Below are 144,179 nucleotides of genomic sequence, written 5' to 3' on the forward strand. Positions count from 1 at the left end.
GTGGTCGGGTAGATTATTGTCTTTTATAGCCTTAGCGTACTGGCCGGAGTTGTGTTTAGTTAACTGTGTGCAGGGGGAAGGCCCTGCGTCCTAGATAGAAATGTGTCGTGATCTCGTTGTGCGAGACGAGGTAATCCTTGAATTCTGAAACCTCAACATCATCCTGCATTGTGGCTGCATGGTTTGCAAGTCCTCATTAAGCGTTGTGGGCAGATTTGTTGAAGTTCGTGGGAGCACGGTTGATTTCTTCCATGTGAGCAGAAAACCAAATGGTCGTGTGAAGTTTGAATAATTTTCACCAGAGCATTGCCAGAGCCTGTTTAGAGGGTATGGATGAACAAAAACAAATAAAGAGCGGGTGTTACATGGCGATTACTGAACAAAAAGAGGAACCAAATAGCTCTACCACTGGTCGCACTCTTGACTCACTCTTGACCGATCCCCATGAGTGGGTTGGTGCCAATCATCTCACGAGCTTCGTCACCATCATTATCTTCAAGACAACCAGGTAAGCACTGCATTCGGTTTCATGCTGCGAAGAGCTTCGTCTCCAATAAATTACTTCATATATCCGCCAACTTGCACACTGCGATTGTTCGTAGCTGTGATTTCACGGACGTTGGTCACTTGTCATCGGTGTCAAGCTTAATTGCCGCATGTCACTTCCAATCGCGATAAATCAAGCGACACTCTAAGCAAAAGCTAGGCACCTAAATCTTATCCCGAGTCGTTCGCACTGCAAAAGTGCTTTTCCTGACACAAGTCCTGCGCTCTTACTTTCTTAATTCCGGACGACAGATAAAAAGGCGCAAAGGAGTGCAGCATGAACGCAGAAGAAGCGGTTCGAATGGCTGTGGACTACGGCCACCGCGCCGAGGCCGAAGAGAAGGCTCAAAATTTTGGCGAGGCCTTTCGGCTCTACAAGCAGGCTCTGTTCTTGTACTTCGTGGCGGCTAGAGAGATTCGCGTCGAGAGCAGCGGCTACCTGCAGCGCACGCACGAGTTCATCCGCTTCCTTGGGGCCAAGAACGAGGGCGACTGCTTGAGCGCCAGTGCGACACCGTCGCCCACGGGTCAGCCGGCCCGCCTATTGAGCAGCGGCAGTAACCTCAGCGTCTTTCCACTGTAAGTCATAATTTTAACTATTTATTTACATATTTATTCATTATTGATTTATTTTATTTTGTAGAACCCTCGTGAGACATTATGTAAGGGGAGTAACACAGGATACACGTTAGAAATATATGCTCGCATACGTACGAATGTAAATATTGATTACTACAAAGAATTAGGTTCATCATGTGAGCATATAAAAGCAGATTATACTAAAAGAAATTGAGTCGCAATGTGTGATTGACCACAATGAAGGACAAAAAGTCAAAAGTGAACCTTGCAAAAAATTCAAAAACAGGGGGCAGGGGGTGCTGAAGGTAACGTTTCGACAAGCCCAGTTGTTTTTTTCAAGGTTGCAACCCCATCTCTTTTTCCTAATTAATCAATGTTGATGGTCTACGTAAAATATAACATAAATCTACAATTCAACAGAAAAGGAAAATGGACAAAGAGTTTTGTGCAAATAATTATACGGAAGACAGTAAAACAAAAGGCACGTGAAATAAATATAAACATTGGTAACCCAAACAGTATTGGGGGCACGGATAAATATAAAGATGTCTTGCATCAGCATTCAGTGAGCAAATATTTCTTAATGTTGTAAAATAACTGTGCAAGGCCACACTCTGATGTAAGCTCATCTGGCAGATGATTTCACAGACACATTTATTGTGGAAGAGCTGAAAGTATCAGGTTGAAAGCATCGGCTTCACCGTATACATGCGTGATAAGCTATAGTGGTTATTTAGTCAGCGTAAAGTTCGATGAGGTACATTAAGGTGAACAGGGGAGATCGTATTGACGTGAATGTGTTCGTGGAATAAAGCAATCGACTTCACACCATCGATATATGGGAGCTCGGTGACACACCCATCAAGAACGCCGCTTGATGATACTTGCTCTGACAATATGTATTGATTCCATGACGCAGTGCGAACAGAATCGCCGAAAACAATGTGTACAGAACAGTCATAATAAAGCAAAAGCTTTTTAGGCACTTGAAAAATGAAGACATAGGAACTAACAGCATATGGTAGCCCACACCAGAATACACAAAAAAACACTCATACAAAGACAGTGCACATGCACCGAACTTCAACTGAGTTTTGTTACAAGAATCACTGAAGTAAACTACATATGTGTTCTCCACACTTGACGTGTGTCTAGTGCAACGATCAAAACCAGGAGCACCCTATCACGTCACAGCAACCAATTCACTTATGCAAGAGCAACAAGAGATGAACAGGCCAATAAACAGTGTCAGGCATTAATACCTAAAGAATTATTTCGAAGTTAGAGCAAACGATATACAAATAATCTATCTTTGATTCGTATCGATAATTTCTGCCACCTCTATAATTTCTCGTCCTACTTTGCTTTTCCCATTGTTAACTACCTTCGTGTTTGCCTACACGGGTTCACAGCCGCAGTTCCTGCAGTGTGAGGCAAGGTAGCTAGCGTGCTTTTTTCTTCGAAGGAAACTGTTCTTCGTATGCCTCGTTCTGAGGTGTCAGCCCGTTTGCCAACGTACACCCTGTCACAAAACAGCGAAATCGAGTAGACTACATACTCTGTAAAGAAGACGTGAGAGCGCCTTTGCTTAATCGATCAAACTTAAGTCATTTTGCTCTGCAAGTGTGCTTTTCTGCAAAGTGCAGACAGCCGCACCGGTGCAGAGAACACTGTTGTCAAACAAACTTTTCGAGCAAGTTTACGAAAATTGTGCGACATGGTGTGGATGTAGCGTATGACAAGCAGCTTTCATATGCGGGCTACGACCCCGTCGCTGCCAGTTGCTGCGCGAGCATTCTTGGAGCACATGAGCAGTGCTCCCGCAACTGAAGTCGGGAGTGCCATCGCGCACCCTGAATCCCTGAATCAGTGAGCCTGATTAAGAAAACTACTCTCACATCGGTGGATGCATGACTGAACTATGGCCTAATGAAAACATGACCACGCCTTTGCCCTTTTGACAAGCTAAAAATGTGCCCAATGATAAGGAGGAGCTTGCTTGTTACGCCTCGGTTTATAACCCCAACACACAATGTCGGCGCAGTAGAACAGACCTAGACCTATAAACTTTATAAAATTAATGTTTGGGAACCTGATGTGTCACAATAAAAAATTCATGGCAAAAAGGATGCTGTTCACTTTGCCTTACACTGCAGGGTCTGCATCTGCGAAGCCGTATTGGACAACATGAAGTTAGTAAACAAGTAAAAAAAGTAATGATTGATTGATATTTTTTTTGGGGGGGGGGGGTATAACATCCCGAAACCACCATATGATTATGAGAGACGCCGTAGTGAAGGGCTCTGGAAATTTCGACCACCTGGGGTTCTTTAACGTGCACCCAAATCTGAGCACACGGGCCTAAAATATTTCCGCCTCCATTGGAAATGCAGCCGCAGCAGCCGGGATTCAATCCCGCGACCTGCGGGTCAGCAGCCGAGCACCTTAACCACTAGAGCACCGCGATGGGGCCAAGTAAAAAAAGTAAGGTAGCTCTGAAAAATCATCATCAGTAGTAGTAGTAGTAGTAGTAGTAGTAATAGTAGTAGGTAGCCATCTGTCCTTTAGTTCTTGGAATGTTTGCTGTATGGCGGTACTTGTATATGATGAACATATGATGAAAAGATGTGAGATTGCGGTACTTCAAGTGTTCACTGGATGAACGGACGGACAGACAGATGGCCGCATGGCCGCATGGGTGAACGGACAGACGGACGGACGGAAGGATGGACGAACGCACGGGCGGATGCACGGATGGATGGACGAATGGATGAATGGACGGACGGATGGATGGACGCATGGATGTACGCAGGGACGCATAGAATCACGTATGGATGCACGGACGGACAGGAGCAAGGACGAACTGGTGGAAGTACGGACAGATTGAAGAACGCTTCGCCAGACTCATCATCATTCACTCTGTGGATGTGGTGTGATTTTTTTTTTATTTTGAGGCTACTGCACTGCCAGCACTGACACTATGGCATAGCGCATCAGCGCCACGACAATCTTTTCTTCTTCAGTTGAATCGAACTCCATGACGCTGCTGGGAACGTTGCGCGAAAGAAGCTGACAAAAAGAATAAATGCGGCACTTCAGTTGGCTCCGCTCAATGGGCTGACGGCCATCATCTAATCAGCTGATTGCCGCCGGTCTACAGAGTTCTTGCTCATAACAAAATCCGAACGTGACTCTGCGGGTTGGCAGCCTCCGGTCACTCGCATGCCGCCTTTGCGGGTGTGAACATCAGTCGCTATTTGGTCGCGAGTCACAAATGGTTGTACGACTGGTTCTAGCCACCATTGTGAACGAACCTCGAAATATTTACAGGACAGTTGTTCACCCACAATACAATTTTGAATAAAAAAATATCCCCCTAAAGATTAACAGAACCAATGCGCATGCGTAAGCGAACAACAGGCACAACTACCTTCGATATCGGGACAAAGGTGATTGATTGATATGAGCGCTTTAACGTGCGTAAACCACCATATGATTATGAGAGACACCGTAGTGGAGGGTTCTGGAAATGTCGACCACCTGGGGTTCTTTACCGTGCACCAAAATCTGAGCACATGGATCTACAGCGTTTCCGCTTCTATCGGAAATGCAGCCGCCACAGCCGGAATTCGATTCTTCGACTCGGGTCAGTAGCCGAGTACCTTAGCCACAAGACCACCGCGGCGGTGTTCAGAACCAAGGTGACAGCACAGTGAAACTGACAGTCCTCACTTAGCAAGTAAACCTTTTTCCTGAACGCCTGCGCATTTGATGCTGCAGTACGAATAAATGTACAAGGATTGTTAGGTGGAAAATTGGGTTCGTGATTACTGTTGCGTAACAGTCCACACGACGGTAACAAAAATATACAGGACATAGCACTGTGTCCTGTGTGTCCCTCATGCCATCATCTGCGCTGCCTCGCACTATTAAATTTTGTGTTGCCAGCGTGCTCTAATTTCGCTGCAACTTGAACATCAGATGATCGAAATTTGCAGAGCCCTCCGTTAAGGCGCCTCTCATAATCCTATCGTGGTTTAGGCACGTTGAACTCCACATATATTATTAATAATGTTATCAAACTTGTTCACTGGGATTTGGGGTTAATACCCTAAACCACCATTTTAATCTAATCAAGTTCAATAAAAAAGTCGCAGTTGGACTGCAAGCGTGAAGCAGTGAATATGACAGCGACAAATTGCAATGTTTATGAAGTGAGTCTGGCAGCTAACTCTTTTTTGTCCGATCTCGGGCAACTATATAAAATGGTGGTGTAAGAGAACACGGAAATTCCAAGGATACTTTTCACGTAGCATATTTTGGCACAGTGGGGATACTTTTCACACAGTCACTCGCTGAAGGCTGCCGATATTAGCAAGGTGTAACTGTCAGTTTAAGTGCACGAATAATCAAATAGGAAGAGAGGACAAGCGCTTGTCCTCTTTTCCTTTCTGTTTATTTGTGCGCTTGAAGTGACAGTTGTACCATGCATATCCAAGTAGCCCAACTTTCGATCCCGTTGAGATGAGCAAGATAACGTGCACGCCAGTGACGGTGACCATGAGGATGGTCTGTGGAGTCAATATTCACAGTTGCTTCTCCAACAATCTGCCTCTTTCCTTCTTGCGTACTTTCATGCCAGGTAAAAAGTCACAATTTCACCACACGGGCGAGGCAATGATTGTGATAGCAACAACTTGGAATGCAATGCTAAGAAGGACAAGCAGATCGAAACGTCCAGCATGCTGCTCACGCACAAATGTTGCACGAAAACAACACACACAGGACGAGAATCAGCTTACAATGTTTACAGCTCAACACTGAACGCGCGGTTTAAATAAAAACGATGACGAAACGTTATCACTGGTAAAATTATGAGTGCAAACTTACAAGTGTCATAGTTGTTATTTCGCTGCGTTTGAAAAGCGCGCTCTCTTTGCAAATGGAGCCTGTCCAGTAAGCGAAGTGATCTTTGTGCACCTGGCAACTAAACGCGATTGTTCCGGTCAGAGCCGAAACACGCGCATATCACCCACTACTAAATAAGTGCGGCCCCTTTACTCCGCGGATCGAAGCACGTGTGGGAGATGAGCGCGCTTCGGCGCATCGTGATAGGCAGGGCGTGGACCATAACGACAAGCGCGCTCACAGCACCATATCGCTGGTATATAATGTTGAAACACGCTATTTCTACCATTGTAAATACAAAAAAGTTAGAGTAATGCACTGATGGCGTAGTGACTAGTATATCAGTCTCGCGCGAAAGACGTCTGTTGATCGAATCTTGGTGCACCGCAGTTCCTAAGCGGATAAAAAAAACCACAGCATACCCACGAAGCGATTGATGATGAGTGAAGCGAAACGTCCGTCAGTCCTCCCGTGCGGTCTTCATTCATGCGCCCGCTCGTGCGCGTGTGGCCATCCATATGTCTGTCTGTCTGTCTGTCTGTCTGTCTGTCTGTCTGTCTGTCTGTCTGTCTGTCTGTCTGTCTGTCTGTCTGTGCGTTGGTCCATCTAGTGAACACTCCAGGTACCGCCATCTTGAATATCGTCATTATATACAAGTAGCCCCATCCAGCGGTCAGTTCAAGTACTCAACGGGAGATGGCTACCCACTACTACTACTACTACATACATCGGGGACGCACGAACGACAGCTTAAGGAGCTTCACCCCTAAAAAATAACCTTGTGTTGGTGGAATGCCATTAAGAGGCTTGGGGTGCAGCCTCAACGGTAATTACCGCCGGGAACGCACTCCCTCACCAGAGAAGGATTGGCCACCCTGGTGCAGTATCTGGCAACTACCTCCCACATGCATACGTCAAATAACCCACGGCACCCAGTCCCCAGCAGCTGCGAAGCAACTGACCACGGTGGCGGTCAGATCTGCAACGCAGCAGAGGGTGCCAAATATTTCTCGGTCCGGAACAGCCGTCGTAGGAACCTGAAGTTGGTAACGTTTAACGATAGAACCTTATCTAGTGAGGCAAATCTAGCTGTGATATTTGAGGAGCTAGAAGGCGTGAAATGGTATGTAACAAGAATGAGTAAGCTTGGAGGACAGTTGAGGCCTATACAGTGCTACACAATGGACACGTCCTTTTCTATCGTGGCTTCACTGACAGAAGACAACTCGGCATGCGGATCCTTATGCACAGAAATATAGCCGGCAACACAGAGGAATAATGTAGCATGAAAGATTATGTCTACTTAGGGCACGTAATAACCGCGGAGCCGAACCATGAGATGGAAGTACCTAGAAGAATAAGAATGGGGTGGAGCACATTTGGCAAGCACTCTCGAATTACGACAGGTAGATTGCCACTATCTCTCAAGAGGAAGGTATATAACAGTTGTATATTGCCGGTATTTAGCTACGGAGCAGAAACCTGGAAGCTTACAAAGAGGGTTCAGCTTCAATTGAGGACGACGCAGCGAGCAATGGAAAAAAAATGGTAGGTTTAACCTTAAGAGACAAAAAAGAGCAGAGTGCTTTGATTGATTGATTGATGGATTGATATGTGGGGTTTAACGTACCAAAACCACCATAAGATTATGAGAGACGCCGTAGTGGAGGGCTCCGGAAATTTCGACCACCTGGAGATCTTTAACGTGCACCCAAATCTGAGCACACGGGCCTACAACATTTCCGCCTCCATCGAAAATGCAACCGCCACAGCCGGGATTTGAACCCGCGACCTGAGAGCAGAGTGGTTTAGAGAACAAAGGGGGGAGGGTTAAGGATAATATAGTTGAAATCAAGAAGAGGAAATGGACATGGGGCGGGTATGTAGCGCGTAGACAGGATAACCGCTGATCAATAAGGGTAACTAACTGGATTCCCAGAGATGGCAAGCGGGTTAGGGAGAGACAGAATGTTAGGTGGGCAGATGAGATTAAGAAGTTTTTTGGTAGACATTGGTAGCAGAAAGCACATGACCAAGTTACTTGGCGGAACATGGGAGAGGCTTTTGTCCTGCAGTAGACGCAGTCAGGCTGGTGGTGGTGATGATGATGATGATGATGATAGCAATAATGAAAGGGTGGTATGTATCGCAAACTCAATAAAAATACAAAATAAAGTTGCTACAGGCTTACGCCCCTACATCCAGCCGTTAAAACTTGCTATTTGAAAGCTTATGTCAGGACATGGAATCAGCAATGAGAATAAGGTAAAAACACCGGACACTCTACCATGAGCGACTTTAAAGCCAATGTAGGGAAGAAGCAGGCTGAAGACAAAGAAGTAGAAGATTATGGCATCGGTACTAGGAATGCCAGAGGAGAGTTATTAGTAGAATTTGCAGAACGAAAGAATTTACGGTTCTTGAATACCTTCTACGAAAACGAGAGAACCGTAAATGTACATAGAGGCGAAAATGACATAACTAAGAACAAAATATACTTTTACTGAATGCACACCCAGACATCGTGCATGATGTGGAAGTGCTTGCCAAGCTATGATGCAGTGACCATAAAATGATAACGTATCAAATTCTCCTAGTCTTGAAGAAGGAACGACAGAAACTGATATGCAAGAAGCCATTCAATGAGCTAGCACTGAGAGAGAAAGTACAGGAATTCAGTCTCGCTTTAGAACAGATACACGGCTCTTATCGAGAAAACAAGTTTTAGCGTTGACGCAATGAATGATAATCTGATGAGCATCATTACGGAGTGTGCGGTGGAAGTTGAAGGTACGGTAGTCAGACAGGGCACTGGAAATCTGTCCCAGAAGTCAGGAAAATCTCTTTAGGAAACGTGAAGGCATGAACGCATCAAACACAACAGACCAAAAAGAACTGGCAGAGCTTTCAATGTTCATTAATAAGCGTAAGGTATCTGATTTAAAAAGGTACAACATCGAGAGAATTGAACACGCTCGAAAGAACGAAGGAAGCGTCAAAGCGGTGAAGAGGAAATTCGGATAAACAAAAACCAGATGTATGCACTAAAGGGTAAAGAAAGCAAAATAACTACGAATATAAAAAGGATAGTTAATATAGCAGAAGAGTTTTACAGGGATCTGTTCAGCAGCCTAGACTACCACGACCTCGATTTAGGAGCTTGCAGTAACCCAAAGACATCCCACCAGTAACGAGACAAGAAGTCAGTAAAGCCTTGGAGAGAATGCAAAGAGCCAAAGTTGCTGGTAAGGATCGGGTAACATGAGATTTGCGTAAAAAAGGAGAACATATTGTATTAGAAAAACTATCCGCCCTGTTTACGAACTGTCTCCTGACGAGAAAGGTACCAGAATCTTGGAAAAATGCTGACAAATACATAAGGAAAGAGAAAACAAGGACTTGAAGAATTACAGGCCGATCAGCTTGCTCTCCGTCGTATACAAGCTATTTAAAATATAATTAGGACAACGTTAAAATTCAATCAACCAAAGGAACGAGCAGGATTTCAAACGGACTGCTCAACAATCCACTATGTTAATACTAGGAATAAGGTAATAGAGAAATACTCAGAATACAGCCAACTACTGTATATAGCCTTCCTAAATTACGATAAGGCAATTGATTCAGTAGAAATATCAGCAGTCTTGCAGACACTGCAGATTCAGGGCGTCCAGAAAGCATATATAAACATCCTGCAAGAAACCTACATAGTATCAACTGCCACTATAATAATCTATAAAGAAAGCGACAAAATAGCGATGAAGAATGGTGGAAGACAAGGGGACACAATCTCACCGCGTGATTACAGGAGGTTTTCAGAGGCCTAGGATGGAAAGAGTTAGGAATAAGAGTTCATAAATAGTAACTTAGTCACCTGTGCTTTGCCGATGACATTGCATTGCTGAATAATTCAGGGGACGAATTGTAAATCATCATTACTGAATTACACAAAGGGAGCATACGTCCTAAAATTATTCTGGAAAAAATCTCGGAAGAGAAGAGCGGTTCGAGAAAGGTAATACCTCACCTCAAGTTGCATGTCTACTTGGGACAAGTAATAACCGCGGAGCTGAACCATGAGATTGAAGTCACCAGAAGACAAAGGATGGGGGGGGGGGGAGCACATTCGCCTAGCACTCTCAAAACAAGACTCGTGGATTACCACAATCTCTCAAGAAGAAGGCATATAACAGCTGCATCTTGCCGGTACTTACCTACGAAACAGAAACCAGGAGACTTACAATGAGGGTTCAGCTTAAAATGAGGACGACGCAGCGAGCAGAGTCGATCAGAGAACAAACCTGGGTTAAAGATATCATAGTTGAAATCAAGAACAAGAAATCGATATGGGCTGGGCAAGTAGCACATAGACAGGATAACCGCAAGTCAATAAGGATAACTGACTAGATTCTTAGAGAAGGCAAGTGGGTTCGGGGGAGACAAAGTTAGGTGGGCAGAAGGGACTATAAAGTATGCGGGTATGAAGTGGCAGCGGCAAGCACAGGACCTAGTTGACTGGCGCAAGATGGCAAAGGTGTTTGTCCTGCAGTGGACGTGGTCAGGCAGATAATCATTATGTTGAGATATAAATAGCTTGCCATTTCAGCGTAGAAGTTGGTGATCAGACGTTCGATTCCGTGCACTGTAGTCTTCTTCAGGATTATTTTTTCATGCATTGTCATATATATATATATATATATATATATATATATGTATGTATGTATATATATATATATATATATATATATATACATATATATATATATAGAGAGAGAGAGAGAGAGAGAGAGAGAGAGAGAGAGCAAAATGCAGCCGAAAGTGTCCATATAGTCGCCATCGCTCACGCGCTACAACCCTCGGTAGAACGTGCAATGCACTGAGAAATCTTCGCACTGCATTACGGGACATGACACCAACGATGGTTGCAACTGTGGCGGCGCAGCATAAACCGTTCGAGACTGCTGCTATAATTGCTATAGCTATAAAACTTTGATCTTAGGCAAGTGCCGACCGGTCATTATGGTAGCTCTTATGTCGAAGTTTTATGTAAGCTAAAAAGATTTTGCTTTAAACATGGATGATCGCCAACTAGACCTTTTCGCCGTATTGTGATATGAAAATTAACAGGAAAAGGCTCACGCAGCTTGTACTAAGTCGCGCAAGGCAGGCTTTTGCCACAGCTGGTGTTTACGTAGGTAGCCTAAAGTCAACGTGGCCAGATGTTACCGAGCTAACCAGCAAATAATCTAAGCAAAAGAAGCCCATAAACGTGGCACGACTTTCGCAAAGACTGCTAGAACAAGCGGATATTTGAAGAATTCTTGCTTATTGCTGAAAATATTTATGCTTTTTAGTGTAATAAATCTATTCTAGTACGAAGGGAAGTTAAAGAATCGCATAATACATTTTGTAGAGAAAAAGTGCAGCTTTTTCCAGCTGTTTAATGCAGTCAATATTCAATTGAAGTAGTAAGTATTTAATATATGAACATGTACGAAATGTATAATTATATAAAAATACAATTGTTATTTCCGTTGCAGGAGTGTATAGAGTGCTTGAAACAACGTTGTGCCTTTGATAAATTACGGCGAAAATGATTTTTTCTTTATGATGTCACGTAAATGCTCGCAAAACGTAAATATTAAAATTCCAGAGTCCTTCTTACTTCAAATTCTAACTTCAAGGCATACCATACCTAAATGGTCATTCCGTGTGCCGTTTTCAGCGATTCATACCTAAGGTGTGATAATTTCTTTAATGAGTTCAAAAGATAACTAAAGTTCTTTGCTGCAATTTCATTCTGTTTATGAAAGGGAACAAGAATTTGAATCAACAATAAATACATTTCGAAGAAAACTAAATGATTCGAGAAGCAGTAAATATTTAATATATGAAAATGTAAGAAATGTGTAAATATATGAAAATACAAAAGGTGTTTTCGTCGCAAGAGTGTATGGAGTGCTTCAAACAATGCTGTTTCAACTGCACGCAGTTAGGACACATGAAAAATGATTGGTGAAAATAGAGGCAGAAAATTCTGATGTATCAGGATACAACTTTGGAAATTACAAACTCTACATACTTCAGTCAAACGTCCTGTCCACAAGAAATAGAATATATAGTGTTATATCTTATTCATACGTTCGTTACGCTCTGGTCAGTGGGTATAAACGCTTCTAAACAGCTCTTGAATCCATTTTGTATGGTACATACTTCAGGAAAGCCAGTTTGAGTTAAGCCCTCCGTCGAGGGAATAGAAACCTATCATTGTTATCTTTTGACAAGTAGTTTGACAACCGGGATTCCGCGAAACGTGTGCATGCTTACCTTCTCACTGCTTCCTTATGTTCTTTCTTTTTTTACTCAGAGAACACGTGTTTTATTTTCACACTTTCTTCCACCTTGATACACTTGCGTGTCTATTGTTAGACCTTCCCTTCCTTTCTTAGGATGGAGGAGAGGGTATGAAGCGTAGGCATGGTAGCGCTAAAGAAATCAGTTACATTGTAGGCTTGAAGAAAACAAGTCCGCATGTCAAAACGTCTGCTCAACACACCCATGTTTACGGATTTTGCATCACATGCAGTTAGTTCCTCATAGTCCCGCTTGAAAAGAATAACTAAGTTAAGTTATCTATTGTGGAAATTATTTTTAAATCTCTCACAGCGCAGTCACTAGCGATTCGTAGCTTGTTTCGCATGGCCATTCAATTATTTGTTCACGTGCAGAAAACAGCACGTTTGCTTTTTGCATTAACACAACACACTATGCGGCTCCTAAACCTGACGCAAACTTGCTCACTCATGTCACTGCAGCCTCCACGGGCACGAGGAGCACAAAGCATTTCACACGAGCGGTGTCGTCGTGCTTGGGGAGGCGCAGGTGCGCTGGTCGGACGTCTGCGGCCTGGAGGTGCTGAAGCGTGCTCTCATGCTCAACGTCGTGTACCCCGTCAAGCACCCGACGCTGTTCGAGAACACCAAGCCGCTCTCGAGTCTCATGTTGTACGGTCCAACGGGCTGCGGAAAGTCGCACGTCGGCAAAGCGCTGGCGACCGAGTTCAATGACTCGACCTTCTTCTACGTCATGTGCCAGCACTTCGCCTCCAAGTGCCTCGTCGGAAATGAGAACCTCACCGTGAGGACCCTGTTCGAGATGGTCCTCAACCACGCACCAAGCGTGCTTTTCTTAGATGAGCTTGACGCCCTGAGTGGTACGGGAGTGAGCAGCGAAAGCTCGGGATTCTTGTACAGAGTCAAGGCTGACTTCCTGAGCCTTCTTGAGGGAATACTCTTTAAGCAAAAGGTTACCGTCATAGGAGCCACCAAGTCCCCGTGGGCGGTGGACCCGGCGCTGGCACGCGTGTTTCGAAAGTGGGTTTACGTTCCGCTACCAACGGACGAAACTCGAGAACTTATGCTGCTCAATGGACTCAAGGAGGTCCGTCACCAGCTGCTAGAAGCAGACATGTTCTATCTGGTGCAGAAGACGGTCGGCTATACGTGCGAAGATCTCACGCTGCTTCAGAGAGAGGCCAAGATGGAGGTGAGACAGAAGCTCAAGTCCGCTACGCATTTTGTCAAAGTTGAAGGGTACAGGAGGCCCAGCAGTGCATCGAAGACAGGCGATTTTCTCACGCCATGCTCGCCGGTCACTCCAGGAGCGATCAGATTGACCTGGAAAGATATCCCAAAAGAGGCTCTCTTGGAACCAGAACTCAGTTTGCAAGATTTCGAGGTGGTTTTGCAAAAGTACCATGCCTCGGTGACATCCAGTGAGCTTGACAAACTGGAAGCCTTCAGAACGAACCAGGAGTCAAACATCCATACTGTCCTGAGAGTCGACATGAGAGCTTTCAATGTAGGTCATGTGGCTACCGATGATGCAGAAGTTGTGAAAAACTAAGCTTCGCTCTCGGATCTAACGTATACTTCAGCCTGAATAAATTTGCTTCTGACAACGCAAAGCCAATCCCATATAGTAGAAAACTTACCAGCATTCACAGATTGGACGATATATTGTCTGCAACGTTAATAACGTCACATTGTATATGATCATTATTTTCATCTACGTTGTAATCATGGTTGACAAAGCACTAAAAGAACTCAGCGGTAAATGAACGCGGCAGTTTCTTTCAGCCTTTTTTTGGCGTTGGGGTAGTTTTTTTTTTTGCATGTAACGTCAACGCAAAGCAGGTTTGTGTACCTAATGTGTGCCATCAATACAATAGAGCTGACTAAAGTATAGGCAGCGCAAACTAATTGGATGCAAAAAAGAAGGCAAAGAAGCGCACACTGTAACTTCGTTTTTTTTTCACGAAAGGTAATATGTGCAAGAAGCTAAATACAAAAGGAAAGGTTCCACTATGATCAAGTGTCGTCCAGAAGTGAGACTTCATAATCTCAAAGCAACTGTGAGCGAACACAACTATCAATATTTATTTTTATAAAAAAGCTTCTGCGATCTCTCTAGCGTATGACACGATGGCAGTATAATGTATAATACAGACGTGCGCGAGAATTCAGGTATGGCTATACATTTTTCCCACCTTTGCAGGAAGTTTGGTTGCGTTTGTGAATTTTGGCGCACGTTGCGAAATCTGTCATAACGCACGAGTCAGGATAGTGTGTCAGAATATTACAGTAGAAACCAGCGTCAAAACAAGTGAATGGTGCAAAAAGCAGGTGCTTACCCTTTATGGGAGGTGCAGCTGCACAAGCGCACTTGTCGCCTTACGGATGAGTAGTGGCTACTTTGACAATTACGAAAAAAAAATACATATAACGCAGCGGAAAATTATCAACTCTACATTGGGTAGACACATTTTAGAATAGATTGAAACTGCCAGTGGCTCTTTTCCTTGCAGCATTCGTTCTTTTCCTTGCACCATTGAAACTTGAGCGTCATCCGAGTTTTTTTTCCCAAGATCTTTACAGCAGAGCAGCTATGCTCGAGGATGGCCGTATGTCGTAGATAAACGTTATCATCGACATAAACATGCATGCACTCATGGGCGTAATATTTCATCCACGTAATTACAGTTGTAAGAGTATGCGAAAAAGAGAGATCAAATAAGCGCTTCTGAAAAAAAATGTATCCAGCGAGAGGCGTTCTCAGCCCAGAGGTCCTTCAGATTGTGCCGCGTCATTTATCGAGGTTGGAGCGTGCCAAGACTCTCTTCAGAACCGCAGTGCCAATGACTCAACTTTTTGCGACTGTCAATGTGGTAGAACGGGCTGCGCAGGCACATGACAAGTTCGGAACTCGTTAAGCCTTATGGCTTTGTGCCTCAATGCCTCCCAACAGCTAGCCGTTAATTTTATTGCCCCTGTTGTTTTAGATAATCATCGACTCAGTTTCTTTTCTACTTACCTCACGATACCAATGCCGCAGGCAAATTTGGTGCACTTATTAAGCTCACTTAACAAGACGAATACAAGAAAGCGATGAGCTTTCTTGTATATAAGCTATTATGCGTGAATATATGTATCAACTGAGAAAAATAAATTACTACGTCGGTGCGCAAGGTGCTTCCTCTAAGCGTGCGCATTCAGTATGCGACTTTTTCCTCGTTGTGAGCTCGCAGAAGCAATCTGGGTAATCTCAACAAAACATTCATTGCAATTATATTAGCTCGTTCTTTATTTTTTCCAATCTGCAAGCCTGAGAAACTAGAAACGTGTGGAACCAGCCAGAATTCAAACAACCGGCAGCACCCCAATTATCCATAGATGCCCTGATGGCGAATATTCGTCAAAATAATAAATAATCATGAAATGGTACAGTTCCGCACCGACGATCTTGAGGAAGTCCTAACAGCGGCGCCACCATGCGGTGGTCTCGGCCTTGCGTTGTGTGCAAGCACTTTCGTCATGGCCGCGATTGCCTTCTGGAGTTCGATATCGACAGGGAAGAGTGGCGTTGTGCTGGGACTGGCTGGCCCGACTTCCGACACACTGGACAATGGTGGCGTTGTTTCATCTTCCTCCAGTTGTGCTTCACCGACGCAGAAGCAGCAACGCGCTGGTTCCAAACTGGACACCTGTACCAGTTCCAGAAACCGCTGATTCAGCTTTTCGTGGCTGTCTATGTGAAAGAATGGACTGCGTAGGCACATGGCGAGTTCGGAACTCGTGAAGCCTTCCGTGGCGTCTGCGATGTCTCCGAAGGACAAAGAGGACGCGTAGCCGTCGGAGCCTGACAGCAGATGCTGCGTGATCGTGGTCCTGCATGAGTGGTCGGGAAGTGGAACATAGACGCGCCGCTGGAACAACACCTGCACGTCAGATGTCAGGAGCCAGGGAGTGTTGGTGACTCCCACCACGTACCGACGGACCAGCACGTCACTATCCGAGTCGTCGAGGACCTCTTTCATACACTCGGAGATGACCTGTGGTGCGACAACACTTGTAACATTGACAAAGCAGCAGGAGTGTTTGTATACAGGTACCGGCAGCGAGGCATTTAAATAGTCCTGCACGAGAGTGGGGCTTTTTAGTGCTCTCTTTGTATAGTAATCACGCGTAAATACTCAGAATAATAAGGCTAGTCGTACAATACTTGTGCAAAATTTTTCCGTTAGATATTTCAAGTATAGCCTGCACCATAGCATTATCTTCAAAGTATCAAACAGCTTAGTGCAAAAAACACAAGAAAAGCCTACCATTGCCGAATGATGCCACACTTACCGATGCTGTGTAGCGGTGAAGCAATGTTTTTGTGTGCTTCTCTTTATCTCAGTTAGCGGAACTTGGCTCAGTTTGTGGAATGTGGCTTCACTAATACCAAATGTCGTATTGCGTGACGTGAATGAATTACCAAGGCATATGACAAGTCCAAACATGATACTCACGACATGCATGTCATGTAAAATAGGAGTAAATGCTACGCTCATTGTATGCTCGTGGCCGTTTCGCTAGCTTCTCATATAACAATTTTTTTCCGTGACGTGAATGGACGACGAAGGCATATGACTGGTCAAAACATGTTATTCATGTCATGCGTGTCATATAAAAACATGACTACATACCATGCTCACAGCGCGCTAGCGGCCGTTTCGCCAGCTTCGCGTGTAGCAAATTTGGTATTACGTGACGTAAACGAACGACGAAGTCAAATGACACGTCCAAACACAATACTCGATATATGGGTGTCATGTAAAACAAGACTATATGCTACACTCATAGCGTGCTCGTGGCCGTTTCGCTAGGTTCACATATACCAAATTTGGTATCACGGGACGAGCATGAACGACGAACATGAATACCAGGCGCAAGCATAATAATAAGGACATGAAAATTATGTACGGCTGCGTCACATGGAAGTCATGTACATACCGCGCGCAAGTTGCGCTTACAGCGGCTCGCTAGCTTTATATACACCTTAGTAGGTGTCGAGTGACGTCACTGTATTGGGAACATGAATTACAGCTCCTAACATGCGAATCACTACATGATTGCCATGCATGGAATGATTTACATGCCACGCTCATGGTGCGCTTGAAGCCAGTTCAGTAACTTGATATACAGCACATCAGCCTACCACTGCTGGTGCTGTATTGAAAACGTTAGTTGTTCCGTCATTACCCGACTAATGACAGTACACTTGCATCTTATCCAAATATGTGAGTGCGCATAACATTTCTACTTGTGTTTACTGTGTACTACGTCCGTCCGCCTCGTAACGTTGTGCTGAGTTTTGATATGTGGGGTGGAACGTACCGAAACCGCCATATGGGTATGAAAGACGTCGTAGTGGAGGGCTCCCTCGATTTCGAAAACCTGCGGTTCTTTAACGTGCATCCAAATCTGACCACATGGGCCTACATCATCTTCGCCTCCATAGAAAATGCAGCCTTCGCAGCTGGTATTTGATCCCATGACTGGCAGGTCAGAAGCCCAGTACCTTAGCCAGACGGCGGGGCGTGCCGAATTTAAAGTGACATATATACCGTCATCATTTTCGCTTCACATATCATAGATTCCCACTGTTAGTGGAATCTGTCAAGTTTCTTATTTTCTTTTTTTCACATAGTCGCAGCGATGACACCACTTCCAGCGCCGGTCTCACGTTATTCATACCGGTTTATCAGCATATCTAAGCGCAGCCACTCTTGCAACACCTGATGAAGCCAAGCACACAAGAATAATTTTTTTTTCAGCTCAGCTTACCCATGTTGCGTTAGGACAACTTGAATTTATATAAGCGTTGTTATCATGAAATAAACGCATCAAGCACGAATACCTAATTAACCTCAATTGGGAAGCTAAGTAAAGTTATTTAATTAACTAGATTTCACAGGGTGATTAGTATTAGTATCATCTTCAGCCTGGATTCTCTGAGCTCATGAATTCAACTTCAGTTACATTGTGTTTCATTAAAAGTGTTTTAAATAAACCAAATTATAATGAGACGAGTTTGATGATGCCATGAAGAATCACATTTATTTGAATTTTTTTCCATGCTTACCTTGGCGCTGCCTCATCAGCTTAGTTATTCATACTTAGACTAATTGTGCCGCGAAAAACTTCAGTGTGTTTCGTATGTAATTCAGTATCAGATAAATTATTCAGCATCTGAAGTGATATCGCATCTGAAGTGACACTAATTAGAGATAAAAGAGCTCAATGGGTATAGTGTTAGTAAGCAATAATTGGTATCTTCCAGGGTTTCACGCCTCTATTCGCATGAGGAAGTCGACTTGGATTAGTTGGGTTCAATAAAGTTTGCCTTATTTCGGCTAGTTTTGCTCGGATAAACTAAGCGTTCATTGTAAAATGCAAATGTCAAAATAGTCTTGAAGAATTAGAGGAGACTGATGAGCCTTGCCCGCTTAAGTTGTTCAAACTGGCGATCGACATTGAGGTGACTAAATCATGTCGGTATCGCAGCTGTTTTCAGTCGAGATCTTCTTAACCAAAGGGAAGGCATACAAATCATTCAATGCCTTCAAGTAAGCTACGGTGGTTTATTTCGCAAAATGCGTGTATTAGCCACCAAAGTTCGTAAAACCGTAATATGGGCATGTCGGAATTGAATGAGACTTCGAGCGATGGTGACTTTTGAATTGACCAATAACGTGAAGTTCCCTTCGGTGATATCCTTCATTGGCTGGTGCTACGTACGATCCACGAAAACGGAAATACTATTGCAAGGCGGCAACGTCACGCAATCATCAAATACACGTAAGGCCACGCCATGATGTTCGTTGTCAATGTCCGAATCCTGAGAAATAGTGATAACGAGACTGGAGAACAAATCACGCAGGTTAATCATTGCTTCATACACTTGAAGAAAATTCATACCTAAAATGACCGGCCGAGAACATTCGAGCAGTACTAGGAATAATGCCACAAAACCGACGCACAAATCTTAAGCGTGGTGGTACGCCTTCCCATAGGGGATACGAGGTGTCCTCAAGCGGTGATTAGTTAGGCCGTCCCACATTTTCAGCATCTTGTGTAGACGGGGGGTCAATGACGCACTCAACAACGAGTAATCAGCTCCCATGTCGACAAGTGCAGTCACCAGATAAAAGTCGGCGGAAACGCTAATGGCAGCAGACGTTCTGTTGGCAGTTTCAGAAGCAGACTTAACAGTAAGTCGCGAGTCAGCGGCGGAAGGCTTTTTGTCGGTTCGCGCGGCAGCAGCCTCACCTCCGGGGGTTAACGTTTTCAGTTTCTCTGGCTCATCACCGTCATCATCGTCCATCAGCGTAACACACCGCCCCCGATGAGCCCAAAGGCTCATCGGGGGCGGTGTGTTACGCTGACGGACGGCGTGATAATGACTACGACTATCGTGGCGACGGGGAAGGAGCTTGATGACTGATGACTGCCTTCCAAGTATTCATCAACTTGTTGCGGACGCTCACCATAGCGTGGAGCACGGGCACCTAGATGTAATCTGCGTAGGCTTACTCGTAGGTAATAACAGTCACAGTACATGGGCCTATCATCGCAACAATTAATAAGCACAAAGTAAGATTGTCGCATGCATATTGACAGTGGACTTCCACGGTCCAGAATGTAAATCATCTGCAAAGCTGGGTGATGGGCCAGGCTTGGAAGACGTCGAATGGCTGCAGCAGGTGCATGAACAAAACGCGCCGTTGATGGCGTAGAGACGCGCAGGGTCATCCGCATGGGCAAGCGTGGGTGGTTCCGCTGGCGATGATGGTGAGGAATGAAGGTACTGCCTGATTTCGTTCCGAACGACGTCGCCAAGAGCAGGGCTACTTAAAGGGAATGCTGCATGATATTTATGGTGTTCGCGTAGAACCTGCCGTATGAGTTCTGTGAGAAACTCCCTGCCATAACCTCCTGGCACAAGCGAGCACGCAGCGTACATGGCCGTCTGACGCTCATACTGCGACAACTGCTGTTATAAATTAATTTTCATTATTACTTCACAGTTCTTTATTGGCCATTTTATGCTTTTTATAATGCTGATTTGGTAAATATATTTTTCTTTTTAGTATAGATCGTTCTGTGTTAATTGCGTTAATCTATTTGTTCACTCTTTTTCTGCTGTTGGTTTTTATGTATGCCACTGAATATAGGAGGTCCCCCTGACAGACTCGTACTTCGTGATCTGCTGATACTGTATGTATTAAGTAACCCGTTTTCTGCCCATGCAATAGTAATTATTAAACTTAAACTTGAAGCATGCACTCTATATTTGTGGCCTCACGTATGACTTCGGCACCGTCGTAAAAGGGTTGCGCACAACACCATCAAAAAACTGCTCCTTTAAGCCTCGCAATAACAGGTGCAGCTACTTTTCTTCTGTCATGTAGGCGTCAGCCCATCGAAATGACATCTCTGCAACAAACGTGGCGATGCTCTCGTTCGACATTTATTACCATGAAGACAGTGGTTGCTCCTCTTTCTATTTCCGTTCAAGGTTACTGAAGACTTCGTGAAGCTCCCAATGGGATTCTCGCCAACTCATGAAAGAAGCTTCGTGGTTCTCGTAGCACCCTGTTGCAGCGTCTAAGACGGACTTGTGGGGGACATTCTTCGGTGATTGTCTCCGTCGTTAGTGGCAGTTACCCGGTTCAAATAGTCGAGCCAATTTTCCATGTTTTTAACGGCATCGCCGTTGAATGGGTTGGGTGTTCGAGGCGTGCTTATGTGATAGGGTACGCTGGTTAATGGGTCATGCTGGGTTTAGGATGAGGATGTGGCAAACATTGTCCTCGCTTTTCAAGGTGCCGTACTAAGGCGGCGGCTGCTTCGACGGATATCAGCAGACCCTTGTGTACTGGCGTTAGTTGCTTCTGGTTCAGGACCAACCGGCATAAGACGTCGCAGTACCCCACGTCTCCATTTGTTTTTCGCGAGGGGAACCAGGGACTCGAAGCGAGCGACTGTTTACTCGTCCACAGCAGCCACTCCTACGCTCTCTTCTTCTGCCACCAACACAGTGTGGCAATGGCATGGATAACTATGTTTAATTGCATTTGGATATATGAAGTACGAGTGCTTTCTCGACTCAACTGGATGCATCGAAGCTTTACTACGCTTAAAGACATCAACCTGAGCAGGGCTCAAACTTACTTACGCTCCTATTTATCGGAGAATACCGCGCTGAACTAGGCTAGGTTAGATTCGGCTACACCTACATTCTCTTAACTAGGCTCATTTGCATTCAAATTGGCTAAACGGGACAAAGGCAAGCTGAGTTGACAACATTCAATTTTTTGTGCTTGGCTTCATCGGGTTTTACGAAGCTGGCTGCCCTTAGTTATGAATCGACTGGCATAAGTAACTACGCAATCCCAGCGCTTTAACCCAGTGCTACATATCAGCTTACCACTCTAGTGTTTGCAGTCTTATGTTGCTGTTGGCATAATTACGCAACGACAATTACCTTCTTATATTGAATATATGTGACTGTTGAACGTATGTCGGCGCTCTGTGCGCTACACATTTGTACATTTATTTAGCGTTATTTCGTAACGTGTCGCTCTGTAAAAAATTACAACACTGTCACATTCTCTCCGCATAACATTGATTCCCAGAATACGTGGGATCTTCAGAAGTTTTATAGCGAAAGTTATTATGTGATCAAAACAAGGGTCGTTTTCGGCGCCATTATTGTCCGCCACCTGTGCCCGAAGCCAATATTTTAGGAAATAAGAAAAAAACAACCAGCATGGAATTGGGCCCCAGCCTGCGTCGTTTTTGTGGCAACTCAGTACTCTACCACAGAGCCATGCCTGTGCTCAAAACTCAACTGCAAGAAGACACTGTACAGGCGCAATGTTTGGTACACGTTAACATGGTTAACGAGAGCAAAATACTAACCAAGCGTCGTACGATGCGAGTTCTGTAACCCGTAATCACACAATGCGAAGAGCGTAACGAGTGGGTCGTTAAGTGCACCGAACCCATCACAAAGGGCTCTGCCGAAAGTCGTCATTGTCAGAGCCACCGCATGTCAAAGTGCGCATAGTGACTTGCAACTGCGTAGCCGGTACCTCGCATTTCCGACGGAGGCAAATAATAGCGTAGCTTTTGCTGTGACTGTGCTCCGAGTTCCGTGCAGATCTTATTAGTTTTTTTTCACCTGCAAACGAGTCGTGTGGCGCAGCAGTGGTGACTGCAAAGCTTGTACAAATGTAAACACATGACGCCAACTAGCAAGGGTATCACGGGTTAAAGTTTGGAACGTTTAATGGCGCTTGCGACATGGCGACCAAAATACGCAAGAAGCGTACGTCTTTGCATTGGAAGCGGAGTGGTAAAGCGCTTCAAAGTTTTCTATTGTGTTTTTTTTTTGTGTAGAAAATACATAGTCTTCAGTAATCTAAAGATGCGGTCACTTGAAAACCGGGATATCAGGGTATGTTTTAACTAAAAGCTAGCTGTAACGAATTTGGCATTTGTTCTAGTCACCGCAGATCTGTTGCGTCCTCGGCCTTTGTCCCGTTTTCGATATTCGCCCGGTCGATTTATGCTAAATTTCGAATGCCAGCTCTTCGAAAGTGGAATCGAAAAATTTCATTAAGAATCAAGAGAAACTCTAATATTCACAAACCGCTGTTTATATTCTTTCTAACACGGTTAACTTAGCCGTACTACACGCTTTGTTATTGAGCGAGCACCTGGCTGCGTGCAAGTAATTTACAAGCCAAAAGTATTCTTCTGTCATAACACATTCACACGGACTACATACATGTCTTTTTATTCATTTGAAGATGCGTGTTGAAGCGACAAAAGATCGGTGCACATCTAAGGTTTGTTCAAAGTTTGCTCATTTCTGTCCCCGTATAGACTTGATCCCAGGGCTCTAAAATTTTTCGTACACGAATTCACTTTCGAACTAAGTTTGTAACTTAGCTTGTGCATGTCTACGCGTATTTCTACAGCAGCAGTTAAAGGTCGTTCTGTGGAGCCTTCTTACCATCTATCAAAGCCATCATAATCACGACTTTTTTGAAAATGCCGTAAAAAACTACAATTTTTCGGGAGTGCACTCTTTATGACTATGAAATAGCTGTCGTCCGTTCAGTCACTCACCACTGGTGGTGCCTTCAAGTGTCGTGCGAACGGCACTGAGATCTATTCACGACAAGCGCTCCTAGCTGACGTACAAGCTTTCTTCTGCACTTCAGAGGGCCATCTGAACACTGGTAATACTGCTCTTCAAATTGTATAGCCGCGCATACAAATAGACGCGAGAATACGTGTAAGGAACTGTTGGAGTGCCCTCAGGCAGATTTTTGACTAAGCCCTTGCATCTGACCAGGGTGGTCATAGAAAACTTGATATTCTATTAACTTGAACACTTCAGCACTAAATCTGATGGCCATTCAACGGAGAAGAAGAAGCCTGGATACCAGATCGTGTAGAGTTTAAAATGTACCAATTTAAGTACCACCTTGGATGCGTCACAGGCTTCCAGCTTGCATATCTCGTCAACCCTATCCAGGATGAGGACAACGGGTACCACCGCTGCAGAGGCGTCGAAGATTCTCCTGATGACCGGCTCCAGCATGTGCTTAGGCTTACACAGCAACTCCGGCACGTACACGTAGGACACGGAACAGACCCGGATGCCACTGCTCAGTGCCCTGGCTAGGCTGTGCTTGCCGGTGGCTGCAGGGCCGGACAGTAGCACAGTCCTCCAAGACCTATTCCTGCTGCTGTGGGGCGTCCTGGAGCCACCGAAGCTCGGGATCTGGATGAAGTGGTATAGTTGTCGCAGCACGTCTGGAAAACCGACGTCAACGCACCGGCCGCAGTGTCGTCCCAGGACAACGAGGCCCTCCATCTCACAGACATAGCGCTTGTTAGCAGTGCGTGCATGACTGGGAGGAAGCGAGATGCACTCCCATCCATCTGGGGACGCCACGTAGTGTCTGTAAAAAATGATTGCTTTAAAAATCTTCACTCACAATAGCTAACAAAGAAGAAACGCACGGATAGAAGGAACATACAGCACGACTCTTTTAGCGGTGAAGCTACTCTTATTCCATGTTAATCCAGCGTCAGGCGTAACCAGCAGTATCTGATAAACAAACAGACAAACATACAAACACAAACAAACAGACAGACAGACAGACAGACAGACAGACCGACGGACAGACAGACCGACGGACGGATGCATGGATGCACGGGCAGACAGATGGATAGGCGGATGCCTGGACAGACAGACGGACAGACAAGCAGACAGACGCGCAGAAGGAGAAAGACAGACAGACTAGAACAGTAACAGGCGGACAAACAGACAGACAGACGAACAGATGGACAGAGAGACAGACGAACGGATGCTTCGCTCCACTCATCATCATTCGTTCCGTGGATATACTGGAACTTTTTATCCATTTATGTGACGCACACATGTAAAACTAACTATTATTGCTTAGGTTTAATGCCCCGAAGCCAATATATGATTGCGAGAGACGCCGTACTGGAGAGATCCGAAAATTTTGACCTCCCGAGGTTTTTCAACATGCGCCAAGATCAGAGTACAGGGGTGTTGAGCATATCACCCTCCCTATAAAATGCGGTTGCCGCCACCAGAATTTGTTCCCGCAAGCTTCGGGTCAGGAATAAAGCGCCGTAACCACTAGATATATGGCTGATTGCTGTATGGTGATCTAGTAAATGGCAGATTTGGAAAACTAAAGTGAAATGAAATGTCTTCACAAAGGTTCGTGACCGTTAATTCATTCCTTCGACAGAAGGGAATAAGCATGCATCGCAAACGCGCGGAGCGACAATCTTTATAGCTAACCTTCACACCAGTGTAGGTGAGCTATACCTCGCTAGTCTTAACAAGAACAATTTGAAGTCACTGAGATATGAGTGCCGCTGAACGTAAACGAGGCATTTCAATAGCTCACACTTATCACTACTGAAACGTGTGGTTTGTTGTCGAGTCATTATCCAAAACGTGCTGTGGAGTGGAAGATAGTAGGTTCGCGTCCTGGTGGCGAGAATCCCTGTCTTAGTTTCATTTTTGTTAAGGCATCATTTCCAACCTTATATCCGTGATAGAAACTCTTCAGCCTAGCTGTGAGAGACCCCATCATACAGGTCTTTCTTGTTAAAAAAAAGAGAGAAGAAAGCATGCGAGTGGGTTGAATTCAAGATAAGGATGTATGACTGGCAGACTATTGGCTCGTTGAATGGCTCGTTTGTCTTCTTTTCTGTGTCCCGTTAGTTCGCGCTCCCAATATTTCATTATGAATGGCAGACCAGTCTTGTTGGTTTAACACATTTGAAGGTAAAAGCGTGAACACGATACGGACGAAGCTACGGCACAGAGTAACAAAAATAAAGAGTGGTCTGGTCAAAAGCGGCAGCGCTACTCAGGTCCACGCCGGCCGTAAAATGGCAGCACATTACTGCCTGCTTTCATGAAAACGCGCGTACTAGGTAACTACTACAGTACACTTCTAGTGCATTATACGTCTACGTGTCTTTGTGATTGCAATTGTGGCTTTCTTATTGATCTTTATCCCTTCGAATGCACATGATTGTGCAGGGTTTGGCATGAATCAGATGCGAGATAAGTGGACATGGCGTCGACGCGATGGTAATGTTGTCACACTCCGTGTTCATGAGCATTTAAAGCTATGAAGAATTACGGACAGCAGCTGGGAGACCCGAATAAGTTGTGCTATAACGTGTCTCGCGTACGTCATGGTCTTCGCTTCTTTTGTTTGCCTCACAGCTTGGCTGCTGCTGGATACGAACGTCATTATTACTTTCTAAAGTGTGTATGGAATTCGTCATTGAAGCGTCGAACTAACATTTCTTGCATTGCTCTGCTCGGTGCAGGGAGCTTTTTTTGCTCTTCATTTCGTGTAATACTTTCGTGGATTGCTTCACACGAAAAAAAAACTGTTTTATTGCTGCGCCACAAGTTTACGAGAAACTTGTTTTTTTGTGGCTCAAAAACGTTAGTCTCCGCTCGCGTTGTTATGTTTTCTTTGTGCCGGCACAAGTATTCGAATTCACTGAATGCGTGAGGTTTTGATAAAGGGCATTTATGCTAAGTATCGTTATCTGTGGCATTCGCAAACTGCTTAAAGCTCCAACGGGCACAGAATGAGAGAAGCGGCAAATAAAAAAAAATGTTTGTTGGCTAAAACTAGGGCGTAATTTTGAGTGAACAGCCCCGCCGCGGTGGTCTAGTGGATAAGGTGCTCGGCTGCTGACCCGCAGGTCGCGGGTTCAAATCCCGGCTGCAGCGGCTGCATTTCCCATGGAGGCGGTAATGTCGTAGGCCCGTGTGCTCAGATTTGGGTGCACGTTAAAAAACCCCAGGTGGTCGAAATTTCCGGAGCCCTTCACTACGGCGTCTCTCATAATCATATGGTGGTTTTGGGACGTTAAACCCCATATATCAATCAATCAATCAATTTTGAGTGAACACTCCTGCTTCGTCTGCAGCTTGCTTGACAACTAAATTTCCTTTGGTTTTGTTGCGACAACTGCTTGGGACTGTTTTTCGTGAGAAACCTTGTGAAGTGCATACGAGAAAACTTTTGCGAAGATGGCAAAGAAAACGCAGCCAACATTTTGTTTGTTTCAGTTCGTGCAGAAATAAAGTGCTACGGCAAATACTGCCCTGTTGCTTGTGCACTGTAAGCATACTTGTGTGCATTTATTGCAGTTTTATTCTTCTGTATATCTTCTTCTATAATGTTGCCTATACGTTTATTTGTTGTGTATAATTCATACTCACGATATTTCAGCTGTACTTCCGCGTCTTGCAGTGTGATGAAACTATCTCTTTTTGTACCCGCGTTCATCAAATATTAACACAAGGGGTTTTCGCCTATCAAGAATATAACTTAAAATAAAAAAAAGTTTTCGCTGCTCCGACGATTGTCATGTTTTAGTTAAACTGTGTGCATAGACACACAGTGGCATCGTCTGCGCGCGGCTCTGGCGGTGCAGCTTACAAGAAGCTAATTGGTGCTTGCAAATGACACGTTAAAATATTATGCTATCGGCTCATTGCCGAAGACGTACATAAAATTGTTCTGGGAGACTGTATAATACTCCTAATCACTAAAACATGCCCTTCGAGACTTTATTTTCTGCGGTCTCCCTTCTCTGAGGCCCCAAAAGTTTCCCAACAATCATTTGGAGTACTGCGAACTCAATAAAGTCGCAGCATACTATGGCAGTCTTATCTCTCAACTTATTATATATTACTCTATGGATTAGGTACATACATGGAGCATTGTCAAAGTACATGAGTTGCCAAAGTTGCAACAAAAAGTGTCGGAAACCTATTGCCACTGGCATCAACGCCCAACGATGAGCGAAGCGCGATTTTGTGAGGAGGTAATAAACAACCAAAGCTATAAACTCAATAGAATTTTTCTTCGTATATTTGTCATTTTGTATATGTCAAACTTCATAATAAGCTTACATTACGGTGCATCACACACCTGGCTAACTGTATTGGCTTAATTTATCGTTAAAGGCTGTAAGTGCAGTGGGGGGCTGTAACCAGGCATTTCGTATCAGAGCATGCGTTTAGCTCGGCGTGCTCTTTGGTTCGGCGCATTGCCGAGTCAATGAAGCATCGCTCAATTTTGTGGTGGTTTCAGGAGTACCCTCAGTAATTTACTTATTTCATGTGATGTTCACTGGCGTGATGTTTTAGAGTTCAAAATAGCTGCTCCTTTTTTTGCCGCCTGCTTGCGCTGGTGCACAGCCAGCATGCCCTCGCCTTTGGTGACGGTAAACGCGACACGCTAAGGAACGAGACGCTGTCTTCTACAGCTACGAAAGCTATGTTTTTATAGCTGCCGCCGCGCGGAATTGGTCTTTGACAATTGGGCAACTTAAGTTTTTGAACAGATATGCTTTTGTGCTCGTGTATAGTTGTCTCGCAATCGCCTTTTATTGCGATAGCAATGACACAGACACTCTTGGCTGGATTTTGCCATGTGCGTCGGCGTCGACGTTGATATCATGCATAGTATCTATATATATGAAAACGCAAGAAAAAAAAGAAAGAAAGCACTATGGCGTGCGGAATCGAACGTGCGACCTCTGCGTCGCGAAAGCGGGACGTTAACCACTGAGCCACCACATTCTTTTTTCTTTATTTCTGGTAAACTTCACAAACAGGTTGCTAAGATAAATGACTACGATTCACTACGAACAATACAAAAAACTTCAAAATAACTAAGCCCGTCAAGCATTACTATAACACATCACGTCCTAGAATTCCTTCATGGTCAGTAGGGCTTCTACCCTTTCTACCCATAAAGGTACACATTCGTCTGTTCTTACTACCTCAAGTAATCTTGAGATGCTTTCTTTAGAATACTCTCTTGCTGGTCTTCTGTCTGGGTCACAATGAAATCCAGCCATTCTAGAGCGCCATATACTGTGCAAGGCAGTCATCACGATAAAATCGAAAGGTAATCTATCCTCATTCTCTATTCCCAAATACTTGATCCAATGAGGGTCTAAAGGGAACTCTTTTTTGATTGTCCTTTGTAATACGTCCCAAAAATAAACTCCTTCCCAACAGTGCAGGAAAACATGGTCGATAGTTTCCGGTTTCTTACAGATTAGACAGTGAGATCCCCAAGGCATATAAAACCCACGCGCCTCTAGGAAGGTTCTTACAGGAAGTGTTCCCGTGTGTAATTTGAAAAAGAACGTTTTCGCACTTGGAGTTGCTGGCATCTTTTCAACTCGTTTAAGTACGTTCTGACCCTTGCGTGCTGTATATTGCGCTCTTTACAGCGGGATGGGGAGCATCGTGTCACACAAATCTTTGTACAGTTTTTTTCTTTCCAACCGACCACAGGTAGTCAGTTGAAAAACGAACACACAAAAACCATACGCTGGCCACTACTTCTTTCATGTGTTCTTGCACAGCCCCTGTGGTAACATGGGTGCTCACAACAAACTCGGGCAACAGTCTACTTAGTCTTGTTTGACACGCTGTTAGTAGAAAATGATCTCTTGTCTCACAAAAAAAAAGAAAAACCTATTTACTAACTGCTTGATAAACAGATGTCCTAGCCCAAGGCCTCCACACTTCACCCGTCTAAACAAATTCGTGTGACTGCACCTTTCCCAGTTAGACCCCCACACAAATATTGCAAACACCCGATGTAATTTTTGCACATTGACCCGGGAACAGTACAGCACTTGCATCACATAGCACAGCTTAGTCACAAAAAACCAGTTGCATGCAGTAGCCCTAGCAAACATGAACAGATAAGTTGCATTCCACCTATTCGCTTTCTCTTTCATTCCTTTCGTTTGCTGTGTCCAATATTCATCAGTATTTTTGTATGTCTCGAGCGGTACTCCGAGATATTTAACTGGCGTTCTTGTCCATTTAATGGCTGCAAAAAATTCTGGTGTTGAAGGCCAATATCCATGCCAGAAGCCGAGGCATTTACCTAAGTTTATGTGGCTTCCTGTAACTTCGGCGAAAGACTAAGAAACTTTGATTGATTCTTCAATACCGACATAGGAAGTGCTACAAATCACAACATCATCAGCGTATGCGAGTAGTTTGACCTCTGAAGATTGTACTCTAAACCCATTAATGATGTCGTTCTGCAATATTGACCAACATGAAGTTTCAATATAGATGCCAAACAACAGTGGACTAACAGGGCAACCTTGACGCACTGAGCGCTCAATTCTAATGGGGGGGGGGCAATGTCTTTTTGATAATCAGTCTCGTACTACTACTCCGATATGCCATGGCTACTCCGTCAATAATTATCTTACCAACATTAACGTGCTTCAATACTGCAAACAAAAGAGCGTGGGCAACGCAATAAAACGCTTTCTCCAGATCCAGCTGGAGTATGGCCACATGAGCTTGACTGGTGTCAACACATTCGAGCACGGATCGCAGTTTATGAACGTTTGTAACTATGGACCGACCTTTGATTCCACACGTTTAGTGTGGACCGACGATATCTTTTATTACTGACTGAAGTCTAGCCGCCAAAATTTTCATTAATATTTTGCAGTCTACGTTTGTCAGTGCGATTGGCCTGTACGCTGTGACGTGCCTGAGATTTTCAACCTCGTCTGTTTTCGGAATCAGAACGGTACGCGATTCCCCAAAGGATGGTGGTAATTTCTTTTCCTGATATGCCTCATTAAAAACGCCCGCAAGTATTGAAGACAATTCACTTTTAAAACATTTGTACCACTTGGCACAAAGACCGTCTGGTCCTGGAGATTTCCCGGGATTTAACTTATCAATCGCCCTTTCAACTTCAGATGCAGATATAGATAATTCCAAAGCGTTCTTCACTTCCTCGCTCACTTGCGGCGTGCGTCCTAAATATTCTTCTTTAAATCTTTCTAGGTTTACCTGTCTACACGCAAAAAGGTTTTCAAAATGACTTGAAAATACGGATAAAATGCTGTCCGTATCAGTTACTTCGTGACCATCCTTCTCTATTTTTCCGATATGATTCAGTCGAGCGTTTGTTTTCTCCACTCCTAACGCTCTTTTGGTTGGCGTCTCTCCAGCAGCTAAAGCCGCAGCCCTAGCACGGACGAGTGCACCGCGGTAACGTTCCTCGTCATGCAGTGCAAGTTTCTGCTTAATATTGCGTATGTCAAGTTTATACTCCCCCGGTTGTTTGCACTCCAAGTCTATTGGTCTTTCCAAAGTTTTTCGGAGTTCTTTTTCTGTCTATTTCCTTTCGTAACTCAGTGCGCAAGAACGATCAATAGCTTTTATTTTTATTCGCTGCTTGAACTCTTCCCATTGTTCGGCAAGTTTAACTTCATCATCCTTTTTTATTTCATTGATACTGTTCATTACCTGTTCTACAAAATATTCGTTAGTGATCAAAGTGGCATTCATCTTCCACAGCTCCCATGAGAAAGTTCCACCGTTTGTTTTCTCTCCCATATCACATTTAACTTAACAGTGATCACTGAAGTGTATTGGGTAGACAGCATATGTCTTACAGTGGGCTATTAATTCAAGCGACATGTACATGCGATCAAGGCGCGGATGGCTATTCCCCTGAAAGTGTGTGAAACGCACATCCCGCGTTCCCTCCATGCAGCTGCCCACGTCTTCAACTCAAATTCAGTGACTACGACCGCTAGCGTCCTACTACTTTTATCTTAAATGGCGCGTCCGTTTGCTCAATCTCGCCCGTTGAGGACGCAGTTAAAATCACCAAGTAATACATATTTTCTTTCCAAAGTGAAGTGCTGCTTTAGGCTTGAGAAAAAAAGTGATCGCTCCTCGCAAATGGTTGGCGCATAAATACACACTATACGCCACTGGCATTCATTCAATACAAAATCACAGGAAACCAATCTACCAGGCGGGCAAGAGAAGGTATCTTGCACTACAAGACCCGGTAACTTCTTAATGAATAAAACACAGCCTGCAGACGTGCCTATTGCATGACTTACAATTGCGTAGTAACGCGCCGTAAACCTCAGGACCATGCCCCAGGTCTCCTCCTCACCGTCTACTTTTGTTTCTTGTACAGTTAGTATATCCAGATCATGATCCACGAGCAGCCTGTAGACTTGGCTCTGTTTCCGCTTGGCGGCAAGACCTCAAACATTTAACGTTGCCACTCCAAGTTTCGGTGCAAAAGCCATGTCTACACAGTGAAGAAGTTAGCCCGGGGCATGATGCTTACCTTTAGCGTCTAGCATAGAGCTAGACATCTTCGGAGCCTCCGGGTGGACCCGTGCCACTGGAGGGCAAAGGTGGCCAGTGTTTGTCCAATATCGGGTTGGGACGCAGCCTTGTGCTGCTGCGTCTGAACGTAGTCGCCTTCGCCGGTGGCCCCTCTTCATGCTTTTCACTGGACGCCTCACGCCGTCCTGCAGACTGCTCGCGGGGTCTTTTGCTTGACGCCCCACCACTGATACCCTCGCACGACACTGGAAGTTTGGTTAAATCCACCGACTCAGGCTCCTTCGATGGCGTGCTTGTGAAGCCTTCTTCTGTTTGGCCGGCTGGCTCTTCAGTAACCTCCCCAGATTCAATGTCTGCTTGGACTGTTGGTTCATCACCACCAGTCGGTGTGGCAGTACCTGTTGAAGCTTCTGGGTTCACCACGTCGCCTGCGCCTTTCGCCGCGTCTTCAGCCTCGGTCACGTCCATCACCAACTCTGCTGTGTCACCTTCAGCTGATCCTATAGCCGATGCGTACGTGCGCATGCACGCGTCTTCGCTGTGGCCAAACCGCCAACAACGCGAGCATCGGGGTACCTTACACTCTCTTCTAACATGGCCAGTACCTTGGCAGCGCAGACACTGCATTGGCCGCCCAGGTGCAGCCACAAGGGCCAGTTCACCAGCCACCCTGATTTGATGCGGGAGATATTCAACCTTTACGCCACTCTTCAGCTTAAGTAGCACAGTCCGTGTGGTTGACCCCTTGTCGTTGACTCCTTGAACACGCCAATTCTCCCTGGTGACTTGAACGACCTTCCCATAAGCCGCCAACGCCGTTCGCACGTCTTCATCGTTGACGTCATACAGCAGCCAATGAAGACGCAGCCGCACCTGCTGATCCTCGAGGTCTACGATGATGCAGCGTCGACCCTTGACTTTCAGTTCCTTCACGTCCAGCAAGCGTCTCGTAGCGTCCGCGTTGTTCATGGTGACTGCCCAGCCATGATTTATCTTGTAGGCCCCCAGTGCAAACACCTCCGGCAGCAGTCCTGTAAGTCCGAGCGCGTCTCGGAAATCCTCTACTCGATACGGTCTGCCGCGCACATCACCGTGTAAAAACAGTGTTTTGCGCGACGCATCTCTTGGGCAGTGGTGGCAAAATTACTTCGTATCCTGCGTCTTGCTTTTCGCTCATCGTGTTACCGCGGCTAGTATGTGCCGCGAACGTCGCTCCTACGGAGAACATGATTCTTGCGTCCGACGCGCGTGAGTGTCGACGAAAGAATGACCACTGAGCCACCAAAAGAACGTTGTTCACCGTTCAAACGGCAAGCTGCATCCATACCTGTGAGTACGTTTCATGCAACGTTACTAGATTACCTCAGTTTGCAAACTCCGCCGGGATGCGGCGGCGAAACGCGGCCCCCTTTGTTTCCCGCTCTCTAGGTGGCGCTTCCGACGCCATTTGACCGGTCGCCGCATCGTAACGGAGCCTTCGCGCAATGTTAAACGGAATTTTCGCGGTTAATTTTGTGTAATGGGAGTTATTTCCCGAGAGGGTGAGCGAAGGTTATTACGAGTGTGCAAGTAAATCACCAGTTGAGCCGCTAAGGCGATGCCACACGGCAGAGACGTAAGCGCGATGCCCAAATCTTGCGGGACTTCTGTTCATACAGCTCTTTTGCGTTCCTGTTCTTTAAAATTCGATTGCCTATGTAAAAAAAAAAACCATTGACAGTGGGCCACAGCATTAAGATTAAATGCTAGAGGGCTATGCACTTCGATTCAGGTGCACGTTAGAGAAACCCCAGGTGGTTAAAATTTCCAAAGCCCTTCACTACGACGTGCCTCATAATCATATCATGGTTTTGGCCCGTACAACCTTCGATATTATTGTACGATGAGCCACGCACTACAGCCATCTAATGACGCCGGATATGTTAAAGTGTAAAGCCCAGAACGACTTGTTCGTTCCAGATAACTGAATCGTATGATTCGCATTATTTGAGAAGAAAGATACCAAACTACTTCAATAAAAATTTGGCCTTTTTAAGGCTATAAAATGCGCGAGATGACGAGAACACAAAGTCAAATGAAACACAATTTATTGAACACTGAACAAAGTCAAATTACACACAATTTACTGAACACTGAAACAAACAAACTGGAAGCCACTTTTCTTCAAAGGCAAGAGCCAGAGTTACGAGAGACGTGCTTTTTTGTTTGCTACAGCCACCTTTTCCTTGCTTTCTAATTTATGGTTGAAATCTCTGAAGGCGCACCTCGTCAGCGGGAGGCTTGAAAAAATGTCTCTTTTCGGCCGCGGATTTCGTCGAATCGTACCCACTTCGGCAACAAGCCACAAAGCAGCGAGGCATGTTTTCTCACATTCAAGAACCGTCACATGACACATGTGAGCTGTGTAGCTCACAGGGAAAGCGATGACTGAGTTGAAGACATTAAGAAACACCCGGCACCATGCAGATCACGCCAACGCTGACAGCGTCGGTGCCGTTGTCAGACGGCACCACCGAGAGGGGGCGCGCTTGCGGCTTTTTGACCGGTACAGGGAAGGGTGACACTCGCGGCGCCGCAGTTTGCAAACTGAAAAAAGTATCTAGTAACGTGGGTATCATGCGTATATTTGTGCGCGAGAAACGCGTAGCACGTCTCGCTCTGCTTTCTATTCTGCGCGTGACCTTTCAAATTGTTGCCATCGCGTTCATTGCTTCGCCTTTGCAGCAGAGCTGTGACTTTTTTATTTTTGTGCATATTTTAAGCACATCATTTGGCTAATAAAACAACTTTGGATCCTCAGTCTTTGGCTTTTTAATGCGACGCATTTCTTAGCGAACTTCGGCGACTTTGAGCGTATCTATCTATCTATCTATCTATCTATCTATCTATCTATCTATCTATCTATCTATCTATCTATCTATCTATCTATCTATCTATCTATCTATCTATCTATCTATCTATCTATCTAGCCGCCTACGACTTTCAGCTCTCCTGGCTGTTTCGATTGATTTGATTGATATGTGGGGTTTAACGTCCCTAAATCATCATACGATTATGAGAGACGCCGTAGTGGAGTACTCCGGAAATTTCGACCACCTGGGGTTCTTTAACGTGCACCTAAATCTGAGCACAAGGGCCTACAACATTTCCGCCTCCATCGGAAATGCAGCCGCCGCAGCCGGGATTCATTCCCGCAACCTGCGGGTCAGCAGACGAGTACCTTAGCCACTAGACCACTGAGGTGGGGTGATGGCCGTTTCGATAATGATATCAATATGAAGCTTGATGCGACATAACATGACTGTATCAAGAACATTTTTGACTATCCGTAACATGAAAATCATGACATGGATGACATGAATGTCATGATTTGCATTTAATGGTCCTGCAGCTCTCACGGCAGTTTCGTTCACAAGGCATGCTGCGAAACGAGTATTGTATGACATGATTGTATGGTGAACACAAGCGACAGACCCTAACATGAAAATCATGACATGCATGTCATGTAGCAACATGACTACATGCCAAGCTCATGATGCGCTCGCAGCTGTTTTGCTAGTGTCACATATACCAAATTCGGTATTACTGGACGTGAATGAATGACGAAGGTATGGGACTGGTGCAAACACGATAATCACGAGATGCGTGTCATGTTACAACATGACTACATGCCACACTAATGACGCGCTGGTGGCCGTTTTGCCGCTAGAAGCAATTTTGGTATTACGCGAAGTTAATCGATGACCAAGGTATGATACTGGTGCAAACGTGACGAACATGAGATGCGTGTCATGCAACAACATGACCACATGATACGCTCATGATGCGTTCGCGGCCGTTTCGCTAGCTTTACATGTACCAAACTTGGTATTATGCGATGCAAAAGGAGGGCACAGTTAAACGACACATACAAACATGATAATCACGACAACGTGCCATGTAACATTACTACATGCCACACTCATGATGCACTCTCGGCCACCTTGCTAGCTTCACACATGCCAAATTTGGTAGTACGTGACGTCAATGGATAACGAAGGTATGTGATTGGTGCGGACATGAGAATCTCGAGATGTGTGTTATGTGACAACATGACTACATGCCTCAGTGAAGGCACCAATACATTTCGACTGGGCGCGGTGCGCGTGCTCACCGGCGTTCATTTTGACGCGTCACGCCGGCGTTGCGACGCCATGCACCAGTCCTGCCACATACTCGCAGGTGCACGCAACACACCGTTGCTTTGACAAGTGTGCGTTTCAGCGCGTCCGGCGTCTTTCCATCACAAAAAGAGGGAGATGCAGTGTTGTCAGGGTAACGCATAGGAACGAAATGCAGCATGTCACATTTCACACCGGTTGCCGTCGGGCCGTGCCGACGGACGCTGGTCGCAGCTGGCATCACACTACAGAGCGCTCATGTTTTGCTAACGTAGCGTCGCTGTGCCCAGCGTGCGCGCGTGTCAACGCTACATTGGAGTATATAGGGCCCCTCATGGTGCGCTCGTGGCCGCTTTGCTAGCTCCACATAAACCAAGTTTCGTGAAATGTGACGTCAATGGAAGACGAAAGTATATGACCGGTGCAAACAAGATAACCCTGACACGCGTGTGATGTAAGAACATGACAACATACCACGCTCATAGCGTACTCGTGGCCGTTTCACTTGCTACACATATACCAAGTTTGGTATCACTTGATGTGAATAGATGAGGAAAATAAACGACACATCCAAACATGATAATCATGACACGAAGGTCATGTACAGCATCATTTACCTTCACCTCGTAAGCTCGTGCTGATTTTAAATTGACATATCAACCTTTCTCATTCGTGCTCCGCTTATCATCGATTCCCTCTGTACGTAAGATTTGCCAATTTTTTTGTTTTTCTCTCGCATGCAATTAGCGAGCCACAATGCGCAATAAAATGGCGTAATAATAACGGCACGTAAAGAATAAGTAATTAGAAATATTTTCAAGTTCGCGCAATGTAGTACTAATGCGCAAGGTCGTTACCATTGTATTGTATTTTTCGTTTTTTGTTTGTCGTTAGTTGTCACCTCCTCACTTAGATGGCGAAAGGGGTCACAAGCCGCCGAATACTGGATACATCAGCTTCAATGGAAGTTACCCTACAAGTTTACTTATAATTTGCAAGATGTGCCACTTCCTACAAAGATTTATTGGATTTATTTCGAAAGAGAACTGAGAATATTGTCACGGGGTAGTGACGTTGATGACGGAAGAGCCGGCTTATCTAAAATTTAACTGTTTATTTGGCCGAACTTGTGGCCAGCCAACGGACATTCATATTACATCTATGTACACTGGTACTGATGGCAGCAAACAGTGCGACGGCCATCGATCAACTGACATTCAGTGAAGCGCGTCGGCATTTAAACATGTGAACAACATGAATACATACCACACTAATGATGTGATCCTGGCAGTTTTGCTAGCTTCACATATACCAAACTTGGTAGTACAGGACGTTAATGAATGAAGAAGGTATGTGACTGCTGCAAACAAGTTAATAATGAAGAGCGTCTCATGTAACAACAGGACTACATGCCACGCTCACGATGCGCTCGCAGCCAGTTCGCTAACTTCCCATATAGTGAATTTTGTAATAACTGACGTGAATGCATGAAGAAGGTAAATGACATGTCCAAACATGATAATCCTTATATTGTTACATTTGAAAGAGACCGGTAGAGGTTGAAAGGGGCCGTTTATTAAATCGTGAGAGGCAGCTTAGTAGCGGCAGGGGGGTTAGAGATCCTCCTGATCCTCTTCTTTCTTTCTCGCTCTGGGCGACAAGTGTGGTCACCGTATACGCTTTGTTGTCTTCGTGCATGTGCGAAACATTCCTCTCCACGCAGACGAAGGCCGCCGGACGAGTCAGCCGAGTTGTCATGACGTGTACAGTTTCAGGCAGGCAACATGAATCACTTCAGTTTTGGCAGCTCGTCGACCACTCGCCGTGAGACAAGCTATTACCTAGTTGACCTCTGTAAGTCTGTCGACAATGACAAAAAGTCTATCGTATCGTAAATGGCCAAACCCTTTTGGCATAACCAACGCTTGCGCATCGGAGGCCACAACCACACCAGATCACCACGGCGATAAATCACTGGTCGACGGTGAATGTCATAGCGTGCTTTCGCTTTGTCTTGAGATGCCAATGTGCGCAGTCGAGCTATGCGACGCGTTTCTTCGGTAAGGCAGATAGTCCCGGTGACAGTGGTGTTGTCTTGATCACAGAAATGTAATATTGTGTCGATTGTGTGCCGGGGCGAACGTGCATAAGGCAAAAATAAAGGGCTATAACCTCTCATGCTTCACGGTGTTGAGCACGCACGTAATGAACGAGATTATACGTCATCCCAGTTCTTGTGGTCGGATGAGACTTACATAGACAACATGTAAATAGTCGTGTGGTTGGTACGCTCCGTCAGTCCTATAGCTTGGGGGTGATATGGTGTCGAGTGAAGCAGGCGGGATTCACACAAACAGAGTAGCTCCTCCACGACATCCGCTGTGAGTTGTCGTCCACGATCACTGATAATCAGGCGAGGTGGGCCGTGTCGGAGGATGACGTACTGTAGCAAAAACGACGAGACCTAACTGGCAGTTGTGGAGGAGACGGCCGACGTCTCGCAGTAGCATGTGTGGTAGTCGACGCAAACAAATACTCATCGGTTGCCTTTAGCCGATTTTGTAAAGGGGCCCAGAAAGTCAATCCCCACTTGTTCGAAAGGTGCTCTTGGAGATGGCATTCGCTGTAGAACACCAGCTGAACCAGCTGATGGACGTTTGTGACACTGACTTTACATTCAGCTTGCCACATAACTCTCAACGGAGTTTCGCATACCAGGCCAATAAAAGCACTCTTTATTCCGGCGAGGCGTTCGCGCCAAACCTAAACGTCCAGATGTAGGGTCATCGTGCATGACACTCATAATAACTGTTCGCAGGCACTCCGGGACCACTAGAAGGAAACGCGTGCCACTGCTGGAGACGTTCCTTCTGAACAACAGTTCATCATGCATACAGAAACGGCGTGCAATACTGGAAGTGGATGCAGCGGCGAATAGTGGTGCTAGTTTAGCGTCTTCCCGCTGTTGTGCTCTGAAACTGGGGTAGTCCGGGAATGTAGGAGACACAGACGCTACAAGCTGGTCAAGGTCATCAGATTCGCATTCCGTAGTGCTGAGTGGCATACGTGAAAGACAGTCCGCGTCAGCATGTCAACGACCACTCTTGTAAGCGACGGTAAAACTGTATTCTTTTAGCTGGAGTGCCCAGCGCGCTAGACGGCCACAAGGGTCACGAAGGTTGACAAGCCAACCAACGAGTGGTGATCGGTTACGACTGTGCATGAGCGTCCGTACATTTAAGACCTAAACCGCTGAATTGCAAATATTACCGCCAAGCATTCTTGTTCCGTGACAGTGTAGTTTCGTTCCGGCCTGCTTAGGGAGCGACTTGCGTATGTGATGACATGTTTGCGGTCGCCGTAACGTTGTACTAATACGGCTCCAATACCTATGCCGCTAGCATTCGTATGGAGCTCCGTCGGAGCAGAAGGACTGAAGTGCTGAAGGACGGGTCTTGACGTCAGCAAAAACTTCAATTGACGGAATGAAGAATCGCACTCCGGAGTCCACTCAAAGGAATTGTCCTTTTGTAAGAGGCATGTGAGAGGATACGCCACGTCGGTAAACTTCAGAATAAAGCGGCAGAAGTACGAACAAAGCCCCAGGAAACTACGAAGCTCCTTGACGGAACGCGGCGCATTGAACGCCTCAACTGCTGCTGTCTTCTGGGGGTCAGGGTGGATGCCATCCTTGTCAACGAGATGCCCGAGCACGAGCGTCTGGCGGTCTCCGAAGTGGCATTTCTTCGAGTTTAAAACTAGGCCAGCGTTTCGGATACAGTTCAAAACAGTATCCAGACGAGAGTTGTGTTCACTGAACGTGCGGCCAAAGATGTTGACGTCGTCGAGGTAGCACATGCAGTTGTTCTATTTCAAGCCACGAAGAATGGTGTCCATAAACCTCTCGAACGTTGCCGGTACATTGCATAGTCCAAATGGAATCACGTTTAATTCAAAGAGCCCATCAGGGGTTACAAAGGCAGTCTTTTGCTTGTTTTCTGGGTGCATCGGAATTTGCCAATAACTAGATCGTAAGTCTACGGAGGAAAAATAAGAGGCCGAATGTAAGCAGACTATTGCGTCCTCTGTACGGGGCCGCCGTATACGTCCTTTTTATTCAAGGCATTCAGTCGGCGATAGTCGACGCAAAGCCTCCAAAATCAATCTTTCTTCTTATACCGGTGCTGCCCATGGACTGGCTCACTCTTGTACCACTCCCTTTAGCATCATTTCCTGCACTTGGTCGTTGATAATTTGTCTTTCTGGCGGGGACACACGATATGGTTTTTTTTTTCAATCGAACTTGCCGCGCCAGTTTTGATGGTATGGCGGGTTTGAAGTAGGGGGTTGGGGATTACTTTGTCCTTCAGGGCAAAGTGAAATGCCGAAACGTGCTTCGACAGCACATTCATTAAAGTTCAGCGCTCGATTGAGCTAAGCGGCCTATTTATCGTTGCCATAAGCGCCCCGTCCAAATTGTGACAACCAGTTCCGGCACGTTCCTTCGGCACGTCTATTAGCTGGACCACTGATAAGGTCGCGTGTTCTTTGCTGACCGAAGCTAATTTCAAACCACTGGGTAGTGTCACGGGCTCAGAAGAACAGTTTAAAATCCATAGGACAGTTCGTTCGCCATTGATCGACACCAAACAATGAGGAACCAATACATTCTCCTTCACGCAGTTTATGTGCGTTGGCTCTACGCTCGCATCGAAGCTGTCGGTATGCGCACCGCGACAAACAACAGAAACACGAACAGCAGACAATGCAGGTATGAACGTATCCCCACAACCACACAGCGTAGTTTGATCGTCCGCTGGAGTTTCCAGAAGTTTTGACGGCATCTGGCCACTCACAAAGACTTTCCGCGTACGACAGTCTACAGTGGTGCCATATTCTCGCAAGAAGTCCATGCCGAGAATGATGTCATGTGTCGACCGAGGAATAATCCCAAATTCTGACGTTATCATAAGGCCTACGAAAAATACTTCAGCACTACACACACCAATGGGGCGCAACGGCTCTCCACTCACTCCACAGAACGTCGAAGTTTCATTCAGGTAAAAACAACTTTCCGCCCTAACACGTCTGTAAAAGAAGCGCTCATGACGACGGAAATTGTTGCACCTGTGTCCACCAAGGCCATCACAGGCACATAATGCACCAAAACACGCACTTTGTGTTTAAACATACACACAGGATGAATTTCTGTCAGTAGCACGTTTCCAGGGACCTCACCCCCATTGGCCACGCTGGCTAGATTTCCGGTGGCGAAGAGGGCGCTTTGCGACGCAGCGGTGAAGAAGAACGATGAGCACGAGGTCGCGGTGGGGGCGTTAAAATCCTGTCAGATGCCGGGGAGTAGTTTCAGAAGTTGCTGGGTCAATAGTTGTCATCAGGTGGTATGTGGGCCAGCCGCCGGACACCATGAGACTGTTTGAAGGGTCGTGAAAAGACGCATAGTTGGTGAGACCGAGGAGTCACCCGACGGTCACAAAGCCACGATATGTGGCCTGGCACACCGTAGGAATAGCACAACGGCTGAGGTCGAAACGTTGGTTGCTCGTCGACGAATCCAGCGTCATCATTTGTTCTTGAGTAACGGAAGTACTGGTCGGGTACGTCGTAACGAGACGTCGGGTGTCGAGGAGGCATGCGCTGAGAGCGTCGGTCATACCGCGACGCGGGAAATCTGGTTGTCATCCTTGACTGTGGGGCTGGGCTGTACTCCACAGTTGCCACGCTCATCGTCGGTCGCCATGGGGTCAAAGGAGGCACATCCATAGCCTCACGTGGCAGACACAATTCGGGTTGGTCAGCTGTCGAACACGACATTTCTCGGTGGGTCAGTTCCTCACGAACAATCTGTTGAATGGTAGAAAAGAGGTCGAGGCCTTGATTCGTGTCCACACTGCCAACAGTTGTAAAGCTAGCCAGCCGACCAAACTTGGGTGCGATTTGACGCATCTTGGGCGTTTCAAACACTCAGCAATGCTGAATGACGTCGGACACAGAACTGAAACTTTCTTTTCTAATTAGAAAATTATACACGCCCTCAGCATCCCTTTGAGCAGATGACCAATTCTGTCCTCTTCCGACATGGTTGCACAGCCTTAACACTTATTCTATGTAAGTGGTGCATGTCTCACCTGGTATTTGTGCGCGTTGCGACAGTGTTCGCTCGTCCCGCTTCTTTCTAGCAACCGAGTCGCCAAAACACGCCCTGAGCTCTCCAACAAAAAGGTCCCACGTCGTGAGTGCGTCCTCCTGGTTCTTGTACAATATTAGTGCGGTTTCGGTCAGATGAACACTACGTTGGCTAGCGTAGCGGCTGCATCCCAACAGTTGGACTTGGCCACACGTTTGTACTTAGTGAGCCAGGTGTAGACATTTTCTTCGGCTTTTCCTCCGAAGGGCGGTGGAACTCGGTAGTACGGAAGCGGACCAGACGGTGCTGTCCTGGGAACACCTGCTTTTTTTTTGGCATGTCGAAGTCACTCACGGCAGATGGTGGGAGACCGGCAAGTCGACCGCTTCGTCGAAGATGTGGCAGGGATCGATCCGTAGTTGAAGCGCTTACCCAGCTCCTCCACCACTCTGTTACGTTTGAAATAGAGCGGTAGAAGTTGAAAGAGGTCGTTTATTAGGTCGTGAGGGGCAGCAAGGAAGCGGCCGACTGGTTAGATGATGATGTTGATGATGATGATCCTTGATACTCTGGCACACACCCACAAAGGGGGATTGGCCAAGAACCGGGTGGCAGGATCTTAAATAAAAGGCTTATGGTTTTTCAAAGACGTGATTTTAGACTGAAAAAAATATATAGAAAGAAAAGCCAAAAATCGAAAAAGAAGTATATCTGAGCAGGGAGCGATGCAGGCTATCAGATGCGATTTGAGACAGAGGTAATGGTGGGTCTAAAACGAATGATGATGATGATGATGACGATGATGTTGATGATGAACCTTCAGCTTTGCTGGAACTCGCAGACAAAGGGGTATCGCCCAAGAACCAGGCGGCAGGATCATTAAGGGTGCAAAGTCAGGCATTCAGGTAGTCTCGTAGCCGTAAATAATAACAATAGACTAACAAGATAATCTTTTTGTTGTCATTATGTACTCACACACAGCAGAGAAAACCTCCCTGTGGCTATAACCTAATGTAATCCCTCCGAAGGATAAAATTACTTCCACGTTTATTTTTAAACCTAGCTTTTCAATTGGTTCGACCAGGTATCTTTTCCTTTGATAAGAATACCGTTGGCATGATAAAAAGAAATGATCTATTGATTCTGATTCCTTCCAAAAGAGACAACTGAGATGCTGTTAGTCCAGCTTTATGTAGGTAGTGATTCGGATGCGGAATTCTGCATCGTAATCTGGTGATTGTAATTTCTAACTGCCGAGCTACACACCAGTGTTTGTTCCAGCAAAATCTTAGATGTACGAAGTCTCTGACTTTATCTAATGATAATTTTCTATTTCTTTGTGCAAACAAGCATTTCTATATCTGAGTGCTGTTACGTAGGCGAAATCATGTAAAATAAGTAATAGTGGTCCGCCTAAAGGTGCTTTGGCTAACGAGTCTGCCATCTCATTTGGATAAATGCCACAGTGGCCAGGTATCCATAGCAAGTAAAATTTTTTCAGGTTTGCTGGTAATAAACTGCTAATCATACTCAATAATGTCAACTTTTTTGCTGTATAGTGCAGTGCATACTGAGAGAGAATCGGTAAGTATGACCGCTTCTGATTCGCTTGCAAGAAGTTTACGCAGCGCTAGAATTATAGCAAATAATTCAGCGATGAATATAGGCGTGTAATCTGGTAATCGAACTGAGAAAGAGCAGACGAGAGAAGTACAGAAGATGTCTACTCCAGCGTTTTCGTTCAATACGAATGCATCCTTCGCAATAATGTTGTTTATGGACAGATGAGACAAGTAACCTTGTAACTGATTATTTAAATATCGAAGGGGCATTTCTTTCACATTAGAGGGGAAAATATCATCACATTTATTTGAAGTTTTGAATTAGGCATCTTTGTTATGGCAATTTGATAAATATTTACATTGAGAGGCTCTAGCAGCGCTTGGACGAACCTAATCTGAGGGGAGTGTAGTCTAGACCAATGTGTTCTAAAAAATGGGGTTGGTTTTTGAATAAAAATGTAAGACGCTTGTCGCAGAGGCGAATTGTACATTTTTAAGTAGTTTGAGCTGTAAGTATTTTAAACCGAGGTAACAAAGGTGGAAGACGCGCTTCCACATACAAAACATTATTTGCCACAAATTCGGGGAGTCCAAGACACAAGCGCAAAGCTTCTCTTTCTAATAATATTAACTGTCTCATCTTGTAAGCCACGCTGCCTGAAAATAATGCGCACACGAATTACATAATAGGCCGCACATACATCTTGTGAATCATTATCAATGAACTCCTACGCAATCCTATTTTTCTGTTTCCCAATTTGCGTAACCACCCCAAGGCACGTGACGCTTTACAACCAACCTCGTCTATATGGCTTTTCCAATTTAGCGTCCTATTATATACGATGCCTAGGTATTTTAGGAAATCGACCTGGGGAATGTGCTCGGTACGATACATCAGGGAATTGTTGACATGATCCTTAAAAGAAAATGACGGAAGCGCACTTTTTTTGACGTTCAATGACATATGGATATTGTCAAGCCATCCTTCTAGCATGTTCATGTAATTCTGTAATGCCTAATAAAATGAGTGCAGATCACTGTTTGTTGCGAAAAAAGCAATATCATGTGCATGCACGTCAATTTGGATATCCTGATGAGTTGGAATGGAACTTAGTAATATGTTGAATAACACCGGGGATAATACTGAGCCCTGAGGTACACCTCGTGTCTGCTTATATTTTTTAGAAGAGCATCCATCCCAGAAGCAATAAAATTATCTGTCTTTCACAAACTCTGTAATCCATACTGTTATATATTTTGGAAAGCGATGGTATTGCATCTGCTGGATTGGGATAGGATATTCCACTTTTTCGTACGCTTTAGCTAAGTCTAGAGTGACTAGTGCACAGTATTCGCAGCGATGCCGAGCCAGCTGTATGCAACTTTCTAAATCCACATGCGCACACCAAATGGAGCATCCCGATCTAAAGCCATTTTGTCTGGGTTCAATATTATATGTTCATTGATATAGTTTTTTATACAGGCATTTAGGACTCTCTCTACAAGCTCGACCAGGTTAATGACAATGAAATAGGCCTTATGTTATTCAGAGCATACTTCATTCCCTGTTTCTTAAGTATCGGAATTATTTTGGAAAGCTTCCAATCTGCCGGAATCCCAGAATTTTTCAGTGAATAATTAACTGTATTACGGATTTCATGTGCGGATATTTCGTATAGCACTTTAATCATTGTAGAGGTCACCCCATCAGGTCCAGGAACAGTGGGTGATAAGCTCATCATCACATCCGCCAGTTCAGCTAAAGATACCTCCTGAAAATCACAATCCACCCTTAATTTCACCATGAAATTTGGCATAACTGTCGTAAACTTCCTTTGCAAGCCTTTGGCAATATTTTCTGGGAAATCAGAGAGTTCGCGAGGAGACATAATGGTGGAATGAATGCTTTCTGCCTGTGGAACCATTTTTCTCGCACGCAAAAACCTGAAAAGCATTTTCCTATTTTTAGACTTACACAGGTAATTAATTTATTCATACCATAGTCTTCTTTTGCTTTGCGCACTAGACGCTTGAAATCGGCGGAGATGAATTTATAATCACTCCCATTTTTGGGGCATTGGTTAATTAACAGCTTTTTCCAAGCCGCTTTTTGCTTTCTATACCCCCTGACACATTCTAGACTCCACCACGGGCTAAAAGATCCCGCTGTGTTCGAGTTTACAGTAAACGTTGAATTTTTTAATAATCGTTTCAACACCGCACATAGACTCATAGCCCTAAGGGCTTCCTGCATTTCCTCGCAAAAATTAACGTAGAATTTAAGTTTTTTTGTAATTTAGCATAATTCACGAATGAGCCAACTTTCCCTGCCGAACTAAACCTCGGGAACTTAATTTCAAAGGTAATGGAAAGATGATCGCTGTAGCACAATCTAATATATTCCACGAGGATATGCTTAAAGTGGAGCTGGAAAATGTTAAATCAATAGCCGATTTAGAGTTACCTCTTACAAATGTAGCAACGTGTGAGTTAAAGCAGGAAAAGTTATTATCAAGCGTCAATTCCCACAAACGTCTTCCGCATACATCAGATATGAAGCCCCAAGACACATAGTGTGAATTGAAATCCCCACGCAGTACTATTTCTTTTCTGCATGAAGGTACCATAATATCGAAGCATATATATATATATATATATATATATATATATATATATATATATATATATATATATATATATATATATATATATATATATATATATATATATATATATATATATATATATATATATATATACATATATATATATATATATATATATATATATATATATATCCTCTTTTTCCTTTCTCGCTTCGGGCGACATGTGTGTTCACCGTGTGCGCTTCCTTGCCCCGTGCATACGCGCACCAATATGCGTGTCTTGTAAAATATGAGTTTATACTACGCTGTTAGCACAATCGCGGCTGTTTCGCTAGCTCCACATATACAAAATCATGTATCACGTGGCGTGAATAGATGACGAAAGTAAACGACACGTCTGAACACGATAATCATGAGATGGAAGTCATTTACGGCATAATTTACGTTTGTCTCGTAACGTTCTGCTTATTTTAAAGGGTGCGTAAACCACCTCAGATACTTTTTTCAAGCATTTAAAGTAAAGGGAAGGCGCTGCGGTCGCTGAGGTGTGCGGACGCGCTCCTATCGGCTCCGTCGTTTTCAAAGTTCTGCAGTGTTTTTTGGACACCAAACATTGACCTTTCATCATCACCGTATTGGCCTGAGCACCAAGAATCCGTGGACACCCAGTTTTTGAGGTGGGCGCCCTTTTTCATCATTTTGGGACGACTTGTCTGCCAGCGGCGAGCAGGCACCGAGCTAAGCTTGGGCGTTCGCGCCAACTGAGCGCAGGTGTTCGCGACAGCTGCGAAACGCACGGTGCGTTCCCGCTATTCGCCGTTGTGTAACCACTTGCGCCATGTCTATGCAAGTAGCGGTAGACGGAGAGGATGTTTCCCCCTAGGGACTCTAATCTTCTTGTTAGACCACGGCTGTCGTTAATCGACGGAAAGTCAAAACCGTACCCGACGCTATGGGCGAGGCACCGAGAGCGAAGCCCGGCGTGGCGACGGTGTCGCAGTCTCGTCGGTTACCCACGCACGTCAAAAAGCAAGTCTTAGCCGCGTCAGGAATGCCACAGCTTCTGAAAGATAATTTGCGGGTGATTGTCCGTCCACGCAATGGCCTCAACATGAGGCATGTTAGCCAAATCAAGTTTACATTCGCCCTCGCCAAGGCGGCGAATCTGGGCGAGGAAGAAATCGCCGAGGACGTAGTTTGTCCCAACGTCATGCAAAACATTGCGGTGGTGAGCACTCCGACGAAGAACGCCAGGGCTTATGCCAGCATATTTAGTGTTGCGTTGGTCAGTGTGGAGTACGAAGCCAATGCATATATGGCTGCCCCGGACGACACTTGCAAAGGGGTCATACGAGGGGTAGACCTCGACATCGGCCCGGTGAAACTTCAGGCGCTGATTGTTCATGACAGGAACCCAACGGCTCTTGAAGCAAAGCGAATTAAAAACTCGAAAACATTGGTGATTTTGTTCGATGAACTCAAAGTTCCCAATTATGTTAATTGCGGTGCGAGCATGTTTCGCTGCACATTGTTCAGAAGGCAGACCGATGTTTGCTACGCTTGTGGCAAGCTCGGACATCACGCTGACGTATGCCCTACGCCAGATGAAATCATATGCAGGGAATGCGGCGAGAAATCCCCATAGGAGGAACACGAGTGCAAGCCGATGTGCAAACTTTGCGGAGGCGCACACGTAACAGCAGACAGAAAATGCAAGCAGCTCATCCAGATCCCGTATGTTGTGCGTCACAGGAGAAAGGAAAGATAGAGGCAAGACTCCAACCTGGGTTTTCATCGAGGCTACGCCGCGGAAGAAGACTTTTTACCACTTCACACGGACAAGCCAGGGGGTGCCAGTGCCACACAGCGCCGTCGCTCCCGATTCAAGGGCAACCGATCACTATCCAGAGGGCGATCAGCCTCCATGGCAAGGTCCCTATCCAGGGCTTCTTCGGTTCGCAACACAACACGAGGGGCTGACAAGGGTCCGGGGGCCACCAAGGCCAAGAAGACGTCACAGCCACAGGTAAAGGGGGATGCTGATTCAGAGCATGTTAGCTTCGAGCTAGTTAGTTCAAAAGGAGAATGCTACTCTCAGAAGCATTGTCGAACAGCTCAAGGCTGAAATAGCAGAAATCAAGGGAGCTATGGTGGTGAATGCCGCTCCTCCATCGTGGCCGAACAGGCCCGTTGAGAATATAAAGGAGTCGCCAATAGCTGAGGTTCCAATGGACACCCATTCAGACGTTAGGCGGGCAAACAGAAATGCTACTACTGAGCATATGAGGAACGAGAAGCTGGATTTTCAGGTGTAAACCACAGATTCTTTGGCGGAGATTAAGGAGACTCTTAAGGAAATAACCGAGGCGATGGCATCTCTTGGTGCTAGGACTTCCAAGCTTGAAGAAGAGCTGAGCAAACTGAGAGCCAAGAAGGGCGTGAAAAAACTGGTTAAGAGTAGGGCTACTTCGTTGGGGGCGACCAATGGTAGCACCCAGGCTGGATCAGCCGACATAACTAATGATGGCTGCGAGCAACAGCATATTGAACTTAACGATCTGGCAAAGGAACTGTTGGGGCTTCTCTCAAAAAAGGGCGGCCTTACAACAGCTCCTAAGATCGAAAGCATCGCGACCGCATATTATCTTATTACGAGAGGTATTAACGGTTACAGTTTCTCTGTCGGGCCACACATCATACGCAAACAAAGAGCCGGAAGGTAGGGTGTCTCCACGCTGGTCTCTAACAAACACACTTTTATCGAGCATGACCTAAAGATGGGTAGGTGCAAAATTGAATACCTTTTTGGAGAGGTTATTTCGAGTGGCGAGCTCAAAAATAGCATATTCATCCTCAACGTGTACAGTTCCCCTAAAGAGGGCAGCATCGCTTAACTTCGTTGTTGGCCAAGGCAGTTTGTGTAGCAGGCAGGGTGAAGGCCCCCATTGTTGTAGCCAGGGACTTTAATGCCCACCATCAGGCTTCTGGTTACCCACACACCCACGCAAAGGCGCGAATCGCTGGCAGGCAGTGGCGGACCTTGGAATCGCATAAACCGATTCCAACTTTCCCACTAGGATTGGCAACTCTGTGTCACAGGATTCGACTCCCGATCTCACATTCGTGAGGTCGGCAGGGGAATTTCCCTGGGCTAACTCGGGAGTAGAATTAGGGAGTGATCACTATATTGTCAGCACAGAGTTACAGGTAGGCAGGAAGCCTCCCAGCGCATTAAAATACATAAACTGAGATCACTTCCGAAAGATCAGGGAGGAAAGAGGGGTGAATAATCAGAGAACTTCCAAGATTGAATGGCTAGTGTCAGAGGGGACGTAGAAGAAACGACCACGTTGATACACACCGAGCTTGAGGTTAATCAGATGAATAGCAGATTAGCACACTTACTAGAGGCCAATGATTCTCTGCTGTCTCAGTGGAAAACGCAGAAGCTCAATTGCAGGCTTAGAAAGAAGCTAGCCGTGCTAAACAATGAAATTATGGCACATTGCCAAGTACTTGAGAGGCAGGAATGGCAGGAGGTGTGTAACATGGTGGATGGACAGATGCGAATAGATGGGAAATGGAACCTACACAAGCACCTGCTCCCTGGAAATAAGACCAAAACCAGCCAGAATCGGGTTGTGGATAGAATTCTACATGCGGAAAGGCAGCACCATGGCGATGACGAAATCGCCACGTGCTCAGCACGGAGGTATCTACCTCTGGCGGGCGACGCTGTATCTCCGGGGCCGGCCTGGTCACGATATGAGGGCAAACCAGCCGTGCGCCTTGATAGGCCGTTCCTGGAGGGGGACGTTCGCGAAACACTACAAAAGCTCAATGGCCGGTCAGCCCCGGGACCCCCTGGCGTAAGTAACAAACTGCTGCGCAATTTAGGCGACAGGTCGATAAAGGTCAGAACGGCAGAGATCAACCATATACGGGAATCGGGTGTCTTTCCAGATGAGTGGAAGGTTGCGTCCGTGATTCTTATTCCCAAGCGTGGGCGCAGCCCCGAGGCTGAGAACCTCCGGCCAATCTCCCTCACGTCTTGCTTGGGCAAGGTGGCGGAGCATGTGCTAAATTATCGGTTCTCTAAGCACATTGAGGACGAGGATCTTTTTCCAAACATGATAGACTTCAGGCCTCACCTCTCTGCGCAGGACGACATGCTACTCATCAAGCATGATATATTAGATAGAGACGCCCGAGACACGAGGGCCACTCTCGGTCTCGATTTGGAAAAGGCCTTCGACAAAGTGTCACATAGGCATATTCTAGACTTGATCTCCCGCCTTGACCTGGGAGAAAAGTTTTACAGATTTGTGCAGTCCTTTCTAGGAGGTAGGAAGGCCACCATCAAATTGGGTGACCTAACATCAAAGGCTTACGATCTCGGGCAACGGGGTATGCCACAAGGGTCGGTTATTTCGCCGCTCTTGTTTAACGTAGCGATGCAGGGCTTGGCAGTCGAGCTTGAGCAAACGGAGAGTATTGGCTCCGCAATCTATGCGGACGACATCGCCCTCTGGTGCTCTGGTGGGTCGGACGGGAGCGTTGAAGAAGCACTGCAAGCGGAAGTGCATTGCGTCGAGAAACATTGCGTCAGATGGGCCTCCGTCTCTCACCTTCTAAATCAGAGCTGCTCCTATATCGTCCCACTAGAAGGGGAGCGAAGCCCAGAGGGTGGAGGCCTCCAAAGGAGACAGATATTAGGGTACGAACTTCATCCGTGTGCGAGATCCCCAGGGTTCGTTCTTTCCGGGTGCTAGCCATGATTATTGAAGCTAACGGTCAGCACGGGCGTACTATAGATAAGCTTACAGGCATGCTAAAAGAGTACTCAGACTCATTGCAAGGATTTCCAATAAAAAGGGGGGCTTAGGGAAGATAATCTACTCAGGCTATTTCACTCGTTCCTTATGAGCCATGTGAATTTTCTCACTCCCATGCACAGATGGCAGAAACATGAGATTAACAAGCTGACCACGCTAATCAGGAAGTTTATTAAGAGAGTCCTTGGACTCCCAATGCACACACGCACAGAAAACCTAGGAAGACTTGGCATACAAAGCACATTGGAAGAAGTGGTTGAAGCTCAGCAGACCCCAAATATTTCCAGACTCTCGTCTACGATGGCTGGAAGGGGAATCCTGACTAAGGTCGGGCGCAGTCCGACGACTATAAAGGGTAGGACCATTCAGCTTTCGGATAGCGTGTGACCGGCTATTACAATCTTCCCTATTCCAAGGAACGTGTATCCAACTTTCAACGCTGGCAGGAGGACGGCTCGCGCTTCCGCGCTTCTGCGGTACGCGCATGAGCATGAAGCAGACTCGTGATTTGTAGACGCTGCCCAGTACGATGGTGACTCCAATAGCCTTGTTGCTAACGTTGTGGGCCTAAAGTGACGTGTATTATCAGCCGCGTCAATCAGCACGTCGTCGGCTTGTGAGGCAGAGCAACTGGCCATTGCACTGGCAATCCTCAGGTCGAACAGAGAAGAGATATTTACGGACTCGAGATCAGCCCCTCGAGCTTTCTCAACTGGGGCTGTTTATGACGAAGTTGCTAGGGCACTTGAGGGTAAGGTGCTGACTCATCACGTCATTACATGGTTCCCGGCGCATGAAGGCGCTGAGGTAGGGTGGTCGGCTAACGTCAATGGGTTGGCCCATGCCCAGGCGCGAGGTCTTGCCGGCCGCGCCGGGCACTGGGAAGCCGGTGTGCCGGGTGGGACCAGCGACGGGATTGGTCCGACTTTTTCGGAAGCTGACCCACTCCGCTTCAGGGACATTCTCTCCACCGTTAACGAGATCACTAGCCACTACCAGATGAGCCGCAGGGCTTTCCCGTTGCCACATCGAATTCTCACAAGGCTCCAGGCCATGACTCTCAGGCTTCTGCAGACAAAGTCGTATCCCACACTCTCCATCTTCAGTAGGCACAAAGAGGTCTCCCCTCTGTGTCCCTACTGTGGGGCGGTTAGCGACATTAAGGACGTGCTCTGGGCGTGCCCCTCTTTGCAGCACCACACAATCCACGGCTTGACGGAGGAAGCCTTCTCTGCTTTCCTCACGAGCCACGACTACTTTGACAAACTCCGGGCTGTCCAGAAGGCCCACGATGTGGCGGTGAGGCTTGGCCTCCCTGTCCCAACGTGGAAGCGGCCCGCAGTCTTGCCCCTATAAAAACGGGATGAAGATTCTTGCGGACCGAATAAAATTAACTATTTATCTATTTATTTAAAGTAAACGCTCGCATCGTGTGCAGAATGCCGTCCTGAACAACGATTCTGCACGTGGAAGCGCTATGAGCCACGGCCTACCACAAACTCCAAGAAAAAAAACATTCGCTCCTCCTTTTCCAGCCTTTCGGGTTCCCCCGTGACTGGTCGAGCAAGAGCCTACGATTTCCGGCAGGCCCCACCGCAGTGGTCTAGTGGCTAAGGTACTCGGCTGCGGGATCGAGCCTCGGCTGCGGCAGCTGCATTTCGGATGGAGGCGGAAATGTTGATTTGGGTGCACGTTAAAGAGCCCCAGGTGGTTGAAATTTCCACAGCCCTCCACTACGGCGTCTCTCATATTCATATGGTGGTTTTGGACGTTAAATCCTACATACCAATCAATCAATCAATCAATCATCAACGGCAGTCTGCAAGCAGCTGCCCTTGTAGCAACCATAACCACCCTGTTGTTTGTCGTGTTGCCTGCGTGCGTGTAACACGTGCCGGGCAGTGTCTGCGTACGGGTCCATCGAATGGGCAATCCTTTGAAGGCGTGCGCACGATGCAGGTCGAATACCGGCAAGATTACGGAAGCCACGGTTCACCAACAAACACGCAATTGACGCAGTCGACGGCCGGAGACACGGCAACCGAAAGTAAACAGTGTTTCAAGCAGTGCGTCGCGATGACGTATGCCACGCAAGATTGGGAGGGGCGCTCGGCGAGAGGGCAAAGCGGCGTGGGAGAGGATACTAGCAGAGGGAAGCGCAGGGGAGAGCGAAAGGTGTGTTCCTAACGGTTTTGATAATCAAACGCGTCTAACTCTGCTATTACTGCACCGTACCGAAAAAAATTCACGGTTCCGCGTTCGTCGTACACTCGTGCGCAATTTCCCCACCCCAACTAAATTTCGACATCTGGGTGGTTTACGGACCTTTTAAAGTGACATGTCAATCTTTCTAATCCGCACTTGGCATATAATCGATTCCCACTGTGCGTGGGATCTGCCATTTTTTTAGGAGAACTCCGTTTCGCAGGAAGAACGATTCTAGTCTTCTCTTGAAAATCTTCCGAGCCGTCACGATGCACCCGTTGAACTCAAGATATTCCGCTAAGCTCAGGACTTCCAGGTCAGCTCCCCGTAGCTCGTGAAACTGTCGGCAGTTATCGTTTCCAAAAAGCAGCCGTCATCCAGGACGTTTGGCGGAGGTAGGGTGACGGAGGCACGAGACGGTCCGTCGGCCTCAGCGTTTTCTTCGAAGCTTATAAATGACCACACTGTCAAACTCTATAACTCTGAGGCTCCATTATTCGAGGCTACCCAAAGGTTCTCTCAGGCTAGCTAGCCAATACAAGCTGTGGTGGTCGCTCACAACTTTCAAAGACCGCCCATAGAAGCATGTGCGAAATATTGGTGTAGCCCAGTTGATGGCAAAACACTCCTTTTCTGTTGCGGAGTAGTTAGCTTCCACCATAGAAAGCGACTGGCTCACATGTTTATTTGCCTACTTATGCTCAGCTGTAGCCTAATCTTGCGTGGACATCATATAGCGCGCTGTTTAAGTTTCGCGTCCATTTCGACGAAAGATGGATTCAACTCAACCACAGCTTCAGTAAAAAAAGGAAGCGCTCTGTTGAGCTTGGGTCGCAATTTGAAGTATCTCGCACAACGAGCCTATATCATAAAGCGGTTGAGGCGCAATCGGCCAACAAATCACGCTCTAGCAAGAATATTCCTTATTCTTTAGCCGGTAATGGATGTTCATGAGTAGTGGCGTTCGACATGGCACCAATGACTGCGATGCAAAGACATACCGCAAACACATCAAGGGCTCTGCGGAGAGCTCGCACTCGAGTGATTCTCACCAAATTGCAGATGCGGCTTCTGACATTGCAAGCATGAGTGACTCGCGCAGTCTGAGTGATGCAAGCAGTTACAGCGATAAAAATCCTGATCATGACGAAACCTACGATTTCAAAGGGACCTCTCTCTCGAACGATTCCGACCAAACTGCAGATGCGGATGGCGAAAATGCAGGCATGAGTGACACAGATTGTAAGCAGGGTGAAGATGAGTTTTACCACATGTCTTTCGACGAGCGCTTGCCAAACTCTGACATAAATTTTAGAGAAGCGATGATTATCTTGATGGCGTTCAGTACTTCTGCGGGACCTAAATGGGTTCTGAAACAATTTATTATGTAACCATGGAACGAATTCCCTGGAAGAGCTTATTGCCTCACAAATACAACACCACGAAAAATTTAGGAATCTGTCAAGTACGAGTGTAACTTTAGAGTTTTGTCCCACACTTCAATTGTATTCTCTCTTTCTCTTCCCTAGGAAACCGGTGAAAGCTAAGAAGGGATGGAGGGCAGGGGCAAAAAAATACGTCACGCACGCCTCGTGACTTTGAGCAATTTTTTTTTCTTTTTTTTAGTATGGGCGGCGTTTTCAGTGTGATCACGCGCGCACACGCGGACAGGTCATGGACTCCCGCGACGACCTCTGTAACGACCAAGCGCGCCAGGCTAAAATTCGCCAATGACTTAAAGATGGCCTTCTACGACTAGTTTTTGAACGTCTCTATCACAAGTCGAGAGAAGAAAAAGCAATTTTTATCTTACTTCAATAATATATTGGGAATTTCAGGCCACGTGCTGCTCTGGAACATTTGACTTGCGTTTATTCGGGAGCCTCTACCACCAATCGGCAGCGTTTTCTGACCATGCTCAGAAAGTGTTGCAGGGTCCCTTCAACTGAACTAACATAGAAAAACTGGTGGGGGTGAGAAACATTTTTTTTTGGAAAAGCAAATTTTGTGAACTCCAAAGCCCCTGCCCCCCAAAAAATAAACAAAACACATCCACAAAGTCAGTGATGACGGGTGGTGCGAAGCGTCCGTCCGCTCAACCGTCCATTTCTGTGACCATCCATCCGTCCGTACATTCGTTCGTCCGTCCGACCATTCGCTCGTCTGTCTGTCCATGCTTCCGTCCATCTGTATCTCCGCCCGTCCGCGCGTCCATTCGTTTGTGTGTCTGTCCATCGGTTAGTCCATTTTTGAGTCTGGCCATGCGTCCGCCCTTCCATTCGTTAGATTACTGATTGCTTTATTTGATTCGTCACAGTAGAGTGTAACAGGAGGTGGAGGGAAAAGACGTAATAACGGCTTGAGAGTTATTCACCCTCTCATGTCCATCCGATAGTTCGCCCACCTGTTCGTCCGTATGCCTGCCTGTGCATCCGTCCGTGTGTTCTTCAGTCAACCTATCTGTCAGTCCGTGCGTTTGTTCGTCTGTCCCTCACTTCGCGCGTTCGCCATTCTGTCTGTCCTTTCGTCTATCCGTGCGTCCGTCCAACTGGTGAACACTACAAGTACCACCATCTCGCATCTTTTCTTAATATACTCATCATCAACAAGTACCGCCATTTAGCGGGCATCCCAAAAGCAGTCCACGGCGTAAGGAGCCTCACACCTAAAGCATAAAAATTTGCAGATCTCAGGTGCAGTGGGAATCTATGATATGCGAAGCACAAATCAGAAATGTTGATATGTCACTTGAAAGTCGGCACAACGTTATGAGGTGGAGGTAAATGAGGCCATACATGACTTCCTTGTCATGATTATCATGTTTGGATTTGTCTTTTACAATCGCCATCTATTCACGTCACGTGATACCAAATTCAGTATATGTAGAGCTAGCGAAACGGCCGCGAGCATGCTATGAGCGTGGCATGTTGTCATGTTCTTACATGACGCGCGTGTCAGGATTATCAAGTTTGCACCAAACGTATTTTTCGTCATACATTGACGTCTTGTAACAGCAAATTCAGTATATGTGGAGCTAGCGAAACAGCCGCGAGCGTATCATGAAGAGCCGAATATACTCCAATGTAGCGTTGACGCGCGCGAACGCTGGGCACAGTGATGCTACGTTAGCAAAACGGGACCACTCTACAATCTGACGCCAGGGGCGACCAGCATCCGTCGGCGCGGCGCGACCACAACCGGCATGACATGCGACATGCTGCATTTCGCGCCGATGCGTTACCCAGACAACACTTAGTCTCCCTCTTTTCGTGATGAAGGGACGCTGGACGCGCTGAAACGCACTTGCGTCAAAGCAACGCAGTGCGGCGCGCGCCAGCGAGTTGATGGCAGGACCGCCGCCTGGCGTGGCAAGGACGGCGTGCCGTCACGAAATGAACGACAGCGAGCACACGCACCGCGCCACATCGAAATGTGTTGGTGCCTTGACTGTGGCATGTAGTCATGTTCTCACATGACACGCATCTCGTGGTTATCTTGTTTGCACCAGTCACGTACCTTCATGATCCATTGGCGTCAAGGAATATCAAATTTGGCATATGTAGAGCTAGCGAAGCGGCCGCGAGCGCATCATCAGTGTGGCACGTAGTCATGTTGTTACATGACATGCATCTCATGTCTATCATGTATGCACCAGTCACATGCCGTCGTCATCCATTCACGTGCTGTAATACCAAATTCGGTATATGTGACATTAGCGAAACAGCCGCGAACGCATCATGAGCTTTGCATGTATTCATGTTGTTTCATGGCACGCATGTAATAACTTTCACGTTAGGGTGTGTGTGTTCGCTATACAATCATGCCTTACCTTACTGGTTTTGCAACATGTCATGTGAACAATAGCACCGCAAAAGCAGCAGGACCAAGAAATGTTAATCATTACAATCATGACATACATATCATGATTTTCATGTATGGCTAGCCAGATATGTTCTTCATACCGTCATGTTGTGCCACACAAAGTTTGGCATTGATATTATCGAAACGCCCAGGAGAGCTAAAAGTCGTAGACAGATAGATAGATAGATAGATAGATAGATAGATAGATAGATAGATAGATAGATAGATAGATAGATAGATAGATAGATAGATAGATAGATAGATAGATAGATAGATAGATAGATAAACACGCTCAATATCGCCGGAGTTCGCTAAGAAACGCTATGCATTTAAAACAACGCACACGTTAGACCGCTTGGCTACTTTCTTCAAGTTATGGGAAATTGTGTGCTTATACGGAATCACTGCTGCATTATAATGTGAACACTCTAAATTTTTCTCCAGCTTTTTTAAATGCGAAACATTTCTTAGCAAACTTCGGCTACTTTGTGCGTATCTATCTGTCTATCTATCTATCTATCTATCTATCTATCTATCTATCTATCTATCTATCTATCTATCTATCTATCTAGCCGCTTACGTTCGGGTGATCTCGTCAACCCCTTAACTTGGCGTGAATCAAAATTAGCATGCGAGGGTAAGATGGTTTGATGAATATGACACGCCGGTCCAAGAAATGACTGATGTCCCAATCCCGTCGCGTCCGTCGTCAAACACTTCCCAACAGACAGTGGCACTTTTCCACGGGCGGGTATGTGCCGCTGGAATGCAGGTATGTGCAACAGGTGATTGACACTTAGTATCTTCCCAGGAACAACGAGAACACACATGGGCAATTTTAACGCACTAGCGTTAAGAAATACCTGACATTGGTAGCGTCGACACGACTAGTGCAAAGAATAAATGTCAGGGTCCCAGCTCGAATTGAATCCAAGCATTCTGCGTGGCAATGAAGCACTTAATCACATATCAACGCCAGGTCTCCGAAGTACTTCTCAAATAGTTCGTGAAACATCAATGGTGGTTGTAGTGCTGCCTACCCAACTTTATAAACTTTACATATGTACTCATTGATACAGTCATCACGTCGGTTAACGTCAATTGTGGTTAGTTGCCATGCGCTAAAATTGATTTAAGTAGCAGTGTCTTGGGCCTGCATCCTCCCGAAGATGAGTGCTTCATATCAACTTCATATATTGCTAACAAGCATGTTTCATTTGGCATCATTGCGCAGATGCAAAGAACTGGTTATATATACATCTGAAACTATTCAACATATGTCGGTGCGTGCAATATTTGTACACATTGCTACGCTAACGCGACAGAAAGGACGAAGAGAAGGCGAGAAAGAAGAGCACGTGTTTTGCAATGGAATATGTGCCGGGCGGCAGCCATTAAGCCCCTTTCCATCAGCCCCTCTTCAAATAAACATCTTTTATCGTAAGAGTTTGTTGAGAGGTGCTGGGTACGACACAGAGCTCAAACGACGACGCACCGACTGCAGAGACGCAAAACATGGTGATTCACATAAGTAGACGAATTGCCGGTCTGCCGCCAGAGATGGATTCCGAAACGGACAAAGAGTAAATGGCACCCGTTTCCGATTTCCCGACACCAGCCGCCTTCAGTCACTCATGGTAACCTTACAGAAAGCCACGAACTTTCAAAGGAAAAGCTGGCGAGGATATCGACGCATGGCTGAACTTCTATCACTTAGCAAGTGGGTTCGATCGTTGGAATGCCACCGGTAAGCTCACCAATGTCGGCCTCTTCTTTAAGAGAACCGTGTTTGTGTGGTATAAGATCTTGACAACATGGCAGCATTTCGTCGACGAGATTAGAAAATGCTTCGAAGATCGAGAGGCCAAAAAAAAGCAGCCCGACCAAACACTGATGCAGCGTGCTCAGGTTCCTGGGGAAACCTGCAACGTACGCTGAGGAAGTGCTCAAGTTGTGCAAGGTCTTGGACCCTCGAATGACCGAAGAGGACAAAGTGGGTCTCCTTATGAAAGAAATTGCAGAGGTCGTCTGCCAGTATCTCATCGCGAAGGACAGTCTGGAGTCCGTGAGTAACGTCATCCTGCAGTGCTGCACATTTGAAACCTTAATAGCTCGGCGCATCGCACCAACGTTCGGCCGCTTGGCCAACGTAACGACTGTTACCAGCGTCGACGTCGTTCCAGCCCCATCTGACTTCGCGTCAATTATCGGCCAAGTGGTGCGGAAAGAGCTCGACCCACGCGAAGCGGCGTCTGTTCCGCCTCCTCGGGTTCGGGAGCCTCTGCCTCCGTGCGGTCCAGCTGTGACGTTCATCAACGCTGCTTCCGTTGATGCATACAACTTCGCCCCTCGTCAAATGATATCAAGCCCTGCAATGAACGCCCATCTCGGTTACGAGGTCCACAATGGCTTCGTACGTGGCCTAACTGCAGTCTCTCAACCGTAAGACAGCCGCGCCCTTTATCTTCCCGCTGGCAATTGCGGCATGTCTCGTGAACGCCCACCGTCTGCTTCCAATGTGACGTCCTTGGCAACATCATCAAATTTAGTCCTCAGCACCATCGCAAGTCTTCACCATCAACGGACTGACCACGCACTTTCTATCGGCACAACAATTACCATAGTGACAGAGCCAACTGGCCTCCCAGCCCTAATAGCAGGACGCCCTATCGGCCGAATTACCGCAGTGTATTGCCAGCTTCCGTGCATGACTCCCTTGCTGGATTTCGTGCCAACCGGTTGTGCCTCCCCCCCCCCCCCCGATCTCCGACGACAGTGCAGCTCTGGCCAACTGGGCTCCTGATGCCGACAAGAGCTCTCGCTGAAGTGTGCCCCATCTTCGGACTCCTGCGACCGTGTCCAGCTTTCTTATCTCCTCTTTACTTCCGTCGCCCGCTATTCGTGGCCTCGCGCTTTCTTTCCTCTCTCTATAAATACCTTTTAATCCTACCCTTTCAATCCCTCCTTACCCCTTCCTAGCAAGCTACTGTTGAGGTGTTGCACTCTGATGCAGACAGTTACGGGGCTCACTTTTCTCTTCTTTTCCCTTTAATAATCACATAAGAAAGCTTCCGTGTGGAATTTCCCGCCGCCGCATGCACTAAAATACAGGCCTGCATCTCCCCGGCGATGTCTAAAGTCCCCACCGCCGGAAACTAGGCAGCGCGACCAATGGAGGTGAGATCGCCAGTCATCTCCAGCCACATATTGCTATGTCTCTACCAGTCACCATGCATCTTAACAAGAGTATTGTTTTAGTGGACAATGTTGCTACTTCAGCTGTATAGTAGACACGGGAGCGAGTGTATCTGTCTTCAGTCGGGATTTCAAAACCAAACTCGGTCGCAATGTTTCGCTGGGACAACGCTCACATAATTTGTGCCGTAAGTGGACAACGGCTCCGACCCCTTGGTGTGCGCCCCGTGAACGTTTATTTCTCTGACAAGTTATATCAAGCCAAATTTGCAGTTTTTGCTCGATCTTCATATGATGTATATCTTGGCCTCGACTTTCTACACCAGTGTGGTGCCACGCTTGACTGTGGGACCAGCGAGCTTCCCGTGCCCCCTCTTGCTGAATTAACTTCTACCTGTTCGCGCGCCCTCACTGTCCTTGAACATGTTGTCCTCCCGGCACATTCTGTATTCAGAATTAGAGTAGCTGCTGATAGTGTTGACATTGTTGCACTTGCTGCTAATGCTGAGCCCGCGTCTTTGGTCATAACGAAGAAAAGTGTGTTCGTACTTTTAGGCGTCATCTCTTTGGCCCGCAGAACAACCACAATGTGGGTGTCAAATAAACCTGGCGAGTCTGTTGTGCTACCCAGGGGTATGAGGCTTGCATCATTTGAAGCAGATACCGATACTGTTATAGAAGCTTTAAATAATGACACATCGCAAGAAGCCCAATCAACTGATATTAGTCCTGGTGTCCCTCAAGATTCCCCCTTTTCATGAATATGGTTAACAAGCCACTGACCTCCGAGAAGCATGAAGTGCTGGTCCAAGTCCTAAAAAACCACGCATCACTGTTTTATTTCATCTAGGAAGTTAAGGGAGTTCGCATTCTCCGCACATGTGTTCGTCACGGGGTTGACACCGTATAAGCGCATCCAATAAGGCAGAAGTCTTACGGCATGTACGTGTCGGAGCGTAAGGTTATCACTGACCAGTTGGATGACATACTGGCCAAGGGCGTCTTTCAAGATTCTTCTAGTCCTTGAGCTGCGCCGGTAATCTTTGTGAAAAAGCAAGACGAATCCTGGAGGTTTTGCGTTGGCAATACCGTCGCCGGAATTCCGTGATGGAAAAAAATGGCAGATCCCACGTACTGTTGGAATATATGCGAAGCACGTATCAGAAAGGTTTATATGTCACTTTATTATCAGCAGAACGTTACTAGGTGGAGGTAAAGGATGCCGTACATGGCTTTAGTAGTCATGTTCTCATATGACACGCCTATTATGTTTATATGTTTGCACCAGTATCATACCTTCGTCATCCACTCTCGTCCCGTAATAATTAATTTGGCATATGTGACGCGAGCGAAACAGCTGTGAGCGCAGCATGAGCGTGGCATGTAGTCTTGTTGTTACATGACACGCATGTCACGATTTTCATGTTAGGATCTGTCACTTGTGTTCGCCATGCAATCATGTCATACCGTACCAGTTTTGCAACATGCCATGTGAACGAAACTACGGCAAGAGCTGCAGGACCATAAAATGTAAATTTTGACATTTATTACATATATATCACTATTTTCATGTTATGACTAATCAAGTATGTTCTTCATAAAGTCATGTTATGTCATACCGAGTTTGGTATCGATACCATTATCGAAACGACCAGGAGAGCTAAAAGTCGTAGGCGGCTAGGTAGAAAAATAGATCGATAGATAGGTAGATAGATAAATAGATAGATAGATAGATAGATAGATAGATAGATAGATAGATAGATAGATAGATAGATAGATAGATAGATAGATAGATAGATAGATAGATAGATAGATAGATAGATAGATAGATAGATAGATAGATAGATAGATAGATAGATAGATAGATAGATAGATAGATAGATAGATAGATAGATAGATAGATAGATAGATAGATAGATAGATAGATAGATAGATAGATAGATAGATAGATAGATCTAACGGTTTAGTGACGCCAAGCTGTTCGTTTAGCAAGGCCGAACAGAATTACACCTTAACGGAGCAATAGTGTCTCGCCCTCACTGTGTTGGTTAGTTGGTCCCCATGAACCATCTGTTCGCCTTGCTCAGTAGGCGTTAGGCTTGAAGAATTTGATTTTGCCATCAGTTACAAGAATGGCCACCAGCATGCTGACGCCAACTTTCTTTCACGGCTCTCGCTACCCGACAATTTCGATGAATTCCTAGCCTCCATTGACAATACACGTTTTCCTGATCTCGTCACCCCCAGGAAAAAAAAAACAGCTTGACGACTTCACCCTTGATGCCCCTTTTGACTCAGCTGCTCAGCCGACAAACAACAATGGTTTTGTTGTGCAAAATGACCTGCTCTAATAAATAGATTACGCGACTGATGGCTCATGCTTACTATTAGTTGTCCCCCAAAAGTTGCGACGAGACATGCTCCATGCTATGCACGATGATGGGACCGCCGGACACATGGAGTTAGTATGAGGCAACAATTAACGGCATGTTGTGTGTAACACAGATAATGCAGCTGCTGCAGAGCATGGTGTTCCCGACCCGTCAACTCACGAGGCCGATCGGTTTCCGTGAAGGCGAGCGCGGAAGACTCACGCACGGAAAAGAAAGGAGACTCCTTCGTTCACAACGTTCACGAGCGAAACTATCAAGGACATCCCCGTCTAAGACTAGAAGGGTAAAGCTTACTCAGAAGGGCGTCTTGCAAGATGTAGGCAAAGCGCCACCGTCTGAGTTCATTCGTGGCACGCATCTGTGCCATTGAGAATGACGCAGGGACGCAACCGCTGGGCTGACCGAGACATGGTTGAGGCGCGGAGACGAGCTTATCCTCCCCCGCTATACGTCATTACCGAGAGTTGTTAGGGTGGCGGGGAGCCTCGCTGTCGCGTGCACAGCTGGTCAACGCACAGGGCCTGACGGAGTACTCTCCGCGCTGAAGGCAGCTTCTACGAAGCGGTGTTTATTGAGAAGCTGATGTAGCTCGGGCGTGAAAACTACGCGGATATCGGCCGATACACTGCCTGGCATGGAAGAAAGTGTGACACGCGGAGAGCCTATTCCTTCACGTGCTGTATTTGGTAACGTGGTTTTTACCAATGCACTGCCTGTTATGAAAGTCGTTCTGCGATTGGTTGGGATGATGTGAGCCCCAACGTGTGATTGGCTTGTGTGAAGACCCTTTGTTAAACCGAGGGTTGATAACAGGGTGTTTTAATGTGAAATGGGGAGCGGAGGTTTCGGCTTGCACTCGGCAGACGCCTGGGTGCTGCAATAAAGCGTCTCTTCACCCGAATACGGCTCCTCCTTCGCACTGCCACCGAGCACTCAAGTCATCGAGGGGACCCATTCCGAAACTAAAACCCCTTACCTCCTTAGCTAGTGTAGAAGCTAGTAGAGGAGAAGGAAATTAACTCATGGGTTTAGCCAAAACGTCTCACCGCATTCAAGGTAGATTCTGCTGGCCTAGAATGAGAAAGACTATAAAAAAGTATCTGCCCACTTGTGAGAAATCTCAACAATTCAGGCGCCGGAACAGTGCCCCGGTAAGGCTCTTTCCCCTTATGACACCACCGTCTTCACATTTCAAAATGATGGGAGTGGATCTTGTCGGCCTTTTCCCACGCTCATCAAACAACAATCGTTGTTTCAGCGTTTGTGTTGACCACCTGTCGCGTTATGCGGAGACCACCGCAATGTCAACATCCATGGCAATCAATGTTTTAAGTTTCCTTCTGTCGACAGTCATGCTTCGCCACGGACAACCTCGCTTTATTGTGAGTGATCGTGGACGCCAGTTCGTTGCCAACGTGGTCAAAGAGCTCTTGCATCTCTGTGATTGTTAATTTTACCACGCGACGCCTCATCATCCGCAGACAAACGGTCTCGTCGAGCGCACGAAGAGAACGCTCACCAATATGAGTTCTATGTACGCCAATTCAAGGCAAAGAAATTAGGAGGAAATCCTCTCTTTTATTACGTACGCCTACAACTCGGCCAGGCATGAAGCCACTGAATACGGCCCCTTTTACCTCCTTGACATTCGACCACCCCGATTCTTCCTTGACACCATTCTTCTATTTCATACTCATGCGGACCTTTTTATAGCCCAGACTTTGCCGCACAGAGGAAGCACGGCGTGTAGCTCGACTTGATACATTGGGATCCCAGGACCGTTCCAAGATCACCTATGGCTCACGGCACAAACACGTGTCTTGCGATAAAAGCGACATGATTTGGCTCTAGAGCCTGTTTTGCAAGCTTGGCCTGTGGCAAAATTTTCTGGCCTGTGTGTGTGCGTTTCTTCTCTAAAAGTTCTGACTTTTTTTTTGCGCTGATAGATCTGTCTAATAGATCGTGAACCAACTCTCCCAAGCAGCAGTTTGACTGTTACACCGGCCCCTTGGTCATCGTCAATCGCCTCCGTGACTTGACGTACTCGATAGCCCGTCTCTCAAATCATGGCTACCGTTCTCGGCAGACGTAACTTAATCACTCCATGCGTCTAAAGCGCTGTCACCTACGCGACCCCACGTTCATGCAGCCGTTACTCGCCCAGCGGGCTTCGTCTGTGGAGGGAGGAGCGCTGCGCTAGCGCGACAGGAAGGACAAAGAGAAGGGGAGGAAGAAGAGTGCGTGTCTTGCAAGCGGATCGGTGCCATGCGGCAGCCATTCAGCACCTTTCCATCAGGCCATCTTCAAATAAAAATCTTTCATTGTAACAAAGTATTTACCATCATTTCATGACGTTTCACTCAATAAAAAAATGCAACATGGTCAACTTCCCTCCGCATGCTTCGCATAACGTCAATTCCCAGATACGTGGTATCTGACTAATTATGAAATGGAAGCGCACAACGTTGAAGCAGACGGAAAGACAGGGACAAGCGCTAACAGGGTAGCGCTTGTCCCTGTCTTTCCGTCTGCTTCAACGTTGTGCGCTTCCATTTCATAATTAGTCATGTATCACCAACTCGCCCAATCAACCATTTTGACGTGGTATCTGCCACTTTTTTTTTACAATTGTATCGTCTTTCTTTCTTTCTCTCTTTCTTTCTTCCTTTCCTTCTTTCTTTCTTTTTCCTTCTTTCTGTCTTATATGTACCGCGGTATTTCGAGCTAAGTTCATGGATGACCCGCTCGCGCGAGCTAGAACACTTCAGAACTTAACCCGAGTCCACACTATGTGCCATATTGCAGGTAGTGCTTTTTTCAACCTGCAGAACAAACCCACCATAACTATTCTTAGGGCGAGTTAGTTCAGCCTCCAACAGTGATATTTTCCTACAGGTACGATTCAACGAATGAGTGTTTACGACGGCCTATCCACTCGTAAGAACGAGAGCATAGTCATTTTCATATTACATCTTAACACCAACAGGAAAGACAGAAACCCACAAGCACGACGCTCAGGCAGCACTGTGTCCACGTCGCGCCGCTGTGCTTCTGTACTTTTTATGTGTTACAAGTGCCAAGATGCCCTTTCACATTTCACGCACAGTTGGCTCACCTGAGTGTCTCGAGCTTGGCAGCGTACGTGCGGATGCGACAGAGGATGATCTCCAGGGCACTCTCGAGATGCACGGCTGCCTGAGTGTAATGTGCCACCGCTGCCATGTGGTCGCGTGACACAAGCTCAAGGTATACGGCTTGTTCGGCATATTTGCGAGCTCGGCTGAGGTGGTTCATCTTGCCTACTTCGGCCAATTTAACAGCGCTGCTTGAACGTTACAATTTGAGAATGATGATGATGATGATGTTGGCTTCAAGTATAGCTCATACCCTGTCAAAGGAATCGGCCGAGAATTGATCACTTGAGTTATTAATACATCTTAATGAAATAAATTACGTATGTAAAGCGAAAACAGTGCAACAACTTTTTTCTTCTTCCCATTTTGACTAGGCTGTATGGCGATTATTTTAACTAAAAATCATGGGAATAAAATATTATAATATTAATAAATAACCTTTTTATGGGAAACTGTTGCTGCACTAAATAGACACAATTAGCCAGTTAAAAACCTGATAGTTTTTGTTTCATGAAGGTATGAACAAACGGCATCAAAACCATAGTTCTTGCTGAAACCCAAAGCGTAGTATCTAAGAAAGGTAATGTTTGCAAATATAATATTCACTGCCAACATTGAATTGAATTGAATTGAAAATTATTTGCCCTAAAATATTATAGGAGCAAGAACAGAGACTAAAGACTATACAGCCTGACGAAGGGCCTTTGCTCCTGAATACAGTTTGGCGCGCAAGCCACACAACACGTTTTTTAAATATATTTGCACGAAAATACAACAAACATTAGCATAGTCCTAATACGAAATGTGAATTAAACACAAAACAAATTCAGCACGATGTAACATTACAACAAAACTTCATTGTTGCATAACGTGAAAATACATGAGATCCTCGTGGCATATAGCAAGTTTATAAACAAGATATTAATAAGCAAACACAGTTTAGGCATTGCATTAAATATTATGATGCATTAGGATGGTTTTGATAATGATGTTAGAAGATATGAAATTGTAGTTCATAAGACCTAGTAGACAATTTAGCATTGTAGGCATCTGGTATCGAACGTGTTGTTTTCCATAATTTGTCTTCCGTGTTGGGATTTTTTGGCGCTGCTGACGCATGCGATCAACGGGGCTTATTTTGCTTAACCCAATGTAAATGTCTGAGGTGATAGAGCTGTGTTGCCTTTAACATTTCTTATTTTTCGAAGAGTGGTCAAGTTTTCAAGTCTCTGGTAATGCCGTGGTGTTTCTGAAACGCTCGTAAGACTCTTTTCTGAAGAACTGGTAATTGTTTTAGTTCGCCTGAGTGGTTGTTTCCCATACTAATATACAGTGTCAATTTAAAGTAGAAAAGTGCATAAAATAATTCTACTTGTAACCATTTTGGCAAAACTGCGCTGAGCTTGAATGAACATCCCACGGTTACACTAAGTTCTATGGTTAATTTATCTACATGTGCATTATTTGTCAGGGTATCGGTAAACCACGTGCCTAAATACTTCTGGCTGGTGACTTGCTCTATCTCTCCATCCTCAAATAAAGCAGTCTAATTGTAGCTACGTGGTCTATTAGGTGGGAGAAAACACCACGTATTGCGTAATACGAACATTAGGTTGCAATTTACTTAAACTAAAATAACTCGACAGCAGATATAGGTAGTCATTAATCTGGCGTTGAAGCTCTAGAATGAATGTACCGCTGAAGAGTGTGTTAGTGTCATCTACATGCATTATTAACTTGGGTGAATATGGCATATAACACAGTTCATTTATATCAATTAGGAATAACAAAGGGCCAAGTATCGAGCCTAGCGGTATTCCTCTTAATATATTTGTATAAGAGGATGTGATAGTGTTTATACAAACATACTGGTGGCAGTTCGGTAAATAGACTTTCATTAGTTCAAGAACCACATCACGTGCCCCGTACTTGCTGAGTTTACACGTTAGTACTTCATGGCATGGGAACTTTCCGAAAGGGATAACAACAAGTATTTTTCTTAGCATTCCTTTCCAGCGATACGATAAAAAATAACGTTCTATTGTTTCGGTTTCTAAACAAAAGTCGCATACAGGAGCTATCACCAGACCATCTGTGTGTGAATACAAATTTAACGAGGGGACACGACACTGCGATCTAGTTAATTTGACTTCCATTTTTCTACCATGACGCCCCTTCATTTTACACGGAAATTTAAACGACTAAACGCTGCCCATGACGTTACCGATTCCAAGACATCTGCACAAAGCGAGAATTTTCTATATCTTCTCGCAGCAATTGTGGCCATTATAAGAAAGAGCGAACTTATTGGATTATTCACTGCCACTCGTGCTGAGTCAGATATTTTGTTTATCTTTAGTTCACGATCACCCGGTATTCATACTGATTTCATAGCGTCAGATGTTGGGTGACGAAAGTGAGAAATGTCGTTTAGGCCAATGATTTTGATGATGCTGTGAGTGACATACAGACAGACAGTGAGTCGGTAAATATTATTGCATTCAGTTCAATTTAGAATTCTTTTTTTCGTTAGCCTTCAACTGTGGCTCACACCTACTGAGATGAAATTGGCCAAGAAACGAGAGGGCTTATATTATATCGTGGAATTTCGGAATGTTGCCGAAAAATTCCACACGAAATTGGGAGTCTCACTGAAATGTAGGAGAAATATTGCATTTCATCAGTATTGCTTATTGCATCAAGTCAACACCATATATCCCAAAAAAATCGAATAACAAAAAACTTGGCAGATCCCACGTACAGTGGGAATCAATAACATGCGAAGCACGGATTAGGAAGGTTGATATGTCACTTTAAGATCACCAAAACAATACGAGGTGGAGGTAAATTATGCCGTACCCGACTTCAGTGTCACGATTATTATGTTTGGATGTGTCGTTTACTTTCGTCATTTATTCACATAACGTGATGCCAAACTTAGTATATGTGAACCCAGCGAAACGGCCGCTAGCACTTTATGAACGTGGTAAGGTGTCATGTTCTTGCCTAACACGCGTATCATAAATATTATGTTTGATCGGTCTTATCCCTTCGTCATCAATTGACGTCACGATACACCAAATATGGTATATGTAGAGCTAGCAAAACGGCCGCGAGTGCGTCATGAAGGATCCCATCTACTCCAACGTAACGTTGACGCACGCGCACGTCGGGCACAGTGAAGTTATACGTTAGCAATACGTGAGAACTTCAGTCTGACGCCAGGCGCGACCGGTGCGACCAGCGTGCATCGGCGCGGTCCGACGCCAACCGGCGCGAAATGCGACATGCTGCGTTTCACTCACACTACGTTACCCAGAGAGCACTGCGTCTGCCTCTTTTCGTAACAGAAGGACGCCAGTAGCGCTGAAACGCGCATGCGTAAAAGCAATGCAGCCGGCGCGTGCCTGCGAGTATAAGGCAGGACCGGTGACTGGCGTGTCAACGCTGGTGTTACGCGACGAAATGAACACCGGCGCGCACGCGCGCCGTGTCATGTCGAAATGTATTGGCACCTTGACTGTGGCATGTAGTCATGTTGTCACATAACACGCATCTCATGTTCATCATGTTTGCACCAGTCACATACCATCGTCATCCATTGACGTCACGTAATATCAGATTTGGCATATGTGAAATTAGCAAAACGGTCGCGATCGCATCATGAGTGTGGCATGTAGTCATGTTATTACATGGCACACATGTCGTGATTATCATGATTGAATGTGTTATTTACCTATGTCGTCCATTCACGTACCGTAATATCAAACTTCACATATGTGACGCTAACGAAATGGCTGCGAGCACATCATGAGCGTGGCATGTAGTCATGTTGTTACGTGACACGCATGTCATGTTAATCATGTTTGCACCTGTCTCATATCTTCGTCATCCATTGACATCCCGTTACACCAAATTTGGTATAAAAAGAAGCTAGCGAGACCGCCGCGAGCGCATTATGAGCGTGGCATGTAGCCATCTCTTTACATCACACGCATCTCATCATTATCATTTTTGCACCAATCCCATACTTTCTTCATCCATTCACGTACCGTATTACCAAGTTTCGTAGATGTGACACAAACGAAATGGCCCCGAGCTCATCATGAGCATGGCATGTAATCATGTTCTTACATCACACGCATGCCATGATTTTTATGTTAGGGTCTGTCGCTTGTGTTCGCCATGCAATCATGTCATACGATACCAGTTTATCAACAAGTCATGTGAACGAAACCACCGCAAGAGCTGCATGACCATGAAATGTAAATCATGACATTCATGACATACATGTCATGATTTTCATGTTATGACTAAACTGATATGCTCTTCATACAGTCATGTTATGCCATACTAAGTTTGGTATAAAAACGATTATTCAAACAGCCAGGAGAGCTAAAAGTAGTAGGCGGCTAGAGATAGATAAATAGATAGATAGATAGATAGATAGATAGATAGATAGATAGATAGATAGATAGATAGATAGATAGATAGATAGATAGATAGATAGATAGATAGATAGATAGATAGATAGATAGATAGATAGATAGATAGATAGATAGATAGATAGATAGATAGATATGCTCAAAGTCGCTGAAGTTCGCTAAGAAATGCTTCGCATGCAAAAAGAAATGCTTCGCGTTTAAAAAGCAATTCATTCTGTCATTGAAACTTACGAACAGAAGTCTCTAACCCTTGATCCCAGTGTCAAAAAGGGACTTTAGTGATTATTTTAGATAGCAGGCGTACGCTACGCAATCTTAGGTGCAGAATTGCTAACGCATTTTTTCTTGCTCGTGGTTACCAACCACCGTCGACTGTTGAATAACTATACCGGCTTCTCATGGTAAATTATTTTCTATTACGTGCTAGCTACAGGCAAAACCTCGCTTTTGTGAAACTATTTTGGTCAAAATATACAGCTCTGCTCAACAAGTTTCAGAAGATTACTACGCAGCCTCCAATGAATAAGACCCACAAGCACACTGAGACCCACTGCATCGTAAACACAGGCGCACCTTTTCACTGCCGCTTTCGCCGACCTGGCCGCGATCAACTCCAAATTGCTTGCAGCAAGTTCGAGCATAAGGTACAGCTGCAGATCATTTGTCCGTTATCAAGCTCCTAGTCGTCGTCGCTACACATGGTTTCCGAGAACAACAATGGCTGGCGGCCCTGTCGTGATTATTGGGCTCTCAATAATGCAGTTACCGTTCTAGATTCATACACGTTATCCAACATTAGAGACTGCACAGCCTTTATAACAGGTAAAACAATATACTCAAATTCATATCGATCCGAGAACTAGGGTCAAGACAAAGTAAAACTTTGCTGCAGGGAACTTTTGTATATTATAATAGCAGCAGCAGGAGTAGGAAAGTTAGCGCTTGTCCTGGTTGTCCTCTTCGTCCACTGTCCAGTTTTTTCGTGCTTCAGCTGTAAAAAAAACATCTGACTACCCACATCCCACGTCCACACGTAGTCTGCGACGTTTTCTCAGACTCCTCCATTTTTAACACTGCTTCATCCCTACACAGAAATAGAGAGAGAACAGACTTCATTCACAGGATTTTGCGTGGGGTAGGTGCTGGCCTCGCCGGGCACGGTCCTGAAACACTAGGCAGTCCTAGAAACACTTGGCCAAGAACTCGTGGGTTGAACCTGACCCGACAAATGGTACTTGGGTTCCCGCGCCCCACGCTTGTGGGTGACGAGTTCCCGTTCTCCTCTGCCAGGCCAGGGCCCCCTCGAGCCGCTGAATCGCCCATTTCTGAGGTTGGCAGTCCATCGAGCGGATCCACTACTCCATCTGCGCTGGCACTTTTTGGCGGGCAGGGCTGTCGTCGGCACCAGTTACTCCACCATGATATATCCCAGCCCTGCCGCACACATCACCGTCGGCACCGTCGGACGAACCACCACCCGGTATCGCTGCACTGTCCCCCCTCACTATGTGTCCTAGTGTCGGCAGTTCTTATTCGCATATACTGCACACCGGGCTTGCGAACATCTCGGGACATATGTGGCACGCCATCGCTGGGGATAACGCGCACTTCACTTGTAAGTAACGAAGCAACAGCGACTCCGCGCTGAAAGTTCTCAACGTGGCACCGGGTATTCTCTTCTTTCTTCCCTGTGCCTCCTGAGTTCTCGCCGTAGTTGACTAGGGGTTTGGAGTCTTGTTCGTCGCCGACACCCGCGGGGATGCTCTCGCTGTCATCCCGACAGCGAGAGCTCTCGCGGCACCTGATGAGTTCATTTGATGATGACAGAAGAAGCAGCAATCGGCCTGGCGATGGGAGTACCGGGTGTTCAGACAATCCTGAGCGACTCCTAAACAGCGGTCAGGAACTACGCTAGAAGCACGGCCTGGAGGGAGGTGGAGCGGATCATGGGGCTCGCCAGAGCCTCGTGAACCTTGGAACGTCACCCGACCGGGCCAACCATCGCCATAAAGTGGTTCTTAGCCCACAAGGGGGACCTACCAAACATGGACAACCGCAATGATGATGCAGATGCAGCGGCCCGAGAACTCATCTCTACACGCTCTACAATGCTGCGGCCTCTAGAAGCACTACTCTCGACTTCAAAAGCCAAGCGAGTCAAACTTCTCTGCCACCTGGTTGCAACTTTTCTACTTTTCCCCTATGGTTACTCTAACTTGGGCTCCGATGCTGTACTTTCATGTGGAAGCTCCTCGCGGCCTACCACCTGGTGAAGCATTTCAGTTTCTTCCTTGAAGAACGAAAATTTGCCATTTTTACCGACCACAAGGCACTTATTTTGGCTTTGTGTCCCTGCAGTGCTACGCACACTCGTAGAGGGCTGTGACACCTGGATTTCATCGACTAAATCACCACATACTTCCGTTATGTGAAAGCCAGCTTTAAGAGTGCAGCGGACGCTCAGTCGTATTACCATCAATGCCTAGACGGGCACCGCCGACCTTTCAGTGTCATCACTCGCGGAGGCACAGACATTAGACTAAGGGCTTTCACGGCAAAAATCTTCTGCATCGCTGCGACTGGAATAAGTTACCTTTTCTGGCGGCAAAGTTACTCTCTGCTGCAATGTTTCTCACAACTCGTATCTACGTTCCTCCGCAGCTCCATCTGTACAAATTTTATTCAAACGCCCATGGCCACTTGTCTGCAGGGGGGAAGAGGGCATCTAATGATGATGATGATGTATTCACAATCTTGGCTCACACCCATTCGGAAGGATCAGCCAAGACTTGCTAACGTAATTTAGTTAGACTTCTTTTGTATTCAATATTTATGCAAAACAAAAAAAAACGTATGTAAGAAGGAAAGAGTGCAATAATTGTTTTCGCTCGTTCAGATGAGACAATACAGTCGTTATCTTGCGCAGAAGTGAGCGTGATTTAACAAAAATTCTTTTATGTTGAATAATTCTTGCCTAAATAATGCTCACGCAAGTAAAAGGTCAGATTGTTTAGTTTTATGAAGGTAAGTACAAACAGCATCAAAAGCGTTCTTTTGGTTGAAGCCCAGATTCGAAGCACTGAAGGAAAGTATATTCTCAATTATGAAGTCCAGCCTAGGTTAGCGAATCGGGTGACTAAAGGCCTTTCTTTTGCAATCTATATGTGCACTATTACTGCCCATAATGTATCAACAACTAGCCCAACTACCAGTCCTGCTTCTGTATTGGCGACATATTAGGAATAGTGCTTTGATTGGTTCTGGCACTGAACAAATGTTGAATAGAGGTGATATCGCTAGACCAGTGCTGTGTGAATATAAATTTAATGGGGGGAGACGACACATATATCTGAAAATTATGACTCATAATTGTCTTGTAGGACACCACTCGACTTTCAACAAAAAATTTTAAGTTCGGAAAAATTGTTGGCGACGTTATTGATGACATGGTTCTCCACGTAGTGAAAGTTTCTTTTATCTCGTCGGGAGATTGTGGCCACTTCGGGGAAGACCAATAATACTGAACCATTCAATACCGCTCGTGCTAGAGAGTGGTTGATTTCATTTATTTCCAACCCGCAATGCCCACGTGCCTATCAAATTTTAATAGCTGCAGTTGAGGTGGGGCTAGCTTAAGGAGCTATGGTCTTTAAGACCATAGATTTTGATGACGCCATAGTCGACGCACACACTGACAAGGAATCAGTAAATATTATTGCTTTATGGGCATTCAAAGCTAGCTTTTATAGCGCTAGAATCATCGCCAACAGTTAAGCACCAAAAAAGGGGATAAAGTTCGGTAGTCTTAAAGAAAAAGACCAGCCAAGCGACTGCGAGTATAAACCTTCACCTCTCTTTGCATCAATTACTGAAGCATCTGTGGATATGGTAATATTCGTTTTTGAATTTGCAAGATAATCTTGCAGCTGGCTGTTTAGGATTTTGTATGATGGGAATCAGGGCCGAGAGGGGAAAATCTCATCAAGGTCGACGGAAAAATTTGTGAAGAGGGAGTAGACATCAAAACAAAACAGTACTCCGTTGATACCCACATTGGTACACCTCATTTCACTTGTGAAATTATTGGAGTTCCGGAGGCTAGTTACTGCAGACGTCTGATGCAGCCAAGAATTTGACGTGGCTTAAGGCCACACAGTGACAGATTCACTGGCAGAGCATGCCGAGAAGACGGGCCATGAGATAAGCTGGGAAAAGGCACGCATCGTAACCACGTAGAAGAATTTCACAAGGAGACTGAACCTCAAATCACTAATCATTCAGAAGACTAGTAAAACAATCAGTTGATTATTTCGCACACTAAAGCATATGCACTCTTAGATTTTGCGTCATGCTCTCCATGGTACGTAAGAACCTGTTGCTCAGCTGTAATTCCGATGTGAACAAGGGATGCATAAGGATCCCGAAACGTCATTTGTTTTGCTTGACATTAGCCTGTGACCTGCTTTTCAACTATGTCTTCACCTGACCGAACGGTATTCCGCCAAACTCTTGACTACTCCACACTATCATATGCTCTCTCTATGCCTAAAGTCACTAGATAAGCATGTTGTCTCCTTTTGCGAGCAAGTTGAATGCGGCTTCGTAAGTCTGGGTGTGCAAGCCAGAATGAACAATCTACTCTTAGATGTAGTAGATATAATAGTAGGTTTTCTTCAATGGATGGAATGAAAAATCTTTATTTCAGTGTTGCAGGACGCACTTCACGCGTAGCAAGTGTCTATGCGGAACCAACAGGGAGCACCTGGCAGCCGCTTCGTGGGCCTGCTGGATGGCTCAATGCTGGCCAGCGAGAAGTGAGCTTCTGAGGGACCTCTCCCACATGTTTGAGGTAGAGTCGGGAGGAGGGTTTGTACACTCGCAGCGCATGTGTGCGAGTGTCACCGTGTGTCCAGACGAGGGACATGTGTCTCTGGGGTATGCATTAGGATATTAAACGTGAAGCTTGGCAAGATTTTGCTACGCGTTGGTCTGTAATGGGTGTAGGGTGAGCGCCTGTGGTCTGTCAAGTCTCGGATGGGGGGAAAATGTGGCGTTTAAGGTAAAAGAGCTTTGTTATGTCGTTGTACGTAATAGGCGAATCCCGCTTGGTCTCTAACTCAGCAAGATAGGGTTGTCCTGTGGCGGCGTGGTCAGTAAGTGCGCACGCTGCGTCATGGGCAACTTTTTTGAGGTTCGATGGGGCACCCAGCACCTGGCCGAGATGGGCGAGGAACCAGATGACAGTGTCGGGCTTCAGTGCACTCGGGTCCGCACTTCGCAGGATACGTAGTGCTTGGTCGGAGATGACGTTACGTTCGAAGGCTTTGAGGGCCGTTCTGGAGTCACTGTAGATGAGTTCCCGTTTGCTGTCGAGCATGCTTATAGCTTAGCTACTTGCTCCGCTCCTTCGGGCTTTCGGATGAGGATTCTAGCAGAGTTAAGAATGTGCTGCTCGAATGATACTGTGACCGCAGTGAAGGCTCAGTTGTTGTGATAGGCAACGACGTCCACGAACCATAGGTTGTCCACTTCCATGTCTATGCGCTTGAGAATGGCGGTTGCCAGTGCGAGGCTCCTGCCTCTGTTGTATTCGGGGTGTAAATTTTGGGGAACGAGAGTGATCGTGATAAGGTCGCGGATTTCACGGGGAATCATAGACAACTGTGGGTGTTCCCTGGCCGTCGAGGAGAAGAAACCGAGCTCACGCAGAATATGGCAGCACGCCTCGGTGGTTGTGAGTCGGGTCAATTGCACACGTTCCTGAGCCTCGGTGATCTCTTCTAGCGTGTCATGTATGCCAAGCTCAAGAAATTCGCGCGTTTCAGTGGTAATAGGGAGGCTGAGGGCTCGTTTGACCATTTTGCAAATAAGGGCACTCGGTTGATCGCGCTCAGCACGTAGCCATTTATGTATAGCGGCGACGTAGGTTAAGTGGCACAGAACAAACAAGTGTACAAGACGCAGCATGTTCTCTTCTTTGAGGTCATGGGGCCAGTTGGCTACTCTACGTACGAGTCGTATATCGTTTTCAGTCTTAGTCCTGAGAAGTGTTGCAGGTTGGGCTAAACGATATGACAAGACGAGAGTTGGAAGTTAGCGCTCGTCTCCTTCTTGTCTCTTTGTCGTCGTTCTGTTCTCGCGCTATAACTATCGTTAGTCCTGAGCTTCTGTACTGTTTGGGTGTTGGCACCATGAGAGTAGATGACCATGCCGAAAAGCCTGATGGTGTCTACACTGGTTACTGTGTGGCAGTCTTTGGTGTGGACGGTGAATTGCGTTCCACCGAAGGTTTTCACCAATTGCGCTTGGCACCTCGGCTTTCAGGCAAGTATATCAAGAGCTCCGAATTTGCGGGCGAGCACCTGAGACTGGTGTGTTCGAAGTAGGTGTTAACGTTTTCAATGGCCTCTTGCACGGCGGACTCAATGATGCCATCCGACCCTATGGAACACCATATAGTTACATTGTCCACATAAACAGTGTGGTTTAGCCCATAGATTATCGATAGTCGTTCGGAAAGCCTGATCATCACAAGGCTGAAAAGTGTCGACGAGAGGATAGATTCATGAGAAGTGCTCCGCTGTCCGAGCTCCACTTCTTCCGGTACTAGGTTTCCCACGTGGAGAAAGGCTCTGCGTCGTGTGAGAAAAAAGCAGATAAAGTAGTAGAATCGATGCCCCAGGCCTAGGTCTTCGATCGCTTTCAAAAGGAACGAGTGAATTATGGTGTGGAATGTCTTTTTTAAATTGAGACCGAGTATTGCGCGAGTGTCCAGAGCATTTCAGCCGTCTAGAATTTGATGCTTTAGTACTAACATGGCGTCTTGTGTGGATTATCCCTGTTGGAAGCCAAACACGTGGTACAGGGGGCAGTCATCTTCGAGGTATCGACCATCTTTGTTGAGGACGACGTGCTCAGCCACCTTGCGCCACGCTCGAGAGAGATATGGGGTGTAGGTGATCTAGGTCTGGTGCCTTTCCCGGTTCGGGGATTAGAGCAGTGTGAGCGAGTTTTCAGGCATCGGGTATCTCACCCTTTTTCCATGTTTCGTTGATGGTGTCGGTGAAGTAAGTGACGGAAGGATCATTCGAGATGCATAGGAGCTTGTGGGTGATGTCGTCGGGGTATATCTTCACAGTTGAATGACGCTGATTCGTGGGGGTGTTTGTTTTATCGAGGAGGTGTTTCAGTAGGTTTTACGTTTTGCCATTACGAACCTGATTATCAATTGAGTGACAAACTGTCCCACTGATGTTTGGACTGCATGCAGCAGTGATCCATCATGCTCTTGTTCGGCTGAGATATGCGTTTGCATAATTTCCGATTAAGGCGCCGGCCCTTCCAGCGCGCCAATAGGAACTGTTTAGCCTTGAGTAGGTGAGCGAGACGACTCTCGATATTTTTGGTTGTCACGTCCAACAGATAGTTTTGGTTGTCTTGTTGACGTTAGCTTTAAGTGAGGCCGTCCACGTCTCGAAGCTCGGTGTGGTATTGGAAGGAGGTCGTTCTGCGTGGGTCTTACGAAGGAGGGCCCTGTCGACTCACGCGTACGACTTGGTCTTCCTGCTGAAAGTGGCGAGGTATACGGTCAACATGAAGTGATCGCTACCGAGATCTAGCGCGAGATTGGACCAGCGGACTTCGGCGATTTTCTTCCCGAACCAGAGATTCAACGTAGTGTGTCTTTGCGTGGATGTACTGGTGTGAGTGGGGAAAGCCTTGTCCGTAAAAAGAATAAGGTCCATGTCATTTGCATTTTTCCAAAGCATCTTACCTTTGGGTGTGTCGTACGCATAGCCCCAGGCGCTATGTGTGGCGTTAAAATCACCCGCAATCACTAACGGGTTCGTCCCCGCGAGACAGACGGCTTTCTAAAGCAAGCGTGTTAACCTTTTTCTATGGTGGCTGGGACTACTGTATACAATAAGGATGTACACGCTTTGTGGTGATGTGTTGACAGGGAGAATTTCGATCATAACATGTCAAATTTTGGGCACATTAGGTCTGTGCGCTGTGCAGGTAATCTTGTCAGCGACCAGGGTGGCGCTACCACGTCTCTGTACTACGGGCGCTTGGTACTACAGTCTCTTGTAAAAGCATGATGTGAGGTTTCGCTTCGTGGCTACGTAGGTAATGTGCAAGGAAGGCTTTCTTGCGGGTGAAGATCCTGCAGTTCCATTGCCACATTTGCAACTCGTCATTTGGCCTGGTTATCTTGAAGCATGTAGGAGTCGGCCTGACCACCCGGTTGGTGCTTAAGGGCCGCGCGAAATGGTGGACTGGGCACGGCTGTACGTTGCGACAACGGCTTACCCACTGTAACAGCAGGGGCGACGACGTGATCAAGGTATTGCTCCACTTGGCCCAATTGATGACCGTGGGCCTCGAGGGTAGACTGCCCGAGAGGAATGCTTTCGCCAAGGAATTGAAGGATTTTTTAAATCGCCGATAGCGTGCTCTTTATATAGTCTAACTCGACTTTAAAGCTCGTTGGTCTTAGGCGACTGCACGTTTCTAGGGTGTGCTCTCGGCGTCGTCGTTACCGGCGCCTACGGGCTGCAGCTGCGACGGTGTGACTGCATTATCTTAAAGGTGGTTGGTCGGTGTTGTGGCACGTGCGTTGCTTTCATTTTTCAGTTCGGTGTTTGCAACCGTGTTTTCGTGCTTTAAAATTGCTATCTCAGATGTGGTGTGTGTATCATGCTCTGGGAAAGAACCCGACCATACCTGTGATGTAGCGTTTCCTGTTACCCGGATGGCATCTGCCTAATTGACAGTCCTCTGCTTATCATTGTAAGTGTTGCCTGGCAGCGCTGGTGCCAATGGGCTCCACTCCAGATTTTAATCCTGTTACGGAACACTCTCTCAACGACCCTCACTATATTAGAAGAGAAATGGGTCAAATGTTTAGAATGGCATTCGGAATCCTCGCCATTTTTGTATTGGCACCATTTTGGCTAGTTTGCAATCATACAAAATCAAGGCATATATTGACAAATAACTTGCAGTACTTACACGTCACACCGTGATGTAATATGTGTATTATTGCAGGTGTAATTCTGTCCGGACCTGGAGCTGATGAGGCCAAATCTTGAATTGCTTGAGCTAACTCTTTCTCTGTAACTTCAGTCAATTCTATCGTTAACGCTGACTTTTGTAGTATGTAAGGTTTAGTTGATGCAAATCTACTCTCCAGGCCTTCAACTACAATTTTCAAAGATTTATTTGTTTCTTTCTAGGACATATTCTCACGTGTTTATTATTTGGAGTTGGCGGAATTTTAAGGTATTTCATGAATCTAAACAGTGCCCTTTTTTCCTTTATTTGGGAAGGTAAACACACTGTTCTTTATTAAACTCTTCCTTAGCTAAAGAAACTGTGTGTTAAAAAGTTTCCGCGTAAAACTGGTAATCAGACCAGTTTTCGGGGCACTAGGTAACCTCAAGTTTTCTCGAAGCTGCCCTTCTTCATCAGAAATGTTTTGCACGGTATGAATAATTCTGTCAGGTGGTTGAAATTTCCGGAGCCCTCCACGAAGGCGTCTCTCATAAACATATATCATGGTTTTGAGACGTTAATCCCCATCTATACAAAGATAGCATGAATTCCGCCATGGGTTGTGCTCATTGCAAATTCAACAATTCATTCTGATTTTTATATGTTTTTTCTCAGTGCAAACAAGTCTCGTGGCTTTAGTCTTTTTTGTTCATCAGTTTATTGGTAAAAACAGATTCGGATTCATACATTTTAAATTTTGTTGTAACTATTAGGTACTCAAGTCTGAGAGCGTGACATTGGGATTTGGCAAGCAATATCGAATATTATGAGCAAGTAATCGCTGTTGGTTGCAAAACGCAATGCACTCCGCTACAAACAAGTGAGTCATGAACTCAGAAAAGTTAACTCTAATGCTCAACTAAACCTATCCCTGATATAGCTAGGCGTTCTTGAATTAAGACCACATGGGTTGTTATTCAGTGTTCACTCCCAAAATCTTTCACCGCATCGATCAGTTCAGCAACGCCAACACGTATGATGAGAGTTGAAATTGCCGAAAAGAACTTAATGTTGATAAAAAGATGTCACCGCGGCGTATGAACGTCGAGTATTATTACATCTTTGGAAAAGTATGCATTGACCACCAAAAAAGGCATGCAGCGTGGTAAAGTTATTAAGGCGAGATTTTCACCTTTATGCGACATGAGCTTATTTGCAATTTTCGCCTTTAGACTTATTTTATTATTAACAAAAACGCCAAACCTCAACCTTTCGATGAACGGTCTAGACGGAAAGATCTGAATCTATTGATTTGAAAAGACTTGTGCGTTGAAAGCCCAGTTTCTCGAAGTGCAGTAATATCTGGAGAACATTTCGAAGCCAAGTATACCAAATGAGTTGTTGTAGAGTGAATCAATTGCGAGTTATAATGAAGAATTTTAGGTGACTATATTGTTTCTCTAATATAGCCTCAGTGGCAGCCTTGCTGAGAGTCTTTTTTTTAAGAAAACCAGATTTAGACAGGCTCTTCTTCTGGTAGTTTTTGGTTTTTGATTGGACAGGTGAGGCGCCTTTTTGTACAAAAGGAATCTTGAGCACCTTAGCGATCGAGGTCTGTCTCGATCACCTCTGAGTTATTCATTCCGTCCCTGATAAACTCGCTTCGCCCCACTCTACTCTCATCTACTGCAGGTGCAGATTGTGTAGCCTGCGGTGGCGTATTTGAGCCATACTCCTTTTAATTCTCAGAAATGTCACCAAAACTGAAATGATAGACTGACGTGATTTTTCACTGTACCTAGCGTTTCAGCCCCATGGTTTGAGATAATTTGGGTCAATTACTCACAAAGATACCCAGCAATGCACTCCATTGGCTTTTCCACTGCTTTCTCGATGTTTCACGAGCAAGTCGTCGAAGATTACTGGCTGCATCAGTCCGCGAAAGTGGCATGGCTTCTTCTCGTGTTCGTTAAAGAGCGTAAAACATCGATCTTTCTTCCCTCTCTGCTCTCTATTTTCATCTCACTCATCCCCCTTCCTTGCGCAGGGTAGCAAACCGGCTGCCTATAGGCTGGTTAACTTCCCTGCCGTTCTTTTCCTTCTATTTTCCTTCCTTATTCTCGACGTTTCCGCAATAGGGACGAAGAGAGCCTTTTTCATTGTTGGTGTATTACTGGCTGTAACACCGACGTAGCCTCCTTTTCGTGCTTGTATTTCAAGTGCTGCTTCCTTCTGAGAACACCGTCTGCCTTCTACTATCTCTACATTTGCAGTTAACGTGTCTTTTCCGAACAGCAATTATTATTGGCAGCATGGCTTCATTACATTGGCAACATTTTCTTTATTGACCTTCCCCACACACCCTACACCTGACCACCGACCAACATGCTTTATGGTGTGCCCATAACGCCAACACTTCATGCATTAAAGTCGACAAGAAGATAGAAGGTATCCTCTGTAAATTAAAGGCCAAGCCCTAATTTATGATCGCAGGACTGATCTCGCAAATCACACCATGAGAGACTCAGTTAGCATTTTGTTCTTATCAACCACCCGTCCACACCGACAGACTGAAACAGCACCTGCTGGCGGAAACAATTCTAGTACTTCGGAGGGTGGCATGTTGGCTCAAGGCCACGTACTAGACGTCGGACGCATGGAAAATGTGGTAGTATGAACGCGCTGACCGGCTGGGATGAAAACATCGAGCACTTCAGAATATTTTGAACAGAGTACTGGCCTGAAAAAGAGCACAGTATACTCCCTCTGCCGAGCTGGAGGACCTCAGTTATAAACTGCAAATTGGCAATTGGCGATCGTGATTCTGCCTGAATGACTTTCGGGTTCTTCATCCGAAAGATGCCGTCATGGGTCGGCACTAAAAAACTGGAATGTATCATATGCTTTTGCGCAAGAAAATACCCACTGGCAACTATTTCGGATCAGTGGAAGAAAGCAGAGAGAAGCCCCTGGCCCAGGCAGAGAAAAATACATCTCTGGTTTGAACTGTACAAAAGCACTTATCAAAGAACTACTGCACTATAAGAAACTATATTAGGCCATTTAAACCAAAAACAGCAGCCTATAACCGTTCACACGGGACAGCTTAAGGGCCCTTTGAGCGAGTACACTTCAGCACATGTGCCATTTGTGCGCTGTCACACGAGGAAGTTTAGTGTCATACGCTGCAAAGTACACTTGTAGGCAGGTGTGTTACCCAAACTCGCTTGACTGAATTCAAGTGTGTAGCCTCGGTACCAGTAGCTTGCATGTAAATGTGCTGTTTCGCTAAGTAGCGCTCATGGAATACTGTTAAGTATAAAACGAATCATACTACGAAAACAAAGAAGCTCGCTACTCTAAATCTCGGGAAGTTTGCGGCCACGTCAGCAAGAGGACTCGGAAGCACAAGCTGTGAAATGGCTGCGTCCATGGTGTTGTTTACTTCCAGGCACACTTGCACATATGAAGGTGAGTCGTTCTCTAGTCATTTGCGACAACGTGTGCCACTGGCGCTACTTCGTTAAAGACAACGTGGTCTGATGACAAGACATGGGGGCAAGAATACTAATATATATTGCGCTACAAATCGGCCAATTGCCACTGCTATCGTTTCCAAAGTATGCTTTGCCTTCTCGTGTAGCAGCGAACTCTCAAAATAATACTTTGTTAGCGTAAGTACACTCAATCAAAGTGCACTTAAGTTGCCACGTGTGACAGGGATAATAATCCTTGGTCACAACAGCGAGAGAAAGCTAGCAGCGTTTGAGCTGACAGGGGCGTGGGCAATACTTTTCTTTTTCTTCGGGCACAAATCACTTTGGACATGAACTGGTATGGGGTAGTCTGCTGAGGAAAATGGAAGTAGTTGAAACGATAGCGGAGGTTCATCAAATAAACCACGCTGTGTTTTTGGAACCGCACTTCAGAATGCTACACCCGGAAATCAAAAGGCTTTTAGAATACGCGCAAAACAATCTTTGTCTGGTGATCTGCACAGTGTAGTACACGTTCGTCTAAAACTTTAACAGAAGCTCGTTCTTTGTTCCTTCCTAGTATAGGAATGAGTTTCCTTTACAAGTTCTATAATTTCAAAGGAATTCCTTAGAGTTATCATCTGAACATTGGAAAGTGTTGCAACAATAATGTTTCAGTCGACCTTTAAGGGCCAAGCGTTTGTTTGCGTACTGAAAGCACATTAGGTGTCTATCTTCGCCTCTGTCTGTGGTTTTGGGACGTTAAACCATACATATCCAATCAAATCGCCTCTGTCTGTCTATTTCTTTAGCTATCCGGCTACATCTGGATACTATCATGATCACACCCTGGGTACTCTCATGATCACCAGCCGAATGCAAAGAATAAATGGCAGTGTCTCTGCAGGAATCGAACCATAGCATTCTGCGTGCCAATCAAGTTTTCTACCACAAAGCCACGTCCTGTCTCGGAAATACTTCGCCAATAGACACCAATGTTATTGAAACGTCCATTTTTGTTGCAGGACTGCCTATTTAATTCTATAAGCATTACATTACATTTATTTCTATAAGCATTGCACTCTCGTGATACAACCCCATGTCGGGTTAATGTCTATCTATCTATCATCTATCTATACAACCCCATGTCTGTCTGTCTGTCTGTCTGTCTGTCTATCTATCTATCTATCTATCTATCTATCTATCTATCTATCTATCTATCTATCTATCTATCTATCTACCTTCTCGTCATCGCTTTTTATTCATCGGCGCTTTTTGCTCATAAATTTATAACCATATGCTAACCGCATCATTCGGCATTTTTTATGATGAAACAAGAATTTATTATGAACATAGCACATCGGCAAGATTCTGCCTTGCAAATTTTCAAGGCGTAACCGAATGGGTCGTTACATCACCGTTACATTGACTTCTTCATAAATATACGGCAATGAAAAATCCTGAGGCGAAAAAGTGTGATCGAGTTGAAGCTCACAACGAGCTACATATGTTTATACGAAATAATATCACCGCCAGCAGGCTGTACCTACGTAAATCGAATCTAAATAAATGCACCTAAACGAATTTTTTAAAGGCCACCCACCAAACTGGAGCTTCTGTGCTCGCCTAATTACAGTCCAACACATGTGGTACTTGTCACTTCAGATTTGAAAGTCACAGCCAGGGGAGCCATGCAGGAAGGCTACTTCTCCTTGGGCAGACGAGTTTGCTCGGAGCTCACTCTGTGGCGGTCATGGCATGAAGACAGCGTGGAGAGTGTGATAGCAGCGTTGAAAAAAAAGTCACAACTTTGACGCATGAAGAAAGGATGGCAAGCGAGAATACTTGGTGTTCACGAATCTCTGCAAGTTTCAGACCCTCTGGCAGCACTGTAGGTTTATCACAGCTGTTAATCACCCATAAATCAGTATGCCCTCGCGCAATCGATAGCGTGCAGTAGGGTATTTAAACTGTCTTCTTTATGCTACTGAGATGCATGGGCTCCACAGTTGCATCAAATATTTCCTCGCTTGCAGATGGACAGACAACAGGGACAAATTTCGCAGACAATGGCGGCACAGTTGTGTCCACGGACACGCAAAGAGCACTTTCCTGACAGGGCGTTTTCCATAAACGCAACTGGGATATTGGTCTTTCTTGGTAGAAAGCGCAGCCACTATTACACAGAACACACAACACAAGGCCCGATACAATTGTTTATTGGGATATCGGAATGTACTGTAATTTGTTCTACGCGGCAATCGACAGTAACAACACACAGCTTCAAGAAATCGAGTCCCAGAATGACGTCATGTGTAGTATGAGGGAGAACAGCAAACTCTGCAACAAAGTTCTGGCACGCCAAACTAACAGTCACAGTGCCAACACCAACAGGTTGTAACACCTCTCCGCTCACTCCACGAAACGTATCAGGATGGTCCAAACGAAACATGACTTTTCGTTCAAGGAGGCGGGTAGAAAACTAAACTCATCGCTGACACGGTTGCACCTGTGTCCACCAACGCCATTGTTGGTACACTATCGATAAGCACTCGAACCTGATTTCTAAACATAGAAGCTAACGGAGGTATATCTGTTGTAATCGAAGACTGTCCAGCGACCTCACCTCCAACGGCCGCGCCGGCTAGTTTTTCATAGGAGGCGAAAAGTGGCGGTGCCGAGGAAACGGTGATCGGTTGGGGCGAGGGGCAGGCGACGGTTTCACACTGCGGTCAGAGGCCGGAGATCAATTTCGTAGCGGTCCTGGGAATGTCGGTGCTCGGGTAATGCCAGAACGATTATATCTGGCTGATCGGTCGTACCTTGGCTGCTGCCGGTAGTTGCAATACCTGGCAATGTGGCCTTCGAAGCCACAGTTGTAGCAGACTGGTAGAGGACGTTGCTGAGACCACTCAGCTGTGAAGGGTTGGTGACGAGCTTGCTCAGCGGGGGCTGCCCACCTGTGTGTGGCGGGGTTGTAACGAAGGCGTTGGCCATATCGCTGGTCGGCCGCGAATGAGTCACGACGTGGCCACGGAGTTCCAGTTTCGCTTATGTCTGTCACACATACCGATAGTGGCAAATGAGCTAATGGCGCCGCTGTGTAGTAGGGTGGATTAGTAGGTGTATGAGGAATGGTTTCGTCAACCCCACCACCTTGTCGCTGCAGCTCTTCACGCACTATTGCCCGAATAGTAGCGGCAAGTTCAGTGGTTGGGCTATCGACTACATTGGTGACCGTTGTCACATTTGCCAGCTTACCAAATTTCAGAACAATGCGACTAGCTTGAGTTTTTCAAACGTCCGGCAGTGATGTTGAACGTCGGAGACAGAGGTGAGGTCATCCCTGCCTATCAGAAAGTTGTAAACTTCTTCCGCTATGCCTTTCAAGAGGTGTCCGACCCTGTCTTCTTCAGACATCTGCGGGTTTATAATTTCGCAGAGCTTAAGAACGTCCTCTATATAAGCAGTGCACGTTTATCCGGGGGCCTGAGCTCTTCTAGCAAGAGTCCGATCCACGCTTTTCTTTTTTGAGTCGGAGTCACCAAAACACTTCTTCAGTTTTTGAGCAGGAAGAGCCCTTGTTGTCAAGGGCTGTTCGTGGTTTTCATACCACATCAGGGCAGTGTTCGTGAGAAACAGCGTGACGTTATCCATCTGGTCGATAGAGTTCCAGTGGTTGTACCGGCTCACGCTTTTGTAATGCGTTAGCCACAAGTCCACATCTTCTCCTGCCATTCCCGCGAACGGGCGGGGTTCCACGTAGTGATGCCTAGGTGTAGCCAGCGTAGACCTGCGCGAAGTTGAGGTGGTAGATTCCTGACCTACGCTCTGGGCCATGACGACTGTTGTCGGTGGCACACCGGCAAGACGACGGCTCCGGCGAACCCCGAACAGCTGTGACTCCGTGGTACTTCGACGTGCCGTACCCAGCACCTCCACCATTCTGTTACGTCAACGAGAGGGGTTTATTCAGAGCCGACGTAACGGTCGACTCTACGGTATACAGCAGTGAACGCGAACAAGTGAGCTCTTGCCACCAACCGAACGTCCCCTTCTTCTGCCACCACCTTGTTCCCCGCTACACAGGTGCTCATACCTAAACTACATAAGTGGTAACAATATATATATATATATATATATATATATATATATATATATATATATATATATATATATATATATATATATATATACATATATATATATATTGTGAGGAACCGGTTTATTCGGCCAGGCTCGAGCTCAATCACGCTGGTGATGATATTTGTAGATGAAGAAGATGTACAGGTGATGATAATTACAAAGAGAATAAAGAGTCATTCGCTTGTCGCGCTCACACTATATATATATATATATATATATATATATATATATATATATATATATATATATATATATATATATATATATATATATATATACACATATATATATATATATATATATATATATATATATATACTTTTGTACTTTTGTACTTTTATACTTTTGTACTTTTGTACACAAACCATAGACAATCTAACACCCCAGATTTCTCTGCCATTGCAACATTGACGAGGATGGTCCTCGAATTAAATTCATTCGAGTTTAACCAAGAGTATTTTCGACAAATCAGCGGGACCGCTATGGGCACCAAAATGGCACCTAATTATGCCAACTTATTTATGGGAAAGCTAGAATCTGAATTTCTTGCACAAAGTTCCTTGAAACCAATGTTATACAGAAGATACATAGACGACATCTTTCTTATTTGGACCCACAGCGAGGACGAACTTCTCAGCTTTATAGACACTTACAATGCTGTACATCCGAACATACACTTCACACACACATACTCGCAAGTTACCGTAAATTTTCTTGATGTTACCATAACGATAGAAGAAGAGAAGCTCTCTACAACCCTATATCGCAAACCAACGGATCGACAACAATACCTTCATTACCAAAGCGATCACCCACGCCACTGTAAAAACAGTATTCCATACAGCCAGGCTCACCGGTTTAAGCGAATCTGCTCTAGAGACGCTGACTTTGACACGAGCTCACAGAGGCTAAAACTTATGCTCGAGCAACAAAAATACCCCCCACATGTAATTAATGACGCTGTTCAGAAAGCGAGAAAACTAAAGCGTGAAGACTTACTTATGAAGCGACCACCACGAGAAGACCCACAACGAACAAACCTCTGCTTGACTTACAGCACAAACTTCCCCAATGTAAACAAAATTCTTAAACGACATTACAACATTCTGGAACAAAGTGAACGTCTGAAACGCGCATTCCCATCTGCTCCAGGCGTCGTTTACCGGCGACCACGTAACCTCAAAGACACCCTTGTCCACTCCCAAATTAACACATCACCCCCCAATAATTCATGCCGCCCTTGCTTAAAGCCACGATGTCTTGTATGTAAGGCGATGCGAGAAACAGACAAAGCAACCAGCACGCAATCCAAGTTTTCGATTAACATACGAGGAAACCTAACATGCGATTCCTCTAATGTGGTATACCTACTCGAATGCAACGTGTGTGGTATGCAGTACATCGGACAAACAGAAACACCATTTAAGATTCGCTTCAATAATCACAGAGGCCATGCGAAATCAGCCCCAAGTCTACCTCTATCAAAACATCTCAATCTTCCCGACCATGCATTCGACAAACTATCAGTAACGCTCTCAGAGACGGGATTTAAATCAAATCGAGAACGTGAACAATGAGAGTCATACCTTATTCACCGATTTAACACCCTCGATAGAGGAATAAATGAGAATCCTGGTACACTTGCAGCAATTAAAGCATTAGAAAACAATAACGGCAACAATGAAAATAGTAACTGAGTTCACGGCACTGCAGCTGCGAAGGGCACTGGACAACCTAAAACAATTCCAAGTGTAACTACTCTTCCTAAGTGCAGCTGTCGTCTGTTTTCTGTTTTATTTTCCTACCCAATCAATTGTGCCATGAACGACATGCCCAACAGCAACCATGTGCCCAGCCGGGAGGCACCCACGACACGCGTAATTTAGAAGCGGGCCAGGAATTCGCATTGCACGCGCTTGCACAGCCTACCGCAATACGGGGCACCCCTATTTTTACGACGAAATGTTGACAGGGCGCGGAGTAGTTAAAGGCTTAGAACTTCCTAAAATGCCCGCTGACCAGCCTCTGCCACAATACGTGGCCCCTGTCCTTCTACGACGAATTGTTTACGGGACCCCGAGTAGTTAAAGGCTTAGGACTTCCTGAAAAGCTCTTTTTTGCCCCACACCGAACCGCCAGTGCCAGGAGGGGCCGTCTGATCGGGAGGAATGCGCTAGTGAACGGAAACATACACAGACGGCTGACATCAGAAAGGTGAAGGGGAGAGGGGGGAGAGAGATGGGGGGAGTGGAGGGAAAAGTGGAAGGGGGGCACCCGAGGGGCGTTCACCGTATATTATTTTTCTCTTTTTTCTTTTTTTTTTCTTTCCTTTTCTTTTCTTTTTTTCTTTCCTTTTTTTCCCTCTTACCTTGCCCTCTGATTCGAGATTGTATAAAGCTGAGCACCGACAAACTGTATCTTTATTCCTGATGAAGGCCAGACTCTAGGCCGAAACGTCGAAATAAACCACGTTGTGACCGCTCACGGAGGATCTACTAGACTATATGCAACGCTACGGCCACTCAACCACCATGCCTGCCCATATATATATATATATATATATATATATATATATATATATATATGCACAGAACACGTCATTCAATGGTCACAGGTTCAGATCCTGCCCACGGTGAGCTATATTTTGATCCACTTTTCTTTCTTCATATTTGCATTACAATTCGGTCTAATATCTTCCCCTATACTTTCTTTGGCATTATTGTCTGCTAGATTTCATTGAGGTTGTGTAGAACAAGGAAAAATGTGCTCCCAAGTAAACACTTCTTTACCTAATTCATTAACGAGGGTTAATTAACGAGACTTAGTGCCTTCAGGTTGTATACGAGGGCCTATTTGTCAGCTGCCCACTCTTAATAAGTTCACGTGCTACGTGCCGCCAAAAAGGCTAAAAGAGAGTGTGCCACACTCGCCGCCATGGCTACTGGTGGCACTGAATGACACTCCCACGTTTAATTCACATCTAAACCCAATAAAGTGGCTGTAGGGATAGCTGTCGTGATAGCTCAGTGGTAGAGCATCGAACGCGTCATTCGAAGGTCGCAGCTAGGTTGGGATCCTGCCCTCGGCAAGTTATCTTTTAACCCACATTTGTTTCTTCATATATACGTTACGATGCGGTCTAGTATCTTCCATTACACTTTCCTTGACATTATTGTGTTAAATAATAATATTTTTAGAACACAAAAAACGAGGCTTTACGTAAACACTTCTTATGATATATATATATATATATATATATATATATATATATATATATATATATATATATATATATATATATATATATATATATATATATTCTGTTTTACTGTTTCTTGGTACTCGTTGTCCTTTCCTGTGTTTCATTCTCCTCATTTTTGCATCCCTTTCCCGCCATATTTCCAACTATACAATATAAGGCTATGCTACGCTCTCATAGCGTGCACGCATCTTGCAGAGAAACCCGCAGTCCATAATTTCCGAAACACCCCACTTCATTAAAATTATATCTCAGCTAAGGGATGTATACTAGCAAATGAAAAGTCTGCCAGAGTGTTATTTGCATAGCTGAGATGTTATTCTGACCGCCGTCTAGTGCAGCGGGGTGTGAATGGGCCGTTATTTGATGCATTCGTCCTATGAATGAAAATACTTTTCTGCTTTGTGTTTGTCGTTGCGCTCTAATACGAGCACAGTGAGCATATTAGTTGTTTCTTTGCATTGTTTTGTTTAGCAACAGTGGAACTGCGGTCACAAGAGCAGTTATAAGCTTTTTGGAAACAACTGGACTATATGCGCGGCTACAAAATGTGTCTCAGCTAGAAAAACACTACATACTCACCTCTCTATCTCACGATCGTCATCCATTAATCTTTCTTTTCCCCTTTTCCTTCCCCCAGTGTAGAGTAGCAGGCTAGAGCAAGCTATCGCTCAGGCTGACCTCTCTGCCTTTCTGTAAATAAACTTATATATCTCTCTCTCTCTGCATTAAATCTCTGTAAAGGGCCACGCCTTTGTAGAATAATTGTCATGAAAGAAAAAGAAGCGTATAGCCCCAACTGGTTACGACGCTCGCCTTCGAAGTGTGGATAGGTGGCCTTGAATCTCACCAAGCCGAATATTTATGTCAGCAAGGCAGGCGGTTCTGCCTCAATGAAAACTGGGGAATGACTTCTTCAAGTCATCAATAAAGATTCGTACCTAACAAGAATTAGTATTTTCTTTTTCTACTGTGTATTTTCTTTTTCTCTCTGTGTGCTTCCTCTATCAGGGTTTTTTCATCTTACCGCTTTCAGTCCCGGTATGTTAGGCCAACTTCAATGACACGTCACGCACTGCCTGCTTCATGAACTGCCTTGAAACTTATGGCATCATCGGCGGAGTTGCATCGGTACCGCGACGGTGGAAAAGAAGTTACGTCAAACACCGCCCGAGTTTAACGCCTTGCTACCTGCCAGCTGACCGTGTGAAGCGCAAAACTCGAATCCGCTACAGCAGCGCTGTATGCGAGAGACGTCATTTAGCAGACGACAATTTCCAGCGTCCTGTTTGTACTGGTAATAAGAGAGCAAACAACAGATAATCAAACAATGAGAGACACTTGCGAGACGCTAAATGTCCAGTGGGTGCGCATCTGCTCTCCAGGCGATTGTTTTGCATCGATTCTGTACAAACTCGACGAGGGTTAACGTAATTGTCGCATCGCCTTCGGTATCCAGTGGAATCCTGGCGGCAAAAGTAGCCTTGTGCAAGTACGGTTGGACGATGTAAGCTTACGACGCTTTTTCGGTACCGTTCGGCCATGTTTCGCGCCAGCGCCAGCTGTAAATTACGCATACAATGGTGGAACGTCACTGCGTCGTCCGTCAGCGCACGCGGGCTGATGAGATTGCACCACGCTCCGCCGTCGACCACCGCGGTTCCGCCGTGGAGTGCACTGGTGTCGTGGCCTGCCCAGCCGAACATGCGGCACCGCACGCGTGGTGCCCAGACGAACGTACGGCACGGCACGAGTGCACAGAAACGCCACCGATGCCGCCAGCCGAAGATGCCATTAGTTTGCCCATTCTTGAAAGCAACGAGAGTAGTGATAATATAACTTGTGATAGTATAACTTCAGTATGCTGCCTCTGCTGCAGAAGATCTCTTTGCTCAATACACTACAACGTTTGCTTATTGTTCGACCTGACACAAACCTCGATCAACATGAATTTTGTTTCCTTAACTCGAAACAAATGCAGCCAAAAACATACTGTGCATGCACTTCAGGCCCAATAGTGGATTTCTTTACGTAGGTACTGAAGCCTACTGATGGAAAAATAATTAGATATTTAGTTACACACTCAATTTTTTAATTACTGAAAGCAAACAGAAAACAATGATTTGACTCATTTTCTTACTTGAATTGTTATACTGAGTTCCTTGGAATTACACCACATGAATTTACGCATTTCTGACAGTGCATCATAATTAGTGACTCAAGTGGCTACGACGAAAAAACCAGAGCACATGTTCCGGGAAAGAAACAAAAAAGGGAGAGGACGAAGGGAGCACGTGTCTGTTTATGATGATGATAATTTTCTTTCCATGACACGCGGCGAACTTTGAGAATAACAGCTCTGGAGAAAAATACCTGTTCCTCTGGCACGTTCTCAGTCTCAGCGTTTTAAGGGCGAAGCTCCTGAGGGCGTGGGCTGTGCGTCCCCTGTAGCCTGTATGTAGCCACCTCTAGTTTAGTTCTTGCAGTGTTCACTAGATGACGGTACCGTCTCCTGTATGTAGCCACCTCTAGTTTAGTTCTTGCAGTGTTCACTAGATGGCGGTACCGTCTCCTGTATGTAGCCACCTCTCGTTTAGTTCTTGTAGTGTTTACTATATGGTGGTACTTGTAGCTGATGATGAAAAGATGCAAGATGTTATAAACTAGAAAGCGGTACTTGTAGTTGATGAAAGACGCAAGATCTTATACAGGAACCGCTCTCCCTTCATTTCACAGACCATAAAGCCATCATAATGAAGGGACATCGCAAGCCATCCATCGTCTAAGAACAAATAAAAGTTGATTTGGGTATATACACACACAGCGTTTCTCACGTCTTTACATGATGATCGACTGGGCGAATTACACGGAAGATTCACAGTTTACCGATGAATCCCTCCGGAGCTTCGCCCATTCATCATCATTCACCCCGTGAATATGCCGTAATTTTTTTTCGCTAACCTTTGCCACCAGCAGCCACTTTAATGTGAAAACCACGTTGTGTCAGTGAGTGATAGGTGGATGGATGGGTATATCCAGCTGTGCCCTTCAGATCAGGTGGCGGCTTATGCCACCTAGCCTTAAAGTTAAAGTCCATCCAAGTTCTTTCACTACGTGTTGAAGTATTGAATTTCACTCGCACCTCGATTGTAGCCACCAATCATTTAACCTCCTTTTGGTTATATCTTGCCGTTTAAAGTCAATTTTGCTTTCACTGTCTCCAAACTCCAATGCCTTGAAAAATTGCATGTCATCTTCGACAATAAGTTGGAGCTCTATACAGAACATTATCAAATGTTCAGTCGTTTTCTCCTTCTCCCCACAAGCACTGCATAACCTGTTTGTGCTTTCGTATTTGGCTCGGTACGTCTTCGTCCGCAATACTCCCGTTCTGGCCTCGAGAAGCGAAGAACTACCCCGAGAATTATCGTAGATTTTTTCTTTTGCTTGAAAGTTTTTGCCTGCTTGAAAGTTTGGTATAGGTCTCCAGTAATGATTTCGTAAGCATTCCAATTTTCAACATGTTCTTGGTTTCCTTCTCCTTCTTGACCAATGCTTCTTTTTGGCTTCATATTCTGTTGTTGCCTAAATACTTGTTAAACAATTTTTCGAGTTCACTTCCTCAATTCAGTATCATCATTCTTCATGTACAAGTAGCTGAAAACTTTCCTGACACAACGCTCCTTTTCCATTTTTCTCAATCGCTCCTCAAATTTTTTCTTGGTGCTAGCTTCTCTGCAATCGGACGATGTCCATTCCTTGTCATCCTGTCCCACTGATTTGGGGTGTTTCCGTGTGCCCTCAAAGGAAGTCGGCCTATGCCACATTTTTTTAAATTTCCAATCTTGCTTGAACTTCTGATCTCATGTGCAAGATCGCATTAGGGAACGTCAAACCCGGCACCATGGCACCTTTCCAACTTTCTCTCACAACGTCATACGTATTGTAGTTCTACAGTGTCATACTTTTCATTCCAGCTCCATTCCTCTTACCTTTAGTCATTACGTATCTCTCGTGCTCCCTTAGGTACTAAGCCCCGCTATTTGGCCATACGTGAAAATATTTGTATTTATCCACTATTTCTAGCGTGACTTCCTGTGGCTTATATAAATCATGCGAGAGGTACATTTGTGCACCTCACGCGGTCACCCATCTGCCCTGCTCTGCATGATGGGCTGCATGTATGCACCCGTTGAATATCCTGGAACGTTTGAAAAAGTAACGTCGTTCCCTCTGCATGCCATTCTATCGAAAACGTAACGAGTTACCGTTACAATTCAACGGATGCTCGCTGGAAGAGTGACGTTCTTTCGTTACTCCAAAGAAGAACTAGTTTGTGGAACGTCATTCCGCATAGCACTGCAGAGGGCGCCAGCGCCACGGGAATGCTGCTAACGTCTTTGCGTAAAAAAAAATGAATATTTAGGTCATCCACTCGATGAGAGGCTCTTTATTCCAAGATGGCCCCTGGACATTGCTGGAATTCGTTGACGATCAAACCTTGGTAGGGAAAAAAATGCCCTAAAATTTCTAAAGAGAATATCTTTAGGGCAAAGCAGTAAATTTGATAGCAACTTGTTTTAACATTATGAACTTGTACGGCTATAGCTGCTAAATTTGTTTCATCCGATCTCGCAACACTGCAAAACGCCAGTGTATGGGAGTACAGACACTCCAGGGCAAAAAGTAAATTTCGAGAAGTTTGTCTTCTCAGTGGTGTTATAGCTTGAAACCGGGCTCGTGGTAGAACGTCTTTATTCTAAAGGTACACACCAGCATCCTCAACACAAGAAGTAAAGCATCGAAATAACACACCGAATGGTACTCAGGACAGTATATGTACACACGCTGTGCCTCGGTGCATGCGCAACCAGCAGTAGCTTGAGAGGAGGCATATAAGTGATGCGACTAACGACACATACCTTCCTTCGCGCACAATTTTAGAAATTATAAGTGAGGTGCTCAGGTGGTCGCGGTTACCTTGTGCTCCGCGCGATTGTCGGCAAGTGGGAATCTCGTTAGTGACGATGGCTCTAAGCTTTCTGTAATCACTCGGATACGATACCAAAAGCCACAAATTCAACCAAAACGAGAACCTCTCTTTAAACGAATACAAGAGTTTACGGTCAACTGCTCGTTTTTCTTTGTTAGACAGAATATAATGATAACTGACGGACATTGATGCCAAGAAAAGTATAAGAAGCTTAAGTTGTAATAATTGTAATGTAAATGCAAAGAAAGAAAAGTGGACTGAGAGATAACGTGCGACCGACGGGGACTGGCCCTCCGACCGTAAAAAGCGCCCGATGCTCTGCAGATTGATCTTGATTTTGCTTTTTACGTTTCCACCACAATAACCTAGCGATTTAGCGAAGTGGCCCTCACGTGTGGCAATCTTCTGTTTTCCTCATCTTCACTGTCCTTCACTATCTCTGGCCTTATAGCAAGTGGTACATTATGGGGCGCTATGCACGATCAGTCAAATTTCGCGAGACTGGGTTTCTTCACAAGCTCTGGCACACACCGTTATAAAGGAGGCAATCGTACGCAAAAGTCAAATTCACCTCTCAGCGCATTGCGTTTCAATGGGTACAATGAAACCAGTCATCGTGACAACGACAGTCGAATAAGTTGGGTGGTGTTCTAAAACCAGAAGCGTTTTTTTCATTTGTTTGTCATTCCCCTGAGTGCTGAAGTGCACCCATGCAATAAAAGTGACAGAAAGTTTTCGTGAGGATATCTTTAAATGCATGAGTGCCTAAATGTATTTTAAAGTTTTCAATACCTGCACGAAGTGTGTTTTAGAATAATCAGCATGGTGACTTTTGAGATCAGCACCGGCCGAGCGTCTTACAACATCGCGACCGCAGCTAAATCCGAGGCCACGTGTTAATCATCATGGTCATCCTTTACATTCTAGCGCTCTGCTCAGTTGGTGCGCTTTATAATTTGTTGTGATCGCCTGCTAGCACCCGAGACCATGCGGCCAGATAATTAGCTATCACGGGCAAGCTCCTAAAGCCGTGGATGACTCCTTCCTAAATCATGGTACGTGGCTAAGCCCCTAGCCTTGTTCAGTGATTCACTTAGCAGGTGCGGAAAAACGGATGGGCAGATGGACAGAGAGACGAACACACAGGCAGTCAGAAAGACGGACAGACAGACGGACGTACGACTGGGCGGACAGACAGACAGACAGACAGACAGACAGACAGACAGACAGACAGACAGACAGAGAGACAGACAGACAGACAGACAGACAGACAGACAGACAGACAGACAGACAGACAGACAGGCGATTCACGGTTTACCCATAAAACACCCCGAAGCTTCGCCGCACTCATCATCATTCACTGCGTGGATATGCTGTAATTTTTTTGCTAGATGGTTCACTTCGCAAGTTGGCCAGAACATGCTATGACCAAGCTAATTACACCAAGTTATGGTAAGGCCAAGCGTCTGCCAGTGCTTTGGTACTTGAGGAGTCTCGTCAACCGACTTTCCATGCTATGAGATTTACGGAACCTTGCCGGCATTATCTTCCGTTGGCAACTCAACACGCTAATCATCCCCTATACCAAGATATTCAGGAGAGATCAGCCACAAGAATATATAAACTATTGTAGAATTCCAGAGTGTCCTGCCTACGCACGAAAACTGGCCTTCATGTGCATCTCACCCACCATGGCGACACTCTATTCCAGATAGTACAACTTCTATTCCGGGATTGAATTGCAAAAATAATATGCCTCTAATTGTAATAAAGCAATGAACTTTAACACACCTCTATGCCAATTACGAACACTATATTCACGTGTACACCGACGGATCATGTGTGAATCAAAGCTCTACGTCGGCATTCTTAGTACCTGCATACCAAGCGAGAAAAACTTTTAAGCTAAGCCATTTCACAACACCTACTACGGCAGAACTATATGTAATACTTTATGCTTTACGCTTCATATGTTCACAACCAGGTCCACTTCGATGAGTAGTTATTATTGACTCACAATCCACATTAGTTTCTTTAAAAGGAATCAGCTTCGGCAACAAAGCTAGTGAGCTCGCATATGAAATACTGAGGACGTGCGCTAAAGCAAACGATTTAAACCGCACCATAATGTTCCAGTGGGTGCCAAGCCACTGTGGAATCACAGGAAACGACAAAGCTGATCACATTGCACATGCAGCACATCAAGAAAATACTACATCACTGCTATTTCTATCGATCAGCGATGCACGATGTCTAATAAATAGGCTGAGCTATCAGCTGTCTATGGAAACCTGGTTCGAAAATGGGGCGCAAAACTGTCGGTTGTATAAGATTGATCCCGGTATACAATTTATTATTCCGTTAAAGTTTAGCCGATTGGTAGAAACAGTCATCCATAAACTTCGACTTGGTACAGCCTACACGAAGGCTTTCCTGTAAAGAATGAGGAAAGCTGGCTGTCCTACCTGCTCATGTGGAGAAGCTCAAGAAGACGTGGAGCACATTCTTCTGCATTGTAAAAATCATGACGTATCTCGAAAGAACCTTTTTCAAAAACTCAATAGTTTTTCGGATACGCTACCTCCATCAATTGCAAAAATTTTGGTTTCATGGCCAAAAGGAAAGCTACAAGCCATTGCAGCGCGTGCAGTCATTCACTTTCTGGGAAAATCAGAAATAGCTCAAAAGTAGTAAACAACAAGTGTACTTCGTCACTGTTAACCGGTTTGTTTCAAAGCATTATTTTCGTGTTTCACTACCATATTTTCGCGAAGTCTTTTCTGAAAACAGTTCAGTATTGAAGCTGCAAGATCACCTTAGACATTTTATTGAACTTTCATGTTTTGTGTGAACAATCAAATTCGCGTAATTACTTGTGTTTTTACAAACTCTGTGTGGTGTGGACACATTTCTATGTAGTGTGGACACAATTGTGTGTGGTGTGGACACTCAGTATTGAAAAACGTTGACTAATTGTGTAGGCGTTGAGCTATGTACATATGTAGCCTTGTGGTTGCTACAAAGTATGCGATGACGACTTTTGTGCAAGAGAAGAGGAGTAGCCGGCGCCGCGCATTGGCACAAACGTCTCCTCAAATACATTTAATTTAAAAAAAGGCCGAGGTAGCGATGCCACATCTTAGGAAGAATGTGCTAATAAAGTCATGTAAAGCTAGAACCATTCACGCTATGTGATGAGCTAACTAAACAATGCTAATTAACGCGACGGTAATTATGAGGACGCTAAGTACGACCATTTTGCTAAGCCCTTACTGATGTGATAACAAGTAGTATCCTGCTAAACAAGACTACGTTTAATAGCTCCAAGCTGACCACGTCCTTGCTAAATGCGCTGGGTATACTTGCCTTTAATTCAAGCTTTATCAATGAAGACAAGACAGCTCAGTGTAATGATAGTCAAGCCTCAGTCAATTAGCACAATAAAAGTAATACAGAGCTGATGTGGTCTTCACATTGAAGCCGACCACGCACATGAGTATACGACCAACTTATATAGCTGCAAGAAGCTGTAGGTTATCACAAGCTCCTCTATGGCTCCAGCCTTGCCCAAGTAGCATAAGATCACCAAATAATTTTATTTGCAAAGCTTCCGCGTAGCGTACAATACATCAAACGCTTGATAGCCACACCGGCACTATCACAGTCACAAGTTTAACTCGGACCTTCTAAGAATCAACGAGTTTGTATCCCAGTTCACGCGTCAGGCCGTTTTATTGACACAGGCCCGTGGCGAAGATCTGGTACGCCCACAACGTTTGCTTTTGCCGAGGAGCAGTAGGAACATCGACCGGCAGGATTAACGTATAACCCTTATCGCGCATACGATGCACACACGCACACGAAGAAGTGAAATTGATATCACCACGCGGCTACGATGTCTCGCACTGAATATCACCGTGCTCACGACGTATCCAATCCCAACCAGATTGCCGCCATCATGCGAGTGCCCCTGGCGAACACCTGCCCTTATATTTATCTGCACCCTTGCTGCCTTCGAGAGTGGAAATTTCCATGCTACGGGTGGAATGAAAGAACCTGTCCGAAAGAAAACATACGCCTACGAACACACTTTCGGAAGGCGCGTGTTGAGTAGGCAGAAATTCACAGCATATCCACGGAATCAATAATGATAAGGGGCCGAAGCGTCCATCAATTCGTCCGTGCTTCTGTTCGTCCGCGCGTACGTGCGTTCCTGCGTCAGTCCTTTTGCGCGTGCCTCATTCGTGCGTCCATTCGTCCGTCTGTCCGTTTATGTGTGTGCCTGTCCGTCTGGTTGTCTGTCAGGCCATCCGTGCGTGCGTCAGTGAACACTTCAAGTACCGCCACCTCGCTTATTTTTAACAATAATTCATCATATACAAGTACCACCATCCAGCAGACAATCCAAGGACTAAACGAGATTATGTACCACATTTCTGCTGTCAGCATATGATTAAGACTGAGAGCATCATCACGATGCCGTGCTACGTTTTTCGTAACATGTGGACATGCGGGTATGTGCCTGAGGGTGAGCGCGTGCCACAGGTTTGCGGGCATGTGCCACAAGTTACGTACGACAGCAGGACGAACAAGCCACGCCATAAGGAGTTTCGCCCCTTTAAGATAGCGCGATAATCACGCTGACGTCACTGCACTGTTAAAATGTTGACTCAGTGGTGGCGCTGACGTGTTCGCTCACGTTGTTTCTTTGATAACCACGGCGAATGTCACACAGGCCTTTCCAACGCCACGCACGTACCTGTAGCCATTTTATCAACGCTGCTATCACATGCTCCGCACGCTCTTCATGCTATGGCTGCCACTGAGCGAGCTCGGAGCAAACTCCTCTGCACAAGAAGCTAAGACCATTCTGCATAGCGCCCTTCGTCACAAGTTTCTTAAAGGACAAGCTTGCAATGCTTTTATAGATAGTATGTGCTCCTCATGGCGGAAATCCAACCTAACGAAACCATTCGCAGAAATATTGGGTCGGAGAAATATGTAACCCTCAAACCATTCAGCAGGAGACCTCAAATAATTGCAGTTACACTTGCGCAATGCTATTAGAACAAAGTTTACAGCATGCTAGCCATTTTCGCCTCGAAGCAGCTTGTCCCCTCTTATTTCAAGTTTCTTTGCACTGCCATCAGTGGCTCGCACAAATCTCACTCACCGCAAAGCTCTGGTACCCTGACCGCAGGTATTTTTCACAATGAAGCCGTCAACTCGTCTCTCTAGAATGCCGACGGGTATTAAATGGCATTGTCATGGCATGATCGCGGATGCGTTGACAAAGTTGCACTCATATTTTATATGAGTGTGACTCGGGCTTGCAACTATGGCCTCCCGAAATTCCCTAGAAACCAGTTGCAATGCTTCATACGCAAAAGCACAACAAAACACACCCAGAGGAACTTGCCGGAAAACTAAACAAGTACAAATCTATCGCTAAAATGGAAGCGTAGAAATCGATACCCACGGCACTGCCCGCCAACGTGAACTGACGCACAAAAGGAAACGCGGACAATGGACGCGCGACAAACTCCTCTCCCGCTTCGATCCTTTCTCGGCTGCACGAGGCTGCACACCAGCAGCCGCCTTGGCGAGCACCGACAGAGAGAGAAAAAAAAAGGCGGGATCCAACATAATCTGCTCCGAATGTGTGAGCGCGACGGGTAGGATTAGGAGAGCAGCTAAAACCATGAAAAGAGCCGGAAGGCGAGCGAGAGTAACTAAATCCGTGGTGACAAATTACCGCAACGCTCTTTTATTTCCGCTTAAAAGCAGTTCTTCAGGCTGCCAGAAAGGGGCGTGGTTGTGTTCCTTTTCGTAACCTTTTCAAGGTGGCGTGGAGCAAAGCGAGTAATCCTGTTTCACCTGGGAGCAAAAAAAGTGATGCCGTTTTGTCTGTTGTGCTCCCGGTCGGTGACTGGCATACACTCTTTGAGGTCGGCTAAGCGGCACGAATCCATGTGTGTGTGGTTAGGTTGCTTTTTCTCTTTCTTTCGCTCTGTCACTTGCTCGGGAATGTTTGCCGAGTTTCGCTCTTGGCTGTGTTCAATAAAGCGTTTTTTTCTGTTTGTCTTTTTTTTATTTTCGGTAGGGTTGTCGGCAAAATAAGCTGTGCGTAACATGCCGGAGATGTTCCTACGCTTTGGTCAAGCACCAACTTTCTCAAGGCATATTTTTTTATCTTCTAGCCGTCTTTCTTTGTTATGCATAGGCATTCATACGCACGTAGAGTGACGTCTACCGGTGTGAACTTACGTGCTTATTCAACTACGTTCTGACAAAGAATTACGCTGCCCATCGTTCATGTGGCATCATGTTGAAAAGCACAGAAGATTATAGACAAATACCCTTACAAAATGATCTCCCCAAAGGCCGCATCGCCAATGAAATCATTGCAACAAGGTGTTCTGCGCCCAAGGAGCGCGAATAGGAAAGCGCAGCGTAAGCTTCATTTAGGTTCACCAATGCGAACATCTGAGCATGTTGGTATTCCATGGTAAAGAACGGCAAGAGCGCAGAGAAAATGAAGACACTGTGTGTGTGTGTGTGTGTGTATGTGTGTGTGTGTGTGTGTGTGTGTGTGTGTGTGTGTGTGTGTGTGTGTGGGTGTGTGCGTGTGTGCGTGTGTGTGCGCGCGTGTTTGTGTGTGCACGCGTGTATGCGTGTGTGCGTGTACGCGTGTGCGCATGTGTGCGTGTGTGCGTGTGCGTGTACGCGTGTGTGCGTGCGTGCGTGTGTGTGTGTGTGTGTACGCGTGTGCGTGTGTGTGCATGTGTGAGTGCGTGTGCGTGCACGCGTGTGTGCTTGTGTGCGTGTGTGTGTGTGTGTGTGTTTGTGTACGCGTGTGCGCGTGTGTGCATGTGTGCGTGTATGTGCGTGCGTGTGTGTGTGTTGTGTGTGTGTGTGTGTGTGTGTGTGTGTGTGTGCCGTTCTTAAACGTCATTTAATATTGGAGGCGTACTGCAATCGCTCCAATTGTTAGAGAATGCGTTTCTGATAAAGAGAGGCAAGAAGCACTCCTAAACTTTCAAAAAGCTTGCAACTGTCCTTGGTATACCTCTAAAGTTAATCACGCCGAACTTAGGCTCAACTAAAATGCCAGAAGTCAAAGTAATATAAATAATTGCTGGAGCTTTAGATTCAAAAACAGTGGCTTGAATATGAGAGACGACGTATTGCAGGGATCCACCGATTTCGACAACCTGAGGTAATTTAACTTTCACTTATTTAAAGCAGACAGGCTTTTAAAATTTCTCCTTCGTCAAAATGCAGCTGCTCTTCGATCCCATGACAATTTTCAGTTCACTAATAGAATACGCGCATAATATTTACGAATAAACAAAGTATATTGTGTGATAATATATAAAGCTCTCGAAAGATATTATGTCAAGTCTTTAACGTGGGCTCCTCTGCTTTCGTGTTTAGTTTTCATGACAAAAATAAACTGAAGATATAATATCTCGTTTGTATATTACCGTTGAGATTCGCACTGCTAAAAAAATATAGCTTTCTTTGTATGTTCAGATAGCGAACCAAGTTGAAGCACTCAGAAGATTCTAATTTTTTCACAGAGTATAGGTGCAAATAAAATGATAGAAAATTATAGAACACAATATTACATAATTACAAATCACCATTTTCTTTCTCCGCATAGAGTAGCAAGGTACCACTTCGTAAACACCGTACAGCATGATCAACTTAACAAGAGAACACAGACAGAAGAATGAGAATACAATAAACTGAATTTATTCTAAGGTATCTGTGTCACTATGCATAATGTTGCTAACCGAGCGCTCCTTTCTCTGTTTTCACAAGCGAAGCAATTCTAAGCAACCTTCGGCACCTCGGAGCGTGCCTATCTATCTATCTATCTATCTATCTATCTATCTATCTATCTATCTATCTATCTATCTATCTATCTATCTATCTATCTATCTCTACGACTTTGTGTGAGTGAACTGACCGGCATGGAGCGGCTATGATCGAAGCGGTCGTCAAGACAATCTCTCAACATCAGGATTATTAAGTGAGGCTGGCGTTTTACTACGCTATTCAAGAGACACCATCGATCAGCTCAATGCCATTTACGGACGCTGGAAGGCGAACAACGATAATCTGAACCAAATGAACAAGTAGCGATATAGGGAGCCACATAGCGGATGAAGGGTTTCAACGAAAATACACTACCTTCATTTATTACGAGGAAAACGCTAATAGCGTTTGCCCAGTTCTTGCGGCCACGTCATAAGCACTGTAGATTTAGACTTCGTCAGTTGTCAATACCACTTGAGCCTCTGGTGAAAATTTGCCCGAGCCTACCATTGCCCCACTTTCTAATGATATGAGCTGGCGGAATGACTTTTGAGAACTATATATTTGACCAGATGACTTCTTTGAACGGAAGCTCTCTTACCGGAAGTTCAACTACCTGAGGCTCTTCTTGAGGAGCGACGTTGTATCAGCTTATTTTGGCCTGCCAATCACAGAAGCTTTCTAGACGGACGCTGTAGTTCTAGTAAAAAAATGGCAGCAGATCCACGGAGTGAATGATGGATAGTGGGGCGAAGCATCCGTCCGTCCATTCGTTCTTGCTTCGTCTATCCATGCGTGGGTCTGTGCTGCCGCCCGTGCGTCGATCCGCCCGTCCGTGGATGCGTCTGTTCGTGCGTCCGCATGTTCAACTGTGCGTCCGTCCCTGCTTTCGTCCATGCATCCGCTCCTACGTCCGCCCATGCGTCCTTCCGTCCGTCCATGCATCTGTCTGTGTGTCCGTTTGTCCACCTATTCAACACTCCAAGTACCACAATCTCGCATATTTTCATAATATATTTCTCATATAGAAGCACCACCATCCAGCGGACATTCCAAGGACTGAACTAGAGGCGGCACACGCACACTTTCTTACGGCGTGCGCTTCGTGTGTACTTTCCACCGTTACCCACCTCGATTTCATGGTATATACTAGTTCACTGTATTCATGGCATGGCGGCCCAACGCTCGCTAAACCTTTCTGAATCCTAGGACGTAACTCCCAGCGAGTATAACGTTGCAACCCTTCCTTGTCTTCTGTGCGTTGTTGAATAATGAAACATTCGCAGCGTGCGCGTTAACTAAAACACTTATTCTCCTGCCTCTCTTTCCACCTTCGCCGCCATTGGCATGTACAATAAGCACTATTCTAATTGTTCAACAACACACAGAAGAAATCTCTCACCGGCACCATCTTGGAGGTTAAAATGTTGTACTTGTTACACACTAATACAACGACTACGAGGGACGAACAGGTGCCGCTAAGATCGAAGTCCGAGCAAGCCGTTTCGTGCGCCAGTCGCACAGCTGGACCCGGGGCCACGTGACGCTGACGTTGCCCTACCGGTCCCCTTCAAGGAAAAAGGAAGCAACCTGTGGCAGAGTCGTCGCGCCCTACCGCGAGTGGCCGCCGCCCTCTGGACTCGGGCCTCCCGCCCGGAGCCCCCCTCCCACCCCCATGCCAGGCTTCGCAAGGTCCCCGGAAGCCGTCTGCTGCCCCGGAAGCCTTCTGCCCTGGTGCCACCTGACGCTGAGCAGTTTCTGAGCCGCCCTGTGCACAAGAGTGCAGAGAAATCTGCACACTACCAGACCAACAAGTCACCCTCGCTAGTCCCGCTGGCTGAGCGCCCACGAGACCAGCAGACATGCCCCCTTCAGACATGGCGAGTCTAAGCAACCTCCCGGTGAGGGAGAACTATTTACTGTTCACCGCCTCCGATGGGGACGTGTCTATTGACGACCTTATAGATGCAGTTGAAGAGACAGCCGGACCTGATAGTGTGTTAGTCTTGCAACACATGGGGGCGCGAAGTTCCTTGTGTGTACCCGAAACGCCAGTCAGGCGACAAAGCTGATGGTCGCAGAAAGCTTCAAGGTTAATTGGGAGCACGTTACAGTAGAAGCGGTTGGACCCCCAGTTGCGTTTGTTAACGTATACCGCTTTCCAGCATATATACCAGATGCGGTCTTGATTAAGGCTCTTTCACAGTACAGCAAGATAAGAAGTATTACCTTTGCATCAGTTCCTAACCGACAAAACAAGCTTAATGGGGTTAGAGTAGTGCGCATGGAAATGAGTAGGTCAGTCCCAAACTTCACAACCATCGCGGGGCACGGTGTCATGTGTGAATACCGCGGTATGCGCAGATTGTGTGCAAGGTGTAACGAACCGGGGCACATGGCCACGGCGTGCGCAGCCGCTTATTGCAAGAGATGTGGTGTATTTGGGCATGACACCGAAGGGTGTGTTGAGGAGTGTAAGAGATGCGGCGGGCGGCACGGCACACGCGAGTGTTTCCGCAAACGCTCGTACCTCGCGGCAGCGCGTGTCCTTCCACCCGAGACGCGGCCAGTTACTGGTAATGACCACCCAGCACCTCTCGCCCGCCTACCGGGACTGAACCGACATCAGGGCTTCAGGTCCTAAGACCCAGGACTCGGCCCCACACGACAAGGAATGTCCCGCACCACTGGCAGTTCGAAGAACCCCGAGGGACGGAAGACGCCCGCACTGTATCTGCGACCCCCGCTCCCTTGAACGCAGGCTCCGAAGTGGGGGACGGCACGAGCAATACTAGTTCAGATGGCAACCTGGACAAGTCGAGCGGCCATAAATCCGGCTCTCCGGAATCCACCCGCGACTCCTGAGATTTGCCGCAACCTGCAAGCGAGGAACAAGAAGTGTGAACACAGGCGCCGAGCCCCGAGAACGACGAGCCTGCATTCTCTGGTTTTGACGAGATTAGTTTCCCGCCACTTCCACTCGCGACGGCTCTCCCCTCCGGAGAGCCGTCGCGAGTGGAGGAGGCGCCCATCGTAAGATGTGGTCGCTACGTCTTGCCGGATACTGGCCACTTGAGCAAGGACTAGTGCACCTCCATCGAGATGCAAACTGCCGGCGCAGCCTCAACCGATAGGCGCAAAGTTCGAGATCAAGGACCGCTTTAAGAGGCAAGGACAAGTCACCCGGCGTGCCGTCGAGCCTACCCGCGAACCTTGAAAACAAGCTTCGGCGCTCCAAAGTACCCGTCTGTTGCAGCGACAGCAATGCCCCTCTCATTGCGAAGTCGCAGAAATTGGACGCACTACCGACAGGGAAAGGGCACTTGCCCTCAAGCGCAAGCGGAAATAGATAATGATTTGATTGATTTGTGGGGTTTAACGTCCCAAAATTACCATATGATTATGAGAGACGCCGTAGTGGAGGGCTCCGGAAATTTTGACCACCTGGGGTTCTTTGACGTGCACCCAAATCTGAGTACACGGGCCTACAACATTTTCGCCTCCATCGGAAATGCAGCCGCCATAGCCGGAATCGGATCCCGCGACCTGCGGGTCAGCAGCCGAGTACCTTAGCCTCTAGACCACCGTGGCGGGGCGCGGAAAAAGATAGGCTCTTCGCCAAAGCATCCTCCCTTTATTTTCTTCTCCGTGTTTGCTTCAATGCGAACACAAGAGCGGGCGCCGCGACACAACAACACGGTCCCCCCTCCCCCCCCCCCTCCGCCTCCTCGCGCATGCTCCGCTCTTTCTAACATGACGCCACACACCCCTCCCCCACGCTTGTTTCTGCTATCGATGGTGGCCGCGCCGCCTACTCCCTTTCGCCCTCTGCTTCTTTCGCCAGCCGAAGCAACGGCAATGGTTTTTGTTTATGCTTGTCTGTTGCACAGCTGCCTGCTGCCCTTGCGACTAATCGGCACCACGGCTCCTATGACGCATCACTTAAACCACGGAGGGCTTTTTAGCCCAACTTGCAACCGCGCCACCCATGCCTTAACGCTCGGCTCCTTCGAGCGTGCCACCCCTGCCCAGGCGGTCACCCCCCAACGCTTCCTTCACCCCAAGTCCTCTCCACACGCCCACTAGAGCAGGTCATGTCAACTCTGAAGTTCGCCACCTGGAACGTCCGCGGGCTTCGTGACAAATCGAAACAGCAAGACATTGCGACCTTCGCCCAAGCACAGGGTATTGATGTGCTCTTTTTACAAGATTAACCTCCAGTCGCCGTTAGAGGTCTCAACCTTCAAACGCGAGTTCCAGGTGGACGCCTTCTTCTCCCTAACTAAATCAAGGGCCTGTGGAGTGAGAGTGGTCTTTACTACGCGACGCTTCCGGCAAAAGGCATTCTGCATCTTCGGTGCTGACGGCAGGTTGCTCATGTTGGACCTCTACATCAGCGAAGTAAGGATTGGGTTCGTGAACGTGTACGCCCTGGTAACGCGGAATGCCACAAACACCTTCTCCCAACAGCTGCACGACCTTCTTTCGGAACCCGTCCCGCACGTCCTGCTTAGGGACTTCAACTGCGTGGTGGACTCGCAGCGCGCCGTCAGGGGACCGAGCCGAGGGGCTCCACGTACTATGCTAGGGAGCTCATGAAGACTCTTCGACACCTTCGGTTATCCGACGCGTGGCTGATCGCCCACGGCGACTTTTTTGTCGCAACTCGAGCCACTCACCTCACAGCCAGTCAATTAGATGGGACGTATCTCCCCGACTTTCTCCTTTCCTCGCTCGTGGCCTGCGAGGTCCTTTCCCCTCCGGCAGACCTAGCGAGTCGGTCAGATCACCTCCCCCTTGTCATTACGCTTAGCGGCTCTCCTGGACTCCGCACTGATGACCATGGGTGGCGAGTGGACCCAGCGCTCCTGTAAGACGATGATAGCATCGAGCGCATTAGGGCGCGGCTACGGGCCTCCGTGGCGAACACCCCGGACCAAACCCCACGCTCGTGGGACACCTTGAAAGTGGACTGGAAGAGAATCCTTCAAGACAAAGGCAAGGCCAGGAAGCGCCGCATAACCGCTAAACTCAATGAGATCCTGCGCAGAATACGCATCGTCACGGGGGCAGAGACGATGACGACTTGCATGCGCGACTACCTGAACACCCTGGAGGTCGAGTATGCCCGGCTGCTTCAACTGCGCACGCGCAGACCACCTGGGGAGTGGGGTGCACCCATTAACCACCTCGGAGCACACCCCAGTGACACAACTGGGAATGGCAGCATACGAATTACCCGAGTGAAACGCCTGGACGATTCTTTCGCGACTGAACCAGAGGGAATCCGCGATGTCGTCTGCGAGTACTTCTCGGCCCTTTTTTGGTACGCCGACAGCGACGAAGAAACTGGCGGAGAAGACAAGATTCGAGAGGTCGGCCAGCACCTCCCACGCCTGGGAGGAGAGGAGGTTGCGTTACTGAGCACGGAAGTGTCTGCAGAAGAGGTTAGGGGAGCGATAACAAGCATGCCTCCGAACTCGGCCCCCGGCACTGACGGTCTCACAGCCAACTTTTACGCCACTTTTTTCGACAATATAGAGGGAGTGCTTGTCGCACTGGGGAACATGGTGGTTACGAAGCAACTGAAACTCGCATCCTTTGGAGAGGGGAGGTTTGTCCTGTTACTGAAAGAGGGAACCCCGCAGGAGGAGCTGTCGGCGTGGCGCCCCATAATCCTGTTAAACGTGGCCTATAAAATTTTTGCTTCCATCCTTAATAGCCGCCTTAAGCTCCTCTTGCCATCCATCGTCGCTCCCTGGCAGTCCTGTGCGGTTCCAGGCCGCTCGATCTTTGCCAAACTTACCGTAACAAGGGATGCCTTCGAGTACATGTCTGCCAAGTCCCTGTCTGGAGCTTTTGTCTCCTTTGACCAGGTAAAGGCGTTTGACCGGGTGCGCCATGGATACATGATCAAGGTATTCCGCCAGTTCGGGTTCCCGACATGCTTCGTAGACACCATCGCCATCCTGTACAGCAACCTCACATGCCACGTAGTAGTAAACGGCACCCCGACGAGTAACTTTGTATACGAGAGAGAGATCCGCCAAGGGTGCCCGCTAGGGCCCTCCCTCTTCGTACTCTCGCTTGAGCCGTTGCTGGTAAACATCGACCTGAACATGCACGTCAGAGGCTTTGCGCTAACGGAGGAGCCCAACATTAAGGTCCTCGCTTAAGCTGATTATGTATCCCTGTTCGTCAGGGACCCGGCAAGCCTGCAAGCTTTTTGGCGAACATTTGCACACTATGCTGACGTTTCAGGCGCGGCCTTGAACATGAGGAAGGGCAAGGTTTTACCATTTGGAACATTCCCTCACGGCGCTCTGGGAGAGTTGGAAAGGGTCGACGCCGTCAAGGTGCTCGGTATATACTTTTGCTGCGGTGGCGTCGCCGACCTAACTTGGCAACGAGCACTCGAGCGGGCACAGGATGCAATAGCACGCCTCCAACCGAAGGATCTCACGCTTCGTGAGAGGGCCATAGCCGCAATGACAACCATCTGCGCCTTTCCCTTCAAGTAAGCCGAATAGGAGTGATGCCTACCAAGACTGCGACGCAATTGACAACTATGATCGGTGCCTACCTGTGGGACGGCAAGCCCGCGCCGTTACGTCGAACCCTCCTGCCCCTCCCAGCTTCAGAGGGCGGCCTGGGGCTCATGCATGTCCTGACAGCGAGCAAAGTGCTTGCCTTGAAGACCGCAAGGGCCTTGTTTCGCGCACCTGATTACGTGGGGAGGCCCTTATTGCGTTACAAACGCATCGTTCCTGAATGCCGACTGGCCGCTCGCCCCACTCGCCGAGACTCCCTCCGCGTTCTATAAAGCAGCCGCAAACACCATGCGCATGCTAGAAAGGGCGGCCCCTACGTGCATGTGACGTAGATGAGACCCCGCCTGCTTGCATTGTGGAAGAAATCGCCAGCAACCAGATAACCCCCGAGGAGAGACGACGGTCACGGAACTGGAAGCGGAAAGGCGAAACAGATGGGCGTACCATCCGTTCGTCCGCCCAAGACTTCGCATGGCGGAAAAACTGGGACGTCCTCCCAACCCGCCAACGCCTCCACAAGTTTGTCATCACGCATACACCCCACTGTTCCAATTGTCGCGCGGATGAGACCCCGGCGCATGCCTTATTTGAGTGCCAAGCGGTCAAACCAGTTTGGCGCCTGACTGCGAGGGATTTCAAAATCCGTCCCCCCCCAGCCCTGAACAGAAACAAAGGCGCCTTTGCAACGTTAGTGGCCCTCTGCACCATATTCACGGTCTGGAAGTGACGCTGCTTCGCTGAGGTTAGCCGCTCTCCGGTCAGAGCGGCCTTCCCGACCGTAGCTCGTATCCGCCACATGGTGTGGCGGCACCTCTCAGAGCAACTTGAAGCCAGCGGCGAGGAAAAGTTTCTCCGCCGCTGGCATACGAGGTTTTTTCTCCTGCAAAAAGGCAAGTTACGCCTGCCGATAACCCGTTTTTAAGCGCACGCCAGCCACTGCGTCCCACTGTTTCATGACCAGCAAACAGAAAGTGCCAATGCCCAACCCCTCCTGTCAATTGTATAATGATGTGTCTCGAATCTGTTCTCTGTACGGATTAACCCCTTAGTTCTCTGGAGCCCGAACAGCGGCGACCATTATCGCAACCTTTTTTCGCCTGTAAACGAAAATGGGCTCTTTTGCGCGCGGGCCATACAGCGCTCCTGTAACCTTTGTATAATGAGTGTTCGAATGATCGCGCTTCTGTTGTAGTGTACAGTCTAAACTTGTTTTTGCTTTTTATTGCTGTGTTTACCGCGTGTGTCCGTGATAAGTGTCGGAGAAGAATTATGTATTTGATTACTTGTCAGAAGTGCAATAAACTTCCCTTTGTTTCGCCCCTAAAGATACACAGCTTTGCCGCAAAGACGAAGTAAGGAACGCTATAGCAACAAACTCGAAGGTCACGTGCAGAATGGCAAGCAGATCAAAACGTGCCCCGCGTTTCTCACGATCAAATGACGGATGAAACGTACTCACAGGTACAGATGAACGTAAATAAGTGTCTTAGTTGTTACTTCGCTGTGTCTGAAAAGCGCGCTCTTTTCGCAAACAGAGACTCTGCAACGATTGCAGTGACCTTTGTGCGTCCGGTTAATACAACAAAGTCCCAGGTGTACGATTGTCTTCACCACGAGATAAGCAAGCGCATGCGTGAGTGTCTACTCTGCGCCCTCTCCACGGTGAAAAGTATGCCTGGGACAGGAGAGCGCGCGCCGACGCGTCGTGACGATGTAACGACTTGCGCTCGCTGCGCCCCCTTACTAGTAATGCTGAGAACGCGATAGTTACTCCGAGATGCCCATCACCAGCAATATGTGTTCGATATAAATAGCTTGCCGTTTGAGCGTTGATGGAGGAGCTTCTTGATCACTCAGTGGCTAACGCTTCGCACTCACAATTCAGAGGCCTGACGTTAGATCCCACGCGTGGGAGTGTTTTTCTCCATTCTTTCTTTCTTGCGTTTTTATATATATAGATACGTACACATATACGGTGAATGACGGCAAAACGGCGGCAAAATGAAGCCGCGAATGCATATTATAGGTGGCTATCACAATAACAACACTGGGATGACAGAACGAGACTAGAACAGGAGTACTTCTTCAGATTTCCTAGGTTAGCTTAAGTTCGTACAAGCAACTCATAAGCTTTTCGCAAGCTATACGGCCATGTCCACATCAAAATCAGAGAACTGGAGACCCCTGAGGTGAGCGAGACGTTTTTTTGGGGGGCAATGCTGTACGACATAATGCTGTGTGCTTTACCAAACGGTCGTGGTGTACAGTACCTAAAGTCTTGCGCGTATCGGGGGACAAGCCACAGGAGTAAGGCAGCTGAGACGTTTTATTAAATTTGTCGATCAAAGTGGAGAGCTTAAAGAAAATCGACATCACGAACAATCGTGTCAGATTTATTCATAACGAGAATGCGCTCAACAAATCGAGGCAGTTCCGTAACACAAAAGCAATATTTTCTTTGCTCTATAATAACGCAGTGAAATACCCCAAAAATCTGTGTTTTAAAAATAGAGCCAGCTTTGCACAGAAGAGTGCTCACTGAATCTCCCGCTACAGTAAAAGAAGCACAATCAATAAGGAGACATGAGGTGCCTTCGTAGAACGTCTGAAGAACACAGGGTTATTGCAGTCGCAAGGTTATGCGCCTTACCTGTGAGGGGCGTCATGTGAAGAGCGTGTGTAATCCAGAGAAATTAAGCCAGACGACAAGCGCAACTGGCTCCAGGAAAAATGCTAGAATACCGCCAAGTGAACCGAGCACAAACACAAATGTATGTGCATCTCTAGGGAAGAATCCATATGGCCTTGAGAATTCACTGACAAGAGTTTTTTTTTCTGACGTTTTGGGCTTGGGCCATAACAGATGTTACATGTCGGTATGTCAGTGGTGTCATTGACGCAGACCGCGCACATTCGTCGCAGAGGGGCCACCAAAGCTGATGAAGTCCGCATGTGCGGGATGCACCATCATTGCCCTCAACGCCTTCGCAAGCATTTCAAGTGGGGCAGTGACAAGGCAGTGTGGTGTGTAGCTCAGTTTGCAGAGTCAGTTTTCATACACTGAAGTTGCCCTACAAGATATAAAAGCACGTTGAATAAGCTCATTTTTCCACGCGAAAATGCACACGGCTGAAAAAGACATTGCTGATCAACTACTATACCGATTCATTGTAGGAGACAAAAGCATGAGTGTTCTCAGGGGTTCCGACGAAACGGGGACGGTGCTGACATGCTGGTCACTCGGTGCGCAGGCAATGAGACGCTTATTCACAACAACTCGAGGCAAGGGTGTATGTTTTAAGGCAACACCAGCGTGTAAACGCGTGGTGCAGATTCATGGATTATGGTTGGTATGCTAAAAACAAGTGTACAAGAAAGCAACAATTTTTTCAAATATTTTGAGAAATCGAGAGTAAAGTAATAACAGACGCCGTTGTTAGTGAGTGCAAGCTTCGTACAGAACTAAAGCAATTTGAACAAACTGTCTGTCTTGGGGATAAAAGATATGAAGTGACATGTCCTGGAAGGAACACGTGCGGCTTTCCGACAAGCAAGTAGCCATGACAAGACTTGGGATTTTCTCCCGGCTGACGAACAAGCTAGGACTTTTGGAGACGTATGACACCACCGTACCGGAGTATACCTGCGAGTGGGACATCCAGAAGTTGTCGACTGGCCAGTCCTAATTTAGACAAAGGCCTAATATACGCTGCATAGAAAAGTTATCCGAACGCATGCACAAAACTAAAGCCAGAATGGTTCTCGACGCTTCCTCCCAAGCAAAAGAATGCTTTATATTGAATGAATGCCTAGAAAAAGGTGAAAACCTATTCCAGGATCTCGCGAAGGTGCTATCACACTTCAGAACACACCGTGTAGCTGAGCTAGCCGGCATTGAAAAGGCATCTCTTCAAATTTCAATCGCACAGAAAGTCAGAGATGCCTTTAGAATACTCTGCTTTCTAAAAAAAAAAACACTGAATGTCACACAGGAGAACACTGACGAGAAGAGTATGACACGAGGGCCAATTAGAGGTACATGTAGCCTGTACCTACCGTTGGCAACTATACTTCACAATCTAAAAAGTGTTCATTTAAGCAAAACCAATACCACGATACTTTTTTGTAAACCACTCAACCAGTATGATAAAGTCGCTGGAGCAGAGTCGGATGATGAAGCATCACTTTTATTTTTTTTTGAGAAGCCATTGAGCTATTCGCCAAGCAGGAATGACATTGAAGAAATGAACAATCCACTCCCTGTCCTTCCTCATTTATTCCTCCTCCTCCTCCACTCAGATGGCTTGATGGACACATAAGAGCATGAAGCAGATTGTGCAAGCAATGAACCGGCTTTCCTTCATGGGACTCTTATGAAAGTACTTAGAATTACACGGAATCAACCCGCGGATACATTAACTTTTTTTTAAGGGTTTTCTCCAACCTATGGAAAAAATACGCTACCAAGTGTTGTTTTCATCAAGCTACTTCAAGGATGTTCAACCTTATGGCATTTGTTGCACAATTCATCACCACTATAAGAACATTCTGCTAGAACTTCTAGAGAGGTGGGATAGCGTGGCATGAGCAGCTAGCTCAGGATTTTCCGGATGACTGGCATTACTGAGTGTGTCAACTACCACTCTTGCAGAATGTTTCTCCGCAGCGTTATCTCCGCAGCGGACCCAACTCACCCAAACCACCACGATATCTACATGTGCATTTTTTGAGACCCATGTCCTTATGTTACGGTGAAGTGCTTTACATCGGTACAACCTCTTCAGTGAGGCCAGAGTTGCTGCTCGCGAAAGCAGATGTAGCACCTGTCAAGGAAATGATACTACTATTGCTAGAGCTTTTAGGAGCCTTCATTGGAGCAAGATAACATCGCTATGAATTCTAGATCTGCTTTAAATTGTGGTGGAATTCAACAATCACGCTTTTATGAATTAAGGCGACATGACGAAGTGAAAGCATTTTGTGTCTAAGAGAGTGAAAAAGATGAGAGCAAAAGCAGATAAATGTATTTGTAGGTATTGTCCTGGACATGTGAATTCGGCCGACCGGATCGCATGCGTAGCTTCAATAGAAAGAGCATTATCCAGTAGCACATAATGACCTGGACCATACTGGCTATGCGAGTTGGATGATTGTCACAGACTTCGGGTGAGGCCCCGCCGATCCAACATTGACGCGCGGCAGACTCGCAGGCTTTCACTTTACGCTTCGGCCTGCGACGCCTGAAAGGCCTCGAAGTGGTACATTTCAAATTTATTTGCAGGTTGGTCGACCCGTGCGGGGTTGCACGTGTGGTGATGTGTGGGCCTGACCGACGCACTGATAGAGCAGACACGGAGTTTGATTAAACATAAACAAGCATTTAATTAAAACAAAGGCAAAGGCAGGAGTTAACGAAAATAGCAGAGGAAGAATAACACTGATACGCGATGGGAAGAACGGCTATGAAACAAACTATGCTCTAAAAGAACACTACAAGAAGTACAGACGAAAACAAATACGCGGAATAATAATAAAACAACAACAATATGGAACTACAGGAGAGACAAGAAAAATTTACAAGAGGAAGAGAAAAAAAACTCAGGCTCGCGCTTCTGAGCTTTGACGTGCGACGCAGCGCACACTACAAATACTTAAAAAAAAGCCGGTGATAATAAATTAACGATTTAAAAAAAAGACACAATAACAAGTTTTTTACGGACCAGGCCAGCTCTTGGTGCACGTAGGGGTGTTGACGGAAGCCGCTGAAGGTCTCGCCGGCTTGGTAGACGACGAGGGTGCCCGGAATTGCAGCCGTCTTAACACGTTGCGCGGGTCACTCCATGCTCGCCGCCTACGCGAGACTCGTGACACCGACGACCGCTCTTGTTGCTGGCTGTACGTCAACTGCCTGTTCCGATGCAGTTCAAACCACTTCAGGGGCGTACACGTGCTCCCGTCTCATATGGGAGTAATTTTCCTTGTTTAGATCGCCGGTGCCCCTTTCGGTACAGGTGCCGGGAAGACGAGCCGGCGCCACGCTGGGTCGTTATAGTCGCCGGATGTCGTCCTCCCAACACAAAAGCGCCCTTCCTTGGAAGATAGGGCCCGCGGATGATTCGGAAATTGGAGTCGCTTGTGACAATGATCCATGGCCTTTAAAGCCTTCAGAACCACAACAGGAATTGCTTTTAAATGATTGCCGTTCAGAATGCAATATCCTGCGAGGCGAAATTTACACCGGTTCTGAGCACTGGTTTTTTCTTCAAAACTGAAAGACGACTCGAGGTTACGACCTAGATATTCAGGTTTGTGGCATGCTGCCATGCCGAAAGAGCGACAAAGAGTATGTGGACGTAGTCGTAAGAGAGTGACCGTATGTACGGTTCCACCGACACTAGGTTCTACAGAGAAAGCTGAGATGGCTCGGTAGGAGAGAGGTCGGCCACGCCTTCGACTTGCTCAGGTTTTTTGCTGAGCTGGGACTGTTCGGTGGTTTGTCCGTGTCTTAGGTGAGTTGGAGAAGTGTTAATTTCAATGTGATATCTAATACTAGCGTTTAGGCGATTGTAATAATGACAATGACTAACTCGTCTCTTCACCAAGGGTGCAGTCATTGGTCAGCCTCTTTGCCTATTAGGCATGCCATCGCACGTTTCATTGATAAGCGATGTTCGACAGTTTGGAAGAGGTGGTGTGGTATATAGATCGTGCGTCGCGTACTTCGTAAACTGCAAAGCATTTTCGTTAATTCTGGTGAGTGCCTTCATTCCGCCTCATTTGGAGGGTACAAAAAATTGTTCGAGAAGTTGACTCCCAATTGTCACCAACCAAAACTCTGGAGAAGCTATCAGATGCTGGCATCATAGCCGTATACTGGTGTAACCACGTAGTGAACGGTGAGAAAGTTCACACAAAATCAGTTATCACCACCTTTGCAGGCACTTGCCCACCTGAATCGAAAGTACGGCCACATATCCTTCGAGTAGAACGCCTAGGTTTTCGTCTACTTCAGTGCCATAACTGCTTGCATTTTAACCACACCGTAGGTAGTTGTAAATCAAGTTTCCGCTGCTGTGCCTGTGGTGATGACCATCCCTTCAATGAATGCATTACTGAGATAAAAAAGTGCTGTTTATAGGGAGGAGACAATCCGGCTGATTACTTAATTTTTCAGGCAAGGTCCAATAAAATTGAGCTGCTACAAATAATTTATAGGCAAAAATGTTTATGATGAGAAGCTATTCCTGTTGTAAAAGATTGGATCTTCGGATATGCTGGTGTTGCTGCGAGGCAAGGTTCATTAAATGAGGCCAAACTTTTGCAGCTTGTTGAGTCAGCAGTTGAAAAAGCAATGTCCAAGGTGAGGGATCAGACAATCACTACCGTAACTAAGTGTGTCTCGGAAGTGTTTTGCTCTCAAGTGACACAGCTATTAGGGGCGAAGCTCCTTAGGGCGTGGGCTGTGCGTCCCCTGTAGCCTGTATGTAGCCACCTCTAGTTTAGTTCTTGCAGTGTTCACTAGATGGCGGTACCGTCTCCTGTATGTAGCCACCTGTCGTTTAGTTCTTGTAGTGTTTACTAGATGGTGGTACTTGTAGCTGATGATGAAAAGATGCAAGATGTTATAAACTAGAAAGCGGTACTTGTAGTTGATGAAAGACGCAAGATCTTATAAAATAGGGATGATGTCACATATGGCGCGTGTCATTGGTTAAAGGCAATCATTCGATTTAGTGCGGCGACGTACGCTAGGGGGAGCGTTGTAATAAAATCCGTTCGCTGTTGGCGCGCGCTCGGAGTCGCCGGATGGATAAGGCTGCACAGCGGAGAGAGCGCAAGGCGGCAGCAGCGCGCGCTCGCAGACAGAATCCCGATGTGCGAGCGCGCGAGGCAAGGGACATCGCAAGCCATCCATCGTCTAAGAACAAATAAAAGTTGATTTGTGTATATTGTCATGATGAGTCACAAGTACTGGGGGATATATTGAACGACCGGGTAGCTAGCTCTAGGACGATGCGTCAGTCGTGGCTGACTCTCGAGCCGAGAAGAGACACGCAAATCTTCTTTCTTTCCTCCAGATGGTAGAGCTGCTCCTGCAGTCGACCCACTACGTGTGGGTGGCATTATCCCTCCTTTCGAAAAGAAAAAATAGTCCCAAAATGGGGAAAGAAAAGTACATAGCACCATCACGATGTTACGACATAGGCACGTGGAAAAAAGAAATTGGAAATACGGATAAAGTAAAAATAGAAATGAACGAGCGTGCCAATATAGGAAAAATCAGTGAACGAAGAAGCAAGTTCGCAAAAATAAATAAATAACACAAAGAACGCTGTACGGCAAGAAAAAAGTTATGAACAACGCGCAATAAATGGTTTCATGCGCAACACATGAACGACATCCGACCTCGGTCGTGTCCTACTCCGTGCCTGCGATGTTGAGTCCGGAACCACTTCGTAGTTCACGTCACTGACGCGACGTAACACTTTATAAGGGCCAAAGTACCGGCTCATTAACTTTTCACTAAGGCCACGGCGGCGGACGGGCGTCCACACCCAAACTTGGTCTCCGTGGTTGTAAAATACTTCACTGTGGCGGATGTTATAGCGCCGTGCGTCTGCCTGCTGTTGCTGGCCGATGTGTAGTCGCGCGAGCTGCCGGGCTTCCTCAGCACGCTCTGCGAATTCATCGGCGTCAGTTGCCAACTCGTCTTCGTCTTGACACGGTAGCATAGAGTCCAGCATGGTCTGCACTTCGCGGCCGTAGAGAAGCCGAAATGGCGTGAATCGCGTGGTCTCTTTCACGGCGGTATTATACGCGAAGGTCACGTAAGGTAAGATCCGGTCCCATGTTTCGTGCTGTACGTCGATGTACATTGAGATCATGTCTGCGATGGTCTTATTCAGTCGCTCGGTAAGTCCGTTGGTTTGCGGGTGGTACGCAGTTGTCTTTCGGTGTCTGGTGTTGCTCAGTTTGAAAACCTCGTCCATAAGCTGCGCCGTGAATGCCGTCCCTCTGTCCGTTATTATACTGGAAGGAGCACCGTGTCGTAACACGATGTGGCGCATGAAAAATTGTGCTACCTCAGAGGCCGTGGCTCGTGGGATCGCCTGCGTCTCAGCGTAGCGTGTCAGATAGTCGGTCGCGACGATCACCCATTTGTTGCTGTCCGCAGATAGGGGGAATGGCCCGAGAATGTCCATGCCGACTTGGTCGAACGGCGTGCAGGGTGCTTCAATGGGCTGAAGCAAACCAGCTGGTTTAACAGATGGTTGCTTTCGACGCTGACATTCCCGACAGCTCTTGAAGTACTTCTTGACACTTGCCGAAAGTCCTGGCCAATAGTACCTCTCGCTCACTGTGGCAAGTGTCCGTGAGTAGCCCAGATGACCGGATGTGGGTTCGTCATGGCAAGCGAAGAGGACGTCGTCTCGCATGTTTCGAGGAACCACCAGGAGGTAGGTACGGTTGTTCGAACGAGCGTTCATCTTGTACAGCACACCCTCTCGAAGGCAGAACGACGGCAACGAGCGGGATAAATTACGTGGTATGATTGTGCCCTGGGCCTCTAAATGATCGATGATCGGACGAATCTCTGCGTCATCCCGCTGCAGTTTACTCAAATCTGATGAGCTAATGGCGCCCAGGAAGCCTTCGTCTTCCTCTGCTTCCTGACTGACGACATGAAGGGGTGCGCGTGACAGTGTGTCAGCGTCTTCATGCTTACGGCCGGACTTATGGACGATGGTGACGTCAAATTCCTGCAGCCGCAAGCTCCACCGTGCTAGCCGTCCTGAAGGGTCGCGCAGGCTTGCCAACCAGCAGAGGGCATGGTGGTCCGTCACTACCTTGAAGGGACGACCATAAAGGTACGGGCGAAACTTGGTGATTGCCCACACGACTGCGACGCACTCTTTCTCCGTAGTGGAATAATTCGCGTCGGCACGGGATAGAGAGCGGCTGGCGTAGGCTATCACCCTTTCGATGTCGTCTTGACGCTGAACGAGCACTGCACCAAGCCCAACGTTACTAGCGTCAGTATGGACCTCCGTGTCAGCATCATCGTCGAAATGAGCGAGAACGGGTGCTGATTGCATGCGCTGTCGCAGTTCATCAAAAGCTGCTTGTTGCTCGTTTTCCCAGACAAACGGCGTGTCGTCCCTTGTGAGACGAGTCAGAGGTTCTGCTATCTGTGAAAAGCCATGAATGAACCGGCGATAGTAGGCGCACAAACCAAGGAAGCGCTGGACGGCTTTCTTATCGACAGGAGCTGGTAATTCGGCAACAGCGGCAAGCTTGTCTGGATCGGGCCGGACTCCTTCAGCGCTAACTACATGTCCAAGAAATTTCAGTTCTTCATAGCCGAAGTGGCACTTCTGTGGCTTTAGAGTGAGGTCCGCCGATCGGATAGCCTCCAGCACGCTGCGCAGGCGCTGTAGGTGCTGCTCGAACGTGGCAGAGAAGACCACCACATCATCAAGGTAGACAAGACAAGTCTGCCACTTGAGCCCTGTGAGGACAGTGTCCATCATTCGCTGGAAAGTTGCCGGCGCTGAACACAAGCCGAAAGGGAGTACTCGAAATTGGTATAGGCCGTCTGGAGTCACGAAGGCTGCCTTTCGCAGTCTCGCTGATCTACCTCGATTTGCCAGTACCCGCTTTTGAGATCGAGAGAAGTGAAATAATGGGCACGACGAAGTCGATCCAGCGAATCGTCGATACGCGGTAGCGGGTACACATCCTTTTTGGTCACGTTGTTGAGCTTTCGGTAATCGACGCAGAAGCGTAGCGATTCGTCCTTCTTTTTGACAAGCACGACTGGAGATGACCACGGGCTGTTGGATGGTTCGATAACGCCATCGTCAAGCATCTCGCGAACTTGCGTACGTATCGCTTCACGTTCTTTAGCCGACACGCGGTAGGGGTGCTGGTGTATTGGGCGTGCGTCCTCGTACGTGATGATCCTGTGCTGAGTGATGGACGTCTGGCGGATCTTTGAGCAACTTGCGAAGCAAGACCTGTACTCGAACAAGAGCGCTCGCAGCGCAGTCTGGTTATCGGTGGACAGATCAGGATTGATGTCAATGTTGCTCATTGATGTGTCTGCGTTATCCACTATTTCTGACGTGGGACAGTTGGTTACGTTTGCTACTTCGTGGGCAAACGCTATCGAAGTGCCACGGAAAAGGTGTCGATGCTCGTTGCTAAAGTTGGTAACGAGCAATTCAGATCGGCCGTCGCGAACATGTATTACACTTCTCGCTACACATATGTCTTGCTGCAAGAGGTATTCTAAATTTGTCTCGGCCACCACATCGCCATCGCTCAAACCACAGCATGTTACGTCGACTAGAACACTGGCTCGGGGAGGAAGCGTCACGCTCTGTTCAGAAATACGGAGTACGTCGACACGCATTCCGTCATCCTGCACGTTGATTGCTCGCTGGGCTGAGAACGTGACGCGGCGCTCTTGCAGATCAATGATAGCTCCATTTTCCTGTAGAAAATCAACTCCCAGAATGACGTCACGGGAGCATTCACGTAGAAAAAGGCAGCTTGCTACGAATGTGTACCCTTGAATCTGTACTCTAGTTGTGCAGGCACCCAGTGGAGTTACGACATGGCCACCAGCTGTCCGAATCTGCGAGTTATGCCACGGCGTGATTACTTTCTTCAGCTGCGTTGTCAGTTTCCCGCTCAGTATGGAATAGTCTGCGCCGGTGTCCACTAACGCATTAACTACACAACCATCAATTGTTACTGCTATGTCGAGTGAAAGCCGGCTATCCTTTGCAGCAGCAGGTGATGTCGGACCACTTTCGGTACGGTTCTGCGTCAATAGGAGGTCTTAAGCGCTTCGACGTCCAGCGACCCCGCCCCCAGAGGTCGCTTCGGCTAGTTTTCCCGGCGGGGACTGGGAGATCGTGCGGTAGAATACCGCTGGGGCATTGATGAAAATCGCCTCGGTGATAGCGAGCGCGACTGGCGCCCGGCAGACGGTGGTTCATGCTGCTGGGAAAGGTAGTTTTGGATGTCGCGTGGTCTCTGACCGTAACGGGGGGGGGGGGGGCGACGAGTACGCAGAGAAGCCGCGAAGCCCAAGACGGCGATAAGGACACTGGCGGTACAAGTGATCAGCTTCTCCGCAATGAAAGCATAGAGGCCGGTGATCGGGTGTGCGCCAGACATCAGACTTCCGAGGATACGAGTGCCGATCGTCGATGTACTGGACCGGTTGTACCGAACGATGGGCAACCGAAGCACCACGGCCAAAGGGCAGGGGTGGTGGCGTGTACGTGCCTTCGTAGTATGGTATGTGCTGCGCTGACTCGAGTGAAACTGCAGGGACAGGATGAACGAACAAAGGCGGCGATGCAGCAGGGCGTTTCAAGGCTTCCGCGTAGGTTGTCTTACGGTGGTATTCAGCAGGAGCTGGCGCAGCTGTATCAGGAGGCAAGGTGTCCCGGAGGGCCTGGTGCAGCTCATCTTTGATGACAGTTGCAATAGAGCTAACCGTAGGATGAGGTGCTACACCAGCCTTTTGCAACTCTTCACGTACGATATTACGGATGAGTTCACGTAAGGAGTCATTGCTGGTCCCAGCGGCGGCGAAAATGTCAGCAGTGGACATGCCATTGACTTGCCTGTCGTATTGGTTTGATCGCTGCTGTAGCATTTCTTCCATTGTCACGGCTTCAGACAAGAACTCCGCGACCGTCTTCGGAGGGCTTCGCACGAGGCCGGCGAAAAGCTGGTCCTTGACACCACGCATCAAGTGACGCAACTTCTTGTCCTCCGTCATTCGTGAATCTTCCCGTCGGAAGAGACGCGTCATGTCTTCGACGTACGTGGTCACAGTTTCGTTTGGCGACTGGACGCGGGCAAGAATAGCTCGTTCAGCTCTTTCTTGGCGGTCAGCGCTGGCATATGTCTGCAGAAGTCTACGAGAGAATTCTGGCCACGTCGTCAGCTGCTCTTCTCGATTTTGATACCACGTGCGAGCCCCGTCTTCGAGATAGAAGTAGACACGACCCAGTTTCGCCGCGTTGTTCTACTGATTCAAGTTGGCTACGCGCTCGAAGTCCGCCAACCAGTCCTCAACGTCTTCGCTCTCCGTATCATGGAACGTCGTCGGTGCCCGTGGGCTTTCCAACGTATATCGGTTCGACGACGTGCTTCCCGTGCCGGTTGGCAAGGTTTGTACCGAAGTGCTGGTCATGTTTGTTGACGTGGTGGTAGCAGTATCGTTGACTTCCGGAGGCAATCCCCTGATTCGGTGGCTCGTCCGATGCACGGGAGTATTGACTGGCACTGGACTCGTATTACGGCTTCCTGGGGGGGGGGGGGATCTGCAGCATTCGTGAGACTACCCAGCACCTCCACCAGTTTGTCACGATGAGTCACAAGTACTGGGGGATATATTGAACGACCGGGTAGCTAGCTCTAGGACGATGCGTCAGTCGTGGCTGACTCTCGAGCCGAGAAGAGACACGCAAATCTTCTTTCTTTCCTCCAGATGGTAGAGCCGCTCCTGCAGTCGACCCACTACGTGTGGGTGGCAATATACACACACAGCGTTTCTCACGTCTTTACATGATGATCGACTGGGCTAATTACACGAAAGATTCACAGTTTACCGATGAATCCCTCCGGAGCTTCGCCCATTCATCATCATTCACCCCGTGAATATGCCGTAATTTTTTAAAAAATAGGCAGCAACAATGACAACACCGATATCTTGCGCAATAACAGCAGCAGCCGCTAAGATTTCCAGTTTAGCGCCGCAGGAGGAACATCATGTACATCCAGCGCCTACTGTTTCAGAACCTTCCACATCGGTGCAAATGCAATTTCCGCATGAGATGGAAATTCGCCATAATAGCAGGCGTCAAAAGCGAACTGGGTCCCCAGCATAATCTCCATGACCCAGTTATAAAAGCAAAAAAGTAATTTTAATCGCAGTCAAATTTTTAAAAAGGTATTTCAAAAACAGTTCTTGCTAAACTAATTCGCGCCCAGATACCTGAAAGTTCTATGACGGATACTGTGAAGGTCTATAATTCCATAGATACTTTGAAATTTCTGCAGTGCATTGTCGCTCTTTATTTTCTGCTTATCAGATTTATGTTGCTTAGTTAATGAGGTAAATTTCTACATAGTAACATAGCAAAAAACCTGGCTCACGCCTAATTAAAATTATCAATTTCAAAATATTTGGATATTTCAGTTAGATATTTCGCAGTAAAATTCAGGCAGAGCGCCCACCAAAAGTGCAAACTTGGAGTACTAAGCAGGTGGTATGTAAGCTCAGTATGAAAGGTTTGACCAAAAATGAGATGTAGTAACAGAACCACCGCTTTGCAAGTATTAACAGAGTCCTCAGACTCTGAAATTCTGGCAATAGATCTCAGCATGCAAGGATGCCATTCTTTTTCTAATTTAAATGCATATTTCCCCTCGGATGTACACAATACTCAAATGTTGAATTGTGTGCTAGCTTGCTGCAAGAATGAAATAAATAAATCGGTGACTTAAACTCCAATCGCGTGTCATGGGTTTTTAGAACGGACTCTTCTCTTACTCTTCTATAGGACTGGATTATGCATGAAAACTTTACCTGCCTTAATATGAGCAGCCTATGTTTCTTCGCGGTGGAGCACAATCAGTGTTGGATCTGACGCTCTGTAGCGCAAGTGTTTCCTGAAGTTCTTGAGAACAGTTGATGCCACTTCAAAGAGTGATCACCTTCCTGTATACTTTGAAATAGTGTATCGCATAAAGTTGTTTGAAAGAAAAGCGAAAATATTGGTTATATCAAAATATTAAAGACTGCTTGTGCAGTATTTAAACTTTTGGGTATAATTTTGGTATCATACATTTGGGTATCATGCATTTGGGTATCACGCGGTGATAGAAATGAAGACTTCGGTAAGAATGTTCTTTCTGTTTTAGAATTATTTAAAAAAACTCTTCTGAATTGGCGATTACGTCGGTGCCAACCAAGAGTGCTGCACCCACCCGATTTTGAAGTGTACGCGGGAATATAGAAGCAGAAAAGCTGCATAGAAAAGTGTTATACCAAGTCAAAGTCCGTGAAATTGGAAGGATATTCAATTTGTTTTGGCAACAATAAACTAGGTGTATAACGCGCGACAGAGGAATATGATAAAAATAACTTTCACTACCTATCAAATTAAAAAAAAATTCGGCAGATCCCACGTACGTGGGAATTGACGTTATGCGAAGCATGCGGACGGAAGGTGACCATGTTGCAATTTTTGTTTATTGAGCGACACGTCATGAAATGACACTAAATATATGTACAAATGTTTCACGCGCAGGCATATGTTGAAGAGTTGCAGATGTCTATATAATCAGTTGATTGCAATTGTGCAACGATGCCCGTAGGAACATGCGTATTAGCATAATGGAAAATTTTGTTAAAACGTGATAAAAAACAGGTGGACAGAAGAGGCCGACAAAGACAGCGCTTGCTCTAATAACTGAAGTTTTATTAGTCAGAAAAAGAATTTAAAGCGGTTACATGAGCTTTCACGCATGTGCACCAGGACACGGCGCAACAAAATTGACTCTTATCGGAATTACAAAATGGTTCGTATTATGTGACACTTATTACATTTTGCATGTACTAGGTGTCGAGATACGCGCATTCTTTATCATACAGCACAACTGTAGCTTGGCTAGCACAGTCATGTCCTCTGTTTCAAATGTGGTAAGATTCCACTATCTCGCGTGTTGGGCCAAGTGGCCCAACTTGCCATCTTGCTGCATATTAGCAACACCGGAAGTTAATATGAAGCGCTGATGCTAGCGAGGTTGCTGGCCCTGGACACTGCTACATAAATCAACTTCAGCACATAGTACCTTACCACAATTGACGTTCACCCAACGTGACGGCTGTATCAAAGGAGCACATATGTGGTGTCTATAAAATTGGGTAGGCAGCACGGCAACAACTATTGCCGTTCCACAAAGATTAGCGTTATTTGAAAAGTAGTTCGAAGACCAGGTGTAGCTCTGTGGTAAAATGCTTCATTGCCACGCAAACTCTTTGGGTTCTATTCTAGCTGGGACCCTGACATTTACTTTTCACATTCGTCGGGTCGACGCTACCGATGGCGAGTATCCCTTAACGGTCAAGTGCCAAAATTGACCATGTGTGTTCTTGTCGTTCCTGGGTAGATAATGAGTGTCAATCACCTATGGCGCATACCCGCTTATCAGCGGCACATATCGGCCCGTGGGTATGTGCCAATGTCTGGCGGGAAGTGCTTGACGACGTACGCGACTGGATTGTGACAATATTCATGTCTTGACGAGCGCGTCAAATTCGTCACACAATTTTACTCTGCCATCCTAATTTTGGTTCACGCCAAGTCAAGGGGGTGACCATGAGAGCCCCCACACGTAAGCGGCTAGCAGATAGAGAGATAGATACGCCCAAACTCGCAGTAGATCGCTAAGAAATGCGTTGCATTTAGACAAATTGGCACAGCCCTTGTACTGTGGGAATCGACTATCTGTGAAACACGAATGAGAAATCTTAATATGTCACTTTAAAATCAGCAAAACGTTATGAGGGGGAGGTAAATGATGCGGTACATGACTTCCATGTCATGATTATCATGTTTGGATGTGTCGTTTACCTTCCTCATCTATTCACGTCAAGTGATACCAAATTTAGTGTATATGGAGCTACCGAAACGCCCGCGAGCACGCTGTGAGCGTGGTATGTTGTCATGTTCTTACATGACATGCGTGTCAGCATTATCATGTTTGTACCACTCATTAATTTTTTCATCCTTTGACGTCCTGAAACACCAAGTTTGGTATATATGGAGCTAGTAAAACAGCCACGAGCGCATCATGAAGGGTCCAATATACTTCAATGTAGCATTGACACGCGCGCACGCTGGAGACAGTGACGCTACGTTAGGAAAATGCGAGCACTCCATAGTCTGACACCAGGTGCGAGCAGCAACCGTCGGCGTGGCCTGACGGTAACCGGCGCAAAATGCGATGCGACATGCTGCATTTCATGCCGACGCGTTACCCAGACAACATTGCGTCTCCCTCTTTTCATGACGGAGGGACGCCGGACGCGCTAAAACGCGTATGCGTCGAAGCAACGAAGCGCGGCGCGCGCCTGCGAGTATATGGCGGGCCCGGGGCCTGTAGTGGCAACGCTGGCGGGACGCACGAAATAAACGCCGGCGAGCACACGCACCGCGTCACGTCGAAATGTATTGGCGCCATTACTGTGGCATGTAGTGATGTTCTCACATGACACGCATCTCATGATTATCATGTTTGCACCAGTCACATAGCCTCGTCATTCATTCATGTCACGCAATACCAAATTTGGCATATGTGAAGCTAGCGAAACGGCCGCGAGTGCATCATGAGTGTGGCTTGCAGTCATGTTGTTACATGATACACATGTCGTGATTATCATGTTTGGATGTGTCATTTACCTATGTCGTTCATTCGCGTCACATAATACTGAATTTGCTACATGTGAAGCTAGCGAAACGGCCGCTAGAGCATCATGAGCGCAGCATGTAGTCATGCGGTTACATGACACACATCTCATGTGTATTTTGCATGCACCAGTATCATACCTTCGTCATCCATTCCCGTCTCGTAATACAATATTTGGTCTAAGTGAAGCTAGCGAAACGGCCACCAGCGCATCATGAGCGTGGCATGTAGTCATGTTGTTACATGACACGGCATCTCATGATTATCATGTTTGCAACAGTCACATACCTTCGTCATCCATTCACGTACCCTAATACCAAATTTGGTATATGTGAGGCTAGCGAAACGGCCGCGAGCACATCAAGAGCGCGGCATGTAGTCATGTTATTACATGACACACGTGTCATGATTTTCATGTTAGGGTCTGTCACATGTCTTCGCCATGCCATCATGTCATACCGTAGAAGTTTTGAAATATGCCTTGTGAACAAAACCACCGCAAGAGCTGCAAGACCATAAAAAGTAAATCATGACGTTCATGACACAAATGTCATGATTTTCATGTTATCACAAGTCAAATATGTTGTTCGTACAGTCGTGGTATGCCATACCAAGTTTGGTATCGATACCATTATCGAAACGGCCAGGAGAGCTAAAAGTCTTAGCGGCTAGATAGATAGATAGATAGATAGATAGATAGATAGATAGATAGATAGATAGATAGATAGATAGATAGATAGATAGATAGATAGATAGATAGATAGATAGATAGATAGATAGATAGATAGATAGATAGATAGATACGCTCATGGTCACCGAAGTTCGCCAAAAAGTGCTTCGCATTTAAAATTATTGAGCAATAATCAATTCCCTATACGCGGTACGAAGAATATTTTAATTTCACGAGATATGGACTTAGTAGTTTACATCTCACAACAATTACAGAAATCAATAAATCAATTAGCTCAAGGGTTAGAAAATAGATTCACAACGCACCTTCTAAAATCTGTTTATGGATTTCCAAATAGATCAGGCTACGTTAAGGTTGCCAAGCTCAGCACCAGGGCCTCATAAAATACAAACACAATGCTAAAAATATTATATCGGGAATTCCCAAGTGATCTGTTAAGCATAAAAAACCATGAGAAGGCATGTATAGCTGATGAGTGTTAAATTGCTAAAATCATATGGCTGCCTAAAAAGCTCGGGGTTGGGTATAATATCGATAATTTAAAAACAATAGCATTATTATCAAATGAAAGGGTCCTTCATGGTCGTATAATAAGATTTGTTAATGAATGACATCTGTGGAGCCCCAGCGAAATTCACTTTAGATCTAGACAATAATTATGAAATGCGCACGTAGACCTCGAAAGTCGGGTTCATATTGCCCGGCATAAAAGAACAGTACGCTGCCTTAGTTACCTTGGACATCTGCAAAGCATACGACTGTGTCGAAAAATCGAAAAACCAGTGTTAATAAATAGTTTATAGTACCATAGATTCCCTTCTTATAACGTTGCATTGGGGAATGAATTCTTTCAAGAAAGCGAGTATTCCTGCGGTAAATATTATTTTTCCTGCAAGCGCAAGCAGACGCGAGGGGTGCCTCAGGGATCAGTACTTTTACCAGCATGATTTACCATCTTGATGTGCACTATTCCTATTCGATCAGGGGTGCAGACTTATGCCTATGCGGACGACATTGATTTTTTTTTTTTTGCTACGACTGCTAACATACATCACCTTTACAGTACTTTACAGTCGTACTTGAGTGAACTCGAGAATCGGCTAGATGTTCTACAATTAAGTCTTAATACCAATAAGTGTGCTATTCTTGTTGTTTCTGTTAACCCCAATGGTGAGAATATTTCTTACTTAGAAGCTTCCGGGTAACCCGCAAGTGGATTCATTGAAGTCGCTCAGAAATATATATATATGCATATATATATATATATATATATATATATATATATATATATATATATATATATATATATATATATATATATATATATAGTGAACATTTACGCCAGACGCGACTAGCGTCTGTCGGCGAAGCCCGGCGGCAACCGATGCGAAATGCGACAGGGTGCATTTCACACCAACGACTTTTCCCAGAATGCACTGCGTCTGCTTAGCTTCGTGACGAAGGGACACCGGGCGTGCTCAAACGCGCATGCGTCAAAGCAACGCCGTGCGGCCCATGCCTGCGAGTATATACCAGGCAGATCGGTGCCTGGCGTGGCATCACTGGCATGATGCGACGAAATCAACGCTGAAGCACACGCATACGAGGTCTCATCTAAGTGTATCGGTGCCTTGAGTGTGGCATGTAGTCATGCTCTTACAAGACACGCCTCACATTATTATTATGTTTGCACCAGTCACATACCTACGTCATCCTTTCACGTGACGTAATACAAAGTTTGGCATAAGTGAATCTAGCGAAACTGCCCCGAGTGCATCATGAGTGTGGGATGTAGTCATGTTGTTACATGACATGCATGTCATAATTACCATGTTTGGGCATGTCATTTACATATGTCGTCCGTTCGGGTCACGTAATACTGAATTTTGTACATGTGAAGCTATCGAGACGGCCGCGAGCGCATCATGAGCGTAGCATGTAGTGATGTTGTTACATGACACGCATCACATGCTTATCATACTCGCACCAGTCACATCCCTTCGTCGTCCATTCGCGTCCTGTAATACCAAATTTGGTGTATGTGAAACTAGCGAAATGGCTGCGAGGGCATTATGAGGGTGGCTTGTTGCCATAATGTCACATGACACGCATCTTATGATTGTCATGTTTGCACCAGTCCCATACCTTCGTCATCCATTCGCATCACGTAACGCCGAAATCGGTATATGTGAAGCTAGTGAGACAGCTGCGAGCGCTTCATGAGTGTGCCGTGTAGTCATGACTCATGACTTACATGACATGCAGGTCATGATTTCTAAGTTAGGGCCCGTCACTTGTGCTCGCCATGCAATCATGTCATACCATACCAGTTTTGCAACATGTCATGTCAATGAGACCACCGCAAGAGCAGCAAGCCAATGAAATGTAAATCATGACATTCATGAAATGCATGTCATGATTTTTATATTACGACAAGTCATGTATGCTCGTCATACAATCATGTTATGCCATACCAGGTTTGGTATTGATACCAATATTCAAACGGCAGGGAGATCTAAAAGTCGTAGGTGGCTAGATAGATAGATAGATAGATAGATAGATAGATAGATAGATAGATAGATAGATAGATAGATAGATAGATAGATAGATAGATAGATAGATAGATAGATAGATAAATAGATAGATAGATAGATAGATAGATAGATAGATAGATAGATAGATAGATAGATAGATAGATAGATAGATAGATAGATAGATAGATAGATAGATAGATAGATAGATAGATAGATAGATAGATAGATAGATACGCTTGAGGTCGCCGAAGTTCGCTCAGAAATGCTTCGCATTTACAAACTTCAGAACAGCGCCAAGCGAAAGGGCCTCGTTAAAACAGTTAAGCGTAGCCATCTTTGATTTTTCGACCAGTATAACAGCTCATAGAGCGTTGTAAGTAGTTGCGAATAAAACACATTAATATTTCTCGACTGCGGGAAAAAGTGATGGAAAAGGCCCAGGTGAAAGTTTTGCCTCGAGTGCTTTCAGGACAGTCCACATGTACAGACCCCACAATCTATGAAGGCTCTAAAACAGCTTTAGGAATTGGAGGACAGTCTGAATTCCAAAGTTTTCTCGGCGAAAGATTGTGCCTATTGGGACGGGGTTGGCCAGAATGGAAGGTGACGAGCGCGTTACCTTTTTTCCATGAGTGGGTGGATTGTAGCTGTGCTACAGGATAGACGGGTGTGCGTGGGAGCTACCTGACTTAAGCGGGAGACAGACGGTGTGCTTTCGCATGCAATGCGGCCGCATTGCATGTCCAGTGTGCATCAAACCGGCCGCATATTTCCGTCGCCACATCGGACAGTCACATGCCTGCCGTCAGTGAGATCTCAGGAGACGAGTGTCGTCACGCCACTGGTGGCGCATTGGCCTGTCCCTGCTTCCATCACTGTGGGCCGGGCAAGCCGATGGAGTGGAGTGACCATGGATTTGCTGACATCGCCACTTGCGGCAGCGCGACAAGTATTAAGTATATTTTCCTAGGGATATGAAATTATTACTGATTGAATGAAGTTAGCTTTGAAGTGTACCATTTGTTCAATACAACGCCCGCTTTGAAACCATCAGTGAGATCGTCCGTGAGCGCCGTCGCAAGATCATTTCGGAGGTTAACACAGTGACGCTGTTGTTTCTGCGATCCGGCTTGCTTCGCTTCCACATTTGCTTTTCACATCGATGACGACGGAAAAGTTATTAGCGTATGCTAACGTATAACATCCCCCTGCAAAGCTTAATAGTGGTGAAAAAAAAATGGTAGATGACGAGTTCGCATGTGAACGGCGTAGGTGACGGCCGGCACCCGCCAAACTAGGTATTCCTGTCGTAGTCTTGAATAATCAGCTGCTGCCACTGTTCGGACGTGCTTGTCATTCACGAAGGCGTTTTATTCAACATTTTTAAAGAACAAGGCGTGACAGTGCGAATTTGTTTCTCTTATTTCTCATTGCGAGAACACTAAGTCCTCTGAATGTGCTCGTCGAGGTGCCGCTTGTGCGTGGAGCGTGTCGCTGATTGCTGGTTTTGCTCATTTGTCTCGAATTGTTGAACGCCGCATGCTGAGTCATGCGACGCCGTACCCTGCATCGCATGGGAAATGGCACCGTTTGCCGTGCGCCTAACTGAACTGCTGCAATGATAGTACGAGACGCTGTGCCATGATTGTTGAGAGAGTGTGAGGAAAACGTCAACAGCTGGCACCATTCCAAGGCGTGGACGGACAGAAGGACGTGAGTATGAGCAAAAAAAAAATACTTTCGCTTTAAAGTAATTTCGGCCGTATAGTAATTTGCCCTGTTCTTCACTTCGTAATTTAAAAAGTCCCAATTTAGCCGAAACGGCGAAGCAATAAATGTGGTTCCAGATATACATATTGCAATTTAAATGTCGCACGATGAACAGGAAGCAACTCAATTCTTGTGGAGTGTCACTGCAATGCCTAGGACGCACCAGAAAAAGCCAAACCGGACGAGCGTAAACAAACAATGCCATCATAAAACGTTTGTCGGCCTAACATAACACTCAAGGTGAAAACTAAAGCGCGAACACAGACGGACCACAAGACAGAAGAGCCAGTGCTCGTCTCTTCTATGTTCGGTAGTCCGTATTCACTTTGTTAAGGGTTGGAGTTAGATGATGCCATTGTACCACTGCCACCAGTTGTTCAGGGTACGAAGGTCAATGGCAGGTACAGCGGGCTTCTTCAAGGTACCTGGCTCCCTGCCGTCGTCCACGTAGCCGATGCTCGCCAGTGAGGGGACGCGTTCTTCAGAGACTGAATGAAAGTTTATTTACATGGTAGTTGAAAGATGGAACTGTACGGAGATTAAGCTCATGATTCAGCTATGTACTAAGATTCAGCGCTTATATACAAAATGTTTTGGCTTTTATAGCCCGTTGAATCTTTACACGGCAGTCCGGAGAAGGTGGGGATCACTCTTGCCACAAATCAGGGGACGTGATGTCTCAGTGGTCCACCCACCAGAAAGGCTGCAGAAATCGGGCCACTCGTGAGAAGAAAAACGTTGGTGAAAATGTCCAATGGTCATCACGAGTGCACCACACAAAGAGGCACCTGGCCCACACTTCGAAGGCACAGCAGGGCGAGGAAGTAGAGTCCGGAGAGGGAAAGTTCAGCTCCTCCGAGGTGATGGCCGCTGACGCGAACGTCAGCAGCGGTCCATGATTGCTTACAGCTACAGACTTGCAGAACTCTCTCGAACATGCGAGTCCAAACGCTCAATCTCTGAGAACAGCTTCTTCGACGCGTTCACATGATTTCAGACTGTCGGGGCTTTTGTGGCAATTTCGTCTGAGCGACGACAGCCGAGTTGTAAGGTTGACTCTATGAGAACCTCGGCAGTGGCGTTGTCCCACGCTGTTCGAATCCGTTAAACAAAAGTGTTGTCTCACGAAACAGCTTCTTTGTGACCCGACCACTACCTGGAACATTTACAGCACAGCATCTTGTAGACTTGGTGCCGGTGGGGTTGAAAGCATCCTAGCAGATCGGCTTACGCACAATGGCGTCTGCCCAGACGAATGGCCGGGCCAAACGTAACTACTTGCACTAAAGTTGTAACCTTAAAGTACACTGTCAGAGCTAGATATATGCATAACACTGCTTAAACAGAAAGGCCATATGAAAATAACATTCCGGTGTACTTAGGACGAAAGGAATTAAGAAGTGGGACAGTTGTTGCTTCTTTGTCTTCGATCAGCGTGCAGCAATGTCGACTGCGCCTGATCGTTGAACATTGCAACGCGTGGAGTGGCCCCTCTGCGCCTCCTGTGACGTGGTGGCACTCGAATTATTGCTTGCACGGTTTTACACATAGATAATTCGTGGACACGGAAATGAGCTTTTTTAGAGCTCGTCTCAAGAGAAGTTCAAACTGAGTTAGGAGCGGGGCTTCAAAAGGCGTGCTTCACATCTCGCGATAAGCCCTAAACACACTGAAGTGCCTCCAAAATCTGCTTACCGCCAGTGATTAATGGCGTATGCCACTTGCTCACCGTCTGCGTGTCTGGCGACTGCTCTAAAATAGAGGAGGCACTGGTCTTTTTTTCTTTTAAATCTTTTTTTTTCTTTTTCAATAATCTGATTAGTGGCTTTTCTTTATATACACATTTGTGTACATCCACAGAACGTAATGGTGGCGGCGATTCAAAAACAACAGGGTACTGACCTGCATGAAAAGCGCAACAAGTCAAAACAAAAACTAGAATATTGGTGTTCTTGCAGAGTCCATTGTAAAGTCTCTAAGACGTACTAATACAATCTCATTTGCATGGTATTCACTAAGCCATCAATCATAACTTTTGTCAAGTTAAAAAGCATCCACTATGCATTAGTAATCTATCTGCGGGGCAGCGTGGTACCCGCAATTGCGGGTAACGGGTGAGCCGGTTTGTGACGCATACCGGTTCGGCGAGGCATTATGTACACTTTGATTATGGGGTGGCTAATGACAATAAACGAATATGGCTAAGCCTTTTGTAGTAGGTTAGATTTAAACAACCAAATATGTTAAGTAGCCACCACGCTTCATTGGTTGAAGCGTGGTCGTTATTTTATTTTTCTACTGAGCCATATTCCATATGCTACCCTTCACCTTAGAAGGTTGCTCCCCGCTGGTCTAGCAGAGCGGTTGCAGTTGTTCGGTATCGATGTTGAAAACAGTGCAACAACACGAGGACGCGGAAAGCAGAAACGATGGGAAAGGCAGTGACTCACTACACAGAACTTTGTTACGACGAGGACATTGTTCTATACAAGAAGATGTCACGTGCACACCGATGCCGTTAAAACATACACGAGTATGAAAGCGTACACATACAGTAATCCCCCGAAGTGTACACGTCGAAGTCACTTACGCCAGAAAAAAAAAGAAGTTAACCACCAAACCACCCCTTATTAAAAAACAGCTCACCCTTTGACAATGACACAGACTCTTTTGTTTACAAATGTGATAGGCTTGGATATTTCTCGTACCAGTTTTCCAGATCACGTAGAAGGTTATTAGATAACGTCTTTTTCACAATACGCAGGGAAGGGTCCAGGTTTGACGCAGTTCCTCACTATTTGGTTAAATATATGAATACGCGTGTATCTGCCGATAAATATAATTTTTCAATGATGTAAAATGTAGGCACACAAATAATCGAAGTTATGTGGCTGATTGATACGTGGGGTTTAACGCCCCAAAACCATCATATGAGTATGAGAGATGCCGTAGCGGAGGGCTCCGGAAATTTCGACCACCTGGGGTTCTTTAACTTGCACCCAAATCTGAGCACACGGGCCTACAACATTTCCGCCTTCATCGGAAACGCAGCCGCCACAGCCAGGATTCGATCCCACGACCTGCGGGTCAACAGCCAAGTACCTTAACCACTAGACCACCGCGGCGGGGCGAAGTTACGTGGCTCTTGTCACACAAGAAAGACTAGTTTGGCAACGCAATAAAATGATGTCACAAAGCCAAGTTTGATTCCGAGCAGATGCGTCCACCATGTAGACAGCAACGATGTGGAAACGCATAAAAATACGGTACAGGCTATGAAGCATATCGCTTAAAAAGAGAAGCGCCAATATAGAGTAGTCGCAAAAATAAAAGCAGACACACGAGAGCAAAAATGACAATGCGTAACGTGCTGCTCGAATTCAGGTACGACGACAGGGACATTTATGATGTGATACGACACGCACATTGGCGCGGTGTCTCTTCTTCTCCATTCTTAAGAGCAGTCGACACGCAGTATAAGATGCATATCCGACTGAAACGAGCATTCAAAGAGAGAGACGAACAGAGAGGGCGACAACTATTATAGACCGTATTTTGGGGTTACATTTCCGCTGATCCTTGGCCTCCGGTTCAATTTCCTCTGTCGGAATACAATCGGAGATGTATATGTATAACTGCCACCGCCGTCTCCCGCGTGTACTACGAACTGCGTGTCTACGAGCAGTTTTCAGTTCGCGTCGCCTTTCCCTACACTTCCGAAGGGGAGTTTGGTCCCTGCTCTTTACGAGCATTTGTGGCCGTTCTTTGTGCTCTCTTCACCGTGCACGCAGTTCAGACGTTTCCACGCGCATCCTGTGACCGAACATATAAAGTGGGAACCTCATAAATCATGGAACGTGTTTGTATGCATATATATATGACGTGTGCTTCTGCGTGTGTGCGTGTGTGTGCGTTTGTGTGTGTGTGTGTGTGTGTACATGCGTGCGTGTGTGCGTGCGTGCGTGTGGGCGTGTTTGTGCGTGCATGTTTGTGCGTGTGTATGTGTGCGTGCGTGCGTGCGTGCGTGCGTGCGTGTGTGTGTGTGTGTGTGTGTGTGTGTGTGTGTGTGTGTGTGTGTGTGTGTGTGTGTGTGTGTGTGTGTTTTTGTGTGAAAATGACACGACCATTGAGCGAGTTTGTTTTTTTTTTTTGAGGGGGGGGCGTGTGCTTCAGTGAAGCGGCAGAATGCTTGTCAGGCGGTGGGCTGAAAAACTACCTTTCCCTTCTACCGTTTCCCCGCTCACTGAGAATCTCGTCGATACCGAACACTGATTTTTTAAAGCAGCTATGCGCCGACGCATCACACTATTGCTTTTTTTTTCAGCCAATAGTTTCACGTAATCGTGGCGCTGTAGAAGGTGGTGGTCGGGCTGTACAATGGCGGCTCACCAGCCCCTGCAAATACACACGAAAAATGGGTACGCATTGTCTCCTGGCATACCTCGTCTTTCTCACGCTCTTCCTCATGCAAGAACAGGGACTACCCTAATGCTTAAATAGCATGCATTCTTAATTTGTCCACATTTGAAAAATACCAGATGTGAATGGTCTCCAGCGCCGCTTTTTTATTGATTCATCCATCAGTTCTTGCTTGTCTCACATAATTATCATACGTAATCAGTGTATTTCACTGCATTCTGGTGATTGCTGACGGCAGAACAGTGATGACTGCGTGTATCAGAAAAGCGCTAAATCTTGAAAGTTGGTTGTTTCCTTAACAGCAACTCTTCATAAGCTCACTACCTACTGCTGGTATTTTACACTTCTTTCATTTCATTTTATTGTACATAGAATGGTGGTAAGAATTGGGGATTATACAAATACAGAGGCAGGTTTTATTGTCACCAGACTTTACAGGGAATTTTTAATAAAGAACGAGTAACAAAAGTATGAATACCGCAGGCAATTATGTACACAAGCTAAACACTTTAGGAAAAGAAGCATTAACACTAGCATGCCTTGATTATAAAACTTGACTAAAAAAGTGGTGAGGATGAACTGGTTATGCTGATTGCAAATGGAAGGTTGAATTGAAATGTGTGAAAATGAGAGTGTGTTTTAATAAGTCAGCATAATGTGTTCCAGAGTTGTGTCGCTGTGTCTTTAGTAGTGAATTCACCATAATTATGGGTGCCGGTATCAAATAGATGTTGATGGAAGGAAAACGGCAAGACAAAAAGTGATGATACCAGCTTTTGGTTATTGTGAGGAACGGAAGCTTTGCGTTCGTGGATTTGTGCATCAAGAGTTCCGAATGAGTAATTTTGTAGTTTTCCACCGACGGAATACCGTTACAGCTGAGCAATGGCGCTGCTATGTGTCATGAGACGAACAGTTTGATTTTAAGTGTGCGGCAGTGACGACAAATTGGCCGGATACGTCCATTTAGTGTATGCATGCATTAGAAAAGTTGAAATGTTTGTTCCACGCTTTGAGATGTGACGCAGGTCCTGTTCGCTCACAGGTACCATTGATTGATTGATTGATTGATTGATTGATTGATATGTGGGGCTTAACGTCCCAAAACCACCATATGATTATGAGACGCCGTAGTGGAGGGCTCCGGAAATTTCGACCACCTGGGGTTCTTCAACGAGGCCCCAAATCTGAGCGCACGGGCCTACAACATTTCCGCCTGCATCGGAAATGCAGCTGCCGCAGCCGGGATTCGAACCCGCGACCGGCAGGTCAGCAGCCGAGTACCTTAGCCACTAGACCACCGCGGCGGGGTGCTCACAGGCACCAGATTACAATGTAAATTTTGAGGCTACCTTGATAAAAGAAACCTTGATAAACAAGACAAAGTCGCGCGTGTTGGCCACCCTTCATCACAACTACAAATAGCGTGTAAGCCTACCTTCAAAAGTGCACTTAGTTAACCGTGATCTGCGGTTTTGTAAATAACCGATGTTTCTTGGTTTAATGCAAATTGTTGTGGTATCTTTGGTTCTGTTGTGTTCTTGTATTTTTGCTTTTTCATGGAACTTCACATCATGTCTTATCAGTGTTCTCAGGAACAACTATCGGATGCCGATTTTCTTCCCTTCAAGCTTAAGTTACCTATCAGAACCTGTTTTGTGTGTGTGTGTGTGTTTTTACTGTGTATACTGCTTCCCTCTCGCTATCATTCGAAATTTTTTATTACATTCGAATATAGGTGTGCAGACGGAAGGAGGGCAGAGGGATGGCCACCATCTCGCTAGATGCTTATTATACCAACCTCACATGTTCCCATAATAGGAAAGGGGGGCGCTGTGTCTTAGAAAACAGGGGGGGGGGGGGCGCGAACTCAGCCGCATACATTTGCATAATAGGGAGGAGGGCGCTGTGAAGAACGTTCACCCCTTCTCTGAATGAAAACGCTGCACACGTTCATGCTTTCGGAAAAAAATATTGCCCTGAGAAAAGGGCGTGCAGTGTATGGCAAAACGGGGTTACAAGGAACGGAGTTTTAAGAAGTAGTTCCCTTGATATGAATGAAGGAACGCCACGAATGGACCAGGATAAATTTCTTCATACCATACCATATACAGTTTCATTTAGGATCTGTGTAACTGTTACGTTACGTTTTCGAAAAAAGCCTGTGTAAACGTTACATGACATTGAACAGACGCACGCACGCAGCACATCACGAAAGACAGGGCAGATATGCGACCACTGTCTATGGTGCAAAAGTGTATTGCTCACCTGTCATGTGACTATAATGTGCCTTGGTTTTTACTGCAAAGCACTCGCCGTAGGTGCTGGGAAGCGCGAGAAATTAAGAATGATGGCGCGTTAAACAGCTGCTGTTTATCTAACATAACAGCAGGGCTGTTATGCTCCAGGTTCGCCGTGTGTCGTAGAAAGTTATCATCATTATGAATCGACACGCACTCCCCTTGTCCTTGTCACTAGTGCCGTTAATAGTGAGGCAATCACCGGGCTAATTGAAGGGCTGACGTATCAGCCCCCGAAAATGAACCAAGAAAACAGGGACAAATTAAGAATTCGTCCTTTTTGTGCGCGAGCGAACACTAGCTGTGGTCCAAAAAAAGAGGCACAGCTGATAGTTGATAAGAAAACGAAAAATGTAACCTCAAATAGAGGCAAAACAAACAACACACTAACATCTACAATCGCAGTTATCAAAGACAACACACAACTAACAAGGTTCTCCAAACATGCAAAACAACAGGCACAATTGACTACATACGCTACAATGCAATCTCATACGTTAACTAACCAAGATACTTACAGACGTACGACAAACGCATTCCGTTCAAAGTTCCTGGAACAAAGCTTGCATGCTTCTCTTCAAGGAAACACTAACAACGCCAGTTTTCGTCACGCTCCGTCTAAAGTTACTCTTCCACGAAACTCTCGTGTCGTCAACTGACCGCAGTTCGATAACAAAATTCTTCACCGGCACTCACGCGCTGCTACTGCAGAACACTTCTTCGCCCACTAGCGGAAAACACTCACTGTATTTCCTGCTTTGTCACTGTACGACATGCTTTCGCCTCATGGTGGAGAACACCATCTCGTGGTCGCCACCCTCCACTACTTACTTGCGCTAGCCCTGGGTTCTCGAAGTTTCAGATTTTTGTCGGCACGCCGCACGACCAAGGATTAGGGAAAGAGCGGGACATTTCTCGTAACGTGACACAGCTCTGCAGCACCTCCCCTTTCCTTCAAAATGGTTCTAGATTTCGCTGGGTCTTAGATCTTAGGAGGTTATACCCGTACCACACGGGCATAGAAAATTATATTCCGTAGCAAAAGCATTCAGTACCCGAATAAAATTTCTTTCGGAGGCACTGCTACACGTCCTGAGCGAATGGCATTTGACTTGATGATGTCGATCGCAGCATTTTCCTCGCGAGCATTGGACGAGTTACAATAAAAAAATAAGCAAGTGTTTACAAGCTTAATACACTTCCGACAATTATTAGAAGTGTAAATAAGCATAATACGCTGCCGTTAGATTTCGTTCGTTACTTTGTTTCACGACGTCACAACTGATCCTGTAGCAACTTGAGCCAAAGCTAGTCAGATTCGCAGCGTAAGAAGAAAATGGTGCCAGGCGCATTTATTTTGCAGCGTCTACCAGCTGAAGAGAAGTTTTTAAGCACTTGTTTAAGTGCATATTGTGAATAAAATTCGCGAAAAGTATCCTTCCAGTCGAATCAAATGTCGTTTTATGTGGTCGAAATTTCCGGAGCCCTCCACTACGGCGTCTCTCATAATCATATGGTGGTTTTAGGACGTTAAACCCCACATATCAATCAAATGTCATTTTATACAATTACTTCATCAGCTGTGCCGTCGAGAATACGCATTTCTATGTCGAATGAGTTCTGGCAATGTCAATCGGTGACGAATGGCACTTGGGCGAATGTCATTTCATTCATCCGTGTGGCACCGCACGAATGATCTTTAATCTCAAGGTATCAGGAGGTAAACACGATTTTCTCTACCCGTGTAGCACACATATTAGTCGGCGTGGTGGTGGCACGCGCGGCGTCCTTTGATGCTTGTTTTTTTGTTGCTCCAGCCTTTGTCGCATATGCCCGGTGCCTGGTTCTCACGTAATTGTTATCAATCAGAGGCGCGCTCTTTCTTAAGAACTCGTTTGTGATAGTATTCTCCTCGTTGTTCTGCTTCGCTTCAATAACACGACAAATTACGCCCTCTTCCAAAAAAGCATCGTCTCAGTAAGGCACGTTAGCATAAAAGGAAAAAAAATAAGGCACTATACAAGGGAAAGACATGTGTCGTGGCACGAAATAAGTCAATTGATCACTATCAAGCTAGGTATCAAATAAAAAAGAAGAAACCAGAAATGGAAAAGAGGGATTAAAAGTAAAAACGCTAAGTTGTCAGTATCGACCAAAGTCACTCAACAGTCGAGTCACAGCAGGAAAAGTACGACTTCAGTGACTCTTGACAAACACAGTAATGTGAGTCTTATGAAAATAAGGTCTGAGGCTTAGAAGTATTGTGAGCAGCTGAAGCTGGCAAAATTGGTCAGAATGTTTGAAAAGGAAAAGCGTGATTGTCTAGCCGTATTTTTCACAGCAAAACATCACAAAGTATGTGTCCTTTAGAGTTATAATCTCTGAGCACGACACCTGGCAAAAAAAGTAGTGGTGTTCTTTCAAGTAAAACTTGATATTTTACCTATCATTGACATTTTTCTCGTCAATTATTCGAAAGGGGTTGTTGATTTTATAAAACTGAACCATGACGAATGCAGCCAGTCATTTTATAATGACAATTAAGATTTATTTTATTCCACACTTTAGGTGAAATCGTTAGGTGTTATTAAAAAAGTCATTGATGAGTTTGGTGTCATTGAGTTTCTAAACGGAGTGGGTATCTTATGTGGACATTTCTTAGTTCTGACGTGCTATCTTAGGTCAACCTTCATTTTATGGGAGGATTACTTACATTTTCTAAAAGGGGGCATCTGTATTGGTTCATGCCTAGCTCCTCGAGTCAGTGACCTATTTGTAGCTTAGCTTTATGTGAAGCTCTCGGTAAAATCCCTGGGTACAAGAGTTGTAAAATCTTTTAGGTATGTCGATGATTTTCCGTTTTTCATGAATTGCCTTTCCTAACAGCTAGAGATACTGTTCAACGTTCTTTTGCCAGTAATCAAAGAGTGTCTTGTGAAATTAGAGGTGATGTATGAGCTTCCACAGAATGTCACCTTCAGGTTTTTGGACTTTCGGTTGTCGCTCAGCAGGGATCACTCCTGTTGGCATTATGAACCACGTGCAAGGAAACCTATACTTCCCTGCCACTCATATACTTCAGAACTAATAAAAAGAGTGATTGCCAAGCTTTGCTTTAAAAGTGTTCAAAGAAGTCGTGCCACAAATAGGTTTAATTTAGTTTCAGTCAGCTAGGAATGAGGCTGCTGGATGCAGGGTTTCCTAAACCTTTGCTGTAGTTTCAGTGGCTGTATGTATCACTGCAAAAACGAAGCATAGTTTTATTGGGAGAACGATTGAGCAAGACAATCACACATACCTTACGTACAAGCGGTTTCCCATAATCTGAAAAATATTGCGCAGCGGGCCAAAGGGCTTGTGCTTTCTTCAACGCCAAATAAGTTGGGGTGGCTGCGCAAGATTACGAGGAGAAATGCAAACGAAAAGAGTGGTTGCCAAATAAAGCACAAGAACAATTTGTTCATTGCACTCTGGGAGTATTGTATTTCCTGCTGCTATCTTGTGGTCACTGCTACGTCGGTCAAACCGGTCGTTGCCTAAATGAGCAGCTGGGTGAACACCATTACAATATTTGAAACGTGGCAGGCGGTCTCTTAGCAGTGCACTGTATAGGTGTGGCCCTGTTTCACAAATGAAGAATTGTGGCAATCAACCTGTCATAATTTGAGAGTACTTGCCAAATGTGCTCCACCCCATTTTTATCTATCGTATCTACCTGTAAGTCGGTTTGAACAGTCTTGGTGGCGAGGAGCTCATCCTCCACGAGTCGAAAAAGGAGTTCCTCTAACGTGGCATATTCGGTCTCGTCAGCTTTCCGGCACTCCCTGAACTCATCCCAGTCCGTCACCCTGTACTCTTTAGGTGGATCCGCCCGGGTTTCCTGCGTGACTGCGAGAATGAAGTGATCACTTCCCAGGCTTTCCTGCAAGCTAACCCACTGAACTTTCTCCGCATTTCTGGTGAATGCCAGATCTGGAGTGGTGTCTCTTGAAACGGTATCGCCCAACCGGTTTGGGAACTGAGGCTCTGTGACAAGGTCCAAGGAACAGTTGGTCAGAGCTTAAACAAGGTTTTTCCCTTTAGCAGTGGCCTTTGGATAACCACAGGCTGGGTGAGGTGCGTTAGAGTCACCGAGAGCTACGAGCGGCCACCGCCTTTGCGACCACCGAGGAGAACGCCTGCTTGTGATTTCGAGGGCTCCTGTAAACACTCAGTACGAATATACTGCACTTAAGCTTATCATTCGGAATATTTTCAACCAGCTGAGCTTCCAAAGTAGAGTTGCCGAGCGCAAGCCTGTGCTCTAAAAACGCACGTTTGTTCGAAACCAAGACAGCCAGACCACGTTGACCCTCCCCCCTAAACGATATAGATCGATAGTCGGGCAAGGCAACCGCCAGCAACCGCCACGTCAATGGTTTCTTGTAAAGCAATCACATGCGGCTGAACTGCCAATGAAGCGATGTGCTGCTGGAGGGAGGCTTTACGCTTTCTGAACCCCACGTAGTTCCACTGCCAAATGACGAACTCAGTTGCGTTGGGAGCCATGGCTGCTGCTACTGATTTGCCGACTTAACGGCACGTCCATATCGACAGGAGCTGATGCATTGGCGTACCGGGGCGCGCATAGGGAACAAGTGAAACAGGCGTCCCCGTGACAAAAGAGTTCCCGCCTGAAGCGAGTCTGCTTTCGATAATGGCAACTTTACATGCTACGAGGTCAAAGCATTTCGCCTGCCGTGCTACCACTTTTGTAAATCTTTGATTGCTCCCAAGACCTCCAAGTCGGAAGCCGCCGCTACCTCTCCTTCCGCACCTATCTTTCTGTTAGCCGGCCGCGGCTCTACTGACGAAGACCGCACCGGGGCCTGTGCTGTATTTTTGAGGGCTTCAAACTCTACCCTCATCTGCTGAAGCTGCGCTTTTAAGCAAGCATTTTTTTTAAGTAAGAACGCAATCCTAGGGTCTTATTTTAGCTCTGGCAGTGCCGCGTGCGTT

General features: G+C 46.2%; 2 protein-coding genes across 2 annotated transcripts; one reads left to right on the top strand and one right to left on the bottom strand.

Annotated features, from left to right (window-relative positions):
• Positions 1-521: 521 nt before the first annotated feature.
• LOC119167814 (vacuolar protein sorting-associated protein 4B) lies at positions 522-14,020 on the top strand. The gene is made up of 2 exons (XM_037419335.2): positions 522-1,125; positions 12,849-14,020. The coding sequence occupies exons 1-2, from the start codon at positions 824-826 to the stop codon at positions 13,936-13,938; spliced, it is 1,392 nt and encodes a 463-aa protein (XP_037275232.2). The 5' UTR covers positions 522-823; the 3' UTR covers positions 13,939-14,020.
• Positions 14,021-15,671: 1,651 nt separating this feature from the next.
• LOC119167815 (vacuolar protein sorting-associated protein 4B) lies at positions 15,672-66,512 on the bottom strand. Its single transcript, XM_075882321.1, has 3 exons — positions 66,256-66,512; positions 23,920-24,400; positions 15,672-16,423 (listed from the first exon to the last, which is right to left on the bottom strand). Exons 1-3 carry the CDS (start codon positions 66,432-66,434, stop codon positions 15,803-15,805), a joined length of 1,281 nt encoding a protein of 426 aa, XP_075738436.1. The 5' UTR covers positions 66,435-66,512; the 3' UTR covers positions 15,672-15,802.
• Positions 66,513-144,179: the final 77,667 nt, after the last annotated feature.

This window comes from Rhipicephalus microplus, unplaced genomic scaffold (genome assembly GCF_043290135.1).
Source record: "Rhipicephalus microplus isolate Deutch F79 unplaced genomic scaffold, USDA_Rmic scaffold_12, whole genome shotgun sequence".
In the NCBI taxonomy this organism is placed as follows: Eukaryota; Metazoa; Arthropoda; class Arachnida; order Ixodida; family Ixodidae; genus Rhipicephalus; species Rhipicephalus microplus.

Bases quoted from the DNA above. Each gene is read 5' to 3' on its own strand.
- LOC119167815 (XM_075882321.1), bottom strand. From the start codon at position 66,434: ATGAACCACCTCAGCCGAGCTCGCAAATATGCCGAACAAGCCGTATAC. The intron at 24,401-66,255 runs GTGAGCCAACTG...CATTTTTTACAG, and splicing joins GCCAAGCTCGAGACACTCAG to ACACTACGTGGCGTCCCCAG. The intron at 16,424-23,919 runs GTGGTACTTAAA...GTCGCACCACAG, and splicing joins AAGCCTGTGACGCATCCAAG to GTCATCTCCGAGTGTATGAA.
- LOC119167814 (XM_037419335.2), top strand. From the start codon at position 824: ATGAACGCAGAAGAAGCGGTTCGAATGGCTGTGGACTACGGCCACCGC. The intron at 1,126-12,848 runs GTAAGTCATAAT...ATGTCACTGCAG, and splicing joins AACCTCAGCGTCTTTCCACT to CCTCCACGGGCACGAGGAGC.